The 144179-nt window shown below is 45.6% G+C and overlaps 1 protein-coding gene across 1 annotated transcript; it reads right to left on the bottom strand.

The window, feature by feature from the left end:
- Positions 1 to 54380: 54380 nt before the first annotated feature.
- Positions 54381 to 109098, bottom strand: RHOBTB1 (Rho related BTB domain containing 1). The gene is made up of 10 exons (XM_075348663.1): positions 108697 to 109098; positions 95164 to 95365; positions 92134 to 92237; positions 76023 to 76208; positions 73090 to 74051; positions 71094 to 71212; positions 68627 to 68777; positions 66338 to 66426; positions 62058 to 62163; positions 54381 to 57927 (listed from the first exon to the last, which is right to left on the bottom strand). Exons 2-10 carry the CDS (start codon positions 95353 to 95355, stop codon positions 57755 to 57757), a joined length of 2082 nt encoding a protein of 693 aa, XP_075204778.1. The 5' UTR covers positions 95356 to 95365; positions 108697 to 109098; the 3' UTR covers positions 54381 to 57754.
- Between the last annotated feature and the right edge of the window lie 35081 nt (positions 109099 to 144179).

The raw sequence follows: 144179 nt of genomic DNA, 5'->3' as shown, positions 1-144179 counted from the left end.
AATGAAGTGGATGATGCTGTTTCTCTTTTCTTGGGAAATCTTCTTCCTTGTTGCTCCTTGATTTGAACCAGTGACATTTCACTTGGGAATCAACCTCATAACCCACTGAGCTATTGGGAATGTGAGAACAGGTTGCAATTTGTAGTATACAGGAAGAAAAAGATTTTTTAAACACCAGGAGCAAAACAGTAACAATGCAGTGACATGACAAGAATCTGCATAATAAATCATATATTAAATAGTTGCAAGTCAAATTTGTGTATGAAATAGCCAAAATGATTGTCTATAAAATGAAGGTAGTCTCATACTCAAAGATCTTGTGGATTGTGAGATATGGAGCATGAAAGTCAAAAGTTCAAAACATTGTTACCCTTTTGCTTGTCACTGTTGAAGGACTGTTTTGTAATAAACACTGCCTGTATGCCTGCTCCAATCTAAACTCTCCCTCCTAGACCAGCTCTCATTGAACTGCAGTGTGAAGAGCATAATGTCCCGAGGTCTTATATAAGACCTGATGATGCTATGCGGTTGGCCAATTACAGTAATGCAAGTAGCCAACATGGCTTCAACATTACCATGTATGGCAGGCAATCCCTGTATGTTGATTGGCTGTGAAAAAGCCGAAAACCATGCGGGGAGGGGACTTGAGCATGGCGCTCAAGCACCCGCGATACTTGGTTGAGTAAGGAGCGTGTCCGAGCACCCCATTGCTTGATCCAGTATCGAGCAGTAGTGAGCACGCTCGTTCATCAATAACTAGTAGCTGATCTGCAGTACCCGGCAGCTGTTACTACACATTGAACAGAACTGTGCATTGCAGTTCCATTCAATTTCTACCTCTGATCCTTATTGGAGCTAATAAGAGCTGATCGGTAGGGAGTGCTGTGTATCAGACCCCATCAATCTGAAATTGATCACCAATAGGTAATACGTTATCAGTATGTTTTTGCAGTTTGGTTGGGGGGAGCTCCAGTATCTGAGAAAAGCATACAAACTCTGGAGGAACTGAAAAACTCAATGCAAATGTTGCTTTTGTTCAAATTTGAGCTCACGCATCGAGCCGACAGTGATCCAGCAAATCAGAAGAGCTGTCACGTGACCCAAAAAAGGACCAGAGCGATGCTGGAAACTGGGAAGGTGATGATCATTAAATATATAAATACATTGGCATATATACGGTAACATAGGTTTAACCAATAAAAGTTTTCATAGGAGTGTTTCCTTAATAAAACAATCCAAAAATATGTATATATCTAACATAATTTACGGCACATCCATTTATCAAGAATAAATTATAATGATGCAAATTATTTAAAACCTTAGAAAACTTTCCAGTTGTCCCGTTGCCACACCTCAGCTGACAGGGCTGTATCCTTCCGGTATTTGTTATTTATACACTCATCTTGCAATACAGTAATGTCATAATTCTCACATGCCCTAAGCTTTAATCCTCTCGTAATTCTCGGGATTAAAATAATAATTATACTACCTTGTGAACACATGAGGCAAATTATCGGGATCATTATGTCTAGATTATGCAATTTAACTGAACCCGCCTATATGTGAAATTTTTTAATACTTTCTATTGCTCTACAGCAGACCTGAGCAAAGTGCGGTCCATGGGCCACATCCGGCCCTCTGGCTATTCCAATCCGGCCTGCAGTTCGAGACAGCCAAAAGGCTAAAAATAGTGGCCCACGAGTCACATCATGCCCTTCCCTGATGTCACTGAAAGGGTGCAGATAGCACTGATCACATTAGTGGAGGATGGTGCCACTGGCTCCTTCTTCCACCAATCACCATGTGCGACTGAGACATCAGATGTGATGACGTCACTTGCTCTCATCTGCTGTCCAGTGATACAGTGTACTGGAGACTGGAGCAGAGCACTGGGGGAAGGGGAGCGAGGTGAGTATGTGTTTTTCTATGTGTGTGAGATTTGTGGCTGTATATAGGAGGGCTATGTGGGGGCTCCTTCTTTATATGGGAGAGCTATGTAGGAGCTCATACTTTATATAGGGGGCTAAGTGAGGACTCGTACTAGGTATAAGGAGACTATTTGGGGGCTCATAGTGTATATTGGGGGCTACATGGCGGCTCATACTGTATAATGGGAGACTGTGTGGACTCATACTGTATGTTTAGGTTCCCATATTGTGTATACGAAAGCTATATGGGGGTTCATACTGTGTATTAGGAGGTTATGTGAGGGCTCATACCGTGTATAGGGGACTGTGTGGGTACTCATACTTTATATAGGGGACTATGTGGGGGCTCATACTTTATACACTGGGACTGTGTAGGGGCTCTTACTTTATATAGGAGGAGGAGTGGGTGTGATAGTGTATATGGGGGCTGTGTTGGGGATCATGCCAAATATAGGGGGCTGTATGTGGACTCATAATGTATATAGGGTACTACAGTCATGGCCAAAAGTTTTGAGAATGCTACAAATATTAATTTTTACAAAGTCTACTGCTTAAGTTTTTCTAATGGCAATTTGCATATACTCCAGAATGTCATAAAGAGTGATCAGCTTAACAGCAATTACTTGCAAAGTCAATATTGGCTAAGAAAATGAACTTTAACCCCCAAAACACATTTCAACAGCATTGCATTCCTGCCTTAAAAAGAGCAGCTAAAATTGTTTTAGTGATTGTTCCATTAACACAGGTGTGGGTGTTGATGAGAACAGGGCTGGCGATCAATTAGTCATGATTAAGTAAGAATTACACCACTGGACACTTTAAAAGGAGGCTGGTGCTTGGTATCATTGTTTCTCTTCAGTTAACCATGGTTATCTCTAAAGAAACACGTGCAGCCATCATTGCTCTGCACAAAAATGGCCTAACAGGGAAGAGTATCGCAGCTACAAAGATTGCACCTCAGTCAACAATCTATCGCATCATCAAGAACTTCAAGGAGAGAGCTTCCATTGGAAAGGCTCCAGGGCGCCCAAGAAGGACCAGCAAACGCCAGGACCGTATCTTAAAACTGTTTCAGCTGCGGGATCGGACTACCAGCAGTGCCGAGCTAGCTCAGCAATGGCAGAAGGCTGGTGTGAGTGCTTCTGCACACACTGTGAGGCGGAGACTCTTTGAGCAAGGCCTGGTTTCAAGGAGGGCAGCAAAGAAGTCACTTCTCTCCAGAAAAAACATCAGGGACCGACTGATATTCTGCAAAAGGTACACGGAGTGGACTGCTGAGGACTGGGGTAAAGTCATTTTCTCAGATGAATCCCCTTTTCGATTGTTTGGGACATCTGGAAAACAGCTTATTAGGAGAAGAAAAGGTGAGCGCTACCACCAGTCTTGTCTCATGCCAACTGTTAAGCATCCTGAAACGATTCATGTGTGGGGTTGCTTCTCAGCCAAGGAAATCGGCTCTCTCACAGTCTTGCCTAAAAACACAGCCATGAATAAAGAATGGTACCAGAATGTCCTCCAAGAGCAACTTCTCCCAACTGTCCAAGAGCAGTTTGGCGCCCAACAATGCCTTTTCCAGCATGATGGAGCACCTTGCCATAAAGCAAAGGTGATCACTAAATGGCTCATGGAACAAAACATAGAGATTTTGGGTCCATGGCCTGGAAACTCCCCAGATCTTAATCCCATTGAGAACTTGTGGGCAATCATCAAGAGACGGGTGGACAAACAAAAACCAACAAAGTCTGGCAAAATGCAAGCATTGCTTATGCAAGAATGGACAGCTATCAGTCAGGATTTGGTCCAGAAGTTGATTGAGAGCATGCCAGGGAGAATTGCAGAGGTCCTGAAGAAGAAGGGTCAACACTGCAAATATTGACTTTCTGCATTAACTCATTCTAACTGTCAATATAACCTTTTTGAACTCATAATATGATTGCAATTATATTTCTGTATGTGATGTAAACATCAGACAAACACAACCAGAGGGCAACAGATCATGTGAAAAAATAATTTTGGTGTCATTCTCAAAACGTTTGGCCATGACTGTATGTGGGGCTCATACTGCATATAGGAGACCATGTGGGGGCTCATACTGTATATAGACTCATATGGTATATAGGTGGGTGTCAGCCTATATTCGGCTCAGCTTTAAGAGATAAATGTTAATATTAATGGACAATTCCACTGCTTTGGAGGTGGTAGCAGCCCCCTTACCTCTTGGACCCCTGTGCGGCTGCTCAAATTTCACCAATGATATGTCTGGTTTTATGTTATATCGATGCAGTGCTTATTCATCCATTCAATCAATCAAAGTAAAGGTTGTCCTACCAACATACTGGAAGCCATATGGGCACTGCTGAAAGTTAAATACTCCATTTTTCTCCAGTAATTGTACACACTTTTTTTTATTCTATTTGTGATTATCTTGAAGCTCTTACTTATTTTGGACACATTTATACACCCCTATAACCACCCCCTTGTACATTTTTATCTCTTTTGTGGTTTGACAATGGTTGGGGCCCTGGTTGAGAGGGAGCAGGCTGGAGAAGATGAGCCTACACAAACGCAGGAAACAGTAGAAGATACTGTGCAGGCCTACTGTCAGGAGCTTAAACGGCTGTGGGCAACAGTACCGTCTGAGGTGAAGGTCAGCTGCTGACTGGGACGTTATCCTGGGACCTGGAAAGTGAGAGAAATCTTCCCGCTGCTGAGGAGAGCGGTGTGCCTTTTCCTTAGAAAATGACTCCCGGACGGAGGTTCATCATCCCTGAGCTGACAGAACTATGAGTGGCATGGCCGAAGGCCTTTGAACGCTGTGTAATAGAGAGTTCTGATTTGTTTGTGCACTTTGGATTCTTTTCTTTGGTGCCAAAGACCTAGGACCCTTCACAGGCTTGTAACGGACACTGCCAGCGCAAACTGTATCTTCAGTTCATATACTGTGGCTCTGGTTATGTCTTGTGTTGTGTAGATAGTAGCGGATAAGTTGTAAGTTGGTGTGAAGCCTCAAAGATCCCCCTGGAGTTGCCCTCAAATGATTTACACCCCGTGTTGCTCTGCTAGTTTTTCAGCCATAGTACTGTTAGGTGAATTTGTTCCGGATTTGCTGTAAAACATAAATTGGGGAACTCTGAGGCTGACACACTGGCCCACGAGTATATCTCATTGTTCGGTATTACTCTGATAGTCTGGGGGAAGAGTCTGCTCGTATTGTTCTATATCTTACATCCCCTCCCCCAACCATAGTCAGTAAACTCATTTTGATTAATTTTCTGTCTGCAACTCTATCTCATGACTCGCTGGATCTCTTTTGGACCTCCGGTCATTACATGATCACCTGTTTAGCAGTTAAACAAAGTAAGCCCTCTAAAGTCCCCTGTTTTTGTCACTAACCACAGAGCAATTCACTTTTCCTCTGCCTTTGGCTCCTGGAACATGAATTGTTCTCAGGTGGAAAAGACTTAAGTCCTGGAAGAACTTTGAGAACCTTACATCATGTAGAGAAATCACAAAGATTGTTTCTGAACCTTTTGGGACTCATGGGAGTATGTTAAAGTTTCTATCAAGGCCAAAAATTGACAACATGCATGTGAGAGGAAGAGGAACTTCAGATGGTGTTTCATTCCAAAGTGGAGAACCTGGAGAAGGGTAAGAAATGTAACTTGGTTACCCAACAGCCCACTTCCACCACACATTGCTGTCTGTCATCTGGGTAAGTTACCATCACTGAGGAGACAACGCTCGCCATTCACCAGCCTCCAATGTCAAACATCAGCACAGGACGACAACTACATCTCTCTGTCTGGCTCCACGTGCTCAACAGTGTTGTGCCTGCAGCGCAACCTGTTCAGGTGAGTTTGATCAACCCTCCCTTCTTTTTCCTCATAGTCCAAAAGGTTTTTCACAGAAGCGCCCTCTTGTTGTGTTTTTTTCTTTGTTTGTTCTTTTTTAGGGCACTTCATGTTGGCCACACGCCACTGAATGAACTGTGAGACAAAAATAGAGACACATATGTGGGATGGAGGAAGAGATGTGGATTTTTTCAGACTTTTACAGCGATTTCTACTTCTACAAGACCATTGAACTCGATAAAAATCCTGTCCGTTATCACTTATCATCTTGATCTTGAAGGTGCAGTGGCCATATATGTCCCTCTAAAAAAAGGGAAGCTGCTCTCTGCTGCTAAATCCTTTAGGCCTTGAAGTACCTTGGGCAATGAGGGTCTTCCAGTAGCGCTCAATTTAGCACTAGGGGATCTGATTTGCTTGGACCTGTTGGTGCAGTATGAGGAAATGCTGTTCGATGGCAAAATGTCTTTTTCACTGACAGAATTGATGTTGTATAAGAGTAAGGGGGAAAGGTATGACTTTTAAAATTTATCTCTATCTTAAACATGGACTACAAGATCCTGGCAAAGGTACTTGCGAACTAGCAGAAGGCAATCATAGGGTGGATCATTCATCTTGACCAGACTGCAGCATTACTGACCTCAGCATTGCTGACAGTCTTGCGCTTGTGAGAGACTCTGTGCATTACATAAAAGACCACCATGCTCTGGACAAGAGGCCCTGGACATTCTTGATTTAGGAGAACATATTTGACTTAGTGTCTCATGAATATATGGGTAATGGGTAATGTGCTGCATAGGTTGGGGTTGGGCACAATGTTCTGTTCCTATGTTAACTTTATATACCTTGATATTTACAGTACTGTGCTGGTGAATGCCTGTAAGACTGATCCCTTTCCGGTTCTCTCTGGGTTCAGACAAGGCTGTTCTCCTTCACCTCTTTATTTTATTTGCTTTATAGAATACTTTGCAGAGGCTATCTGACAGAATGGAGAGAATAATGGATCACTGTACCATGAGCAGAAAGCCACATATGGTGAAGTACTCACAGTACATGGATGACGAGAAGGTGTTCTGCAATGATCAGTGTTCAATGACTGCATTCGTCTAGTCCTGCAAGATGTTTGAACAAGCTTCAGAGGCCATGGTCAACTGGCAGTAGTCAGAAGCTATGCTCTTTAGACAATCTTGACCAGGAGAAGGGGACTGGCATCTGTTTTCCTCCACTCTGTTTCCATTCAACATCATCAGACTCCTTGGAATTTTGTTCCGAAAGGAAGAAGTGGCCCAAAAGTCTTGGAAAGAATGCTTGGTTAAAGTCAAACAACAGATTGGACTATGAAAACTCAGACATCTCAATACTGAGGACAAAGAACTGATCCTTTGCATTTCGCTTTGTTTCAGTTACAAAATGGAGTAGAGCAGACCATCATATACAAGAAGCCAAGAAATTGTGGGAAGGGAGTCCTGAATATCCCCACCCTCCTGACTGAACAGAAAAAGTTAAAACCGAGCAGGACTAAAGCAAGAGATTAAAAAGCCAGTTCTTCCAAGTCAGCCGAGGAATTTTTTTCTCTCCTGATTTAGCCCTGTTTCACACCTACGGTAGGAGTACGAAGATCAGTTATGTTCATCATGGCTCAGTGGTTAGTGTCGCGGGCGGGGAGGATGCCGCTGCTGCTGCGCTCTCGCTAACGCTCGGGTCCGGCGCTGCTGCTGCCGCTCGGTGGCTCGAGCAGTGGGCCGGATCCAGGGACTCGAGCGGCGCTCCTCGCCCGTGAAAGGGGTGGTTGGTTTGGGGGACTTAGTCTGTGACACCACCCACGGGTCGTGGTGAAGATGGGCACCACCGCTGCTGGTGACGGGGATCCCGGGAGTGATGGTAGGGAGCAGCTGGGATGTTGTTTTACCCCTCCGTGGGTAGGGGTCGGTGGTCCCGGGGCCCGGTGATGTGACGGGGAGGCAGGGTTGGTGAGGTGCAGGGTTGCAGGGACAGCGCGGCACGGTGCCGGATGGCACGGGTGTACTCACTCAGTAAGAAATGTACAAAGTCCTCGGTAAACGAAACGGCTGGATGGACGGGTCCCGCAGCCGGCTGCTGTGTCTCTCCCCGGACAGGTGATGGCGGCTGTCTTTCCCTGCACCTTGATGTTCTCAGTTGACTACTATGGATCCCCAACGGTAGTCCGCTCCCCGGTGTATGGGTACCGGAGGAGCCCGTTTGCCCGCAGGCGCTGGCCCTTGGGTCTCTAGCCTTAGGCGGTAGCTTTATACCCTCACGGTGTGGGCGGTTGCCTTCAATCGGGACTTTAGCTGTTAGGAAACCCCTGGAATTCCGGTCACATTCGGATTTGACTATTGTCGGCGGCTCCAAGCCTGGTCGGGGTCCGATGGCCCTGCCTGTGTGTGCTGGCTTCACTTCGCTCCCCGGTAGGTACCGGCGGGCCAACGCCAGACCCCGGTCCTACGGTTCCGCGTTGCTTCACCACTCCTGCAGACGGCCACCACCGTCTGCCAACCTTGCTGTCAGTGCCTGGGCCACAAACTCAGACACCCAAGTGCTCACTCCTCTCACTTCAAACTCCAAACTCTATCTGTCACTTTTCCCGCCTCCAGGTCTGTGAACTCCTCGGTGGGTGGGGCCAACTGCTTGGCTCCGCCCCATCTGGTGTGGACATCAGACACTGGAGGGAGGCAACAAGGGTTTTGTGTTTGGCTGGTGTCCTTGTCTAATGGGGGTGGGGGTGTTTGTGTGTTATCTGTGACGACCTGGCTAGTCCAGGGCGCCACATTAGCACAGTTGTTTTGGGGTCCTGCATTCAAAGACCACCAAGAACACCATCTGCAAGGAGTGTGTATGTTCTCCCCGTGTTTATGTGGGTGTCCTGTGGCTTCTTCGTTTTCCTCACACACTCCGAAGACATACAGATAGGGCATTTAGATTGTGTCCCCAATGGTGACAATGATGATAATGTCTATAAAACGATGTGAAAATTAATGGCGCTATATAAGTAAATAAAATAAATAAATGTTTGTTCATGATGTTGCCTTTTAACCTTGCATGAATCTTCTCTAACACAGGAACATATGTCTCAAACAGTCTTTCTTCAGGTAACCATCCTAATACATGCCTAGGCTGGGTTGCAGCTTGAAATATGTGATGGAGTCCATTTGGTCATTTTATACAACTCCCTGAAGAACCCCTTTAAGGAGAGCTAGACCACCCTCAAAGCCCTAAAGGACAATATTCAAAAGTAATTCAAAGGTAGGCATATGCCTTAACACTAGAAGTCCCAGAGAGGGGTCATTTAACATTTCTACCATTGGAACCCTATGGAGCTCGAAATTCCTGGGTCTTCTAGTGTTAAAGACATGGTGAATGTGACAAATTGTTTTGCTGCTAGACTACTGGGGATGTCAACATGTTTTCACCAGGAAACTATTCTGGATTAGTGTACAGTAAATACACTTTTTGAGCATTGGTAAACACAATTCATAACTGCCTACTCTGTATTTACTATAATCAATGCTCTCTGAGGCTGGAATATATCGGATATACTGTATTTTCTTGGGTCAGAGATGAGTATTGCAATGAACTGTAACTACAGTTAGATTTTCAGCGCTGTTAAATTTCCATATAGAAATTTCAATGCTGAAAAGCGATTTTAAGACACCCTGATTATTAATGTGCTTTGTCAAGGTCAGGAGGAACATCACTAGACTAGTAGGTGCACCAAGTTGTAGTATCTCTTCAATGTCTTACAAGTAATATTGAGTTCTGTAGAAGTGATGCACAATGTAGCGTATGCAGTGTCTAAACTTAGTGTTCGCAGACAGTGATATTGACCATTAACATGCTGGCAGGGGTGTTAACGAAAAGCTCATGTGTCAATCATGAAGAAATGGAAAATGGAAAAAAAACTCTGAGATTTACAGTTGGGCTAAAATTACATCCTGGTAAGTGACAAATGACACATTGCTCAGTGAAGGTGATATCTCCATTGGTTTTCACTTTTCTTAGAGCTGGATTTTAAAAGGATGTACACATACTCATTTACCATGGGTCATCCTCACCTCTACTAGAACTTACAGCCAGGAATAGAGCAAGACACTGTACTAGAATACAAGTGTTTAGTATGGTTACATATAATGATACTTATATATCCTCTGTGTCAGTAAAAAACACACATTTTTCATGGCCGTGTTGAAGGTATGGCCCTCCGTGTGCCGTGATTGTGGCACACATGTAATCTCCGTGGGCTATCTGTGATAGCACACAGAAATCAGGAACTTTTTATTCACCTATCCCCGGCGCAGTTGTCCGTCATGCTGATTTCTCCGGTGCTGCAGTCATACTTGCTTCTGGGTTCGCGGTGCAGTGAATATGCAATGTGCGGGCCTTGAAGCAAGTGACAGCAGCATCGAAGACAGCATCACTGGGGACAGGTGAGTATAGAAATGTATTTTATTTCAAAGACACATGTTTTCTCTGGTATGTGTCACATGGATCAGATCCGTGTGTGGTCCGTGTGACATCAGTGCTTCCATTGAAAATTGGATTTGTCTCTGTGCGGAGCACACGGACATGCCACATGGACACAGGGTCCGTGAGAAATCACTGATGTGTGCGCACACCCATTTTTGGCGAGTATGATGCTGTTTTTATACATAACTGAATCACGGACATACACAGACCAATAAAATCAATGGGTCTGCGTATGTCCGTGATTCCGGTACATATAAAAAAAGGTGTTCTCTGTACCGTAATCACTGATGTGTGAAGGAGGGCTAAAGGGGGCTTTACACGCTGCGACATCGCTAATGCGGAGTCGTTGGGGTCACGGAATTTGTGACGCACATCCGGCCGCATTAGCGATGTTGCTGCGTGTGACACAGATGAGCGATTTTGCATCGTTGCAAAAACGTGCAAAATCGCTCATCGGTGACATGGGGGTCCATTCTCGATTATCGTTACTGCAGCAGTAACGATGTAGTTCGTCGCTCCTGCGGCAGCACACATCGCTATGTGTGACGCCGCAGGAACGAGGAAGCTCTCCTTACCTGCCTCCCGGCCGCTATGAGGAAGGAAGGAGGTGGGCGGGATGTTACGTCTTGCTCATCTCCGCCCCTCCGCTGCCATTGGGCGGCCGCTCAGTGACGTCGCTGTGATGCCACACGGACCGCCCCCTTAGAAAGGAGGCGGTTCGCCGGTCACAGCGACGTCGCCGGGCAGGTAAGTACGTGTGATGGGTCTGGGCGATGTTGTGCGGCACGGGCAGCGATTTGCCCGTGTCGCGCAACAGATGGGGGCGGGTACCCACACTAGCGATATCGGGACCGATATCGCAGTGTGTAAAGTAGCCTTAAGAGATTCAAAATGCAGTAACCATGGGTCACACCTGTCTTTTTCCAGCTAGCCCACACAGAGTGCACTTTACCAAGTGCCTTAAACTAACACTCCAGCATTTTTTTTAATTTCACAATTGGAGAGGTGTTTTAAACCCTGCCCCCTGTATTATTCTCACTCTCTGGCGTCTTAATCTGTTTTTAGCGTCACTGTCTTTGGTCTCCTGTGACCTGTCTGCAGCTCCAGTATTTAACAAAGCACCCTGGAGGTCACAACTCAATACAAGTCTATGAGAGCCTTGTTCTGGCTCTCTTAAGGCCCCGTTACATGCAACGACGTATCTAACGATATATCGCCAGGGTCACGGTTTCCGTGACGCATATCCGGCATCGTTAGCGATGTCATTGCATGTGACACCAATGAACAGCCATTAACGATCAAAAATACTCACCTTATCGTTGATCGTTGACACATCTTTCATTTTGAAAAAATCGTTGATTGTTGAGGACGCAGGTTGTTCGTCGTTCCCGAGGCAGCACACATCGCTACGTGTGACACCCCGGGAATGACGAACTACACCTTACCTGCGGCCGCCAGCAGTGAGGAAGGAAGGAGGTGGGCGGGATGTTACGGCCGCTCATCTCCACCCCTCCGCTTCTATTGGGCGGCCGCCTAGTGACGCCGCACGAACCGCCCCCTTAGAAAGGAGGAGGTTCGCCGGCAACAGCGACGTCGCTAGGCAGGTAAGTATGTGTGACGGTTCTGAACGATATTGTGCACCACGGGCGGGCAGCGATTTGCACAAACGACGGGGGCGGGTACACTTGCTAGCGATATCGCTAACGATATCGCTGCGTGTGACGGGGCCTTTAGACTTGTATTGAGAGTTTGTGATGTAATGTCTGACTTTCAACTAGGGAGAAGTCAGGCTGCTTTCACACTACGTTTTTTTAACATGCGTCATGAACGTTTTTTTGCTGTAAAAGCGGATCCTGCTTTTAAGGCAAAAAAACGCACGCAAACGCATGTGTTATTTTGCAGGATCCTGTCACTTTAAGTTTATGGGCGGGCATTGGAGTCATGTGATCGATAGTCAGTGGAACTGAACGTGATAGACTGGGAGCCGGCTCATAACCAAGGGAAACATCGGGTATACTTGCTTGGATACCCGATATTTATCTTTGTTACCAGCGTCTGCAAATGCTAGGAGCCGGGCTCCCTGCACACGTAACCAACGTAAACATCGGGTAACTAAGAGAAGCACTTTCCTTGGTTACCTGATATTTATCTTGGTTACGAGTGTCCGCAGCTCTCAGGCAGGGGAGAGAGGGAGGTGGGGAGAGACAGGAGAGGGAGGGGGGAGAGAGGGACTGATCACCTGAGGCTGGTTTCTGGGCATGCTCAGTAGAGCAAGCAGGATCCTGTCTATCAGCATGCCAGCGTTCACCTGCGTTTGCATGCAGTATAGTCAGGATCCAGCAATTTGCAGTATTTGGACACAGCTCAAAAACGCTACAAGTAGCGTTTTTGAAAAATGTTAAAAAACTGCAACTTGCTGGATCCTCACTATACCGCACGCAAATGCATGTGAACGCATGTTGCCGCGAGTCCATTGCAAATGCATTGAAATGAAAACGCATTTGCACTGGATCCGCTTTTGCGTTAAAAAAACGTTCATGACGGATGTTAAAAAACGTAGTCTGAAAGCAGCCTTATGGGCACAAGATGGTGCAGTGGGACCAGAGCGAAGCTGAAAATAGATTAAAAAAAGCAAGAGGGTCAGTATAAGACCTGTAGCAGAGGACTTGGGTTTAAAGCACCACTTCAGCGCTGAAACCCCCCCCCCCCAAAATGCTGGAGTGGTGCTATAAGATATCCATAAAAGTTATACACATATAAACAGGTACGCGGATGCAATGGCGCAGAGAAGGTAGACACCGTAGTAAATTGCACCAATAATAATTTATTCAATTAGCACCACCTGATTTGGAGCTGAAAGTGGTCTCCTTACTTCTTGCCACAGTGCAGCGGCACAGGTTGCACCGATGGTATTTCTGCCCCTAATCCACATAAATAGCACATACATCATCCAGATAGATTACATACAGTTTGCTCACATAAGGCTGAATTCACATGTCAGTAATTTTTCTCATGCTCAAACAAAGAATTAGCATGTTGGATCCAGGTTTCACCATTTTTGGTTGATTTTTAGCATCTGTCATCTGTTTTACTCATACACAAAAAAAGATGAACTCATTCATTTGATTGAGCAAGTTTTGTCCACAAATCTGACCAAAGTACAATGGTCCATTTTGTTTTGTTTTCCATTTTGTGGACCATTGGCCAGCAAAAACAAACTGGCATGTGAAAAGCGTCATGGAATATAATGTGAATGAGGCCCAGTGTATGTAGCATCTAGATAGATTAGTATTTTTTTCATCTATTTTTTCATAAAAAATTAGACCACTTTATGGTACAAAGCAAGAGATTAAAAGATAAAGGTAAGAGCAGTACTGTGGTCAGGATTCAAGCCCAACCACAGACATCATCTCTATGAAGTCTACACGTTTTTTGCATGGATTTCCGTTGCATACGTCCTTCTCCTCCTTGGCCTGTAAAAAAAATACTAATCAAAGACGGTGGTAATTGCTTTGCAAGACCTTGCTCATTGGCCACGTCAATAATCTGTGCCTGCTGACAGGAATGCAGTGAAAGCTGCCGGCATCCATGGCTCTTCTTTTGATGAGCCACCTTGGCATGATATTAGATGTGTGCTACACCGCAGCCATGACGTTGCAAAAGGCCAGCTAATCAAAAGAAGAGGTGGTGATGCCATCACGTATGGGGTGGTTTTCTTGGCTCCCATCCAACAGCCACAGATGTGGCCTCTGAACCAGGTCCTGCAAATTGATTTGCAACATTTGTAATACTAATAGGTTTAGACTGTGAGCCCTACTGGGGACAATGATGACAATGTCTGTATAAGGCTGCACAATATGTTGGAGTTATGGAAATAAACAAAAAATGATTAAAATTATGAGTCAAATGAATATTAGCTAATGTATGGTATCTGGGATCGATGAGTAAACAGTGTGCCGTCACAGTGGCTCCATACACTCAGGCTCGGACTTGCCCACCAGAGAACAGGAGGATCCTCTGGTGGGCCCCTTTGCAGTAGTACTTTTCCCCCAAATATGACCAATAGTACTCTTGTTTCACTATGTACAAACAAAAGAAGCATCTCATCATTCATTTTACAAACTACTCAGTATATTATATAGAAGTATAGGTACATTTGTGAATGTAATATTTTCATGTAGTTGATCTGTGGGCCTCCAGAGTCAATTTTACTGGTGGGCACCTGTTGCTCCAATATGACACTGTGTATAATGCTAACATATGGCCAATGCCGGAACTAGTAACAACTTGTCATGTGCTGTCCAGCTCCGTACACGCCGAGTACTACTACAACGTCGCACTCTATTCACATTGCAGATTCCGACCTGTAGCCTGGTCTCTCTTAAGTGCTCAGCTTAACTGGGCGTCGGCTGAGTTGTTACACTGCTCTCAGCGATGCAGGAGTTTATCTTTTTAGAGCAGTGTGCAACTTTTCTGAGAGCCAGGCTGCTAATTACCATCTCCAGCTTGTCTCTGCCTATTTAAGGTTGAGGAGTGTACTAGGAGACCGCTGAAGATAGTTTCTGCTTTTAGTAAGGAAATCCCGGCGTTCGAGGCAGTCTTCTTGTTGGTGACCAGCTATTCATTGTTTGCTCTGTTTGAGAGTTCCCTGGTGGGAATACTAATACCCCTTTTGGTTTATTCCCTCCGGTGTCGTTTTGTCTCTCCTCTATGGTTATTAGCAGAGTGATTGTATTTCAGTTTTATCCTCTTGTCTGTGTATGTGGTAGGTAGTTGTACCGCCCCGTGCTCGGCAGCCGAGCCGCTCGGATCCGGACCTTCAGTGGGTGGCTCGAGGGTCTCCGGACCTGGGGGTCCTGCGGTCACGTCGATCAAAAAGGGTTTTGCGGTTTGGGGACGTATGTGTACAACCGGAGCCGTGTTTAAGTTCGTGACGCCACCAACGGGATGTGGTGAAGGTAGACACCACTGCTGCAGTTACGGGGCACCCGGGGGAGATGTTGCGCAGCAAGTTGTTAACCCCTCCGTGGGCAGGGATGGTGGCCCCGGGAACTGTTGGGGGTGTTTGGCGGTGCAGGGAGATGGCCGGCCGGAGGGCACTGATGTACTCACGATTAGTAAACACACGAGTCTCTGGTAAACCAAGGTGATGGTGGTCAGTGCCTGCAGTCGGCTGCAGTCTGGTGCCCCACCCGGTTGGTGGTCTCTGCCTTTCTCCTGCACCTGTTTATGATGGTGGACTACCTGCACTTGCAACTTCAGGAGTCGGCTCCCGGCTTTTGGTTGCCTGAGGAGCCCTTTGCCCGCAGACGCTGGCCCGTGGGATTCCTGTGTCGTGGCGGTAGGCTTTCTATCCCCCTCGTTGGGCTGTTGCCTTCAGTCGGGACTTTGTGTGGGACAGGACCTCTAGTCCTGGCCGCAATCAGTTAATTAGCTAGCCCCCAGTAGCTTCTGGACCTAGCTTCAGGGTCTGAGTACCCCCCTTTGTGCTCCGGTTTCTGAATCGGTTCCCCGGGTCGGTACCGGCGGGCCACTTCCCTGTGCCGGTCCACCACGGTTCCACCGAGCCGTCTTCCCGGCTCCTGCAGAGGCCTCCGTCTGCCTCCTAGCCAGCAGTACCAGGGCTCCTACCCTGGCACCGGTTCAGTTTGGGTCTTTCCTTTGCTGGAGCTGCACACAGCTCCAGCCACACACCTTTCCTCTTGACCTCTATACTTGAACTTCTAGACTAGACTAAACTTTCCCGCCCCAGGCTGTCTGAGACTCCTTGGTGGGTGTCTTCCAACCGCCTGGTCCCACCCCCTGGTGTGTCCATCCAGCACTGAGGGGGGTGACTAGGGTTTTATATCTTTGGCTGCTGTCACCTTGTTAGGGAACGGTGTAATGCGGGGCCCTATCTCTGACTACCTGGCTGGCCAGGGAGTCACATAGTTACTTCGTGTCCTGCCCATCCCAGGGTTGGTAGTACGGGGGGGCATTAAGACAAGGCCGAACAGGAGACAGGGTCTAGGGTGGAGACCTGGACCTCCCTACCATCAAGCATACCTCCAGGGTCAGGGAGAGCCAGGGCCGGATTTAAGAGGTGGGTGGCCCGGGGCCCATTGTGGAGGGAGGCCCATTTTTCAAGGTGTTGCAATATGTAACACAAAATGAAACGAACACAAGTTTATTTACAAAAATCATTTACGCAGAGTAATTCAGGTAAAATCATTCATTTTTTACAATCCAGGCACTTTTCTTGATTTTTGTGCTTCAAAATCACTAATGATGTCACTAAAGTCCAATTCATACAGTATATCTGACTCGATGCTCATGATAGCCAATTATACCCCATCTTGGCATGTTCCCCCATCCTGGTAAATATACCCCTTTCTGGTAAATATATCCCTTTCTGGTAAATGTACCCCATTCTGGTAAATGTACCCCCATCCTGGTAAATGTACCCCCATCCTGGAAAATGTACCCCCATCCTGACATGTTTTCCCCCATTCTGCCATGTTTCCCCCATCCTGCCATGTTTTCCCCCGTCTTTGCATGTTTTCCCTATCCTTGCATGTTTTCCCCTATCCTTGCATGTTTTCCCCCATCCTTGCATGTTTTCCCCGTCCTTCCATATTTCCCCCATCCTTCCATGTTTTCCCACATGCTGCCATGTTTTCCCCCATACTGTCATGTCCCCCCCCCCCCACCTTGACATAGCCGCTGCCGCACACAGTTTAAAAAAAAAACAAAAAACCCTCACCTTCCAGCAACCGCTCCACCGATGTGCGCCGCTGGGTCGGGTCCTCAGTTCCCGCGCTATCACCAGCCGGCGCCGCTTACTGACACTCCTGCCGTCTCCTAGAAAACAGGCCTGCGTCCTAGGAGTGGAGGAGTGTCAGAGTGAGGAGAAATGTCTCCTCTGGCTCTGCTCCAACACAACTTTGAACTCCCAACAGTTCAAAGTGGCTCAATGAGACGACCGCGTGCGTGCCGACAGAAAGGGTCTGCGTGCCTTGTCTGGCATGCATGTCATAGGTTCGCCATCACTGGCCTAGAAGCTTCTGTTGGGATCGGAAAAAGGCTGCCGCATGTCATAAGCTAAGCATTAGGTACAGGTACTAAGGAAGTCTGGCTAGCCAGGTCAGTGGATGCTGACGCAGGTGCCATGACTCTGCGCCAGCCACTGAGGTGTAGGACCGTAGCCAGGTCCCTATACTTTCAATAGTTTCTCTTTTGTTAACTGTTCCTTATCATTAGAAACGGTTCACAGGAAAGAGACGTGTATTTTACATGTATTGAGATATTTATCCCTATATTGGTGGGAGGCCCTCATTTTGTGGGTGACCCAGGGCCTGGGCCCCTTGGCCCCCCCCCCTAATTCCGGACCTGGGGAGAGCGCATGGCCCCCAGCCTTAGGGCCAGCATAGCACCCCCTGAGGCAACTCCTCTCTGGGGTGTCGAATTGACCACCGTAATCTGATATAGCTGCCTTATCCTAAGGAAAGGTCACCAATATCATTTAAGAATAAATCAGTTTTATACCGAAAATCACAAGTAAGGGTAAATAGATGGCAGGAGCTTTACAATGTGTAGGGTGACATTGAACCTGTGCCTATTAATGTACTCAATTTTCCTAAGAATTTCCATCTGAGCTTATATAAAGTATTATAGTTACTGTTTGGAGACGGCAAGGTTATTTCTATGTTCTCAAGGTTGATGTATCACCTGTACAAAGTAAAATACTTTACCCTGTCTAGATAGAACATTAACTAGATCACAAACAATTTACTGGCAATCCTGTGTGATGCCAAAACGTGGCACATCTAGTGTTTGATAAACAGCAGCTCCAAAGTCAGCTGAGAGCATTTCACAAGGCTCCAAAATACCTGCTTTCAAAACAAACTGTAAAATGGTCTCGGACTTAGATAAATCTTATTTAAGTGTTGTGGGTTACTCAAGAGGAGGGTTTGAGAAGTTTGAGTAAAAAATATAGCAGATACAAATATCATGTTTATGCCATATCCAACCCTTTATTCCTTCGATGCTATATAAATGTGCCTGATATCGAATAAACTCGTGTACTTTCTGTAGTTTCTTGCTTTTCGAGCATACAGAGTACACAATATTCCCATTATACGGTGAGTTTTTCCAGGGTGAACACCAAAGTTGCCAACTCTTCGGGAACATCCAGGAGGCGCCTAGAAAAAAAGGAGAGAACTTTCAGAACTCTTAGAAAAAATGGCAAATTTGCCGAGGTCTGCAAAAACCTCATGTAACCTCCCGGAAAGAAACACTTGTAGGTTTGCCAAGTTATGAGACCGAGTTCTGATGTCTAATCTCCCTTTCTGGAGTAGGGCATAGGATTGTGCGGGAATGCGAAAAGGAAAAAAAGAGCAAGACAATGAGAAAAACCTTTTAGCCACATGCACCTCCTAGAATTTCATCACTCAAAGTTGGCAAATATCATGAACCCAAATTCTTATAATATTTAAAGAGGCTCTCTGACCCCAGCAATGTTGGCTTATCCTTAAAAAGGCCATCATCAATATTTGATTGTTACCTCTGTTATCCCCATAGATCGGGAGAATTTGGGGTGTCAGACTCTGTAGTATGAACAGTGTCAGATGCCACCATGAAACTCTGTGTGACAGCTTCTTTATTTTCCTGCTTCAAAGGGTTTATGGAGGTCTGACCCCCATCAATCAAGAATGATGACTTATCATAAATTTTGCAGTTATCTAAAATAACTAATGGAAAATATTTTTTTTTATATATATATGATTTACACAAGAATGTATTCAGTGTTCCATACATCATAGCATTGTCATTAAACAAGAAAGATTTCCAGAGTAAAGGGGTTTTCTACAGATGTCCCCGCTGAAAGATACATTGATCTACATGGTCGTGGGTTAAAGCAGATGTGTTTGGTTTTGCCACGTAATAATTTCGGGAATTGGTGGCTGTCTAAGGGGTACTTTACACGTTGCGACATCGCTAGCATCGGCTAGCGATGTCGAGCGTGATAGCACCCGCCCCTTTTGCACATGCAATATCTGATCGCTGCCGTAGCGAACATTATCGCTACGGCAGCTTCACACACACATACCTTGTCGGCGATGTCGCGGTGACCGCCGAACAATCCCTCCTTCAAGGGGGAGGTGCGTTCGACGTCACCGCAACGTCACTAAGCGGCTGGCCAATAGAAGCGGAGGGGCGGAGATGAGCGGGATGTAACATCCCGCCCACCTCCTTCCTCCTGCATTGACGGTGGACGCAGGTAAGGAGATGTTTGTCATTCCTGCGGCTTCACACACAGCGATGTGTGGTGCTGCAGGAACGACAAACAACATCGTACCTGCAGCTGGAGCGACATTATGAAAATGAACGACGTGACACAGATCAGCGATTTTTGACTGTTTTGCGTTCGTTCATCGTCGCTCCTAGGGTTTACAAATTGCGATGTCGCTACCGGCGCCGGATGTGCGTCACAACAACCGTGATCCCGACGATATATCAGTAGCGATGTCGCAACGTGTAAAGTACCCCTAAGTTGATAGATTCTGCAGACATGGTCTGCTTTATCTACAATATGTCAAGAAAATCACTTTGGGTTGATTTCTCCTTTAAGGTTCTATTGTCTTTATGTAGTTTGTTTCTTACGTGGAAACAGTAAAGAGAAAATCTCGGTTTCCTATTGTCGAAATCTTGCCCAGAACCACTGCTATATCCAGAAGGGGATGGTACACTTTCCTCAGCCAAAACACCAAATCTGTACCAAAAGCAATAAACACACAGGGTATCATATACCAAATCTGGCGATGTTGTCCAATCAGATTTCACTTAAGGCTTAATGCCACAATTGGAATTAATCTTGGAGGAAATCATTACAGCACACAAGTTCGGCTGCAACCTTTTTTAATCCTAATATACGCACATGGGCAGGGGCGTAACGACCGCGGTCGCAGCGGTCGCCACTGCGACCGGGCCCGCAGGGTTTTAGGGGCCCGGCAGCCGCTCTGCACAGCCGGCTCCTCTCTGTAACAGAGGAGATGCGCTGTGTAGTGGCCGACTACGCGACCGCCAGGGGGCCGGCCTGTGAGTCAGGGGGCCCGGTGTCAGCAGGGGGCAGAGGGGCCCCCTGACCTGGAGAGACCCACCAGGCGTTTCTGAGCTGCGGCAGAGCAGAATTGCTCCTGCACAGCAGACGAAATCCATCCTTCCAGGACCTGCGATGATGTCATGCCCATGTGAGTGTGTGGGAGGAGACACAGGAGGCCGGCAGAAAGCATCAGAAGATACGGATTCCTGAAGGAGACATGGACACATGATGACTGGTAATGAGAAAAGAGGGGGCACGAGGGGGAGGGGAGTGCAGGGTGAGTGGCATATGAGGGCTGCAGACTGTGACAGAAGGATGTGAAGGGGTGCAGAGTGTTTGAGAGGGGTAAGTTGGGGTACAGGCAGGGTGAGATATGTGGGGCAGGGTGTGTGACATATGGGGGTGTAGTGTGTGTGCTATGGGGGGTGCAGGCTGTATGGGGAGCAGTGTGTGTGACATATGGGGGCAGGGTCATAACTACCGTGGTTGCAGGGGTCAAAAGGAGAAGAGAGGTACTTGTTTTTTTATTTTGCTGGCTCCATGACACATGGAGGCCTGGAGGGGCCTTGCTGCATGACACATGGAGGCCTGGAGGGGCCTTGCTGCATGACACATGGAAGCCTGGAGGGGCCTTGCTTCATGACACATGGAGGCCTGGAGGGGCCTGGCTGCATGACACATGGAAGCCTGGAGGGGCCTTGCTTCATGACACATGGAGGCCTGGAGGGGCCTGGCTGCATGACATGGAGGCCTGGAGGGTCCTGGCTGCATGACATGGAGGCCTGGGGGCCTGGCTGCATGACACATGGAGGGCCTGGGGTGGCTGGCTGCATGACACATAGAGGGCCTGGGGTGGCTGGCTGCATGACACATGGAGGCCCTGGGGTGGCTGGCTGCATGACACATGGAGGCCTGGAGGGGCCTGGCTGCATGACACATGGAGGCCTGGAGGGGCCTGGCTGCATGACACATGGAGGCCTGGAGGGGCCTGGCTGCATGACACATGGAGGCCTGGAGGGGCCTGGCTGCATGACACATGGAGGCCTGGAGGGGCCTGGCTGCATGACACATGGAGGCCTGGAGGGGCCTGGCTGCATGACACATGGAGGCCTGGAGGGGCCTGGCTGCATGACACATGGAGGCCTGGAGGGGCCTGGCTGCATGACACATGGAGGCCTGGAGGGGCCTGGCTGCATTACACATGGATGCCTGGAGGGTCCTGGCTGCATGACATGGAGGCCTGAGGGCCTGGCTGCATGACACATGGAGGCCCTGGAGGGGCCTGGCTGCATGACACATGGAGGCCCTGGGGTGGCTGGCTGCATGACACATGGAGGTCTATGGGACTGCATAAAAAACATGAAGGACACCTTATACATGGACTAGGGGTACATTATACATGGAGGAGTATGGGGCTGCATAATACAATATGAAAATTGATGGGGCTGGATTATAATACATATAGGACTATGGGGGCTGCATTATAATATATGGAGGACTATGGAGGCTACCTTATACATGGACTATGGAAGTGCATTATAAAACATGGAGGACTATGTGGTGCAGTATAATATATGGAGAACTATGGGGTGAATTTTAATACATGGAGAACTATGGGAAATGCATTATAATTGAAGGGCTGCTTTATACATGGAGGATTATGGGGGTGCATTATAATATATGGAGGGTTATGTGAGACCCTTTATACAATTATTTGGAAGGCTATGTGGGGGCTGTTATAGTATTTTGAGAACTTTATACAGGGGGGACAAAGATACAAGTATGGGATGGAAATGTTTTGTGCTGAGGGAAAAAGGCTCTTTCCCTCAGCAGCCAACTTTCCCATGCTCTGCTATACATCTCTCAGCACCCAGCTTTCCCATGTTCTGATATACATCTCTCAGCACCCAGCTTTCCCATGCTCTGCTATACATCTCTCAGCACCCAGCTTTCCCATGTTCTGATATACATCTCTCAGCACCCAGCTTTCCCATGTTCTGATATACATCTCTCAGCACCCAGCTTTCTCATGCTCTGATATGGGAAAGCTGGGTGCTGAGGACAAGATAAATATCAGAACATAGGAAAGCTGGGTGCTGATAGAGGGATTTCAGGGTGCTGTGGGTGAGAGCCAAGTGTCAGAGTCATTATCCTGTACCCCGAGTGTCAGTGTCATTATCCCTTACCCCATACCTCCCAACCGTCCCGGATACAGCGGGACTTTCACGCTTTACGTTGTTTGTCCCGTTGCCACGATCGGGACGGCCGGCTCCCGGGCTCCGCCCACCCACTCTCTCTCCGCCTCCCTGCTTTTCCCTCCTACCATCCCAGTAGACGTGGCATAACAGAGAGGAGCGCTGCCTGTGCTGCTGCTGGTACAGTAAAATCTCCCCAGCGCTGATTTCCCTCCCTCCCCCCCCCTCACCCCCGGCCGGAGCCTCTCTGTGCGGTCGGCCGGCCGCCTGTCTGTGCGGTCGGCCGGCCGCCTTTCTGTGCGGGCGCCCCCCCGGCCGCCTGTCTGTGCGGGCGCCCCCCGGCCGCCTGTCTGTGTGGGCGCCCCCCGGCCGCCTGTCTGTGCGGGCGCCCCCCTGCCGCCTGTCTGTGCGGGCGCCCCCCTGCCGCCTGTCTGTGCGGGCGCCCCCCTGCCGCCTGTCTGTGAAGGCGACCGGCCACCTCACTGTGTGGGCGACCGGCCGCCTCACTGTGGCTCCCTGCATGTCCATGCTGGAGGCCCGCCGGCTGCCTGCGTGTCCATGCTGGAGGCCCGCCGGCTGCCTGCGTGTCCATGCTGGAGGCCCGCCGGCTGCCTGCGTGTCCATGCTGGAGGCCCGCCGGCTGCCTGCGTGTCCATGCTGGAGGCCCGCCGGCTGCCTGCGTGTCCATGCTGAATGGGTGTGGATGGGGAGTGGACATGGGCGTGACTGTGAAATGGGTGTGGTTAGGGGGCGTGGCCTAAAAATTTGCCGCAGCGCGCTACGCGCGCCGCAAACTTTGTCCTTCTTTTCCTTCTTTAAAAGTTGGGAGGTATGCCTTACCCCAAGTGTCTGTGTATGTGGAGGGGGGGCCCAGGTCTAAACTTTGCACCGGGGCCCATCCAACTCTAGTTACGCCACTGCACATGGGGTTGTGCAATATTTGCTGAACCTATCAAGGTGAGATACTCCTCTTTTTATTTCCACATTTATCAACTTATTATGGTCAGAAAGGGCCACCTACCCTCCCTTTCACGTAGGGATAATCCATATTATAAGTGGCACTTACGAGAGTTTCATGATGAAATCAATGGGGAATTACACATATTACTAACCTATTAATTTGTAATACCTCTAAAGCCTGCTTTACACGAGACGACCGATTGTGCAATAGCACGATCGATTGTATCCGCCCCCGTCGTTTTTGCGTCACGGGCAATTAGTTGCCTGTGGCGCACAAACTCGTTTAACCCCCGTCACACGTACTTACCTTCCAGACGACCTCGCTGTGGGCGACGAACGTCCACTTCCTGGAGTGAGAGGGACGTTCGGCGTCACAGCGACGTCACACACCAGCCGGCCAATAGAAGCGGAGGGGTGGAGATGAGCGGGATGTAAACATCCCGCCCACCTCTTCCTTCCACATAGCCGGCAACAGCCGCAGGAGGCAGGTAAGCTGATGTTCATCGTTCCCGGGGTGTCACACGGAGCAACGTGTGATGCCAAGGAAACGATGAACAATCGCCGCCATTTTAATTAAACAATTTTATGAAACCTAGCGACGAGTACATGACTCACGATTTGTGACCGTTACTGCATCACTAGGAGGTGTTACACGAGACGCCGTCGTGTCCGATGCCGGATGTGCGTCACGAAAACCGCGACCCCGACAATGCATCGCACGATCAGTCGTCTCGTGTAAAGCCCGCATTAGAGCTTGTTCAGACATAGATGACATTGTTGTAAAGTTAGGGGTCAAATTACACTTCTTTGAGACTTGATATGCCAGTTTCTGTGTTATCTGTGTTAAAGGGAACCTGTCACCAGATTTGGGGCCTATAAGCTGCGGTCACCACCAGTGGGCTCTTATATACAGCATTCTAACTTACATAAGAGCCCGGGCCGCTGTGTAGAACATAAAAATCACTTTATAATACTTACCTAAACGGTCGGTGCGGTGCAGACTGGTCGGATGGGTGTCTCCATTCTCCGGTACCGGCATCTTCTCTTTGAGCCATCTATGTCCTCCTTCTTCTGAAGCCTGGGTGCAAACGCATCCTACGTGAGGTCCTGCACAGGCGCACTACAATATTTTGATCTGCCCTGCGCAGGACCTCAATGCCAGCAGTCTGATCACTCATTCTTTCTTGTAGATCGGAGCAGCATTGCATAAAAGCAGATCTCCTCTCACACATGGCCCTCTGCCGGCTGTAAGAGGAACTGACTCATGATAGCTACAGAAGTCATCACATGACCCTGTGCTACCATGGCAACCATCGGATCCACGTGATCACGTTACTTGACTTCTGTTGGCGCCGGATAAGGGAATGCTTACCGCGGCCCACTGTTACATCATGCTGTGACATTTTCATAGCACGCTGTAAGGGGTTAACAGGCACAAGTGGGTAGCGAATCCACTCCTGCCTGATAGCCGCACATATCAGCTATTTAAATCAGCTGACATGTGCAGAGATCACTGCCGGCTGCCTGCGGCAGCAGGGAACCGTTACTCTGATATGATCCATAACGTACCCAGTACGTCATGTGTCGTGAAGAGGTTAAAGAGAATCTGTCAGTAGGATTTTGTTATGCAAGCTGAAGACAGCATGCTGAAAGGGTTAAAACAGAGAATTACGGGATGCCTGTCTTGTCAAAGTCAAAGTCTGATCTGTTGCTTATTTACTATGTTTCTTTAAGCAGCAGGACTCTTATCATTGCTCGAACTACAAAATCATGCGCACAAGTCTGGCACACCCCCTCCTGATTGTACATTGACAGTGAGTTGTCAATCTCTGGGGCAGTTTCTCAGCTCTGCTACATTGCTAAATAAAACTATTACGATTGTGTCAGAATGGCTGCAGCCAGTAATCTAAGTGATACATCAGTGGATTCAGGATCTGTTTCCCTACATTATGCTGCTCTCAGGTGAGGTAGTAAAAACCTGATGACAGATTCCCTTTAATGAATTGACTTTTCAATCCCATGGAGCATTTTTATTTTATTTCTGTTATGCACAGAAAGTGTGTATGGCGGCAACTTTGCATATGGATAAAAATTTACACTCCACTAAGGGACTGGTCATTATAGTCCACTGGTGCCTAGGACATTTATAGAATATATTCTCATCGTATAGACAATCCTCTGTAATTTCTTAATTCATTAGTTGTTAACCTTAAAGTGCTCTGTCACCAGATTTTTACAATACAAGCTACATATATTAATAAGTAGATCTCTTAGGCCGGATGGGACTGGCGCACTTATTTTAAAAATGTATTTCCAAATTACTATATAATTCTTATGATGAAGTGATAATGAAATTAATCCAGCTAAAAAAATGAGGGCTCCAACTATATTCTGTCTCCACAAACCCAATATCACAACTACAGATTGGACTCAGCAGTGTGAGATTTCAGCAGTGAGGAAGGACACTGAGGATTTGACAATAAGGGGTACTTTGCACGCTGCAACATCGCTAGCCGATGCTAGCGATGCCGAGCGCGATAGTACCCGACCCCGTCGCAGATGCAATATCTTGTGATAGCTGCTGTAGCTAACATTATCGCTACGGCAGCTTCACACGGACTTACCTGCCCTGCGACGTCGCTCTGGCCGGCGACCCGCCTCCTTCCTAAGGGGGCGGGTCGTGCGGCGTCACAGCGACGTCACACGGCAGGCGGCCAATAGAAGCGGAGGGGTGGAGATGAGCGGGACGTAAACATCCCGCCCACCTCCTTCCTTCCGCATAGCCGGTGGAGGCAGGTAAGGAGATGTTCCTCGCTCCTGCGGCTTCACACACAGCGACGTGTGATGCCACAGGAACAATGAACAACATCGTATCTCCTATTGGTGTGACATTATGAAAATGTCCGACGCTACACAGATCACCGATTTTCAACGCTTTTGCGATCGTTTATCGGCACTTCTAGGCTTTACACGTTGCGATGTCGTTACCGGCGCCGGATATGTGTCACTTTCGATTTGACCCCGACGATATCGCAGTAGCGATGCCGCAACGTGCATAGTACCCCTAAGGCGGGCTTTGCACGTTGCGACATCGCAAGCCGATGCTGCGATGTCGCACGCGATAGTTCCCGCCCCCGTCGCAGGTACAATATCTTGTGAAAGCTGGCGTAGCAAAAATTATCACTACACCGGCTTCACATGCACTCACCTGCCCTGCGACCGTCGCTCTGGCCGGCGACCCGCCTCCTTATTAAGGGGGCGGGTCGTGCGGCGTCACTGCAACGTCACACGGCAGGCGGCCAATAGGAGAGGAGGGGCGGAGATAAGCAGGATGTAAACATCCCGCCCACCTCCTTCCTTCCGCATATCCTACGGAAGCCGTGGTGACGCCGGTAGGAGATGTTCCTCGCTCCTGCGGCTTCACACACAGCGATGTGTGCTGCCGCAGGAATGAGGAACCACATCGGACCGTCGCGTCAGCGTAATTATGGATTACGCCGACGCTGCAGCGATGATACGATTACGACGATTTTGCGCTCGTTAATCGTATCATCTAGGCTTTACACACTACGATGTCGCATGCGATGCCGGATGTGCGTCACTTTCAATTTGACCCCACCGACATCGCACCTGCGATGTCGTAGTGTGCAAAGCCGCCCTAAGACTAGGTGAGCAGAGGTTGGATGTAAATGTCTAAATAAGCATTAGACAGCCATTTTGATGTGGATTAGGGTCATGGTTATAAGTACTCCAGCCTCACTAGTTCTAACAGATCTATTTGATATATGAAATGTGTACTGTGAGATCTGCTGACAGATCTAATTTAGTAACTGTTATTAAAATCACAAGAAACTAATAGAAATGCAGAAGCAGATGCACATGAAAACCACGAGTAGAAGTATTGGTAGATTGCCAGATAATTCTGTCTTGTTCAGCTTAACAGGATCATTAACGACCATAAATCCCCATTTTCCTGCAGAGCTTTCTCGGCAGTTTTCTGCTGCAGTGTTTTTCCCACTGTCCATATCTCTTTTGTTGTGTATACCCGGGCACATATTGTATTATTTATTACTGTTCTTTGAAGTAGCAAGTTGTAGAGAGAGCGATTTTGAGATGTGTCTTTCTATATTCGATACTGAATATGTGGCAATAGCTTTTCCCCAATATTGTGATAAAAGGCATATATGTGTACCAATATGAAATAATTATAAGCAGCAACGCTGTAAAATCCAAACCTGATGGAACTATATAAATGGACGTAACTGTACCCAAAAAATATACCATACATTTCTAGATTTCTGCTTGGGGGTATAGTTCCATTCAATATTACCTAATGATTAGTGATGAGCGAGTACTAAAAAGCTCGGGTGCTCGAGGCTCGGGCCGAGCATCCCAAGATACTCGTGTACTCGGCCCGAGCACCGAGCCCAATGTTATCCTATGGGAGACCCGAGTATTTTTATGAAATGACCCCCGGCAGCATGTAGAAACCCTAAAAATGTCACAAAAGTCTCAGAAGAGTGCTCAAATGACATGGCAACAGCATGGGGAAGACCCCTTGAAGCATTTATCACTCAAAAGTCACAGCTGTGAACAATTTTCTCTGCGTTTTACGCCATTTTTACGGACTCACCAGAAAACCTTCAAATATGACACCAAAATGAATTTTCATGGCGGAAATGTTAAGGACACTGTGAGACTGTGACCGGGGTTATCTATGACGGCCGGTATGTCTCGCCCCAGTTGTGCTCACTCCATGATAGAAAGTAGATCCACTCCAGGGTTAATGCTGTTTCCCTACAGGCTGAAGGAAGGGTTAAATGGAAACAGGAACGAGGGCAGGTGTGCCGGGTGTGAGGGAGTGAACAGAACTCCCTGAGTTTTCTGCTGGAGAGGCACATGTATTTTGTTGTGGACTTTTGTTTGGACATTAAACCGTGTGCTGTGAACCTTAATGCCTGGATCCTGTGTCTTCTGCTGCGCAGCCGACTGTGCTACCTCACATATGGTGGAGAATGCGGGCATGACAGCCGGTGAGGTGTAGCATCCATCCCTGGTGACCCAGTAGCACATGTCCTGGATTCGAGCGGCTATACTACAGCCCAAACCCGGTGACGCCATGGAGGACATACTAAAGCAGCTGGCTCAGGCTAATGCACAGCAACAACAGGCTAATGCACAGCAACAACAGGCTAATGCACAGCAACAACAGACTAATGCACAGCTACAAGAGGCTAATGCACAGCAGCAACAGACCAATGCACACCTGCTCCGGGCGTTGGAACGTCAGCAGCAATCCTTGCAAGGGCAGGAAAAAAGGCACCAAGAACAGATGGTTCTCCTGGCCAAGTCGATCCGTGCCGGACCGGCAGCAACAACCCCGGGACCGGGTGACGACGGCAGCGTCCGGAAAGCGGTGAGACAAGCGTTGCAAAAGATGACCCCGGGGGATGATGTGGAAGCGTTCCTGGCGGTGTTTGAGCGGGTGGCCGAGCGGGAAAAGCTGCCGACCCCCCAGTGGGCTGAGGTATTGTCGCCCTATCTGATGGGGGAACCCCAAAAAGCGTACCTGGACCTCTGTACCGAGGACGCCATTGACTATGTGACCCTGAAAGCCGAAATACTGGCTCGGTTGGGGGTGAATACCTATGTACGGGCTCAGCGGGTAAATCAGTGGTTCTATGAGGAAGCCAAACCCGTACGCTCCCAGGCCTATGACTTATTGCATCTTGTAAAAAAGTGGTTGCAGCCTGACACTCTGAGCCCGGCGCAAATGGTGGAAAGGGTAGTAGTGGATCGTTTTGTGCGCACTTTACCCGTCACCGTTCAACGGTGGGTAGGACAGGGTGACCCGAGCACCCTGGACCAATTAGTGTCCCTGGTAGAGCGGCATGTGGCTACGCAGGACTTGATACGGGACACTGAGACTTTGCGTACCGCCCGTCGGTCCGGCCCCTCCAAGCCTAGGGCCAAGGACCCACCGCTGACAACGGTGCAGGAGTCCCCTACCATCCCGTCTGAGGCCGCGGCCGCCATTCCTGAGGTCCGGAAGGTTCTGTACCCTAAACGACAACCCGTCAAGGGGGTTTCCGTCCCCATTAGATGTTGGCGGTGCCAGCGGGTGGGACATATGGAAGCCCAGTGTCCACTCACCACGGAGCCCATGGATTGTGGGGTTACCCGGCGGGGTTCAATGTATGCTCAGGTGGTGTGTACCGCTGACCTGGTCTCCCCAGAGACGGAGCCCCACTTGTGCCAAATACAGGTGAATGGATGTCCGGTTACAGGATTGTTGGATTCCGGAAGCTTAGTGACCCTTGTTCGATCCACCTTGAGGGCTAAAGTAAAGGCCACAGGACGTACCGTGGGGGTGGTTTGCATACATGGGGACCGCCGAGACTATCCCACGGGGATTGTCACCATCACAGCACCTTGCGGTCAGGTGCAACATGAGGTGGGACTTCTTAACACTCTTCCTTCTGACGTGATCCTAGGAAGGGATCTGCCCTATTTTTGGACTTTATGGAGGGGACCCCCTAAGTCCCCTCAGATATCGATCAGTCCGGGACCTGAGCCCTACAATCCTGAATCCGGGACGCCTGCCGTAGGAGTCACCATGATAGGGACAGAGTGTGAACCCGATAAGTCACCCCTAGAGGTATTGGCAGGAGAGGCTGAGATGGTCGAGCCCATCCCGGAGTTGGAGGCGTCCCCGGATACGTTTGGGACAGCCCAACTCCAGGACCCTACGTTAATACATGCCCGGAATCGGGTGACAGTAGTTGACGGGGTGGCACAGCTGCCCGGTGCCCAGGTAAGGTACCCCCATTTCGCTCTTAAGCAAGATTTACTCTACCGGGTAGATGAAATACGGGGCGTGGGGGTAGAACAGTTGGTGGTGCCTCAGCCGTATCGCCGGCGGGTCCTCGACTTGGCTCATAAAAACCTGATGAGTGGCCACCTAGGGGTCAAGAAAACGCAGGAGCGAATATTGCAAAGGTTCTATTGGCCCGGGGTCTTTGGGGAGGTAAAACGGTTCTGCGAAACCTGCCCGGAGTGTCAGCTTACCGCACCCCTGACCCATTTTCGCAGTCCGTTGGTACCATTACCCATTATAGAAGTCCCTTTTGAACGGATAGGGATGGATCTGGTGGGGCCCCTCGTAAAGTCCGCTCGAGGGCACCAACACATCCTAGTGATCGTTGACTATGCCACCCGGTATCCCGAGGCGATACCTCTCAGACATACTGCAGCAAAGCTTATAGCTCGGGAGTTGTTTGCTGTGTTCTGCCGGGTGGGGTTGCCCAAGGAGATCCTTACGGATCAGGGGACCCCGTTCATGTCTAAAGTGACCAAAGAGCTATGCCGGCTACTCCAGATCAAGCAGTTGCGTACGTCTGTGTATCATCCTCAAACGGACGGTTTAGTCGAGCGTTTCAATAAAACCCTGAAAACCATGCTCAAAAGGGTGATTTCAAAAGACGGGAAAGACTGGGATATGATGCTTCCCTATTTGATGTTTGCCATACGAGAGGTGCCACAGGCATCCACGGGGTTTTCGCCTTTTGAATTGTTATACGGGCGACATCCAACAATCCCCAACGGGACCTGGCAAAGGAAACATGGGAGCAAGAGCCCACCCCCCATAAAAGTGTGATTGAACACATTTTGGGTATGCAGAACCGCATAAGCGCGGTCATGCCAATTGTGAAGGAGCATTTACAGGAGGCTCAGGCCGCGCAAAGCGGCCGCTACAATAGACAAGCCACCGTGCGGACCTTTAAACCCGGGGATCGGGTGTTGGTATTAATCCCCACGGCGGAGAGTAAATTCCTGGCTCAGTGGCAAGGCCCCTACGAGATAAAGGAAAGAGTCGGGGTGGTTAACTATAAAGTATTGCAGCCCGGTAGGCGGAAACCTGAACAAATATACCATGTCAACCTATTAAAACCTTGGCAGGAACGGGAAAGCCTGATGGCTGTTTTTTCCCCACCTCCCTCCTCTCCGGGTCGTTCACATCCGGCTCCAGCGACCTCCGGAGAGGACGAACCGGAAGTAAGGATTGGAGAAGCCCTCACCAAGACTCAGAGGCGAGAGGCCAGACGGTTGGTTCAGCAGAACCCCGATGTCTTCTCCGAGCTGCCCGGTAGGACCAGTCTGATACGACATGATATTGTCACCGAGCCCCACCTGAAGGTACGCCTGAAGTCATACCGGGTACCGGAGGCTCGACGACAAGCCATATCGGAAGAAGTAAAGACAATGTTACGCCTGGGGGTCATCGAAAAATCCCAGAGTGAATGGGCTAGTCCGATTGTCCTAATACCAAAAACCGATGGCTCCTTAAGGTTCTGCAATGACTTTAGGAGATTGAACGAAATATCCAAGTTCGATCTCTACCCCATGCCCCGGGTGGATGAGCTGATTGATAGGCTGGGACAGGCGCGATATTTTACCACGCTCGACCTGACCAAGGGGTACTGGCAGGTGCCACTGATGGAGTCCGCCAAGGAGAAAACCGCTTTTGTTACGCCAGAGGGTCTCTTCCACTATGTTGTCTTGCCTTTTGGGTTACATGGCGCTCCGGCCACGTTCCAGAGGTTGATGGACTTAGTGCTGGAACCCCACCAGGCGTATGCATCAGCGTACCTTGATGACATCATTATTTACAGCTCCGATTGGCAGACCCACTTGGAACAGGTACAAGCGGTGGTGGACGCGCTTCGAACAGCCGGATTGACAGCCAATCCCAAGAAATGTGCGTTGGGACTCACGGAAGCCCGCTACTTGGGCTACGTGATAGGCCAAGGAGTGATTAAGCCCCAAATTAACAAGGTTGAGGCGATCCAGAAGTGGCCTAGACCCCTGACCACGAAGCAGGTTAGGGCCTTCCTGGGTATCGTGGGGTACTACAGGAGGTTTGTAAAGGATTTTGCGGGATTATCAGCCACCTTGACGGACCTTCTCAAAGGCAAGAAGTCCGTCATGGTGCGCTGGACTCCACAGGCCGAGGACTCCTTCCGGGCCCTGAAGGGGGTCCTGTGCGGACAGCCCGTTCTTGTACACCCTGATTTCCGGAAGGAGTTCATAGTACAGACTGACGCCTCGGAGGTCAGCCTGGGGGCAGTGCTGTCTCAGGTGGTTCAGGGGGAGGAACACCCCGTCACCTTCTTAAGTAGGAAGCTCACCCCTCCCGAGCGGAATTATAGCGTAGTGGAGAAGGAGTGCCTGGCGATTAAGTGGGCCTTGGAGTCCCTACGCTATTACCTGCTGGGACGTCAGTTTCGCTTGGTGACGGATTACTCTCCGCTGGTCTGGATGAGGTCCGCCAAGGAACGGAATGCCCGGGTTACCCGGTGGTTCCTTTCTCTGCAGAACTTCCGGTTTACGGTTGAACACCGGGCCGGTAGGTTGCAGGGCAACGCCGATGCCTTGTCCCGCGGCCCGTGTTTGATGGCAGAAGTTCAACCCCGCACGCTTGAACTGAGGGGGGGTATGTGAGACTGTGACCGGGGTTATCTATGACGGCCGGTATGTCTCGCCCCGGTTGTGCTCACTCCATGATAGAAAGTAGATCCACTCCAGGGTTAATGCTGTTTCCCTACAGGCTGAAGGAAGGGTTAAATGGAAACAGGAACGAGGGCAGGTGTGCCGGGTGTGAGGGAGTGAACAGAACTCCCTGAGTTTTCTGCTGGAGAGGCACATGTATTTTGTTGTGGACTTTTGTTTGGACATTAAACCGTGTGCTGTGAACCTTAATGCCTGGATCCCGTGTCTTCTGCTGCGCAGCCGACCGTGCTACCTCACAGCACATACCCAATAGTGAGATAGAGCTGGTGTATGTTACTTTTGGTGATTACATGAAAGATTTTACGTGAAAACATTGTGTGGCACTCCGATGTCCCTGAGAAGAGACGTACATGAAGGCCTCTTGAGTCTAATGTGCCCATTTTGAGGAAGTGAGTCTTTGTAGTATTTTCCTTTGCCAGGGAAGTCCAAAATTGTGAGGTTCACCAATGCCCCTGCATACAGACGTGCATGATGGCCTGTAAACCTGAAGTGCCCATTGTAAGGAAGTGGGTCTATTGTATTATAGCCCTTTGGCAGGACAGCCAAAAATTGGGAGGCTCCACATTGTCCCTGGATAGAGACGTGCATGAGGGCCTGTAAACCTGAAGTGCCCATTGTAAGGAAGTAGATCTATTGTATTATAGCCCTTTGGCAGGGCAGCCAAAAATTGGGAGGCTCCACATTGTCCCTGGATAGAGACGTGCATGATGGCCTGTAAACCTGAAGTGTCCATTGTAAGGAAGTGGGTCTATTGTAGCATAGCCCTTTGACAGGGCAGCCAAAAATTGGGAGGCTCCACATTGTCCCTGGATAAAGACGTGCATGATGGCCTGTAAACCTGAAGTGCCCATTGTAAGGAAGTGGGTCTATTGTAGTATAGCCCTTTGGCAGGGCAGTCCAAAATTGTGAGGTTCACCAATGCCCCTGCATACAGACGTGCATGAGGGCCTGTAAACCTGAAGTGCCCATTGTAAGGAAGTGGGTCTATTGTAGTATAGCCCTTTGGCAGGGCAGTCCAAAATTGTGAGGTTCACCAATGCCCCTGCATACAGACGTGCATGAGGGCCTGTAAACCTGAAGTGCCCATTGTAAGGAAGTGGGTCTATTGTAGTATAGCCCTTTGGCAGGGCAGCCAAAAATTGGGAGGCTCCACATTGTCCCTGGATAGAGACGTGCATGATGGCCTGTAAACCTGAAGTACCCATTGTAAGGAAGTGGGTCTATTGTAGTATAGCCCTTAGGCAGGGCAGCCAAAAATTGGGAGGCTCCACGTTGTCCCTGGATAGAGACGTGCATGATGGCCTGTAAACCTGAAGTGCCCATTGTAAGGAAGTGGGTCTATTGTAGTATAGCCCTTAGGCAGGGCAGCCAAAAATTGGGAGGCTCCACATTGTCCCTGGATAGAGACGTGCATGATGGCCTGTAAACCTGAAGTGTCCATTGTAAGGAAGTGGGTCTATTGTAGCATAGCCCTTTGCCAGGGCAGCCAAAAATTGGGAGGCTCCACATTGTCCCTGGATAGAGACGTGCATGATGGCCTGTAAACCTGAAGTGCCCATTGTAAGGAAGTGGGTCTATTGTAGTATAGCCCTTTGGCAGGGCAGTCCAAAATTGTGAGGTTCACCAATGCCCCTGCATACAGACGTGCATGAGGGCCTGTAAACCTGAAGTGCCCATTGTAAGGAAGTGGGTCTATTGTAGTATAGCCCTTTGGCAGGCCAGTCCAAAATTGTGAGGTTCACCAATGCCCCTGCATACAGACGTGCATGAGGGCCTGTAAACCTGAAGTGCCCATTGTAAGGAAGTGGGTCTATTGTAGTATAGCCCTTTGGCAGGGCAGCCAAAAATTGGGAGGCTCCACATTGTCCCTGGATAGAGACGTGCATGATGGCCTGTAAACCTGAAGTACCCATTGTAAGGAAGTGGGTCTATTGTAGTATAGCCCTTAGGCAGGGCAGCCAAAAATTGGGAGGCTCCACGTTGTCCCTGGATAGAGACGTGCATGATGGCCTGTAAACCTGAAGTGCCCATTGTAAGGAAGTGGGTCTATTGTAGTATAGCCCTTAGGCAGGGCAGCCAAAAATTGGGAGGCTCCACATTGTCCCTGGATAGAGACGTGCATGAGGGCCTGTAAACCTGAAGTGCCCATTGTAAGGAAGTGGGTCTATTGTAGTATAGCCCTTAGGCAGGGCAGCCAAAAATTGGGAGGCTCCACATTGTCCCTTGATAGAGACCTGTTAGGTTCTTAGTGCGTCCGTGCTTGCATTTAAAAACCGCACGTGTGTGCCTGTTGGTGGCAGCGTTCAGGTGCACTTGTGTGCGTTTTGCACAAACTTGGATATAACGCACAAGTCTAGTGAATACACATCAGCACAGCATTGCAAAATGCGCAAGGGCGTTGTCAACGAACAAAGAAGTGGACATGATGGTGGTGCAGGCAGAGACCGAGGTCGTGTGCAAGCTCTAATTTCGCCACAACAAAGGGCCACATCTACTCGCTCGCACATCCTGTTCCAAATTCTTGGGGACCGCAGCAGTACACCGCTCTTGAACCAAGACAGTCAACAGGTTGTTAGTTGGATAGCGGATAATGCTTCCAGTCAGATTGGCACCACCACAAACACTCTGTCTTCCACACGGTCAAGTGTCAGTAGCCGTGATACTGCACCGCACATTTCAGAACCTGATCCTCCTTCCTACCACCAGGCCGAGTACACGTCCACGGACATTACTGATCCCACACTTGGACACTCGGAAGAGCTGTTCACGTTTCCATTCACACATTCTGGCCTCTCGCCAGGTCCTGTTGAAGTGGGTCATGACGAGATTGTATGTACAGATGCTCAAATATTTGAGCAGCCACGTTCTCACGAAGTTGGCAACGTGTCTCAACAAGGGGTGGACGATGATGAGACACAATTGTCAGGAAGTCAGGAGGAGGAGCTGGGTGCGGAAGAGGAAGACGACGTGGTGGATGATCCAGTAACTGACCCAATCTGGCAGGAGGATATGCAGAGCGAGGACAGCAGTGCACAGGGGGAGGGAGGTGTAGCATCCCAATAGGCAGTAAGAAGCAGGGTGGTGGCCCCAGGCAGAAGTCAGGCAACCGTTCCCCGGAACAACAACACGACACAAGGTGCCTGTACAAATGTTAGGTCTTCCCGAGTCTGGCAGTTTTTTAAGTTGGCTCCAGATGATTCTAAAAAGGTCATTTGCAACACCTGCCATGCCAGCATCAGCAGGGGTACCAAAACTAGCAGCCTGACCACCATCAGCATGATCAGGCACATGTCAGCCAAGCACCCGACTTTGTGGGATGTACAACAGAGTCGAGGAGCAGTGCTTGCTGATGTCACTGCTACGTCTTCGCTGGTTGTGCATGCGAGACAATCCCCTGTCCATGCTGCCTGCGACCAAGCCTCCTCCGGTCCTGCACCTGCAGTTGCCTACGCAGAAATAACACCATCATCAAGCACGTCCTTGTCCCAGCGCAGCGTTCAGTTATCCATTCAGCAAACCTTTGAACGCAGGCGCAAATACACTGCCAACGCCCCACATGCCACACTTCTAAATGCTAACATTTCGTGACTGCTTGCGCTGGAAATGTTGCCTTTTAGGCTGGTGGAGACAGAAGCATTCCGCGACCTGATGGCGGCAGCTGTCCCACGTTACTCGGTCCCCAGCCGCCACTATTTCTCCCGGTGTGCCGTCCCCGCATTGCATAACCACATGTCACAAAACATCACACGTGCCCTAAACAATGCTGTTTCAGCCAAAGTCCACCTAACCACAGACACGTGGACAAGTGCTTGTGGGCAAGGCCACTACATCTCGTTGACGGCACACTGGGTTAATATTGTGGAAGCTGGGACCCAGTCTGAGCGAGGGACGGAACACGTCCTTCCCACACCAAGGTTTGCAGGCCCTACCTCAGTCAGGGTTTCATCCACACTCTACAGCTCCGGAATGTCATGCTCCTCAGCCTCCTCCTCCTCCTGCGCATCCTCATCAACTTTACCCTCCACACCAGTCCCAAGCTGGAAGCACTGCAGCACTGCCTCGGCGAAGCGGCAACAGGCTGTGCTGAAGCTAATCTGCATAGGTGACAAACCCCACAATGCAGAAGAGGTGTGGACAGCTCTGAAACAGCAGGCAGATCACTGGCTCACACCTCTGAACCTAAAGCCAGGAAAGGTCGTGTGTGACAATGGCCGGAACCTGGTGGCGGCTTTGAGGCGAGGCCAGCTGACACATGGTTCATGCGTGGCCCATGTGCTCAACCTCGTGGTTCAGCGGTTTCTAAAGTCATACACAGAGCTGTCTGATCTGCTGGTAAAAGTTCGCCACCTGTCTGCACATTTTCGAAAGTCACCTACTGCTTCAGCCGGCCTTGCCGGCTTTCAGCGCCATTTGCTCACAGACTGGTGTGTGATGTCTCCACGCGTTGGAATTCAACTCTGCACATGTTGGTCAGGATATGTGAGCAGAAGAGGGCAGTTGTTGAGTACCTGCATCACCTAAGCCATCGGGAAATGGGTCAAACTCCACACATAACACCTGAGGCGTGGAGATGGATGTCCGACCTATGTACCATCCTCCAAAACTTTGAGGACTCCACCAAGATGGTGAGCGGCGATGACGACATTATTAGCGTCACCATACCGCTTCTCTGCCTTCTAAAATGGTCTCTGCTCAAAAACAAACATGATGAATTGCAGGCGGAGCGCGATGAGTTGGAGCAAGAAACAGTAGTGGGTGTGGGTGATAACACACCGCCCAGCCTCGTCTCATCACAACGTGCAGTGGAGGACTATGACGAGGAGGAGGATGAAGACATGGAGCAACTCTCCGGCCAAATTGAGGATATGACATGCAGTCATATCCTCAGTTCAGCGTGGCTGGCCAGAGGACAGGGTAGATGATGAGGAGGAGGAGGAGGACAGCATGTTCAGTCATCGTGTTGGTCAGGATACTGAAGTGATGGCTGTTAAGAGTCTGGCGCACATGGCTGACTTTATGGTAAGCTGCCTGTCTCGTGACCCTCGCGTTAAGAACATCTTGGCCGACAATCATTACTGGTTGGTAACACTGTTAGACCCACGCTAAAAGGAGAACTTTATGTCTCTTATTCCCGAGGCGGAGAGGTCAGGCAAAATGCAGCAGTTCCAGAAGGCCATAATGATATAACAATGGTCTGCACTCAATTCAAAGAGGATGGCGGTGCACGTGAAAAAAGGGCGATGCCCTAAAGTCATATAATAATAGATTCACTGCACTCAATATGTAAATTTGCAAGAAGGTGAAAAATCATTTATTTTAAACAGGTGATCAAGCAACATCCGACGACGTTTCGACCCACCTGGGTCTTAGTCAAGTCGCTGTATAGTAGGTGACTGAAGGGTGAGGGATGATGTGCACTGAGGCATGGAAGTATATGGAAAAAGTGCCTTGGGGATATATATGTTATGCAGGCGCAGCAGCGCTATTGCTATTTGAATCTCGTGTCCACGAGATTCAAATAGCAATAGCGCTGCTGCGCCTGCATAACATATATATCCAGAAGGCCATAGTCACAGAAGTAGGCAAAGCATTCCCCTCACAAAACGCTAGCGGCATAGGTCAGGAATCAGTGGACAACCAAGGCGTACAGCTGAGAGGGGCACAAGTCCAATCCGCCAGAGGTAGGGGAACAGTCTTTAAGATGTGGGACAGTTTTCTCAGCCCCTCACATACCACAGCCCCTGAGGTTGCGGGGTAGTGCCACAAGAAATCCTAAGTTTGCCCAGATGCTCAAGGAGTACCTTGGAGATCGAACAACTGTACTCCGACATTCCTCTGTGCCTTACAATTAATGGGTATCCAAGCTGGACACGTGGCATGAATTGGCTCTCTACGCCTTAGAAGTCCTGGCCTGCCCTGCCGCTAGCGTTTTGTCAGAGCGTGTTTTTAGTGCCGCAGGTGGAATCATTACAGATAAACGCACCCGCCTGTCAACTGAAAATGCTGACTCTGATCAAGATGAACAAGGGTTGGATTGGGCCAGACTTCACCACACCACCAGCAAATGACAGCGGAATTTAAAGTTTGTAACGGGAATTTGCCATGTACCTCCACTCACCCATGGTAACACACTTCTGGACTTTGGCTAATCGCTGGACTGCTCCTCCTTCTCCTCATGCGCCACCATGATGACCGTTACAATAGTTAGGCCGTTGTTTCAGGTATACCCCAAGTGGTAAATTTTTTCGCCCATTCTTTCAGAATGGGCATTACAACGACAGGAGACCCGCTCCTTTGCAATGGGAACAATGTTTTGAGGCCCTCATGCACGTCTCTATCCAGGGACAATGTGGAGCCTCCCAATTTTTGGCTGCCCTGCCAAAGGGCTATACTACAATAGACCCACTTCCTTACAATGGGCACTTCAGGTTTAAGGCCCTCATGCACATCTCTATCCAGGGACAATGTGGAGCCTGACGCTGCCACCGACTGCCACACACGTGCGGTTTTTAAATGCAAGCACGGACGCAATAAGAACCTAACAGGTTTTTAGGAACGACAATTACTGAGAGGTTTTACACTATCAGACACTGCTGACTGACGTGTATTATTCACTAGACTTGTGCGTTATATACTAGTTTGTGAAAAATGCACACAAGTTCACCTGTACACTGCCACCGACAGCCACACACGTGCAGTTTTTAAATGCAAGCACGGACGCAATAAGAACCTAACAGGTTTTTAGGAGCGACAATTACTGAGAAGTTTGACACTATCAGACACTGCTGACTGACGTGTATTATTCACTAGAATTGTGCATTATATACTAGTTTGTGCAAAACGTGCACCTGTACGCTGCCACCGACAGGCACACACGTGCGGTTTTTAAATGCAAGCACGGAAGCACTAAGAACCTAACAGGTTTTTAGGAGCGACAATTACTGAGAAGTCTGACACTATCAGGACTGTTTTAGACTGTGTACACCAGCCCCAGATGTGATGAAGGCTGGTAGACTGTGAGCCCTCGCGGGCAGGGTCCTCTCTCCTCCTGTACCAGTCTGTTATGTACTGTTAATGATTGTTGTACGTATACCCTTTCACTTGTAAAGCGCCATGGAATAAATGGCGCTATAATAATAAATAATAATAATAATAATAGTATACGGTCACCACTAGGAATGGCTATATGCCCTGCCTGCCTGCCTGTATACAGCTACAATAGTCCTGAGAAGGACTCTTCTGGTCACTAGCCTGTATTCCGACCTGGCTATACCCTGCCTGCCCTGCCTGTATACAGCAACAATAGTCCTGAGAAGGACTCTGCTCCTGTACTCCGACCTGGCTATACCCTGCCTGCCTGTATACAACTACAATAATCCTGAGAAGGACTTCTGGTCACACTGTTTGCAGCCCTGCTACGGAAATAACTATAAAGGGCCGCAAACCTTTCCCTGAAGCAGCAACACTCTCCCTGCACTGACTGTCTGGATGGCTGTGTGCAGAGCACAGCGCGCCCGCCGGTATAAAGGCTCGGTCACGCTGTGCAGGCCGGCCAATCACTGCAATTCCACAACTAACAGGGCTGTGGCATTGCAGTGGTCTGCCAGCCAATCCCTGCATGAGAGCTGGCTCTCAAAAGAGCGCCAACATGCAGGGATGAAGACCACGAGTACAGCACGAGTATCGCGAGATTACTCGGTCCCCGCCGAGTAGCCCGAGTACAGTGATACTCGTGCGAGTACCGAGTAGTGACAAGCATACTCGCTCAACACTACTAATGATCTGTCCTGGTGCTGCTGAATGGTATAGTGTGAGATTCTGGGGTTTATATGGCAACTAGCGTTAGTACCCGGCATTGCTGGGGATAGTAACTAAGTGTCTCTCTGTCTTTTCCCCACTCTCCTTCTTCCCCACTCTCTCTGGCTGTCTCTCTGTGTTTCTGTGGTGCCCCTGAGGCTTCCGTCACCACAGGACATTGCACCCCATCCAGCGGTGTGATGCCCCATTCTGGGTGAGGAAAGGAGTGAACGCCGGTCCCCTGGTAAATCCACACTACACCCATTGTTAGGAACACACTGGGACCAGGGATAGTGGCAGCTACCCTCCCATGCTGCATGCTGGGAGGGGCCGTAAGACCCATCCCTGCTCCTATAGGGTAGATCAGAGCAACTGGGGAGGTGGGAGGAGCCACCAGAGAGCAGACAGAGAAAGAAAGGTCAAGTTTGAGTAGTCTGAGAGAGAGTTGGGAAGGAGGAGGAGGTCTGCAGGAGGCAGACAAGAAGGAGAGAAGGAAAGACAGCTCTAGTCAGGCAGGAGCTAAGAAGGAGAAAGAGACGCTTCCTGGTGAAGATCCTGGGACTCAGAGGGTTCAGGTGACACCACGCAGAGAAAAGAAGGGATCCCAGGGCCACGGATAGCTGTAGAGCTGTGGCGGCCTGTTCCACAGGAACATCGGTGGAGGGATCAAGCTGCAACAGGGGACGGTCCCTAGAAACCGGAGGAGTGCAAAATTATCTCCAAACAGTAAAAACCGAGGCCCAGGGAAAGTTGTAAACTCCCCGGGCCACATCCCACAGCAGAACCTTTGGAAAGGGGACAATCAACCGACAGGTGACCCCCCAGCCTGGAGGCTGTAGTGGAGGCCGAGCAGGTTCATCCTAAAAGAGCTAGGCTTAGGAGGACAGCTGAAGACAGAGACACCTTAGAGAGAAGGGTACCGGCTTTCACTCCAGGAATCACCCAGAAACGGCGGAGGTCCCTGACAGTGGGTTCCAGTCGTCTGAGGGCACCAGTGTGCGCATACCAGGACGTGTGAGTAAACAACTTGAAACTGCACCCTTGGTGTTGCCTCTGTTATTCCGTCTGCTTAGCCTTCCATTACACCATAGACTCTCACGAGCACCAACTGTGCCCCGGGGCACCGCTCCACCTGTGGGGAGCAGTACCACCATTGCTGCCACTTCATCACCCCGGAGGCCTTACACAGCAGCGGCGGCTTAATAGCCGCATACCACAGGTGGCGTCACGAACACAAACTTTATTCAAACCCCAAGTATCAAGCCATATCTAACTGACACCCACCAGGGCCACGGAGTCGGGCCCCGCCACCACTGACTACCCCCGGACTAGTCCGGCCCGGCACCGGGTGTCCCATAGCCCTGGGGTGGGCGAGTCATTTCCCTCTTTCTCTGTCTGACTCTCTCTGTGTATCTCTGTCTCTGTGTGCCTCTATCTCTTTGTCTCTCACTGTGTGTCTCTTTCTGTGTGTCCCTGTGTCTGTCTCTGTGTGAGTCTCTGTGTGTGTCTCTGTCTCTCTGTGTGTCTGTCTCTATGTTTCTGTATCAGTCTCTGTGTGTCTCTTTGTGTCGGTCTCTGTGTGTGTGTGTCTGTCTCTACCGATATATTACCTCATACATATGCTTCTTATACTAAGAATGTCCATTGCCTATAGCAATCAATCAGTGCTGCTATTAATAATCTGTAGATCCCAGCTTCATTGACTTTAATGTAAGCAAGTTTTTTGGTGAATAACTGTAAAGTGCAGGGTTAAATTCACCCCTCAAAACATAGTGTATGACGTTCTCTGAGTCACATGGGTTGTCTGTGCAAAATTTTGTGATTGTAAATGCGACACACACACACACATATATTACACATACACACATACAATCAGCTTTATATATTAGAGGATAGTGTAGTCTGCTGCACTGGCAGACACAGAGTGAATAGACCCCTGTGCAAAAGTAATATATGAGCCCTTTCCAGTCCAGTAGCTTTGGAGGTTGAAATGGGCCCCATTACCTCTTGGGCTCAGGTTGCACTAATGATATATCTACTCCTGACCTGCGGTTCTTTCTTAATGTCAAAAGGATTGGAACCCCAATGTTGCCCTAACAAGCCCTAAATATAAGTGTAGCAGCCAGAGATATGGGGTACTCGGTTCCGGGCAGTGTCTATACGGGGAATGTGACATTTGGGGATCGTGGCCTTTACCCGGTTCCGTGCCCTGGGCCCTTTTTGTAAGGGGGGATATTTACAGGGGATTTGTAAATAAAGTTATTTGTGATGCCACTTGCGGTGTTGCTGTGGCGCCCTGGACAAGCCAGGTCGTCACTAAATGAGAGGAAGTAAAGTGGTAGAGGAGCAGTCTGAAGGTGGTCCGGGTGTGTGGCCCGGACGGTACAGCAAGGTTGGCGGACGGTGGTGACCGTCTGCAGGAGAGGCTAATTGGAGCGAACCGTAAGGACCGTGGACGGGCGGTGGCCCGGCTGTACCGGATCGGCGAGCAAAGAGAAGCCAGCACCATCCGGCAGGGCTTACGGACCCCGACAAGGCTAAGAGTCGCCGTTGAATTTGTCAAATCCGTTAGTGAAGGGAACCTCCGGGGTTTCCCAGCAGTCAAGACCCGATTGAAGGCAACCGCTCAAACCGTAGAGGGAAACACAGTCACCGCCAAGGCTACAGTTCCCAGGGCCAGAGCCTGCGGGCAAAAGGGGCTCCCTCAGCCTCCATCCAAGCTGGGGAGCGGGTTACCGGTGGGAAGCCATTGGAACCGTAACACAACACAAGTGCAGGGAAAGGCAGTCACCACCAACCTGCCGGGAGGAGAAACACCGCAGCCGTCTATGGGACCCGTCCATCCAGCCGTTTGTTTTACCGGAGACCTTGTATTCGTCATTGGCTGAGTGAGTACCACCGTGCCGTGCGGCACAGCGCTGCCCCCGCGATCCTGCACCTCACCAGGCCCCGTAACCCGCCTGCCACTCATCCCTACCTCCCTTACCGGGCCCCGGGACAACCAACCCCCTACCCACGGAGGTGAAAACCAACATCCAAGCTGCTCCCCGTCATCACTTCCGGGATCCCTGTCCAGAGCAGCGGTGGTGTCACCAATCTCACCACAACCGTGGGTGGCGTCACGGACAATATCCCTAAACCCAAACCACCCCCTTTTCACTCACGGGCGAGGAACGCTGCTCGAGTCCCCGGGATCCGGCCCACCGCTCGAGCCACCACCGAGCAGCAGTAGCAGCAGCAGCCGGACCTGAGCAGTGGGTGAGCGCAGCGTCCCCTCCTCCGCCCGCGACAACTTGGCGTCACGAACAGGATCTTACCACTCTGCCGTCTGGTAGAGGTGCGCCTTGTGACCGCCGGAGGTGTCCGGCCGAAAATTTTGAGAAGCCGCCATTTTGGGCGCGAAAAGTCCCCGCTCGAGCGTCTCCTCGAGCAGTGGATGCGCGAAAGCCAAAACCCCGCCCCGATAGAGGAGGAGCCGGAAAAAGACTAAGGGGGACGGATGGCGTCTGGCCGCATGTAGTCCGCGGCTATAAAAGCAGGGACGCCAGGACTCTGCAGCCATACTGGGTTCCTGGAAAACATCATTGTCGAGATGCACAGACCCACTAGCAACAGCGAAGCCCCCGCGCCCGCGCCCGGCACAGCGGCGTGGGTGGAGGACCGGACCGCCCCGCTGAGTAACCGTCTGCAGGCCCACATGCAGCTCCTCCTGGAGGAGTGGGAGGCCGACATGGTAGACGTGGTGGCTGCTATGCGGAGACGCGAGGTGGAGGAAGATCTGGAGGAGCGGGTAAGAGACACACGCCCCTGTATTCCCGAAGGATCGGCCACTGCGGCTGAGGGGCCCGGCCTGCACCCGCTAACCCTGCCGTCTCCCCCACTACCCGCATTAGCTGTTGCCGCCCCGCCACTAGGCCCGCTACCTGCCCAACCGGTAGCGGTACCCCGTTCGTCCGCCCAAGCGGACCGACCGGCTGCAGACGCTCAGGGCCCCCCTGAACCGCCCCTGTGGGAGCTGCCGAGACCGCGGCCCCTTAACGAAAATGTGTCAGAGGCCCCGGCAGTGATTGCGCCAGACTCCGTGCCCGAGCCCAGAACCGTGGCATGGATGAAGGCCAGAGTAGTTGAATTCAACCAACGCCAACAAAATCAGATATACCTCATGATGGAGCAGTGGACCAATGAGGTGGAAATGCTGGTTGCGACTGCCCCGATGTATGGGATGGAAGCCGATGTGATGGAGCCGACAGGTAACCCACGTCCCCATATTCTATCAGGACCGGCCACTGCAGCTGGGGGGCCCGGCCCGGTCTCGACCCTCGTATCGTCCCTGCCATTATTCCTGGGGCGCCTCAGCGTTAACCAACCTGACCTGCTACCCCGTGCTACTACAGAAGGATCTGATGTGCTGGATGCTGGAAGCCTGGAGACTGCGGCAGCTGGCGGCAACCCGCCTGGCGCAGGGACAAAAGATAATGACTCCGGCCCCGGCGCCGAGCCCACCTCTGAAATTGAGAAGGCAAGTGAAGGTCTCCGCTACGAGGGAGAGCCGGTGGTTCACTACACCCCGCGCACCGGTGGAAATGGATACCGGGCACCCCTCTCCCAACAGGCCTGTCATTGCATGTTTGAAGTGTTGGCAGCAGAGGATGAGGCCACCTCGGCAGAAGAGTCAGAGAGATGGTAGCGGAGCTCCGCTGCAAGTTGTCCCCGTTGGGACCACCAGTACCGTTTAGAGGTTTGAGAATGATAAGTGAAAATGATTACCCAAAAGTTTACCTGATTGACAACCGTGATTGAACCGGTCGTTGCCGGCACTGTTGTCCCCGTGGGGACTGTTTGCAAACATACGTAGAAACTGCTACGGACAAACCCAAGAACTGGCAGGGCAACCACGAACTTGTGGTATGTAAATAGAAAATGTTGGCTTATACCGTGACCGCCTCCGGAGAGGCAGATTTGGGAGGATGGGCCTGGAGGAAAGGGATGGCCCGGGCCCGCCACTACCGTAACCGGTGGCGATCCTCCGGGGCTTCAGGGGTTCCCCATAGACGTGGGTCCCCTGAAAGGGACAGAACCTGCTCGGGCAACTTTGTGCTGGACTGGGGCAAGGGGTGCTGCCCATTTGCTTAGGGGCAGCATCAGGGCCAGGTTGCTTGGGTGGGAGAGAGCGGAAGCCGTAACCGTTATTAAAAATGTTGGTAACATTTAAGTAATGTGCCTCCCGATGTGGGAAGATTGAAAATGCTTGTTTTTACATGTTTACCGTTTTATCTTTTTACAGTTAAAATAAAACCGGTGATGGACGGGCAGCCCGCGGATGGTCTGCATTTTACTAAGGGGGAATGTGGCGCCATGGACAAGCCAGGTCGTCACAAAACTACACCAACACACCCCACACCCCGGTTAGGCACACCGAAGCCAAACACAAAATCCTTGTTGCCTTCCTCCAGGGGCTGATGTCCACACCAGGGGGTAGGCCAGGCGGTTGGTCCCGCCCACCGAGGAGTTCACAGTCCTGGAGGCGGGAAAAGGAAGCAGATTAGAGTTCGAAGTGGAAGTGAGAAGAAGTAAAGTGGTAGAGGAGCAGTCTGAAGGCGGTCCGGGTGTGTGGCCCGGACGGTACAGCAAGGTTGGCGGACGGTGGTGACCGTCTACAGGAGAAGCTAATTGGAGCGAACCGTAAGGACCGTGGACGGGCGGTGGCCCGGCGGTACCGGATCGGCGAGCAAAGAGAAGCCAGCACCATCCAGCAGGGCTTACGGACCCCGACAAGGCTAGGAGTCGCCGTTGAATTTGTCAAATCCGTTAGCGAAGGGAACCTCCGGGGTTTCCCAGCAGTCAAGACCCGATTGAAGGCAACCACTCAAACCGTAGAGGGAAACACAGTCACTGCCAAGGCTACAGTTCCCAGGGCCAGAGCCTGCGGGCAAAAGGGGCTCCCTCAGCCTCCATCCAAGCTGGGGAGCGGGTTACCGGTGGGAAGCCATTGGAACCGTAACACAACACAGGTGCAGGGAAAGGCAGTCACCACCAACCTGCCGGGAGGAGAAACACCGCAGCCGTCTGTGGGACCCGTCCATCCAGCCGTTTGTTTTACCGGAGACCTTGCATTCGTCATTGGCTGAGTGAGTACCACCGTGCCGTGCGGCACAGCGCTGCCCCCGCGACCCTGCACCTCACCAGGCCCCGTAACCCGCCTGCCACTCATCCCTACCTCCCTTACCGGGCCCCGGGACAACCAACCCCCTACCCACGGAGGGGAAAACCAACATCCAAGCTGCTCCCAGTCATCGCTCCCGGGATTCCCGTCCAGAGCAGCGGTGGTGTCACCAATCTCACCACAACCGTGGGTGGCGTCGCGGACAATATCCCTAAACCCAAACCACCCCCTTTTTACTCACGGGCGAGGAACGGCGCTCGAGTCCCCGGGATCCGGCCCACCGCTCAAGCCACCACCGAGCAGCAGTAGCAGCAGCAGCCGGACCCGAGCAGTGGGTGAGCGCAGCGTCCCCTCCTCCGCCCGCGACATTGCGGCTAAAGGTCACTTTACACACACTGACATCACTAGCGATGTCGATGCCGATTGCACACGCCCCTGTCCTTTGTGCGTCATGGGCAAATCGCTGCCCGTGGCGCACAACATCGTTAGTCCCCGTCACACATACTTACCTGCCCAGCGAGGTTGCTGTGGCCGGCGAACTGCGTGTTTTCTAAGGGGCCGGTTCGTGCTGCATCACAGCGATGTCACACGGCAGGCGGCCAATAGAAGCGGAGGGGCGGAGAGCAGCCGCATGAAAGACATGCCCACCTCGTTGCCGGAGGACGCAGGTACGGTGTTGTTCGTCGTTCCTGGGCTGTCACACGTAGCGATGTGTGCTGCCTCAGGAACGATGAACAACCTGCGTCCAAAAGCAGCAACGATATTTGAGATTAGAACGACGTGTCAACGATCAGCTATTTGGTGAGCATTTTACATCATTAGTGGTCGCTCGTAAGTGTCACACGCAACGACATCGCTGAGGCCGGATGTGCATCATGAATTCCGTGACCTCAACGACATCTCGTTAGCGATGTCGTTGCATGTAAAGTGGCCTTTAGTGTAGGGAGCTGCCGCTGCAGGTTTTGCTGGGGCTGATGGAATGTGCAACTCTGATGACTTGGGCCCTCCGCAAGTAGGGTATTACCCCAGCGGGTATATGGTGCAGTGAGCGTTGGAAGAAGGAGTCCAGACAGGTATTCAGTGCAACTGGTTTTACTCACTTTTCTCAAGATGTTAACTGGTTGCCCGAGGCCGGCTGGTTTCACCTCCAGGTCCCCTTCGTCCCAGTGCCAGTCTGGTTCGCTGGTACCTTCTTCCCCTGCACCTGTCTCTGGTAAGTGGGTCCTAGTGGTATGGAACACTGGGGGTCCCCGGTTTGTGGTTTGGCCACTTCTGTCCGCCTGACGGTAGCGTGAACCCTGTGGGGATGGAGTCTCTGGTCCTGGCTCCGGATTTCTCTTTGCTACGGAGTCTTCGGATTCTTTAGGGTCAGCAAGTCCTTGATGGTCCTCTTTGCTTTGCAGGTGTTAACAGGTCGGCTTTAAGCTCTTTCCTGTCCTATGGTCCTGTACCCCATTGGTGCGTAGTTCCGGGAGTACTCCACTGGCAACCACCTGTCCTGGGTACCAGGTCACCATCAACCCGAGTCAGGACGTTGCTCAGTCACCTCCTTCCCTGTCTCACACTTTCACTGACTACTCTCCATAGTCTTCCCCTCCCACCTGGTCAACTAGTGGAATGGAGTGGCTCCACCTCTAGGTGGCCATCCGTGGTCCCACCCTAGCTGGGTACCATTGTATGGGGGATTGGTGGGGAAAACTGGGATTACCTGGGTTTTTGTTGGTACTGGCACTGGGGTTCTGGGTACCTGAGGGGGTAGGCCCTGCTTCCTGGTGGGGATGCAGAACCTTGTAGCACCCTGAGGGTCTCAGCGGTGCTACATAAGTCTATGGGATCCATTAGAATTCATTGGCCTCTACCTGCCATTACTACATTAAAGGGTACCTGTCACCACTTTTTTGGCACATAAGCTGCGGCCACCACCACCGGGCTCTTACATACAGCATTCTAACATCCTGTATACAAGAGCCTAGGCTGCTGTGGGAACATAAAAAACACTTTTCTAAAAATACTTACCTAACGGTCGCTCGGCTGGCCATATGGGCGTCTCCGTTCTCCGGTGCCGGCGCCGCCTCTTTCGGCCATCTTTATCCTCCTTCTTCTCTAGCCGCGGTGCATGACGGGTCCGACATCATCCACACTCATCGGCATTCAGGTCCTGAGTAGGGCAGATCAAAGTATTGTAGTGCACCTGCGCAGGACTGGCGAGTGTGTATGACGCGTCATGCACACAGAAGTCAGAAGGAGGACGAAGATGGCCGAAAGGGGAGGTGACGGCACCGGACAACGGAGACGCCCATATGGCCAACCGAGCGACCGTTAGGTAAGTATTATAAAGTGCTTTTTATATTCTCACAGCGTCCTGGGCTCTCATATACAGCATGTTAGAATGCTGTATATAAGAGCCCGGTGGTGGTGGCCGCAGCTTATACGCCAAAAAAGTGGTGACAGGTTCCCTTTAAAGGAGTTCTCCAGGGCATTTTTGGTAAACGTTACTTAGCTAAAAGGAAGACTTTTGTAATTACATACCTACTGTCCCAGTAAGGGACTAATTATTAGATCTTGAGAAACTTAGGCTGGGTTCACACATTTTCTGTGACGTAACAGCAACCTTGTAAGTCGCTGTTATGATCGCTGCTTAGCTGTCAAACACAGCAGAAGCAGTGATCATAACGACACGCGTCGCTGTGCTGCAACATGTGCAGAGAGCAGGGAGCCGCGGACACTGAGCGCTGGCTCCCTGCTCTCCTAGCTACAGTACACATTAGGTTAATTACCCGATGTGTACTGCAGCCACATGTGCAGAGAGCTGGGAGCCGGCGCTGTCAGCGTGAGAGCGGCGGAGGCTGGTAACGAAGGTAAATATCGGGTAACCACCTTGGTTACCCGATGTTTACCTTGGTTACAGCTTACCGCAGGCTGTCAGACGCCGGCTCCTGCTCCCTGCACATTCAGGATTGTTGCTCTCTCGCTGTCACACACAGCGATGTGTGCTTATCAGCGGGAGAGCAACAATAAAAAAACAAACCAGAGCTGTGTGTAACGAGCAGCGATCTCACAGCAGGGGCCAGATCGCTGCTCAGTGTCACACACAGCGAGATCGCTAATGAGGTCACTGCTGCGTCACAAAAAACCGTGACTCAGCAGCGATCTCAGCAGCGATATCGCTGTGTGTGAAGCACCCCTTAGCCAAGAAACAAGCGCCATAGGGTCTTAACTGGTTACAACAGGGATAGGGATGATATTAGCTCACCTGCGAAAGCTGTGTGTGACACAACTACTGATGTTGTGTGTAAAAGGTTGCTAGAGATCCACGGGTAATGCACACTGAGATAGATGATCAGGACAAAATTTGGTTCTTCTGCGCTGCTTCAATGGCCGAGAAAGACTCCAAATGGATTAAGTTGAAAATAGTTTATTAGTCTATGTGTTTCAAGGCAATCTAGACCCTTCCTCAGGAATAAAAACCCCCATAGTAGATTAATTAGCAGATCTTCATGCCGCGGTCACGTGTATGGGATATCACGTATACTGTAAGGTTACTGCGGTTTAGGAAAAGCAAGGTCAACTCAGAGCATGTGTATTAAGTTATGGGTGAAAGACAGTCATGTGGTTTCTGGCTATAGAAGGTCTCAGTGTTTGGCTGCTCAAAATGCTCCCTGACTTTCTAATTTCCTGCTGTCAGTATTCATTGTACTAGGTAGCTTTCCTGCTGGATTTTCATCTCTCCCTCTTTTGGACCCAGCAGGTGCTCAACTTCCACCCATTTGCTGATCATCAGCATTACCTTGGTGCTTAAATACTCCCTTCTTCCCTGGACTGGTGCTGGTGATATTATTCAGTTCATTCTTGCTCTGTTTGCAAGCAGATCGCTTGAATTCATCTGTAGTATTGTTGCTGAAACTTTGCTGAACTCCTGCCTGTGTCATCTGTGGAAACGTAGATGATGCTTGTTCCCCATGTGTCCCCCTTTAGCCTTTAGGGCGTTGATGAAGAACTCATCCCACCCATTCCATATTTAGGGTCCAGCACTAGGGATACCTAGGGTTAGGTATCTGGCTCGGCACTCCGGTGCGGAACTAATCTAGGGTGGTGAGGGACCCTTGGTAGGTTTGGTCAGGGGTCATCATCCCCCCCTTCCCTAGATGCAGGGGTCCCTTTCCCTTTCACCACTCACTTGGCACTTCCCCATACCTAGCGTGACACATTCGCAATTTAACATAATGCCTAGAATGAGGGGAAACGGCATAGGGAGTGCCAAAATGGAGCGAGGAGGCGGAATAGGTGGGATAATAAAATAAGTGGAGCTTGCATGGACACGGCTAGTGCTGTAAGCAAATGGGTGCATGCTGGTGACATCAAGATTACCAATATGAACCTAAAAAAAAGTATTAAGAACTAGAAAAAGCATTTGTGGCAAATGAAAGAGAAAAGTGGAGAGGCTTCGTTGAAAAAAATAAATTGGCTCATGGATAACCCTTTAATAATTCTGACAATATAATGATGTAAAATTCATCACACAGGTCCGGGGTACGCACTAGAAGTTTGCATAAATTTTAGTTTTTCGTTCAGGAGATGCAGACACCTTTCTCATCAAGAATCTTAAAATCAATGTACAAATCTTAATAAAAAACACAGAAAAAAATAATTTTATATTTAAACAAGTTTATTGACATTTTCTTAAATTGTTTTATTTTTTTTTTTGCAAAATTAAAAACATAAAATAACCACAAAGATAAAGGCCATAGGCTGTCTTAACCAAATGAACCAGCCACTTGGTTAAATAAACTGACATTTAAGATTACAACTGGATATTATTGCATATACCCCAGGTGTGTTCATAGAGTTGTAACATTTGGCAAGTTTACAAACTGCGCTTTGGTTGTGTAAAATCGACGACTGTTACTTTAGTCCTAAGGGTGACGGCAGACATGAAGGTGTGGATTTAGGTTACCAGTCCTGCATTTCAATACTTCCCGGACCTCACATAGCCGATATGGACATATATCTTTCCCCCCGGTTCACCTACAGCCACGTTTTCTGACATTCCGTGGAGCGCATTTTATTGGTTATGTTTGCTGGTATATTACAACAGGGTTTCCCCGTTTTCATAGCACCCGTATCTACAATGCTGAATGGTGATGGCATTGCCAACGTTGAATCCCTGTCAAGAACCTGAATTTAATTAATGTTATGGCTTTCTGCAACTCTGGGGTAAGTAATAGATTTAGATTTCATTAGGCCTAACTTAAGTTCTTCACCTGCTACAAATTGGTGCCAAAATTAAGTATTCACAAGCAATCTGTCATGGCGAGACACATACACGACCTATTGTCATTCATGACTTCCACGACATGCCCTGGAAAGTAGACCCCTGGTCGTCTCGTGAGCCATAGCAGACAATATGTTGGCCATCTGTAGATGGTCATGGTCTGTGGCTATGAACCATGGTGGTATCAGGAGCTATCCAGCCATGGTTCATTATGTCCTTCCATGTCAGATTGTCGTTACACATTGATACAGATATTAACCATATTTTTCACATGAGCACTTAACTTTTCACAAATGATTTATGCCATCTATAAAATTATTTACCACTGCTGATACAGCAACCAATCAGCAAAGAGTGTTCAATGGTATAGCATATTACTAATTAAAGGGTTTGACTACTACTTTTTATTGGCGGCCTTCGTTTAGAATAGGAGCTGAATATCTGATTGGTGGGGGTGCTATAGCCGGTGTCGATCAGCTGGAAGTTCCGGAACACAGAAGCCCCATCTTTTCTTCAGTGGCCGAGGCCGCGTACCGCAGAACCAACCACTAAGGAAATGAATAAGTGGTGGATCTACAATACCCAGCAGCTACAATGTACACGGAGCTACTGTGAATCCTAGAACTCCGGCGAATCTGCGAGGGGGCCGGACGTCTCACCCCCACCGATCACATGTTGATGGCTTATTCCTAAGATACGTTATTAATAAAAAAAAAAGTAGTGTCCAACCTCTTCAAGACTTTTATTTCCGAGTAGCTGCTGTGGTTTAGCATACCTTAGGTCGTGTATCATATATCTACAATAGGCGCACCGTCTAAAGAAAGAAACATTCTCCAGTCTAAAGTGTATCGTGAAATTAATTTACAATATAATGCAAAAACTAGTCAAAATCTTCCTGACAGTGCGGCCTATGGAAATAATTTTATAGAGGCTTTTCAGATTAGTGTTTGTATTCTTTTAGGTTTTCAAGTACACTTGTGATTAAGTCATAGTCTGCAATGGCGTTAGAAAGAGCAAACACAACAGAGTGTGGGACTTTTATGATTTTTTTTTTTAACAGAAAAGGCCACTAAGCCTAAAATACGTTACATTATATACGGAAGACTTGAGCGTAACATTCACAACCACATAGGGAACTGTCAGGAACCTGACAGATGCTTGATAAATGTAGATATAGGTCATATCTGGAATCTGAAGTTCTTGGAAAAATAGGCACAATGTTAGGAACCTCAAGGTCCACAATTATATGGGACCAGGTACATAATTGGATTTTGAGAATGTTAGCGGCGGTCTTTACGTATAAGTCTTGTATTTTAGGTTTACAATCTCATTTTAGTACCTCTTCACAATGGTAGTCCACCTTTCCATCAGGTTCTGTGGGGCTTCCATGACTATTCTATAGCACTTCTGACAATGTATGGTGATATACTGGACCAGGAGAAGCACAGATCCTCCTTTATGAATAGTAATATATATAAGTAACACTGAAAGTTCACACAACAACCAATTTAAATAAGTGAAGAGCGAAGATAAGGAAATACTGATACACGGGAAGCATATTCACTACGTAATAAAGGGAAGGTTCATTTGCCCATCCTGGGCACAGTGTTTCAACGAAATGCTATGAAATCCACTCGGCTACAATGTGACACCCATAATTTAATGTGAACCTGACATCAGTAATGGCCTAATGTAGCCACTTATAATTAAAGGGAACCAACCAGGAGGATTTTCATATATAAAGTAAAGCCAGTGCTATACTGTCTCTCGGATGCTGATTGTAAGCATAGCTTTTGTTCAGAGATTGGATGCTTTATTTCAGAAATATATGTAAGTAAAGTTCCAGCAATGCACTGCTATTTGATTGACAGGTGCAACAGGAAGGGAATATTTGGGTCGGGTCTTGCTATCTATTCCCGTTCCGGTCTGCCTGACTGGTCTTCCCCACCTTGTCGTCATCATAGACGTTAATCCCGGCGCAGGCAGACAGGGGCAGGAATAGATAGACCCGACCCACATATTCCCTTCTTGTTGCACCTGTCAATCAAATAGCAGTGCATTGCTGTAACTTTACTTGCACATATTTCTGAAATAAAACATCCAATCTCTGAACAAAAGGTATGGTTACATTCAGCATCCTAGCACCATCTCTTTAAAGGATCTTCTTCAATGCGATACAAGGAGCATGTATACGTTTTCATCAAATATTTAGTCTCTGTTTTGTAGTAATAGGAGGAAATGGCATCAATGAGACGGTAAGCAATGTCATAAGTGTCTAGCCTTCACCTGTGGATTGAATAATGCTTAAATTGGGGAATGATCCAAGTCACAAGAGAATGTAAGATGAGGTGATCCGACATTCTCGGTGATTTCATCTTCACAGTATACATATATTATACAGTACGTTTTGTAAAATTCTGTACAGGTTCACAATAAACCACCACTAGACCGCACTGAAGGTGGAAGACCACTGTGTAATCAATGAATGGAGAGAAGTACATATTGTAGGTCACAATGACAGAAACACATTTTCTTGCAAGTAGGGTGTATAATGTACCCTGCGTATCCCTGTGAATAAAGCCCTTCTATGTTGAGTAGTCTAACCTAGCATAGGCATTTCACATACAGAATAAGACAGTATAAAAACGGTTCCCCACGAAGATGGAAACCAGGTCACTGCTGTGTTGTAGTGTTTACGGTAATTATTGACATTTTATTATTTTTCTTAGGTGTCTTTAAATTAGGAATATATGATTTTTTTTCATTTTTTGGTAAATGAACTACTTGTATTTGCACATAAGAGCATCAGTGGCTCGGAAATGGATATAGTTTTAGCCAAAAACACAATGGCTTGTTCATGACGGTTTTTGTGTGTATTCATTGACCATTACTAACTGCTCTAATTTTTACGATATAGCATAAAAACCCCTCAAACTTGAGGTTTGACTTAAAGGGAATCTGTCACCAGTTTTTTAGTGTATGAGCTAATTCCACCACCTTCCTTAACACCTTTGCTGCATTCTAAAAAGTGGTATATTATGCCCTGATCCCCCTGCATATCCCCAAAAAATACCTTTTGAATAGCTCCCATGCTGTATGCAAATGCAACCGGTCCAGTCCAGTGGGTGTCTTTGCCATGGCTCCTGTCTCTCCTCCCTGTTGGTAATCACCGTCCTCCTGATGTGATTGATGTGGATGAGGCAACCTACGTCATCCACATAGCCGGGCAAAATCTTGCGCCTGCACAGGGAGATTGTGGTTCGCGCAGGCGCACTTTGCTTTGCACTGCTGTGGGCAGCGCCTGAAACCTAAATACACATGCGTCAGCAGCAACCTGCAGCAGTACAGACCAAAGTACACCTGCGCAAACTGCAATCTCCCTGCACAGGCGTGAGAGCTATTCAAAAGTTTTTTGGGGGGATATGCAGGGGATTCAGGGTATAATATACCACTTTTTGGAATGCAGGTGTTGGGATTAGTTCATACACTAAAAAACTGATGACAGGTTCCCTTTAAATTAATGTAAAAACCCACTCCTTTCCATGTCACACTTTCAGGGTGGATTTTAGGGTGTGTTCACAGATTCTGCTCCAAAATCCACATGAAAAAACCCCACTTCAAATACTCTATTAATAAGCTTCCTATTAATTTGAATAGGAAAACATACCTATAGTGCACATGGAAAAACAAGCAACACGTCAATTCTTAAAGACTTTCTGTTTAGAAAAAAAACTGCTCAAAATTTGACATCTGAAGCAACTGGAGCAGAAAATACCACACACAAAAAAAAAACACTTAAAAAGAATACTCAAAACGTAGTTTTTTGGGAGCAATGTTTGTTTCATCAAGGATTTTTGAGCCCCAAAAATCCATGTAAAAAACCCTACATGTGAACATGCCCTAAAGCTCAGATACTGGTAATATAGCGGGAAGCAAGCTCCTCTTATTGTAAATCTCTTTACAGCACTTAAAGGGAATCTGTCAGCACGTTTTTGCTACATCTTAAAGCAGCATGATTTAGGCAAGGAGATTCTGAATCCAACAATGTATCACTTAGATTACTGGCTGCAGCCATTCTGACACAATCAGAATTTGTAGTTTTAGCCCTGTAGCAGAGGGAGAGGGAGAGACCTTCCCTGCCCACACCAGGCTCTCTGTAGAGTGAGGTGTCAATCACAGCAGGGCCGTTCTGGACTGCCATGGCCATGACATTGTAGTCCAAGCAATGAAAAGTCATGCTGCTTAAACAAGCAGAGCAAATAAACAACAGACTGGACCTTGACAAGACAGGCATCCCTGAATTCTGTGTGTTAATCCTTGCAGCATGCTGTCTTTAACTTGCATAGCAAAAACCTGTTGACAGATTCTCTTTAATAAAACCACTCTGCACACCAAATTATGTCCATGAGCATTGAATCAGGAAGTATGTGCCAATCAATTATGGCCACCTTCAAACTCCAAGATGCCTTTAAATGTTACATTGTAGAATACTGAGGTTTAACTGCAATCAGCTACATTTTTTAAGGTTTTTAAGGTTCAACATTAAGGAGTTGCCCAAAATTGGAAGAACATAGCTAAATTCAGAAACAGCGCCACACCTGTACATGGGTTGTGTCCGGTATTGCAGCTCAGCTACACTGAAGTAAGTCAGACATAGCTGCAATACCGCACACCACCTGTAGACGGGGGTAGCGCTGTTTACGGCAGCTATTTTTTTAATCTACAATCTCTTTACTGACACCATGTTTAGCTATTGGCTCTAAAAGACTAAAGACTGGGCAAGTGTTACTAGAAGCGGTAAAAATGACTTCTGCCTGCCTCATTGCTCTTGACAGATTTTTATAAAGATCCTGCAAATCATTAATTAAAAAAAATACCTGAATCTGAAGATTTTCTGGTTTCCACAAGCTTAAAGCAGAAACGTATGCACAGACGGTTAGATTTAGACATGATTGTCGAGCTTTCCACGACGGAGGTTAGCTTGACACACTAGCCTGGATGCTACACAATGTTGATCCCGAGTTTTTTCTTTTTAAAAAAACACAGTACTAGCAAAGGAGCTGGCGCTTGTGCTCTACAACATAGCGTTACTGTGTACGAGCACTCGTCCATGTATTGGCTTAGTCTAACCAGAGAGGATCCCTGTATTGAATATCATGTATGTCTCTTTAGATATGCCCACGGTGATCACAATGACCGTCTATCCTACCAGCCAATGCCAACGCATTATCCCCTCTGCCCCGATACATGGGGGTCTGCACCGAGCCTTGCGCCAGATATAGGTAACAAGCTTTTTTTTTTTTTTACCTGCTTGAAGTGAAATTGTGCTTTGATCTTATAAAAAAAACATTAAATGCACACATGTGGATTCATATCAGTGCTTCAAAGGTAACTACTGTACAGCTTATTTTAACATTAAGACAATATTCATTTACATGTGTTTTCAAGTCACTGCTTAGGCAAAGGCCGCTGACGAGGAGCTCCAGAAGCACCACTTGCGCTTCGAGCGATGTTTGTTAATGATGTTGTCTTCCTTCTCCCGCTCCTTCTTCACTCTCTGGTAGTGGTCTTCTTCTTTCAAGTACCAAACTGGGGGCCAACGATGTCTTTCAAAATACTCCTGGTTTTCTGTAGGAAGAAAGTATGAAAACAAAGCTTGTTAGAATCCGAAAACTCAAACCCATGAGTTTTTATAATGTGGCTTTTCCATGTCGACACTCCTAACAGAGGCTCCACAGACCTTTTTGATTTGGATACTTCCCAGGGGTCAATGCACCTAGGATTTCACTGTGTTGAGCGCCTTTGTAGGCTGCCGGCAGTGTTTTCTCTGGCTGGTCTCCCTGTGATTGTTTTGTCTTGCTGGTCTACTAGGCATTGCTCCCACCTAGCCAGAATCCTACTCCACACTGATGAGGGGCAATACCCTGAAACAGCTGTCTGTGGATGTATTCCTGGACTTTGGTATTTCCCTTGTCATAGCTTTAAACTCGTCAAGAGTTGGATATTGACTAAAAGGGCCACTTAATATGGTGGTTATGGTGGTCTCCTAAAAAGAGCCACTCCTTGGCTAGGTCCTTCCCGGAGGGATATCTGGTTACTTTTCCGTGTCGAGACTCCTAACAGAGGCTCCACGGACCTTTTTGATTTGCATACTTCCCAGGGAGCAATGCACCTAGGATTACGGTGTTGAGCGCCTTTGCTGGCTGCCGGCAGTATTTTCTCTGGCTGGTCTCCCCGAGATCAGTGATTGTTTTGTTTTACAATGTGGCTAACAGCTTCTATTTTCAATCTTCCATGCACATATTTAAAGGTAACCAACCAGCAGGATTTTCATATATAAAGTAAAGCCAGTGCTATACTGGCGCTAGGATGCTGAATGTAAGCATAGCTTTTGTTCAGAGATTGGATGCTTTATTTCAGAAATATGTGCAAGTAAAGTTTCAGCAATGCACTGCTATTTGATTGACAGGTGCAACAGGATGGGGAGATGTGGGTCGGATCTTGCTATCTATTCCCGCCCCTGTCTGCCTGCTTCGCCTGCCTCCCACTGTCACAGTCATAGACATTAATTCCAATGCAGGCAGACAGATGGGGCGGGAATAGATAGCAAGACTCAAACCACATATTCCCTTCCTGTTGCACCTGTCAATCAAATAGCAGTGCATTGCTGGAACTTTACTTGCACATATTTCTGAAATAAAACATCCAATCTCTGAGGAAAAGGTATGATTAGATTCAGCATTCAGTACATAGTACATTCAGCATCCGAGCAAAAATAGATCACTGGCATTACATTATATATGAAAATCCTGCTGGTTTGTTCCCTTTAATCAAACCTGGGGGTACCGTATATTCTTATCTCAGTAAATGGCGGCATATTGGAAGAGCCACTACCAATCCTGAGAATCCTGTGGATTCCCTCCACAATGGCAATTGTCACCGGACCCTCAGCCAGCGCCATTCGCTGAAATACATCTGTACTGCATCAGATGACCGGGAATGCCCATGGACAAACCTTGACAAGGCCGTGGCGCCATTATTAGCAGATATAGGAGTGCCCTTTTAAACTCTATTTTTAATAAAATACTTCTTTTCCATATACTTTCTGTATCCATTTCAAAGTTTAGGATCTCTGCTTGCAGACAGCCAAAAGAAACCTTCATAGTTTCACTGTCCAGGTCATGACTATGGTCTGATGATAATGTGACGAGTCCTGCTTCTCTGGGTGGAACTGATACAGAAAATAAATTGGAAAACTATATACCGTACACAATGAAATATCAGCCCAGCACCTGCGACTGGTAAGAGTACAATCATGCAGGGAATTTGGATGTAGATCCACTTAAAAATCCACATTAATACACTCAATGGACCTACACCCCAAGGCCCCCTTCAGACCACCGTATAAAAAAAAGATGATGATTTTCATTTGTTATATGAAGTGTAAAGGGTTAAACAATTGCCAGTAAATTTTCCATAATGTCTTCTTATTTATTGAGCGCATTTGGTCATCTGATATTCCCAGACATAGACGTGATAGCTGCATGGAGCAGAAATATCAGAAGGCGTGGAGCTTGCTTTATGGCACCAGATGTTGTGAGAGTGAAGAAAAACGAGTACACTGAAAATGAAAACCATCGGAAACACTGGAGAAATCACCTTGACAGATGGATGTTTGCAGGAGATGTTAAAAATAGAAATGATGGCTCGTCTACTGTGGGAAGTAGAGCAAAAATGATCCAAAACAACCGATCACAAGAAGTAAACATAGGAGCAAAAAAGCTATAATGTTACCAATATTATATATACACCGAGAAGATCTACTGTATATACTGAGAACATCTACTGTATACACCGAGAATTACTTACTGTATACACCGAGAATTACTTACTGTATACACAGAACATTTACTGTATACAATGAGAACATCTGTATATACCGAGAATTTCCTACTGTATATACCAAGAACATCTACTATATACACCGAGAACATCTACTGTATATACCGAGAATTATCTACTGTATATACTGAGAATTACCTACTGTATATACCAAGAACATCTACTGTATACACCGAGAATTACCTACTGTATATACTGTGAACATCTATATACACCAAGAACATCTACTGTATCTATCGAGAAGCACCTACTGTCCACACCAAGAACCACCTATTGTATACACCGAGAAGCACCTACTTAAACACTGAGATCATCTACTGTATACACCAAGAAGCACCAACTGTATACACTGAGACTCACCTACTGTAAACGAGAAGCAGCTACAATACACACCGAGAAGCACCTACTGTACACACCAAGAAGCAGGTACAGTACACACCAAGAAGCACCTACTGTACACACCAAGAAGCAGCTACAGTACACACCAAGAAGCAGGTACAGTACACACCAAGAAGCAGCTACAGTACACACCAAGAAGCAGGTACAGTACACACCAAGAAGCAGCTACAGTACACACCAAGAAGCAGGTACAGTACACACCAAGAAGCAGCTACAGTACACACCAAGAAGCACCTACTTAAACACTGAGATTATCTACTGTATACACCAAGAAGCACCAACTGTATACGAGAAGCAGCTACAGTACACACCAAGAAGCACCTACTGTACACACCAAGAAGCAGCTACAGTACACACCAAGAAGCAGGTTCAGTACACACCAAGAAGCAGCTACAGTACACACCAAGAAGCAGCTACAGTACACACCAAGAAGCAGGTACAGTACACACCAAGAAGCAGGTACAGTACACACCAAGAAGCAGCTACAGTACACACCAAGAAGCACCTACTTAAACACTGAGATTATCTACTGTATACACCAAGAAGCACCAACTGTATACGAGAAGCAGCTACAGTACACACCAAGAAGCACCTACAGTACACACCAAGAAGAACCTACTATAAACATCGAGACGCATCTACTGTAAACAGAGACTCACCTACTGTACACAACGAGAAGTAGCTACATTAGACACCACGAAGATCCTACTGTACACACCGAGAACACCTACTGTATACACCAAGACTCACCTGCTGTAAACAACGAGAGGCACCTACTGCATACACCCGGAGAAGCACCTACTCTACACACCGAGAAGCACCTACTCTACACACCGAGAAGCACCTACTCTACACACCGAGAAGCACCTACTCTACACACCGAGAAGCACCTACTCTACACACCGAGAAGCACCTACTCTACACACCGAGAAGCACCTACTCTACACACCGAGAAGCACCTACTGCTTACACCGAGAAGCACCTACTGTACACAACAAAAAGCAGCTACTATAAAAAGCGAGACTCACCTACTGTACACACCGAGAAGCAGCTACAATAGACACCAAGAAAATCCTACTGTACACACCGAGAATACCTACTGAATGCACTGAGCAGTACATGCTGTATACACCGATAACTACTTACTGTATACACTGAGAAGCACCTACTGTATACACCAAGAAGTAACAGAAAAAAAAAAACTAAAAAAAAAACACAGCACGGACGTCTGAGCCGGCCAGGCTGCAACTTCAAGCAAGGGAAAAAACTCCAGCATCCAAGTTCACGATAAAAAAATTCTTCTTTATTGTGTGTTCATTAAAAAAGGGAAAAAAACAGTGGCTAAAACCATAAGTGGTTCAGACTATGACCTGCAGTGAAAAGTACCTATTGTTTACACGGAGAAGCATCTACTGTATACAAGGAGAGCTACCTACTGTATACACAGAAGCACCTACCTGCTGATTTTGATTTGATGTCTTTTCTGAATTTGGAGCAGACGCTGTTGTAATTGGTACATATGTGGTGCAGACACCAGGCCGCCAGCTGATGTGCATTGTGGAACTGTAAGAAAAAATGCCTCAAAGTCATATGTGCGTCATAAAATAATATTTGTCATCAAATGTACTGTAAATCACCCAATTACATAGGATCGGCCATTAAAATATTCCAACTAAATGTATCAGAAAATTAAATCAGCTTTTTATGTTAAACATATATATCTTTCATTGATGTTTTTTCTTACTACTATCTACATAAAAAAGATCCTGCAATTTTCACGCTTGGCACTAAGCCCAATACTACACTCATGCTTCCTGCTCCTTTCAGCAGTAAAGTTGAGAAAGGCAGCAAGAGACTAAAGGGCACTTTCCACACAGCGACATCGCTAGCGATGTCGCTGGTGAAAGCACCCGTCAACATGGGTTGTGTGTCTCGGGCAAAATCGCTGCCCGTGGCGCACAACATCGCTAGGAACGGTCACACATACCTGCCTAGTGACGTCGCTGTGACCGGCGAACCGAAGCAGAGGGGGGGGAGATGAGCGGGCAGAACATCCCGCCCACCTCCTTCCTTCCTCATTGCAGGCGGTCGCAGGTACGGTGATGTTCCTCATTCCTGCGGTGTCACATATAGCGATGTGTGCTGCTGCAGGAACAACGAACAACCTGCGTCCTGCAACAGCAACGATATTTGGGAATAGAACGACGCGTTAACGATATCATGAGTATTTTTGATCATTAACGGTTGTTCGTACGTTTCACACGCAACGACGTCGCTAACGAGGCCGGATGTGCGTCAAAAATTCCGTGACCCCAACGACATCTCGTTAGCGAAGTCGTTGCGTGTAAAGCGGCCTTAAGTCTGACTTTTAGACCTTCTCAGGGTGCGCTCACATTGGCTTATAGCCAGCATATAACTTGGACGAGTGTTATCTGATGTTTTATCGGATGGTATAAGCTCCAATGTTATATTGCCGATTTGGCATGAAAAAACCCCCAATGCATGCTGCAAATGGTATTTTGGCTTACTCACAACTATAGAAGTCTATGGGTGTGTGTGAAACATCAGACTGCATTGGGATGTCATCAGAGTACAGTCTGATATACGCTGAGACAGGTGATGGAGAAAATGGAGAAATTAATCTCCCCTTCTCCTCATGTATCATGTGGTTTCTGGCAATAGAAGGTCGCAGCGTTTGGCTGCGCAAAATGCTCCCTGATTTTCTATTGCTCCTGATGTTAGTATTCATTGGAATATGTAGCTTTCCTGCTGGATTTTTATCCATTTCCCTTTTGGATCCAGGGGAGCGCACCTTCCGTCCAGCTGATAATTATCAGTATTCCCATTGTGCTTAAATACTCCCATCTTCCCTGGACTTTTGCTTGTGATCGTATTCCGTTCATTCAGCTCTGGCTGCAAGCAAGTGGCTTGCTCTTATCTGTGGTATTGTTGCTGAAATCCCTGATGAACTTCTACCCGAGTCATCTGTGGATAAGTAGTTCATGCACTTTCCCCTGTGTGTTCTCCTTGTTACATCTATAGTGTTTAGTGGGGTTGATGAAGAGCTCAGACTATCTGTTCCTTATTTAGGGTCCAGCAATAGGGATGCCTAGGGTCAGGTATCCAGCTCAATGCATAAGTGCAGAACCTATCTAGGGTGGTGAGGGAGCTGCGGTAGGTTTGGTCAGGGGTCACCATCTTCCTCTTTCCTAGACACAGGGTTTTCCTTCTCTTTGGCTGTTTGCTTGGTACTTCCCTGTACCTAGTGTGACAGCATAACACTCAGTTCACGCTCGCAGCAGAGTTTGAAAAAGTTTCATTAGCATATAGCATCATAAGCTCTCGCCTATGATACTATACGCTATTATGAGCACACCCTAAAGGTGAACTTTCCGCTCATGCTCCAAACTGGTCATTATGGAGTGGGAGGAGGTAAGCTATGACATCAGCTATTGTGTTGTTATCTACTGTATATAGAGGTGTTATTGGTCAGAAGGAGGTGATCTGTGACATCAGCTATTGTGTTATCTACTGTATATAGAGGTGTTATTGGTCAGGAGAAGGTGACCTGTGACATCAGCTATTGTGTTATCTACTGTATATAGAGGAGTTATTGGTCAGGAGGAGGTGACCTGTGACATCAGCTATTGTGTTATCTACTGTATATCGAGGTGTTATTGGTCAGGAGGAGGTGACCTGTGACATCAGCTATTGTGTTATCTACTGTATATAGAGGAGTTATTGGTCAGGAGGAGGTGACCTGTGACATCACCTATTGTGTCATCTACTGTATATAGAGGTGTTATTGGTCAGGAGGAGGTGACCTGTGACATCACCTATTGTGTCATCTACTGTATATAGAGGTGTTATTGGTCAGGAGGAGGTGACCTGTGACATCACCTATTGTGTCATCTACTGTATATCGAGGTGTTATTGGTCAGGAGGAGGTGACCTGTGGCATCAGCTATTGTGTCATCTATTGTATATAGAGGTGTTATTGGTCAGGAGGAGGTGACCTGTGGCATCAGCTATTGTGTCATCTATTGTATATAGAGGTGTTATTGGTCAGAAGGAGGTGACCTGTGACATCACCTATTGTGTTATCTACTGTATATCGAGGTGTTATTGGTCAGGAGGAGGTGACCTGTGACATCAGCTATTGTGTTATCTACTGTATATAGAGATGTTATTGGTCAGGAGGAGGTGACCTGTGGCATCAGCTATTGTGTCATCTATTGTATATAGAGGTGTTATTGGTCAGGAGGAGGTGACCTGTGGCATCAGCTATTGTGTCATCTATTGTATATAGAGGTGTTATTGGTCAGAAGGAGGTGACCTGTGACATCACCTATTGTGTTATCTACTGTATATAGAGGTGTTATTGGTCAGGAGGAGGTGACCTGTGGCATCAGCTATTGTGTTATCTACTGTATATAGAGGTGTTATTGGTCAGGAGGAGGTGACCTGTGGCATCAGCTATTGTGTTATCTACTGTATATAGAGGTGTTATTGGTCAGGAGGAGGTGATCTGTGACATCAGCTATTGTGTCATCTACTGTATATAGAGGTGTTATTGGTCAGGAGGAGGTGACCTGTGACATCAGCTATTGTGTCATCTATTGTATATAGAGGTGTTATTGGTCAGGAGAAGGTGACCTGTGGCATCAGCTATTGTGTTCTCTACTGTATATAGAGGTGTTATTGGTCAGGAGGAGGTGACCTGTGACATCAGCTATTGTGTCATCTATTGTATATAGAGGTGTTATTGGTCAGGAGGAGGTGACCTGTGACATCAGCTATTGTGTTATCTACTGTATATAGAGGTGTTATTGGTCAGGAGGAGGTGACCTGTGACATCAGCTATTGTGTTATCTACTGTATATAGAGGTGTTATTGGTCAGGAGGAGGGGTGACCTGTGACATCAGCTATTGTGTTATCTACTGTATATAGAGGTGTTATTGGTCAGGAGGAGGTGACCTGTGACATCAGCTATTGTGTTATCTACTGTATATAGAGGTGTTATTGGTCAGGAGGAGGTGACCTGTGACATCAGCTATTGTGTCATCTACTGTATATAGAGGTGTTATTGGTCAGGAGGAGGTGACCTGTGACATCAGCTATTGTGTTCTTTACTGTATATAGAGGTGTTATTGGTCAGGAGGAGGTGACCTGTGACATCAGCTATTGTGTTATCTACTGTATATAGTGGTGTTATCAGGTCAGGAGGAGGTGTGCTGTGACATCAACTATTGTGAATTGTGGAACTGTATTATTTCCATATATACAGGTTTTTATCTGTCACTGTAATGATAATGAGACTGCTGATAAGTCATCTGTACAGAACCAGAAGTATCATTCTAGTATTACTCTTGAAGGTTACAATATTTTGGATTTTTTTTATATAGTGATATGTAAAATTAGGAGAAAAAAAAAAAACACATTATCAAATAATTTTAAAATTACATTTAACATAAAACCTTAAGTGATTTTCATGGATTGGATTGTTAAAGGTTACAGCGCACTCAGATAAAAGCAAGATTTCTGCTCATGTCTGTGCCTGCTAGGAATATCTATGTCTCTCATCCGATCAACACAATTCCAGGACTGCCTGATCTTTAGCCAAGATAATCTCTGCTGAAAGATAACGCCATTGCATCTGCTCTCCCCGTCCGGCCGCCGCTGCTTATACTGTAATATCCTCTGTGCTGGATACAACAGAGCCATAATAATACAAACCTGAGCAATTTCCAGATAGGTCAGCACATCCTGATCAATATCCGCGCCGCTCACCGCAGCCTTGGTCAGCTCCTGCACAGCGTGCTGTTCTGCAGGACAAAGCACATTGTACACTCCGTCACAAATTATACAAATAATACACATTTTTCTGGGAATCAAGAAATACACGCAAAGCAGATTCTATTTATATTCTCCATACAATACGAAATGCAAGCAAGTATTACAAGGTTATTAAATAATATAGAGCTATGGAACTGGGTGGGTGGACTATGGCACATCTGGCTGGGAGTTGTGGTTCATTTTTATGTACATATGACCAGTGTCATAAACTTAAAAAACAACTATAAAAAAAAGTTTGGCTAATCTATTCTAAAGACAGGTAATCCATCAATACAAAGGCTTTTTCTTAAATTGCTCAGTCATAATCTTGTGTAGCTGACCATTATCACTGCCAGGTCTACCAATAAAGTGATCACCAGAACTGAGATATTGATGATCTATCCTTAAAATAAGTAATCAATATCAGATATAGTGGGCATCAGACCCCCAGCACCCCCCGTGGTCATCTGTCATTATATAATAATAATATTTATTCATTCATTTATATAGCGCTATTAATTCCACAGCACTTTACATACATTGGCAACACTGTCCCCATTGGGGCTCACAATCTAAATTCCCTATCAGTATGTTTTTGGAGTGTGGGAAGAAACCCACGCAAACATGGGGAGAACATACAAACTCCTTGCAGATGGTGTCCTTGGTGGGATTTGAGCCCAAGACCTCAGCACTGCGAGACTGCAGTGCTAACCACTGAGCCATGAAGTCCTGCAGTGGCTGGATATACTGTACACAATGGATGGAGTAATTTAGTGGCCAATCTCAGGTACTGTAGCTTGGATCCTATTCACTCCAATGGGAGCTGAGTGTCAGCCTCTGAGCATGGGCACTACACAGTGCTGTGGTATCCCAGCTCCATACACTGTGTACATCCAGCTCCTGTAAGACATGATAACAGCTGATCGGCGGGGGTCTGGGGTAATTAAAACTTATAATATATCCCAAGGATACGTTATCCACAACCCCTATAATATTTTACTTTCCTGCATTGCATTCCTACAGCCTATTATTGAAACATAGTACTACTGTACATAAGGGAAAAGCAGCTAAGGTGGCGTCCACATGTCCAGTAATCATCCGTTCGAACAGATCTTGTAGAGATCCATTGGCAAAAAAGTTCTCCCAACACAACTTTAGCCATTGTTAAATAACTGATGTCTGCCAGATCCATATTTTTAAAAAACTTTGGAGAACGGATCAGTTAACGGATTGCTATTTATCATTCATTTGAAATGGATCCTGTAAGATAAAATGGATCCATTACAAATACAAGTAAAACAGATGGCTAAATAGCAATCTGTTAATACCGTAGATCTGTTTTCCATAAACTCCAATGTTAAAAAAAAAAAAAAAAAAAAAAAATGGATCTGGTAGACATCAGTTATTTAACAACGGATGAAAGTTTGTTAACAGAACTTTTTTGCTAACAGATCTCTGCAGAATCCGTTCTAATGGATAATTATTGGACATGTGAACTGAGCCTAAAGGCCTCGTTACACGCAGCGATATCGCTAGCGTGCATACCCGCCCCCGTCGGTTGTGCGTCACGGGCAAAATCGCTGCCCGTGGCGCACAACATCGCTCAGACCCGTCACACGGTCTTAACTGCTGAACGACGTCGCTGGTGCCGGCAAACCGCCTCCTTTCTAAGGGGGAGGTTCGTGCGGCGTCACAGCGGCGTCACTAAGTGGCTGCCCAATAAAAGCGGAGGGGCGGAGATGAGCTGCCATAACATCCCGCCCACCTCCTTCCTTCAGCATTGCCGGCGGCCGCAGGTAAGCTGTAGTTCGTCGTTCCCAAGGTGTCACACGTAGCGATGTGTGCTGCCTCGGAAACGACGGACAACCTGCGTCCTGAACCAGCCACGATTTTTTGAAAAGGAACGACGTGTCTACGATGGACGATTAGGTATTTTCCATCGTTAACGGTCGCTCGTTGGTGTCACACGCAACGACGTCGCTAACGAGGCCAGATGTGCGTCACAGAATCCTTGACCCCAACGACATCTCTTTAGCGATGTCGTTGCGTGTAACGGGGCCTTTCGAATGCAGCCAAGGTAAACCCACACCCTGATTATATGCAGTGTGACTGTACATATGGGAAATGCAGTTAAGAAGGGCGGCACAGGCAATCCCGATCCCCGATTACACGCAGCGTGCCACCTCTTACCAGTGAGAGACACCAAACGTGGAAGGCAGATTCTGTTTGCCAGTGCAATGAGCTCCAGCGGGTCCATGTCCGATGAGCACGACAGCAGCTTGGTGTAGAGATAGTCTAACACAGATTGCATTGAAGATTTGCTTACATTAGGTAGGATGATCTGCAAACAAACACAGAATTATCAATAAGTAACCATCTGACCAGTATAAATGATGCCAATAATAATATGCCTCTCTCAGAGATCTAGTGTCTCTTGTTACTTTAATGCGAGCCTGTCAGCACACCCTGACTGTCCAAACCAAGCACAGGCGCTCGGTGCACCCTTGGCATAGCCCAACAATTCACTGTACCTTCACACCCACATATTGTGCATCTATCTCGGTCTCATTCTCCCTTAACGAACAACTTTGGACTTAAAGGGAATCTGTCACCATTTGGACCCTTTTAAACTGTTAATATGGGCATACAGGTTATAGAATGCTAAAAAAGCCATCCCTTTAGGTCTCATATTAGATGGCTTGTTATTGAAATATTATTTTTTATCCCTTTATGTAAATTAGCTCTTCCAGGCTATGGGGCGGATGCTGCCTGGAAGATAACTCTGCCTCCAGAGATTATTTTAAATAAAAGGGGCATTTCCAGTGATATGTGCGTATAACTGACCCTTTTGCAGGTTCCTCTCAGCTTCAGTCTGGATCTCACAGGCAGACTGTGCTGCAATATTGTTGCAATGAAGCAGAGCTCAGAAAGCTACAAAATGTGTGTTTAAAAGAAGTCATATTCCATTTCTCCTGCTCTGTGTCAGTTACTTGGGTCACACTGGTAACGCCCCTTCTATTCAAAATCATCTCTAGAGGTGGAGTTATCTTCCAGGCAGCATCTGCCCCATAGCCTGGAAGAGCTCATTTACATAAAGTGATAAAAGATGATTTTTCCACAACAAGGCATCTGATACGAGGCAGGCAGGTGTGACATTTTCCGCATTCTATAACCTGTATACCCATATTAACAGTTTAAAAAGGTCAAAGTGGTGACAGATTCCCTTTAAAACGATGATGAAAACATAGGTGACAGATGGAAAACAAAGTAGGTGTTAATTGCGCGGCCACATCAAATGTGCACCACTGTGCTTGGTTTGAACAGTCATTTTGAGAACAGGTCTCATAGGGCTCCAATGTTTGATTCCTCCTCTGCCCCTTCTGTAAAATCCTTGGGTCAATTCCTTTAACTATTAGTTGCTAAAAATTCAGAGGCGTCATGAACAGACTCCCACTATGCAATAGCCAAAGGGCTGACCCTATATATCCATGGGCCCCGTGGCAGATGCCATAATTTTCCTGCATGTATAGTATTACATGTTGGTGCAGAATATATATACATTTATTAAATTAGATACTCCAAAATGGAGACCGGTGAAAAGTGTTTGATTGGTAGAGGTCCCACCGCTGGACCCCTCACTAATCATGTGTCCCCCATATTAAAGAGGTGGTTCACTATTTAGCTTTCAAAGCCACATCGATATAATGTTGAGAAACAAGACTTCTCTCAAATACCTTGTGTTGGCAATATTGTTTGTGACAGGCGCTATTACGGTCCACTCATTCCCATGCAGTGACCTCCTGGGCTCCGTGACCCCTGATGTCCAGTGATGTCATGTCAACTTCCAGTTGACCTGACATTACCACGGCTGACCTCATTCTCCATGAGTGACTGGGGTGTGGGTAGCGTTTCACTGCTCGTCACAGCCCAGCATCGCTCCTGCTTACGGCGCACTACAGTGAAAGAGCAGGGTGATGCTGAGCTGTGACGAGCGCTGAAACGCCAGCCACAGCCCAGTCACTCACGGAGACCTGGGTCCCACCTCGGTGATGTCAGGTCAACTGGAAAGTTGACAAGACATCACCGGACATCAAAGGTCACAGAGCCTGGGGGGTCACGTGATGCGGGTGAGCGGACAACACAAGGTATTTCAGAGAGGTCTAGTTTCTCAATGTTATATCGATGTGGCCAGTAATGCTAACTAGTTAGCAATCCCTTTAATGGAGTTGCTTGCACAACGTCTACAGTACTGACAGAGAAGGCAACTACGGCACTGGTCTATCTTTGTTAGTCTATAGATATTGAGTGGAACAGCCGCACACACCATTCAGGTGGTGGACCCCCTTATTCATGATCGTGAGGGTCCCTGCTATAAGATAACATATTACTTATAATATGTAGATCTGATGCCAACTCCTATGTATTTTCTCACTACAGGCTGAAAAGTGGTTTCCATGTTAGTTTATGGCCTTTTTATGACCTTCTGAGCACTTTTATAATTGGGGCCCATATTTGTTTTTCCTTTTGTTAGGATTACAAACTTTGCGGCTGCAAGTTACAGTTTAATAATGCAATGAAGACACAGTCCAGGGGGGCAACAAGCAAAAGGCTCTTATATGGAAAATGAGCTAGAAAACCCCCTAATAAATGTATATACCTCATTATTCGCACTTTCCACAAATGAACCTCCAAACATTGCAGCCATCCATTCACAGCTACAGATTAGAAGCGGCTTATGGGCATTGATGCTTCCATCATCCAATTTAAATGTCACATCTGGAACCAAATATAGAAACATGATCACTAAGCCGGTAGCGGCACGGCTTCCAGGAACACAGGGAACGGCGTCAGAATAGGAGCAAAGGCGGAGGGACCGCGTTATCATTTCACAACGCTCCTGGGCATTAATGAAAGTGAGCAGAAGCCCCGAGAGGTGTCAGAAAATCAGCGGCTCTTGTTTATGCCTTTCATAATTAGCACGCAAATGGAAACTGCTATTCTTAGCACTATATCCTAGAGAAGGAAGGACTGTTCTATATATAATGGACGGAACTGTACAGCAGCTTTTACTGGACACGTCACATATTTACCAAACTGCTAGATAGTACCATAGACCTATAATAGCATGGCGCAGTAATGCCTTGTAGATAATGAGGGTGTACAGTAGGGCAAATTACACAGAACAGCGCCCCCACTCCAGCCTGTTCATAGGCATGTACTACATGCTAATCAACTTATTCTACTCGTCTGATTGGCCTGGAGAGATTGAGAATTCAGACATAGATCATTTAAAGGTGATCATACACAAACTAGTAAAAAGACAATTGATATTGATGTGACCAGGAACTATCTACTGTATGCTGAGGTGTTCCAAGCCTACTAAGATACGTGACGTCAGGGGGGAGAAGGTTTGTGTTCCACTCTCTCTACTGCATTTTGGGTTAAGCTGATATTTGATATGTATTGGAGATTCAGCAGATTTTGGGTTTGCTCACACAGGCGTATGTTCTCTCATGTGAGAGAATTGGATGGATTATGCTAATGACACTCGGTGCAAACTCTGCTGGGAGCGTGAGCCGAGTATCGTCACTGTGATCCGATTTCTCCATCTTCTCCATTGTCTGTGTATATTCAATTAGTTCCCATGTCATGCACAATGCAAACCAACCTATAAGTTGGCTAAGTAAGACCAGATACAGGATCAGATGGAGTGAAAATATTCTGAATTTCCATTGGCTTTCTGGCTAGCCTCTTAAAGAGGTTGTCCACTAGTTTTACATTGATAGCCTATCCTTAGGATAGGTCATCAATGTCTGATCAACCGGGGTTCGACACGCCGCACCCTCGAATATCAGCTGTTCTCGGTGCTGGTGGTCACAGCAAGCAGCTGGAAATGTTCAGTTTCAGAGATACTGGCTGCAGTCGGGTACTACACATCTGCCTCCTATTGATTAGAGTGGGAGGCGGATGTGCAGAAGATGGAGCAATTCCGGAACTGAACATTTCCAACTGCCTGTTGCCACCATGGGGACCGAGAACAACTGATCGGCAAGGGTGCGGGGTGTCGGACCCCAGCCGATCAGACATTGATGACCTATCCCAAGGATAGGCCATCTATGTAAAAGTAGTGGACAACCCCTTTAATTCACTCTCACAAAGAGAGTAAGTCTGACAATTGGTATACAATAGGAAATAGTTATATATGAAGTTTAAGATAAGATATATAGGTTATATTTTACCAATAGTCTTCTAACATTGGTCATCATATAATTTACTATTTGTAGGGGAGATTTAAGACTAGAAACTGCAAACAGAAATTGCAACTAGACACTTCAATGTGTAGTGGTTTCCCTAAGACTTTTGTTCTTTCTTTAGTTAATGACTTTAATGTTAAAGACCTATGAGAATATGCCTCAAAAGTTAATTAAAATACTCTGGAGAAAAGGGATTTGCAGTTTCAAGATAAATTCTAAGCAGATTTGAGAAAAGAATGGGGTGGAAGAAGTGACCGAGCCGGAATGGTGTCATCAGTGCAGCAAGGGCCTGTAAAAGTGACCTGCACATGTACCAGATCTACAATTACAGTGCTTGAAGAGATGTTTTAGCAGAAGGCACGGATGAATGGAAATCTAATCAAAAGAGAATCTGCTCACCAGAAAAGGTAGACTTGGAAAGACATTCTTTGATTCGATTTGCTTTCCTGACGTGAAACGCTTTTGTAATCTCCTGGTTCATAAAGGCTTCTTTGTTTGTGATGTTCTCTACCATCATTCGCAAATCAAACACTTCTAGAATTTCAGCAATTTGTGCTACTCGCATCAAACCTTTTTCATTTTCATCTAGCTGTCCTGTGTACAGAAAGCGTAATACAGTTTTAAAAGGCCCATATTGAACAGAGGAGTCCATCCGGATCACAGTCATCGAACAAGTCCTATTAGAGACTGGGTTGACCATCAGTTCTTGGTGCATACTATGAAAGCCTTTGCTCCAAGACGATAAAGCAACATAACCTTCCTCGTCACAATCTGAAGTTAGTAAGGTATCATCGCTTTTTGAAATCCGGAGACAGGCATTTGATGGTTTCAAGGAAGCTCCATCGGTATCCTCGTCTGTATCGAGGCTTAATGTCCGCAATAACAAATCTTTTGTAGGTTTTTCCTTCTTGCAGAACCTTTCCACTGGGTTCTGAGACTCTTCATGTTCCATTAAAAAAAGGTCATAAAATTTTGAAGAGGAGGTAGCTAGGTAAATTTTATGAGCAAAGATCTGTTTTTGGTCCTGTAGGACAAACATGACATCTGCACACAAAGGATTGTCCAGTAGGTCCCCAGCATCATTAATGTTAGATTCACTGGAATCAGGTATCTTTATAACTGGCGGTGGGGATTTAGGGGGAAGGAATGGAGCTTGTAGCAATGGTCTCTGGACTCTCTTTAGATGGGACTTCCAAAACTGAAGATGTCTCCTGGAGATCAAGGCAGCCCTGATTGCATTGTCAAACACATCCTTTATCCCAAATTGGTCAAACACACTGGTTTCATAATATGGGATCCCAAGTTCCTTTGCAACTTCTCTTCCTCTTTCTGGTGGTAAAATGTCTCCTCTTTTTATTGGTCTGTAATGGAAATGAAACATAATAATGAATGTAGTAATAGAAAACTCCTCTCCTGAACTTTCCAACGTTAATCACAATTGACATTTTTCTGAAGCATTACTTTTCTTGGGATCTGTTTATATGGCCCGACATGCAGCACTAACTGACCACAAATCGATTAACATATACTGATCGGCAGTCATTTAATAACCTGCTTACAGAGGCAGACTGCAGTAAACGATGTGCACTGAGTGACCTGTAACAGATGGCTCAGTGTGCACAAGCTGACATGCTCCCGGCAGTTCGAGTCCTACACCGCGATGAATGATGATCTCTACAACTGCACAATTTTGCTAGTTTATTGGGTAATCAGCATTTTCTCCGGTTTAGATAAAGAAAGAAAGAATGAAATGATTAAGCATCTCCTATACTTTGCAAAGATAAACACCTACAGCATGTGAATGCCTTCCATGTGTTGTAGTTGTTTTTTATACGGACCCATAGATTTGTATTGTCCCTTGTCGGACATGTCTCCTTGTAGTTTGCACAGACAGACGGTCCATGCAAAAACCTGGACATGTGAGCAGCACCATAGGGTATAATGACTATGCGTAGGATCAGTGAAAAAAAAATTGGATGCTATACATACCGGAAACAAGGACTCGTAAAGCCCCAATACTGATCATTACTCCCTGGCAGCCAGATCAAGGCAGTGTGAATTTCCTCGGCAAGCACTTAATTGCCACCATTATGGGTGTCTCTTGCAATTATTTGGCCTCAGCAATGTCACAATATCATGGTGCGACGCACGTCATGACATCGAAGAAGCCAAGTAATCCCAAGAGGCGCCCAGGATGTCAACATTTGAGTGTTGGCCGAGGATGTTCATACTTATTTGGTCTGCTTGTAACAGAGTACCGACGTGAAAGCCAAACCAGTGTAATCTGAATCTTTTTACTCTTCTCTAGAAAACAGCATTTACACATTCTTTATAGCATCTACATGGACCATAGACAGCAGTAAACAAGCTCTGGCTCATTGACTTCTAGGCAAATATTATTCAGGGAGGAGGGGAGCTGTGACTATCCGGTATTGTGAATGTATTGATATATATTTATGTTATCTGATGTAATCCTGTCTGTAATGATAACAAGCCTTATATTAGGCTTAGTGGCCAGCGTGAAATGGAAAGATTTCAGGGTTTGTTAAATATAGATAGCAATATCAGAAATTAAATTATTTTAAAAACTTTAAAAAAAACAAAACAAAAACATTTGGTTTAAAGGGGTGGGTTCACTACTCTGCAATTGTGACCACATCTCTGTAAAACTGATAGGGAAGGCTTCTTATAAATACCTTGTTCAGCCAATTCTGCCTTTGAGCGATGCTATTGTGCTCCACTTATCACCATGAAGTGACCCCCGGGGCTCTATGACCTTTGACATCCGGTGAGGTCACGTCAAATTCCAATTGACTGGACATCACCAAGCCCGACCCCAGTCTTCTTGAGTGACTGGGCTGTGGGCTGCGTTTCACCGCTCATCACAGCCCAGAATGTTGCGCACTCTCTCCTTTGCTGTTGAGCGCCGCAAGCAGGAGGGATGCTGGGCTGTGATGAGCGGCAAAACACCGCCCATAGCCCAGTCACTCAGGCAGACTGGGGCCAGGCTCGGTGGAGTCAGGTCAACTGGAAGTTGACATGACATCAACGGATGCCAGAGGTTTCCCGGGGTCACTTCATGGGGATGAGAGGACTGCAATAGCGCCGATCAAAAGGCAGAATTGGCTGAACAAGGCATTTAGAAACAGCCTTCCCTATCAGTTTTACAGATATGTGGCTACTACTGCAGAGTAGTGAACCACCTCTTTAATCAATAGTTATTTTTATTGATGCGTTACGTTTAAGAGAAATTAGAAATCCTTACCAGCTGATTATTACTTATGGTCTAGATCATCGCTTTAACAATGAGCTAAGATAAGTGTATAGCTTACCTGGCTAATGGCCGCCTTGCCCTGTTAACAGCTTCAAGATCGGCATAACGCAGGTCCAGCTGGCAGCCAACAAGAATGACAGGTGTACGGGGGCAAAAATGCTTGATCTCCTGAGCCCACATTGTTTTCACATGGTTTAAGGAATTTGGATTTGCAATTGAGAAACATAGGACAACAACATCGGATCTGAAAAAGAAAGCACCATAGATTTAGAAATGTAAAGACTGCATATTCTTACAATCAATGACAAATGTTACTATCAACAAAAAACATTTTTTATCTAGTCAGCAGGTGAACAAAGCCCAAGAGTCCCTTCTCAGTAACCGATGGAACCTTTCTGGAAAACAGACCAATCTTTTACCAGCAAGGTTCCAGCAGTTACTTAGAAGACAGAGGCAGAAAGAACTGTCACTTCTCCTTTGGAAAGGATGTATCTATTTCTGCCTTGTAGATGCTTGACAAAGAAGTACGGTAATATAGAATTAATTTGTAAGATGACCTGACATCACTGCGGCTTGAGTGATTGGGCTGTGGGCGAAGTTTCACCACTCGTCACAGCCTAGCATCTCCCTTCACTGTAGAGTGCCGCAAGAAGGAGCGATGCTGGGCTGTGCTGAGTGGTGATACTCCATCCACAGCCCAGTCACTCACGGAGACTGGGGCCGGCCTTGGTGATGTCAGGTCAACTGGAAGTTGACGTGACATCATCGGACATCAGAGGTCACGGAGCCCAGGAGTCATGAGAAGGGGATGAGCGAACCGCAATAGCACCACTCACAGGCACAATTGGCAACACAAGGTATTTGAGAGAAGCCTTGTTTCTCAACATTATATTAATATGGCTTGGAAAAATTAGTGAACCACCCCTTTAAATAGCTATCAACCAATGCTATATTAGGTCTACCTGGGGATAGTTTCCAGACTTCCGCCAGGGGTAAAGAAGCTGGACCTGTTGTCTTACATTAAAATGAGGTTTTTTCAAAGACCACGTCTATATAATAATGATTTCTCCTAGCATTACTAAAATGGTTTACGTGGTCATTCCTGACACTATACATACTTTTCCGTTTAGTACCCAGCCTTAAGGGTACTTTACACGCTGCGATATCGGTACCGATATCGCTAGCGAGCGTACCCGCCCCCGTCAGTTGTGTGACACTGGCAAATTGCTGCCTGTAGCGCACATCGCTAACACCCATCACACGGACTTACCTTCCCTGCGATGTCGCTCTGGCCGGCGATCCGCCTCCTTTTGATGGGGGCGGTTCGTGAGGCGTCACAGCGATGTCACACAGCAGCCGTCCAATAGCAGAGGAGGGGTGGAGATGAGTGGCCGGAACATGCCGCCCACCTCCTTCCTTCCGCATTGCCGGTGGACGCAGGTAAGGAGATGTTCGTCGTTCCTGCGGTGTCACACATAGTGATGTGTGCTGCCGCAGGAACGCCAAGCAACATCATACCTGCAGCAGCAATGATATTAAGGAAATTAACGACGTGTCAACGAGCAACGATTTTTCACGTTTTTGCGCTCGTTGATCGTTGCTCATTAGTGTCACACGCTGCGATGTCGCTAATGGCGCCGGATGTGCGTCACTAAAGACGTGACCCCGACGATATTTCGATAGCGATGTCGCAACGTGTAAAGTACCCCTAACTTTTGCACATAACATCTTGTATAAAAATAAAAAAATATGTGCCATATTCCTACACGGAATTACATATATAAAATAAAGTCATTTGGAGCTATTCTCGGCTTCCACTACAGGCAAGCTGTAGTCAGTAACAGTAACACAGTTTTTATTTTAATCAGGTTCTCACTCCAATACTGTATGAGTTAACACATAAACAACACATCGAAGAACTAATCGCCTCGTGATCGTACACCTTCATGTTCTTTTTCTAGATCTCAACAGAATGGCATGAAGATCACGCCAGACACAGTTTCTAAAAATACTATGCTAATATACTAACACTGCAGGTTTATTCTTGTTAGAATAAAAAAAAAAATAAAAAAAATAAAAAAAAAGTGTATATTTAGGCAAAATATAAAATATCTAAAGTCTCACTGCTTGGGTCGCCTGCTAAAAGGGCACCACCTAACTAATTACAGGTCTTTACAGCAATAATTAGCCTTTTAAATTAAATAATGAAATGACTGATGATTACAAATGATTTGTTACCTAAATGGATGTTCAGAAAATTAATATGGCTACAAAGCGGATCCCCACCCTCCACCCGCTATAGAGTAGCCTCCCCATTGAATATGATTTAGGCGATTAACACAAGCTCTGTTCTCGGCTGGGCGGTGTGGTAAGCTTGCTCATTACCAGCGCATATCACATGACCTCCGCCAGAACATAAGTGCTGATCTCCACAGCCCATTGCTAAGAATCTACGTCATTTCATCCTCTACAATAGTAATTATAGGGAGTTGGGATCAGTAACACAAACCATTCATTCATGGCTGAAAGCATTTAACTGCTTTATCGTCATAGAATCTAGTTTAAGTTGCAAAATATAAGAAAAAAAAATCTGGGACAATGATTTTCACTATAAAGTGATTAAAGTGAAGGTTGTACATGTAATCAGATCTGAGGCAGTAGGTTAAAAGGGAGGAGAAGATGAGACTAATATTTGGTTTGCGGAAAAAGACTCAGAGCTTGTATTTTATTCATTGAAATCACTATAATTTCTATGCTTGGGCTCTAGGGAGGGGCCCTACTTACTGATTAAGAACTGTATAGTCACAAAAAGGAGACAATTGCACTCTATAGTGCTAAGATATGTGGAACAATGAATATGGGGTGCATAGACATGCATTACTGCTATGAAAAACATGTAAAAATTGAGATAAGGACTCAGGCAATTTTAATTCTCCATTTGCAAGTTCCTATCCACCCAAAAATTGTATTTTTTTTAACCCAAAGAGAGGCATTGGAGTAGGCAGGGACCCAACAAAAAGAGGTAACCTCGCCGTTGGCTGTTGGGCTCACATAAATCTGGCCATTTTTGTGTGCCAAGTATTTCACTTTTTACATGTTTTTCATAACATAGACATGCATTATGTTCCCATATTCATTGATACACATTTTAGCACTACAGAGTGCAACTGTCTCCTTTTTGTTACTATGTTTCATGTTCAGTTTGCACCTGTTCACATTAGAAAGATAGGATGTGCCATTAGTATTTTTCTTAAGATTACAGGCTTATGCCTTCTGATTGAGCACTCCTGCTCTTCAGCCTCAGGCGATTTAAATTCTCCATTTGCAGGTTCCTGTCCACCCATAAATATAAGGCTTTTTTTAACCCAAAGAGAGGCATTAGTTTGATAGGGACCCAACAAAATGAGGTCATCTTGCCGTAGGCTGTTGGGCTCACATAAAACTGGCCATCTTTGTGTGCTAAGTATTTCAATTTTCACGTTTTTCATAGTATTAATGCATGTCTATATTCCCACATTCATAGATACACACATCTTAGCACTATAGAGTGCAACTGTCTCCTTTTCGTTACTAGGTTTCATGTTCTGTGTGCATCTGTTCACATTAAAAAGGTAGGATGTGCAATCAGTGGGGTTTTTTTTGTTAAGATTACAAGTATATGTATACATATGTCATACAAGGAAGGATGGCAATTTGATTAGGACTCCTAAACAAAAAAAGCAATCTGTTTAGGCTCCTACTTTATAATTCTCATTCTGCAGTTTTAGCGAAGGTGAACTACAAAACTATTGTACTTTAGGTCACCTTTCTTTTTTTTTTTTTAAAGATCCTTTATGTCTCAACTAATTTCTGAAATATAAGCTATAAAATATTATGGTTGAATATCTGGTTTTAGGATTCTACCTCTTCTTTGAGAGCTGTAGAATACAGAATTCTAGGACTATATTGGGCAAGAACACCCCTGCTGCTCCAGCGCAGTTGTTGCAGTGGTCCGGCTGATCTTGTTGACTTGTCCTACAGTGATGATATACCGACCATGCGCATGTGACCAGAGCAGTAGGTCACAGGCATCGGCAGTCTTGTGTGTCATCTGCAAAGGGTCAGCATATGATCACTGTGCAAGAACATTGTATAAGCCCTTGGCTGTCCAAAATCTCATCATAATGCACAATTCCACTAGCTTTGGAGGTGGTAATGGGCCCCCTTACCTCTCGGACCCCTGTACGGCTGCACAGGTTACACCAATGATATGTCCAACCCTGTCACTGTATGAAAAGCCAACAAGATTGACAGGACCAGTGGAAATATACATTCCCATTCTGCACCGGTCTCCTGAATTAATATAGCATACTTCCCTGCAGTTCAGTCTCTTTTCTTTTATCCTTCATTTTCATTCTCAGATTTCACTCTGCATTTTATTCCTATAGGCTCTGTTATAAATCACATGATGCATTAGCACATCATTATGTGGGCAGCTAGAGCCAGTACCATCTCTGCTTGCTGTGGGGCACTATAAATAATACTCTCCTCTATATTCTTCTAAAATAGATTTATATAAGTCAGAAGGCTGAATTGTCATCTCTTGCATTGTAACCATGTAATAGGAGCTGTGTAATCATCATCAGTAAGTGTGATTGGAGTTTGTCCTTCCTAATGAAGAATGTTTATATTACAGTTCGAGCAATATCATTTCAGGAATCTTCTGCTGACAGCCGGCATAAAAGGTCACCATGAGATGACATGATCCAATTGAAAAGTAGAAATACTTGAATTTTCAGATAGAAAGGAACAAATATGATAATAATAACTGGAATATATATTATATTTATTTGTTGCCAATGTATGTAAAGCGCTGTGGAATTAATAGCGCTATATAAAAAGGAACAAAATTATTATTATAATATTATATATATATATATATATATATATATATATATATATATATATATATATATATATATATATATATATATATATACACACACATACACACACATACACACATATATATATATATATATATATATATATATATATATATATATGTATGTACATATACATATCTATATATATATATATAAAATCATATATACTGTATATACATAGAATATATATATATATATATATATATATATATATATATATATATATATATATATATATATATATATATATATATACACACACACTATCTATATATATATATATATATGTGTATGTGTATTTATATATATATATATATATATATATATATTACACATATACACATATACACACACACTGGGATACTAGTTATAGAATAAAAAAAAAGTTAAAAATTAAAAAAAAAAAAAAAAAAAAAAAAAAAAACACTGGATAGCAGCTTTAAGGTGGCATGCCATCACTGCTCCACGCATATGTTATATCCGTCCTCTGTTTTGTGACAAGCACTATGTAAGCCACAATAAATCACAAAATAAAGTGCTTTATATAACTGCTCTACATATTTCTATCCTCAACATAAAAAAGACTTCCAAAGCTATAAATATCAAACCCAGGCACTGCTCCAAGTGTCTAGGAGATATCCAATAACTTTTTTTTAATAAAAAAAAACAACAAAACTTCAATCCAAGACTTTGCCCAGGGCTAAGTACTGATTAAGCCAGAAAGTGCAGAGAAAAGTACTTAAAAGACAAGTGCAATAAAGGAAGCCAACCTTTTTTGTACCCTTTGCTTGTAAATATTATCATGAGCCATCATAATAAAAAACGCACAAGTTATATTGCTCTGCCATCTCCCTACGAAAATGCTATGCATGTGCATTTAGTTGCTTTTTGATCCAGGCTATTTAATTCCCATGCTTTCTCTACTGATGGCAGGACGCTGTAGTCACTCACGTACAACCACCGTCATCAAAAGATGCTAAACACCCATTAATCTACTGTAATCCTCAACATTGTCATAAACACCCCAAATTATGAGTCAATGCTCCACTGAGCTAATGGTGTAACATAGAACAAAGCATGGAAGATTAGGAAGGGAATGGACTCGACACTAATTGAATAGGTGGAGCAGAAAGTCATTGTGACAAAGAACAATTATGGGAGAAGAAAAATGAAAGAAAGAAAGCACAACCACCACCCCCATATGTATGACCATCGGTCTGGCTTCACGAACCCTTGGTGAATTACTTCTTTGAAAAGACTTCTTAGGGGAAATATAGTTTTTAGATGCAGGTTATTCTAAAAAATGGGCAACCATGAATTGCATCGGCATGCCAGGTCAACCAGAGTGAGACTTCGTTTTATGAAGGGTCATGATTGAGAGTAAAAATCACTCTATGATATCCAAATGCCTTAAAAGGGGCTGTTTGAGTTTAAACAATTAATGACCTATCAAAGATAGGCCATCAACATGACATTATTGGGGTCTGACAAATGGCGTGACAGTTTCTGGATATAAACAATGTGAGGGGTGGAAAACTGCATCCCCATACATTTCTTAGGAATCACTGCCTAGTACTGCTCTTCTTTTCTATTCACCTGTACCTAATCAGTGAGATTGCAAGATGTCAGACCTCCACTTATCTAACTTTTTAGTCTTGCACAACGTCTTTATCTGGATATATGGATTAGAGCAATGTTGTTGTGAAACCTTTAAGGCCTTGTTCCCACTTGCGAATAATAACCACTCCTATTCTCATCCAGAAAAGTGGAACGTTTCGCCTCAGCTCTTCCAGATTGCCCTGATGCGCTGGCAAGTGGGGTAATGTATAATCACCAGCAGCGTATAGCCTGGTGATTACATGGTGGCATGGGCCCCCTGACAGTATGTTTATAGGTGTTTCAAGTTTAAGTTGTGGCATTGAGCGGTGCCAAATTCAGTATGGGGAATGAAGGGTTAATTCCCTTCATGTGGTAACACGAGCAGGCTGCTGTGATTGGTCAGCCTGCTGCGTGGTGGTAATGGAAGTTGTTATGATGGGAATTTATGGGGTTAATCTGCCCCCTGTGAGTAACGCGAGCAGGCTGTGTGATTGGTCAGCCTGCTGCGCGCCAATTTTAAAGTCTGTCATTGGTGGACAGAGGTAAATATGCAGGAGACTTGCCTTTATAAGGAGCCAGCTGTGAGCCAGCTGTGTCAGTTTCCAGCTGTGAAGAAAGAAGAATCCAGATGGAGTCCCTCCTGGAGAAGATGATGGCTCGGGTCGGCGCAGCGGACGGCGAGGAGTGGCTGAAGAGGTGTCTGGCGCCGGTGAACGAAGCCGCCGAAGTGGTCCTGGATCCAGCTTCGGATCTCGCCGGCGTTCCTGCGCGGAGGGAAGAACTTCTGCGGCCCGGAGAAGGAGAAGACGTCCGGAGATCCCTGCGGAAGAAGAGGAAGAAGAGCGACGTCTACTCACCGCCTGCATCATGTTCTCAGCGGTCCGGCGGAGGGAGGAAGAGGTCGGCATCTGCTCGTGGTCGGCGCGGCGATGGGAGGAAGACGCCGGAGACATCGCGAGAGGCGGGAGTTCCGGCGAGAGGAGGGTCCGGAGCATCGCGAGACCGCCCAAGAAGCCGACGAGATTTGGCCGCGTCATCAGGGCGCGACTCCCAGAAGGCTCGGCGGGCGATTATCCCGGAAGTCGCCGTCGGGAGTTCCGCTCCGGCTGTTGTGGCCGGGTATAGCGGAGATCCTGGGTCGCTCACGGGCCTGTACGCGCCGCCAGCCCCATTGCAAAAGAGCTCAGCTGGGGCTTTGGCGGCGGCGACGCAGGTCTGGAGCTCGACAGAAGAATCCGAAGAGGACGTCGCAGCGAGCGGAGGTAGTCAACCCCAGTACAGCGCGTTGGATGGACCCGGGAGCGGAGGACATGGTGAGAGCCCCCTTGCTGGAGCACCCAATGTTAATTGTGTAAAGGACATGGTCATTAGGACTTTGTCTGAACTGCTTGGGGGCCATGTAGTGCTACCCCAGGCACCTGTTGCTGAAGTTTCTATTCAGGACAGGTTCCCTGGGGTGGCAGAGTCTCATTTAAAGGAAGCACTGACATGTGATGTTTCCCCTTTGGGTTTTCATCTCAGTGCTTCCCTTAAGGAAAAGATTTGGAGACAAGAATATGTAGAGATCTTTTCTCTGTTACCGGTTGCTAGGGAACTGCAGCATAAAGTGGAGAAACTGGATGGAAAACAAGAGGTTGAGTCAGAACGAAAGAAAAATTTTAAATCATTTTATTCATGGTTACAGGCTTTCTCCATTTATGCTGCAGTTCTTGGGGAGAAGTTTCCTAAATTGTGTAGTGGTTTGTTTCAGCACCAAGATTGTATTCTGGAGGCTTATCGTAATTTCGGTGGCTTAGCGTGGCTGAATTACGATGAGTCTTTCAGGCAGAAGTTGGCGGTTCACCCTGCTGTCAAGTGGGGTGTTAAAGATGTCGGTTTATGGCTGAATTTAATGCTGCCTCAGCGACAGAACCCTCACAGACAGCAGGTGAATGTCAATTCAAAAAGGGGGGTGTGCTTTGCATTCAATGAGTCCTCGTGCAAGTGGCAGGGTACCTGTCGCTTTCGCCATGAGTGCTCGTTTTGTGGCGGGGCTCACCCCTTGTTTAAATGTTTTAAAAAGCATGGTCAGTCCACGGTACAGCCATCTGGTGTTAGGGAGCAGTTTTTCAAAGGCTCAGACTCCAGTGAGCCTGGAAAGAATGCTCCCGTGGCTAGACCGTTTTCCAGACAGGCCGAAGGCAGCTCTGGTTCGTAGTGGGTTTCAGGCAGGTTTTCCTGTACCTTCTTTTGAAGGTATAGGTTGTAAGGTAACTAGGAATTTACAATCAGTTGATAGCCATAAGGAGGTTGTCAGGGCACATATTGAAAAAGAGCTGTTGTTAGGCAGGGTGTCTGGTCCTTTTGAATTTCCTCCGTTTACAAATTTTAGGATATCACCTTTGGGGGTTGTCCCCAAGAAGGAGGTTGATTCTTTTAGGATCATACATCACCTGTCTTATCCAGCAGGTAGCTCACTGAATGATGCTATTGATCCTAATGCATCTTCGGTGAGTTACACATCCTTTGATGAGGCTGTGGATTTGCTACGGAAGTTTGGCCCGGATTGTTTCCTGGCCAAATCTGATATCAAGTCTGCCTTCCGGCTTCTGCCAATTAACCCCTTGGGTTTTAATTCTTTGGGTTTTTGTTTTGAGGGCTCTTTTTATTTTGACAGGTGCCTCCCTATGGGTTTTTCTTTATCATGTTATTATTTTGAGTCCTTTTCCACGTTTTTGCATTGGTCAGTTCAAGAGGGGTTTTCAGAGGGGGGTATGTTACATTATTTGGACGATTTCCTTTTTGTTGGTAGGTCAGGACGTTGTTTGCAATTGCTAAATAAATTTTTGGGTTTGATGAAGTTTTTTGGGGTGCCGTTAGCTCAGGATAAAACAGTTTTCCCTTGTACGGAGCTTGAGTTTTTAGGGATTGTTCTGGATTCACAAAAAATGGAATTGAGGCTCCCTGGCCAGAAGATTACGAAGTTAAAAGGCTGTATTGCGAGTTTTTTAGTGAAGAAAAAGTGTACCCTGCGAGAGCTCCAATCTCTGCTGGGTGGTTTGAACTTTGCATTAAGAATTCTGCCAATGGGGAGAGTGTTTTCCAGACGTTTGTATGATGCAACTAAGGGTGTTAAGTGTTCAGGTTCACACATTAGAATTTCGTGTGAGATGAGGAAGGATTTAAGAATTTGGTATGAATTTTTAGAAAGTTTCAACGGGATTAGCTGCGTTCAACAGGATTTTATGTTGTCTCAGGATCTCCTTTGGTTTACAGGGGTGTCTAAGGAAGTGGGGTTCGGTACGATTTTTTGTACACACTGGTGCTTTTCTTCATGGCCTTCATCTTGGTTGTCGGAAGGTTTGCTGGAGAAGCAGGTGTTATTGGAGCTTTTTCCGGTTTTTGTTTCAGTGCATATTTGGGGTAAGGAACTAGCGAATAGGAGGATTATACTCATATCGCATTGTCAAGGTTTGGTTTTTGCTTTGAACACCTTGGTGGTGAAGTGTAGGTTTCTGGGTGGTGTATTGCGCAGATTGGTTCTATTGTGTCTGAAGTGGAATATTTGGTTGAAGGCTCGTTTTGCTCCTGAGTGCAATAATGCTTCCGTTTTTTACCTCTCTTCTCAGCGGTTAGAGGAATTCAGGAAGAGTTCAGGAAAGATGGATCCCCTTTTGACTGCATGCCCGTCCCAGTTGTGGGAGGCAATTTTGGATTAGTAGCAGATTCCATTAAAAATTCTATTGCACCAGGGACTTGGAAGGCTTACTCGGCTGCTTGGTTGGCATGGAATCAATTTTGTGATTCCAGGAATCTGGTTCCCCGCAAGTGTGATGTGTCTACAGCACTTGGTTTTTTGAATTTTTATGTTGGTTTAGGTTATCGTTATAGTTTTTTGTATAAAACATTTTGTGGAATTTCTTTTTTCTTAAAATTATATGGTGAGGAGTCTCTATTAAGCTTATTTGTGGTTCGGCAGGCGCTAAAGGGTTGTAAAAAAGGTTGTGTTGTGCCTGATCGCCGCAGGCCTATATCCGTGAATCTCTTAGAAAGATTATGGTTTATGTTGAGTGAAGTTTGTTTTAACAATTTTGAGTTATGTTTATTTCGTGCAGCTTTTGTGCTTTGTTTCTTCGCAGCACTCAGAATTAGTGAGTTGTTGTCCCATAGTCGGTACAACACCTCGGGTTTATATAGAAAGGATGTTTATGTATCTGACTCTTGTGCGGTGTTATTTATTAGTAGGTCCAAAATGGATCAACTTGGTAAAGGGTGTTCTGTGAAGTTGCGTCCTTTATGGGATTCATGTATATGCCCCGTCACCAATTTATGTAAATGGCTTACTGTACGGGGGGATACCCCGGGTTTGTTGTTTTTACATGTTGACGGTTCGCCTGCCACTAAGTTTCAATTTAATGCAATATTAAAAAAATGTATGGTTAAGTTGCAGCTAGATAGCTCCAACTTCTCATCACATTCTTTTCGGATCGGGGCGGCAACCGAGGCAGCAAGAGCTGGCCTCACGGGAAAAAGAATTGGTAAAATTGGCAGATGGGCGTCAAAACGCTATCAGTTGTATATACGCCCGAATTTATTATAATTAATTTATTCTGTCTCTCTCCAATTCTAGGCCCAATGGTGATTTGGCTTGTAGGCCATTCGTTTATACACTGGGCGCAGAGGAGAGCGGCTTGTAGAAGTTACACAGAAAACTTATCTTTTCAGTATGAACTGATAAATGTTTTTTGGTACGGTATAAGGGGTCTGAAATTTTCTAATTTACTTGGCACCTTAAAAGGTATGCTGTTGACTCATCCGTATCCTGACCTTATAATTTTACACATTGGAGGGAATGACTTGGGTAAAATAAAGACTTTGGACTTGTTATCTAATTTCCACAGAGATTTTGCGTTATTAAAGAATCTTTTTCCTTATTCAGCATTGATTTTTTCTGAAATTGTTCCGAGACTGGTTTGGAATGGCCAGCTTGCCTTTTTGGAAAAAATAAGGAAACGTGTCAATCGCGACATGGCAAAATTTTTTGTTAGTTTGGGCGACTTCTCATATCGCCATAGTGATCTGGAAGGTTTTACGGTTGGCCTGTACAGGTCTGATGGGGTACATCTCTCTGACGTTGGTCTGGACATTTTTAATGTGGGTATCCAGAATATGATAGAAAAATGGCTGCGGTGTTTGGGGGGGGCCTCGTATTGTTAATACTCGGCCGTTTGGGAAAAAATCGCCCAACTATGTTGGGTGGATTGTGGTTTTATAAGTGGTTAATGGTACTTTATGGTGGTATTTATGGAATTTTATGGTTATTGAATTTCAATAATATGGTGAATTTAATTTATCAAGTTACCAATAATAAAACACCACGGCCATTTTTATCCAAATGTCATGTGTCTGAGTATTTATTCTTTATTAATGGTAAGTTAATTGGTTATAGTGGGCTTTATGCTACCATGTATAATCACCAGCAGCGTATAGCCTGGTGATTACATGGTGGCATGGGCCCCCTGACAGTATGTTTATAGGTGTTTCAAGTTTAAGTTGTGGCATTGAGCGGTGCCAAATTCAGTATGGGGAATGAAGGGTTAATTCCCTTCATGTGGTAACACGAGCAGGCTGCTGTGATTGGTCAGCCTGCTGCGTGGTGGTAATGGAAGTTGTTATGATGGGAATTTATGGGGTTAATCTGCCCCCTGTGAGTAACGCGAGCAGGCTGTGTGATTGGTCAGCCTGCTGCGCGCCAATTTTAAAGTCTGTCATTGGTGGACAGAGGTAAATATGCAGGAGACTTGCCTTTATAAGGAGCCAGCTGTGAGCCAGCTGTGTCAGTTTCCAGCTGTGAAGAAAGAAGAATCCCCCGCCCGCCCTCCCAGTGTAAAGTCATGGTTTTTAACTGTTTATTATTTTTGTCGTGATGTTTTATTAGTTGGGAAAAAAATCGCCCAACTATGTTGGGTGGATTGTGGTTTTATAAGTGGTTAATGGTACTTTATGGTGGTATTTATGGAATTTTATGGTTATTGAATTTCAATAATATGGTGAATTTAATTTATCAAGTTACCAATAATAAAACACCACGGCCATTTTTATCCAAATGTCATGTGTCTGAGTATTTATTCTTTATTAATGGTAAGTTAATTGGTTATAGTGGGCTTTATGCTACCATGGTAGTTGGGGTTGATGTCAGCTGTGTAGTGTCAGCTGGCATCAAGCCCTGGTGTTAGTAATGGAGAGGTCACTGCTCATCAAAGTCGGCAGGTCTCCCAGAACGCAGCATGACCTGAATGTGGCTTCTGCTCAAAGCATATGGAGCCTTGTTGTCAGGCTACATAGCCTTAGATCTACAGAATCGAGGAACGTTGTGGGAAATGCTGGACTACATCGGATCTGGGAACTTTGCATACTCACAAATTGGTAAATGCATGACAGTATCTTGTTTTTATTTCTCTCTTTTTAGGTCTTTCAGGTTTCCATTTGTGGACTACGTCAGAATCCTTGAACTTTTTACTTAATGGGTTAGTAATGGGGGTGACTGGTAGTAATGGAGAAACGTCTAACACCAGGGCTTGATTTCAGCTTACACTACACAGCTGACATCAAACTCCGGTACCATTACTCTGATTGCTAATGCATCAGGGAAATTGGGAAGAGCCGAGGCGAAGCATTGGTGCATCCAATGTGATGTTTCACTTCTGGGGCGGCTGCGTGCTGAAATATTTGGGCTGGGAAGTGCCTAATAACCATGGACCTTCTCAGCCTAATAATATCAGCCCAAAGCTGTCTGCTTTACCTTTGCTAGTTATCAAAAATAGGGGGGGACCCCATGTCATTGTTTATAATTTTTTATTAGTTAAAACCAGGCTAAACACCCTTTAATGACACATGAAAGGGACTACAGGGTGCAAGCGTATGATATGTAGGAGGTTTTTGACATTATATATCTACAGGATATCTATTCTCTCTCAGATTTTTTTGTCATCTATCTATAGCTTTATAGTCTTTTATATTTTCTTTGAGATGGGTGCATAAAAATCGGCTGGTCCGTGTGTCGTCCGATTTTTTTTCTCGCACCCAGTAACTTGCATTGGAGAGTCTCAGCCGTTTTACTTGGTCATAAGCAGAATGTTGTGAATTTTTCTCAAATGAGGAAAAACGCACAGGTGAACACACACACACACACACACACACACACACACACACACACACACACACACACACACACACACACACACACGTATATATATCTACTGACATATGTAGGAAATGGGCATTATCCTTGCAATACCCAGACACGCCTTGCCGTTTTTTCTGGAAGGTTCATGTTGCTAGTGAAACCTGATGTTCAACATCAAAACTGAAGAGCGAGTTAATCAAAATGCTTTATTAACGAAATACATTCCTGGTCCCTGTAAATTTATGGTACTCCTCAGTTATAGGATACTGTATATTCATTACTTGTTTACTTGTTATCAACTGTCGGCGTCTATCTTAGAGTCAGAGGTTACTACACACATAAATGAAATGTGAAATACCCTGTTTTACATGTTGTAAATCTGCTTCAAAGGTTACAGGGATGACGCTACCCTTAGAGGGTGACAAAGTACTTGCTTACATTGCCTACAAAAGAACATGATCACCAATGTCCTTCTCCAGTGTAAGTTTTGGGCTGTTTGAAGAGATCACAAAGGGAGGTTTTTAAATACTTGTGCCAGAATTATAGATCTGTGTAATCCATATTAACTGTCTCATGACTTGAGATATGAGAAGCTCTAATATGACCCGGTTGGCGCCTGCTGTTGGGAACAGCTCTGCCTTCCTGCACGTAGATTGCAGACTATATTTAATCCTAAGTGTACACTGTTAAGTAATTAAATCTTTACTCGTATTCGAGGAAGCTGAACCCTTATGGGGTCAACCTTCTGCCAACAGATTGCAAGCAGCACTTATTCCTACTGTTGACCCTCCATGTAAGCAGACTAGGGTCTGATGGCAGGTGGTGAGGATTTGGAATAAGAAGAATTAACGGGTTTTTAAAGGTTCTGCGTATTGCCTCATCTTGTTGTGGTGAGTGATAACTTTAGGCAACAGAAAATAAAAGCGGAAACTCAGACATTAGTTTTGAGAAAGTTTTTGTTATAGGGGAATTTATCATTTTACGCATTTACAGTGAATGCACAGTAAATGCCATAAAGATGATAAGTGGTCATTGATTGGCTGAGGGGTTCACATTTTGTCCATGCAGAGTGAACGCTGCAGCCAATCAGCCCTATCGGATGTTGATTTCAGCCACCTGGCGGAAATGCTTCTCTGAGTACTGTTAATTTTTTCTCAATTCCATGGACCCATTAAAAAGAGGTGTCCAGTAGTGGACAATCCCTTTAATATTGTTACCAGAGATGACCTCAGACTTTTTCTAAATTCCTGAATAGCAAATCTGCTTTGTTCCCACCACGGTACATTCCCTATACTACTGCATAGTTGTCATTCCGACCTCTAGACGAGCAGGTGCAGCCAGGCACATGATGCTGTTCAATGCAAAAAACAAGAAAAAAAAGTCTTGAAATATTTAGTAAAATTCTTCATGTTTCTACAAATCACTCACTATATGTTCTCTGCCTCGGGCTGTGACTCAGGAATTTACAATGTGTTTTTGTAAGGTTCCATAATACCTTACATCACAGAACCTGCTTCTTCTCATTCACTGTTCTCATAACATTTTCCATTGTTGTTACTCTCGTATTAACTCCTTCATAACAAGTTTACATTTTCGATGAAGTGATCAAATTTATATACTAATAAAAGTCACACGAGCCATTTCTTTTTTAATCCAACCACCCTCTCACAAATGCCCATGCATTGTGGTCTGGCGAGCACCTACAACTAGAGATGAGCGAATACGAAACCAATCAAATTCCACCTTTCATTTTCCAAAGAGTCTGTGAAGAATGAAAAGTGGAATCTGATTGGTTGCTAAGGACAACCGAGTCAGTTTCACTTTACACCATGTTTGATATCCCTATTGCACATACTGTCCACCTACTTTTGGACGTGTGCATATATTATATATTAATATATATATATATATATATATATATATATATATATATATATATATACATACACATACATATATATATATATATATATATATATATATATATATATATATATATATATATATATATATATATATATATATATATATATATATATATATATATATATATATATATATATATATATATATATATATATATATACACACACACACACACTATTCAGCGCCTGGAGAATGAAGGACTCGGTTATAACTTGCGCACAGTACCATTGGTACACATCATTCCGTATTTGTTACTTGTGGAAGGGACCGGAATCAGTCGAGAATAGCTGATTATTTATAGTATATGTATTATAAAGCTATATATTCACATGCCCCTGGGACTGTGCACCTACATTATTACAGCTATGGATAAAAAAGAACAGCATATAACTGTATCATGGGATTTCTATGGATATGCCTACTCTGTGAAATGGGATCCTGGTCTCTAGTTTCAGCACAATTAAAGCTTGTAAAAGCCATTATCCAGTGGATAAAGTCAAATCTAATGTTGATTTATATTGCTTGCTATGTAGGCAGTAAGCACTATGGTTTACCTTCCATAGGCAAAACGCCTGTCCTTGTGATGATCCCCAAAGGTGTCCCACAGCCTGAGAGAAACACTCACTTCATCGACAACGTCCCGGGAGCGTTCAAGAACCTGAAGAAGAGATAAATATAATGGTACAGGTTTAATGCTGGGGCATCTTCTGCCTGTTTAAGAATTCTGCAGATTGTGCACTATGTAACGTGGATCTTTGCTGACATGTAATACGCAGGACAAGTAATGAAAGGTTTATTTCATGACTATGATCTATACATTAGCCAGCAGAGATTAACGGGTGCTGCAATGTACAGGACAAGCTGGCTGCAGATACAAAACAATCCTGTAAGGCTACTTTCACACATCAGTTTTTTGCCATCAGGTTCAATCCGGAAAAAAACGGGTAAAACGGATCCAGTACCGCATCCGTTTTTTCCCCATAGACTTGCATTGTTACCGGATTGTACCGGATGGCTTTGCGGTGCATCCGTTTTTTTCCGGATGCGGCAAAATAAATAAATGCGGCGGCCGGAGGCAACGTAGCTTGCAACGTTTTTTTGTCCGGCAAAAAAAACGCATCGCGCCGGATCCGGCGCGATACGGCGTGTTTTACAATAGAAGCCTATGGACGCCGGATCCGGCGTAATGCGGTAAAAAACGGATGCGGCCGCCGGATCCGTTTTTGTTAACTGCGCATGCACCAATGTAATTAACAAAACGGATCCAGCCAAAAACCGGACGAAAAGGATGCAAAAACGGATGCAAACCGTATCCACCGGATCCGTTTTTTAACGGATCCGGCATAACGGATCCGTTAAAAAAACGGATCCGGTGGATACGGTTTTCACTTTTTTTTCAGGATCCGTTGGATCAGGAAAAAAAAGGACTGTGCCTGAATACAGAAAACTGATGTGTGAAAGTAGCCTAATACAAACACAAGCTTAAGCATTATTCTTCTTTTCATACTTTACCTTAATGTTGTGTAAACCTGGTTTTATAATACTATCATCCTGCTACATAAACAGCTCGGCCTAAATGAGCCTCAGTGCACACTATAGGGGCAACGCTAGGAAAAGCAAAAAACCAACCGTACTGTAATATTAAAATTAAGAACAAACTCAACTATTTATTGTGCAATCCACACAGTTTCAGACTGGACAGGCAGGGGCCCACCAGTAACATTGACTCTGGAGGCCCACTGATTAACTATATGCAAATATTACATTCAGAAATGTGCCTATGCTTCTATATAATAATATACTGGGTAGTTTGGAAAAAGAATATTGAGAGGTTTCCTTTGTCTCTACATAGTGAAACAAGCATATTATGCAAACTACTGATTATGTTGGGGGGGGGGGGGTAACTCGTGGAGGGAAGTGATGTAATACTACAAAGGGGCCCACCGGAGAATTCTCCGGTTTTCCTGTGGGCCAGTCCAAGCCTTAATAGCAATACAAACAAGTGGATGTCGGCCTTTTCCTTTGTCTTATTTTCAGAATACAGGTGCTGTAATCTGTAAACAGGTATTGAAAAGCAACCATGAAGAAATTGATTTCTCTGTGCTCACTGCCCCCTATTACAGTAATTGTTACACTATATTTATCCATTGATAAACTCTTAGGCTATGTGCCCACACTGCGGAAAATGCGCGGAATTTGCCGCGGATTTTTCAAAAATCTGCAGCACAGCTACTCCCCAGCCATTTCTATGGTATTTGGGAACTGCTGTGCCCACGCTGCGGATTTTTCCGCAGCGGATATAATGCGGATTTCCCTGCAGAAAAATCAGCAGCATGTCAATTATTCCTGCGGATTTCTCCGCAGGGTCCCATATACTTACCTGCCTCACCGGAGTCACTTTCTCCGTCCGGTGTACAGCAGCGCGGTGGATCCAGGTATAGGAAGGAAGAGGTGGGCGGGGCCTGCACGAGCTCCGGTCATGTGAGAGCCGGAGCTAGTTTAGGTCCGCCCACCTTCTCCTGTAGACGCTGACAGTGACCCGGCCGCCGGAAAGCGAGGTGCTGCATGATGGAGGAGAGTATGAACTCCCGATCACTGCAGCACTTGTTCTGCATTGAGGATGCAGTGCCGAAGCCATGGTACTGTATCCTCAATGCAGAATGCCCGCACTATATCCGGAGGATATTCCGCAATAAAACCGCAGCATGGAAACAGACAAAAGTTGTGGTGCGGTTTCCTGGGAGCTCCTGCGGAATGTCCTGCGGATATATCCGCAGGACACTGTCCCCGTGGGCACATAGCCTTAGTATAAAATGCTTGATTGTGTATGTAAAATATTCCTAAATATAATATATATGTACACACATATACGTACTGTAATATATATATTATATTTTAATTATATAAAATAGATTGGAAGCAGCACTCCAATGGAGAGAAGTAAACAATGGACTTTATACACACAGATATATGGAATGTTTCAAGTACTCTATGAAGCTTTTTTCAAGCATGTAGTTATGTGAATAAAGTCCACTTTTTTCACTGATTTCCAGTGGGGTGTTGCTTTCAATCTATTTTTTCTATATTTGGAGGCTTTTTTGCTTTTTTGCTTGTGGAAGTATTTTACCTACAACATTAGGACTGTGCTGCTATTTTTCTTTTGTTGAGACCGGTTGTGTGTTGAGCTGCTGGTCGGTATGAAATTAAAAGATACCCGAAGATTCCAGGGTGTCTCCTCTTAATCAGGAGAAACCACAGAAAGTGTTGGCCTTGGAGCTATTTTTCCGAATATAGAAACATTTCAGTTTTATGACTTATGACTAAAGAAAAAAAAATAAAATAAAATAAAATGTGTGTATAACCATATACCAGCACATGTTTTATTTATTTTACTCCCTAGAATTAAATGTCCAAAGACTAAATGACTACAGTAAATTAAACAATAAAATATGAGAAAATGAGTAATACAATTAATATATCTCCTACTTCAGATATGCTAAATATAAAAAGAACTATGATAACGTGTTCTGAGGTGTAAGCGACTAATGTAAAACACATAATCGCAGAATGAGACAGAGACTTACCTCTTGACATACTCGATACTGATCTATTGCCCATACTGTAGGTACATGGGTGGCCAGCAGCTGGTATTGGGTTAATGTAGTGTTACATGCTCTTGCACAGATGAGCCGTGTCTTGCCCACCGCGTTATCTCCCACGACCACACACTTGATGGTTTCAACATTGGGTCTTTCGTAGTCCATATCAGTGTCCATTTATACAGCCCTGAGGAAAAGACAATGGTTTGATGAGTAAGGAAATGGAAAGCACCGCTAACTCTGTAAAGAGTTACTCTACAATTGAAGATGAAAGTTACGGTATGTTCCTCCAAGCTGAGAAGTCTCGCCGGGGCTGAGCACACCTAGATGAAATAAACATCATACCATTTGTTTGCTTACATACACCAGTCAGGACTATCTGGAATGTGGCTGGTCTTCTGGATTTTGACTGCATTTATACAAAATATAAAGCGTGATATGTATCAGATACACAAAATATTACTTCCTTCCAGCATCTCTGCCCGTGCCACCAGACATTCTGGACCACCCCCCTACTCAACTTTCTACTGGGGTCATACATGGAGAAGGATCGGTGAGCACAAGATAACTCGTTGTAGTAATAATGGAGTATAGGTGGGATCCCAGAGATCAGACGTAAGGACCCTGGGTAGAAGTGATTGCTGGGAGACTTTTGTAAGGTCTTTGTTTGGCTGAGATGTTTTTTTTTTTTTTTTTTACAAAAACAAATAAGTATATGGTTTTACTAATAATGAGAGTAATACAAATAACTAAAGGGATGTGATTATTTTGGGGCTAAAATTGAAGATATTGGAGCAAAAATATAAATATCCTCAATAATAACCCAACAGCACAATACAATTCTACAAATAAACTGTCCCATGAGAGCTATATAAATATTCTAATAATAAGCACAAGATTCATAATGCGGTAACTTTCCGAAAATTCTTAGATAAAAGCCATGATATACTGAACGTCAAGCTCCATGCGTAGGATATATATTTAGCTTGCCTTTTTTTCTCTCTCTCTACACAATATTCCTGGACTTTTACTGCAGTGCAGTAATTATATCTGTTAATTTTCTACACATACTCCCATAGGAAATAAGTTATTACACCACTTCAGCTTCTCTGCTTTCTAGTCCACGCATCTATTCTCAGAGCTTGTTAACCAGCACCAAGAGAAATTATGCTAAAAATTACAATGCCTTATGAGAGGCGATCTTTGTTTGCTTTCTAGAAAACATGATCTGTACTTAATTTTCAAGAGATGGCGTACTCACCCTTGTGCACAGTTAAATTGAATTTGTCAGGTGATTTTGTAGAACAATACTAATGTTATCTTTAAATAGGGCTTAAGGAGACCTTTGAGGATCAATACATTTTATTGTTCTACCTTTTCCTGTTATCTTGCTGTAAGCTCCATAAAATTCAGTGTCTCATTCACACTAGTCACTAGTGTATGTAAATACAATTTGTATATTCACTGCTCCTCACACCCACCTCCCAGTGGATTCACTATCACTGCAGAGAGGTGGGAGGGAGTATTTGTGAGAGCAGCAGTGCAAATTCAGTTCAGATTTATTTTCACTGATGCCAGCACAGAGAGGTGGGTGGAGGGAGCAGGGCATATGCAGTTTGTATTTGCATATGCTTGACTATTTACTAGGTCACACTTAATTCTATGGAGTTTACAACAAAATAACAGGATAAGGTAGAGCAATAAAACTTAATGATCCTGAAAGGTTTCCTTAAGCCCGATTTAAAAATAAGATGAGTATTGTACTAGCAAGTCACCTGACAGATTCCCTTTACAATAACTATTATGGAAGAACTATATTATCAAAGAGACAAAGACCCAGACTTCCTTGGCAAGTTCTTTACTTGTTTTTACGGTACTTTTCATAAAATTATTGCTTATCTGCTGCTTAGGAGCCCAGGGCAGAGTCTTCCTATTTACAAGTGGCGGGCTAGCCCTGCCCTCTTGACTCCGATTGACAGCTTTCTACCCATGTTGCTAGTCAGTGGCGGTGGACATCGTTCATGAATTGCTAGCAGCTCATAAATATCAAGGATTCCAGAACAAATATAAAATATACATAATGGGGAAGATTCGAGCAGATAAACAGTGATTCTGTGGCAAAAAAAGGGAAGTGACCGAGCAATATCATACGTCCTGTATTTTTATTAACAACATGATATTATTAGCAATAATATGAAGACTTTAGGAAATTGCCGGAGATTATATATACACTATATATTATATATATATATATATATATATATACACACATATATATATATATATATATATACAAATATATATATATACATATACATACATACATACATACATACATACACTATAGTTTCATCTTTAAAACTTCTGCTCCTAAATCTAATGAGCAGCAAGATTTTACACAGGTCAATACCTTTGGGGCAATTATGCCCCCCAAGGCCTGTAATCTCAAGAAACTTTCCCAAAGCTGCTGACCTACATTGAATATCCAGCGATTTTATAGTTTGACAAGCTGGTGGCCTAGAAAAGAATTGTTACCAGTTCTAGAGTCATGAAATGACTGGGGTAATTGTTAACTGCTCAATATGGTATGCCAACGGCTATCTATCTATTATATATATATATATATATATATATATATATATATATATATATATATATATATATATATATATATATATATATATATATATATATATATATATATATATATATATATATAAATGAAGTAGCATACAACAGTGGTCATTTTGGGAGTGTTCATGAGTCTCAAGACTTTCAAATGGAAAAGCCACAGGGCTGAAAATAATGAAGTTAAACAGATAATAGCATTGGATAATGATGACGGCCAAAGCTAAACTTTACTCGGCAAAGTTCAAACGACAAGACCCCAAAGGTCACCGTGAACCATCCATCACAAATTGGAATTGGTAAAAATAGTGGTCCAGCCTATCTCAGGAGAACCATGTGCTACTTTCTTGCCTAAGGTATGATAAAGAAGAGGTTCCTCAAATATATTCTGATAGTGGAAGTAGGAGGGCAAGTATTGAACAACCAGTTTGTTTGCACACTTCAAGCTCTTATATCAGGAGCAATAAACTCCAAGGCATCGGTTTTCATGACATTGGGTTTTGCCAAATCAGCGGAAAGAATGGCACTGGACACAATCTCCAACTTTAATCATTACAAGATTATGATCACAGTATCCCATCTAATAACTGAAAGACACACTCCACTAGTGCATATGGTCTATAGTAAGCATCCTCAGCCCTTGTGATACCTTAGCAGTATACAGCTATTCTTCTTGAGGTCAGGACATCTTGGGCGGCATCAATAAACATTTCAGGCGTACCACAATAATAAATTTACATTGCTAGACCTTAATAATATGTATACATAGGTATTGAGAGGTTTGTCATTTTATATCATTGAAAAATTAGGTGCAATGACAGCAACATATAACTGGCTTCGCAATCAAATGTACTTACTAGATCAAACAGAAGGTAAAATGAGGTCTAAAGGCCGCTTTACACGCTGCGATATCGGTACCGATATCGCTATCGTGGGTACCCGCCCCCATCTGTTGTGCAACACGGGCAAATCGCTGCCCGTGCCGCACAACATCGCCCAGACCCGTCACACTACTTACCTGCCCGGCAACGTCGCTGTGACTGGCGAACCACCTCCTTTCTAAGGGGGCGGTTCGCTCAGCGTCACAGCGACGTCACAACTGCGTCACTGAACCACCACCCAATAGAAGCGGAGGGGCGGAGATGAGCGGGACGTAACATCCCGCCCACCTTCTTCCTTCCGCATAGCGGCCGGGAGGCAGGTAAGGAGAGCTTCCTCGTTCCTGCGGTGTCACACGAAGCGATGTGTGCTGCTGCAGTAACGATTTTTCAGAATGGACCCCCATGTCACCGATGCGCGATTTTGCACGTTTTTGCAACGATGCAAAAATCGCTCATAGGTGTCACACGCAACGGCATCGCTAATGTGGCCGGATGTGCGTCACCAATTCTGTGACCCCCAACGAGTTCGCATTAGCGATGTCGTAGCGTGTAAAGCCCCCTTAAGTGTCTAATGTCACTGGACATAATATTCACTGTTGTTCGTAAGCAGCACATTACAAAGAATAGAAGGCTCGTGCAGTAAAGTGGGGTGGAAATGATGTGTTTCCAGAAGGTTTCCTAGACATCAAATATGAATGGGAAGTTTAAAGAATGAGCCAGCGCATGGAACAGGGTGTAGACCTATTATTACACTCTGTCGTCTTACAATTGTCTCAGCCAACAAGATCCAAATTTAATTTCTGCACACTATATAGGGACTTACTTCTTAAAACAACCTATTTTCTGTACAAACACAAGGCTCCAGCGGGCAAGCCCCATTTTTTCCAGAATTTTGTCACACCACGGACCTCAAAGTGGGTTAGTCTTTTACAAAGGTTATGTTCTCCCTATCCTGAGAAGCTCTGGGTGGATCATATAAGGTCTAAAATACTCCCTAAATGTGCATCTAAATGCTTTGCGGTATGTTCTGTAAATTTTTATTAGAGACTGTGCCAATTATAATCTTAAATAACTAAATTCAGAGATCATCCATAAGTAAATCTAACTCGGACCTCCAGCAGGGAGAATCTTTCTTACTGACCCAATCTGTAAAGTCTTCCTTACCACATTCAATTCTTTCACTTTTGGGAGCATCAATGTAGACTCAGTTGTCAAGAGCCAAAATTGCCGGTATCATGGCAATATGCGATTCAACGCATTTGCAACATAGAAGTTAAACCCACCAGTCTTTACGAGAGACTGGAGACTGCAGTCACTATCAGCAGTGAAGATTTTTGCACTAATGGTGTCACAATGTGTCTGCAGGATGGAGAGGGACACTGTCCCTCATGCTATCGGACCCTAGGCCATCACTGACCTCTCACTTAGCCCTGAAGGTGGAGATACTGGAGTCCCGTTCCTTACGATTCTCGTGCCCAGATCTAATCTGTTACCTTCTAAGGGAAGGAACGAGCAGGAGTGTGATGGAAACACAGATTTAAAAACAAAACTCACACACACTGCAAACTCACATGAATAAACATTAAGACTAAGGAGAAAGGCAAGAGCAGGAAGGCAGCAACAAAAAGACAAGGGTTAACACCACAACTGTTCACAGCAATCAAGTATTACAACCACCACCAAGTCTAGATCATAGCACCTCACCAGACCAGTATAGCTAAGCTATAGCTGGCATTAATGGAATAGTTCAGCCCTATATATAGGAGGGGAGCAAATGTGACTGGCTTTACCACAGCATGTGATCAAAGAGACTAAAAAGCAGCCCAGCAGAGATTACCTCTTGCTAGCCTACCTAAGCCTGAGTCGACGCCCCCGTCTCCCTGGGTTGATCACAAAAATCAGAGAAATTAGCAGAAAGAGTGCCAGAATCTGTAGTCTCCACAGATCCTGAGGCCACCATGACAGTTGTCAATGTATGCAAAAATCTCCTTGTGCTAAAATTGTTTTCTATAACTCGTTCGGATGTTATATATCATTCAATTTCTCCTCTGCTCTATACTATACTTTATATTGATATGTGAGATTGTCAAGGAACTTCTTCAACCACACAATTTGTTCTTGTACATAATATCACAAATTATATTGTCCATAAAACTGTAGAGCTACAAAGTATCTACCCGCAATCCAGTATTATAACTTATGACTTGATTATTTCCTTGTTTCCATTTCAAACTGTTCCTGTCCAAGAAGATCCTGGAAAGCAGGATGCCTCCCTCGTCATTGAAGAAAATAAATAGTCTGATAGGAAAATGTTCGTAATAACGTTTATATTACTTCTTAACTTACCTGACATGTCACTTATCTGTCATATTAACCATCTGTTAGACTACACATTCATACATTCACAATAAGTGATTGGCTACTGGAGCACTGTGCTCCAGTATCGTTACATACAAAGGTAGCCTAAAATGTGCCGAAGCGCTCACATCCTCATCAATGTCTGATCAGCCGGGGTCTGACATCCAGGACCCTGCTGATCAGGAGTTGAAGGTGTCGGCTGCAGCAGATGGCTAAAAATGCTCAGTTCTGGAGCTGTGCCATCTTCTGATAGCGACCGGGTACTGCACATTCGCCTCCTATTAATTTGAAAGGGAAGTGGATGTGCAGAACCCAACTGCAATCAGCTGTTGAGGCTGCTCTGGAACTGAGCATTTCGAGCCACCTGCTACCGCCACCGGCACCGAGAACAGCTGATTGGCGGGAGATCAGCCAATCAGACATTGATGACCTATCCTAAGGATACATCATCAATGTAATAGTAGTGGACAAATCTTAAAGGATATTGACAAATGCATTCCTAACAAGAATGTTATGAACAGTTTGTCATCTCACAGTCCGTTCATTCTCAATGAGCCAAGATGCCATTTCCTGTCAATAAGCAAGGTCCAAGATAATTTCCATTTAGGAAACTTTGGGATGTTGGGATGTTCATATTCACCAGCTATGATTCACTATTTGCACAAAAGAAATGAAGGTATGAGGATGACTGGCATGCTGCATTGTAATCATACCAATGACATATATAATTATATATGTGAGCCGGTGCACTAAGTTTACATTGGGCCATAGGCAAATATTACCATTGGGTTGTTCAACAAATGTTTCTAATAAGATCAAGATGTCATCATTGCTATACCTTGTTATGACGAAAGACATTTATACATATACGGTACATTGTGAAACGTGCTATTAACACATTACTGCAGTGTTTTTGTGGTTACTCTATAGCCATAAACTAACTCAAACAATCTGATACCCTATACACGCACACATATTTTTTTATTTTATATATATATATATATACACACACACACACACACACACACACACATACATACATACACATTAATATATATATATATATATATATCTATATAATACATACATACATATACACATACATACATACACACACAACACACACAGCCAACAACACGTCAGATGTATCAATACTGTTCTTAGTACAAATTGGGCCTAATTTATCAAAAGTTCTACCAGTAAGGCTCTCTGTTGCCCTTAGCAACCAATCAGGGTTGAGCTTTCATTTGTGACACTGCTCTGGAAAAATGAAAGCTGAGTTTTGATTGATTTCTATGGGTAACAGAGAGAATCTTGCTGTTAGACAGTGTTGATAAATCAGGCCTTCTGTTCACTACAGAAGTCATAAAATGTGGCACATATTTCAATAATGGCAAATGACTATACAAGGAATACCAGGATATCCACCATACCAGATCCTATATTTACACCGACATCGGAAACTGTCAAAATGTCTACTCCTTGTACAGTGTGAAATGGCACAGCGTTCCTATAAATACACTGAACTGCTTTTTAAAGCGTGACACATTGGTAGATGTGCTCCAGTTTCTGCTAAAGGGTTTGTGCAAAGTTTGGAAGTTATCCTTTATCCATAGAGTAAGGGATAACGACTTGATGGCTGACGGTCTGATGTCCGGGATTCCAAAAAATGAGGCTCTGAATCAATGGATTGAAGGTTGAGCATCGCACGCACACGCATACACGCACGCACACACACAAGTCACACACACAAGTCACACACACACACGAATGAAAGGAGCAGAGGTGCACATGCTCAATCTTCACTCCCTGCAGCTGGGGGTCTGGAATGGTGGGAGTCCCAGTGGTTGGATCCCCAGCATTTTGGATGTTATTCCCTACCTTATAGCTAAGAGGTTTAAATTTGGCACTAACCCTTTAATAATAAAACTTCAAATGATCTTTTGGAGATCACAGATTCACAAAAGTTTCAAATCGTAAAGCACTGAATTTCACAATGAATGGACTGAAAGCGTTCAGGACTTCTGAAATTGGAAATCAAATTGTTCTCAATGTAGGTTTCTTGTATATACCCGTGACATATCACAATTACATATTCATGCTTTTTTAAAAAAAAAAAATTTGACTCTAAAAAGTGTTTTAAAAATGAATTTTAGTTTCATATCTTTGATAAGCAGTTACCTTTTTGGCTATATTTATGCACTTTTTGGAGCAGATCAGCTCCCAAATCCTTAAAAAAAACTTAAAAACTCTTCTTATTTTGATGTTCATATTATAGCGTTTTTAGGCCATGTGCGCACTAGAAAGTGACTTTCTCAAGGAAATTCCGGTCCCTCTTAAAGAATCGCGCATGCGGTTTTGCCGCGGTTTGGTGCGGTTTTTCTGCAGGTTGGTCCCTGTGGATTTTTACCATTATCTATGGCAAAAACTGCAGGTACCTGCGGAAAACAAAGTGACCTGCACATTAATTCCGTAGCAGAAAATCCGCAGGTACAAAAAAAACGCAGTGTGTGCACAGCATTTTTTTTTATACCCATGGGTTTTGCTGGGGATTGACTTCAGAAATGTTAGACACATTTTCTGCAGCGAACCCGAGGTAAAATCCACGGCAAATCCGCAGCGTGCGCACATAGCCTTAGAGGTTTTTTTTTATCCTGAAGATATTTTGAAAAATGTCTGATGGATAAAAAAAAAAAAAAAAAAAGCTCAAGACAATGTGAGGATCTTGATGGAATCTGCTTCAGTATATATAAAAAAAAAATGTTCCAAAACTCTTCAAAACTTCATCAGGAAAAAGAAAAACTCTTACAAAAACTACTCTGTCCCCAAAGTGTTTTCTGCTTGTAAAACCCAATTCTAAAAGTCTTGAAAACTCCATGTGAACATAGCCTTAAACAACAAGACAGCCCTCTTCTTGCCTTGCTAACTTATAGATATCTAAGATACTAGAACAGGGAGCTCTACAACAGAAAATGAGTTAACTATGCTTGTTTTACCTCGTGGGTACAGTAACAATGGCAATGAAAAAGCAAAATTATTCACCTGTATACCAAGAACGAGGGAAAAAGATCAGATAGCGTCTGTGAACGCAAACCTTCCAGTCTTGATTGAATTGTCAGTCGCACCAAACTTCTGATCCTGGCATTTCTTATCACAGGTCTCATCAGACAGAGGCTGCTCCCTGAACAGGAGGCAGTCGATAACCGCTCTGAGGTTGAACTTTACTAGACAAGGAAAATATGTGGCTTGGATCCAGTCATAGGAACTGACATCCCGTCCCTCGCTGTGACTCAGGTCTTCAGATGACAAAGCCAAGCGGGTTACAGGTGTGTCACCACCTCGTCAGCACCTGACGATACCTGAGTACGAAGGTGTAGCTCCCAGTCATTACCTATTAAATAATGAACGCATTCTACGTTAACTATCAGGCACTCTGTACATACCTCCATTGTGAATGCGTTATTGAGCATTGATGAATATCTCAGGAGCTATTTTTGGGGGGGGATAGTAAAATATGCTGGTTGGGGCACATGTAATAATGGAGGTCTCATTCACACATCAATTTTTGTCATACGTGTCCTATCTGATGGGTAACTTAGGGAAATATTACAATGTGCCCCCCCCAATAAGTCCTTTATTTTTAACATAAGGAGTAATTTCAACTTAGGCCGGGTACACATATCCAGCTTTTTGCCGGTTTGACGGATGCGGCGCACGCCTATACAGTATGATACAGTACAGTGGCAGCACCGCAACTTCCGGGTCACATGCTCCGGTCACATGACAGCATGTGACCGGTGCTTGTTGCGCTGCCACTGTACTGTATACACTGTACTGACGTGCGCCGCATCCGTCAAACCAGCGAAAAGCCGGATATGTGTACCCGGCCTTACGTAGTCACACAGGACCAAAATCTAATCAATCCAAAAGACCACCAAGAGAAACTCGAGCAGATCCATGTGTAAGGTTAAACATATATTCTTTATTGATCCAAAAGGTAAAAACAGCAAAAGAAAATGGAAATATATCACCTCTCGATTCATATTTACATGTCCCAGATACAGACATGTCCTTAGGTTTGCACCTGGGACATTTTAATATGAATTGAGAGGTGGTTTATTTCCATTTGCTATGGCTGTTTTTTTACCTTCGGATATATAAAGAAATATTTTTCACTTTACAAGTGGATGTCCTGGACTTTCTCTTGGTGGTCTTTTATTTCTCTGCTGCATATCCACAAAAAGACAAAGCGAGACATGTCCTACTTTGATGATTAAAGTTGCCTATTTAAACGGGGTTGTACACTACTTTTACATTGATGGCCTATCCTTAGGATAGGTCATCAATGTCTGATCGGTTGGGGTCCAACACTCCGCAACCCCTGCCGATCAGCCTTTCTCGGACCCAGTGGAGGCAGCAGGCAGCCGGAAATGCTCATTTTCGGTACTGCTCCATCTTCTGATAGTGGCCGCGGCTGGGTACTACACATCTGCCTCCTATTGATTAAAATGGGAGGAGGATGTGCAGTACCTGGCCACCGCCACTATCAGAAGACATTTCCGGCTGCCTGCTACTGCCACCGAGCACAGCTGATCGGGGTGAGTGGTGTCGGACCCCTTCCGATCATACATTGATCACTTATCCTAAGGATAGGCCATCAATGTAAAAGCAGTGGACAACCCCTTTAATTGAATGGGCCTGGATAGCACTCAGATGTCATCCATGTGTCATCTAAGTGCTCTCGGTTTTTCAATAAGTCGTCATAGCAGAAGCTTTGAATGTTGCTTAGATTGTAAACCTGGAACACTGACGACGAAAAATGGATCCAATACACTTGAAAAAAAAAATTATAGGTTTTTCACAATAAATAAGGTCTCATTAAAATATTGATTTGGTAAACTGTCCTAAAACGTAATGATGTCTAAATGCATTAACATACTCACCGGACGCCATCCTCCCTGATTGGCAATGCCGGACTGGTCTTCTGGCCTGGAAACAGAAGTTACTTTCTCAATGTAAGCCTATGGAGCATCGTTCTGAGGCATGCTAGGCTTACATTGATGGAAGCAGTGCAGCCCCTCTGAGCAGGTAAAGAAGAGCAGCAGTCACGTGGGACAAGAATGACGCTGGCACTCCAAGGACACAGTGATCGGTAAGTATTTTAGGTAATTAAGAGGGATTTTGAAATACCAATTTTATTGAGACCTCTAAAAAAAACAAAAAAAAAAACACCCTGATGAGTGATACTATGGGCTCATTCAGATGTCACTTTTCCATTTACGGGTGCTATTTGTGTTGTGCACGGATAGGCCTCATATATAGGATAGTCTTTGGGGCTGTTCACATGTCCCTGATATTTTATGGATTGAGTGGTCATCCAAAATGATGCATACATGTCCGATATTGATCGGAGCACCAAATCAATGCAAAGATTATGGATATGTGAAAAAAAAAAAATGATATTCTATGTGACTGCTGTCCATTTTTCATGGGTTATTAGAGAGGAGAAGGTGGGGAAACTTTTTTCTTACATATAATGATGAGTGAGCACTACAATGCTCGGGTGCTTGTAATGAGCAGGTCGGACGCTCGCGACTCGTGTGCAGAGTATAATGCAAGTCAATTGGGGACTAGTGCATTGTTCAGTCAAATCTTCTGGAAAACTGCTCGAGTCCCCCATTGACTTCCATTAAGTTCGGGTACTTGAGTCACCCCCATCCGAGAGGCCGACCTCCTTGTTCCGAGCACTCGAGCATGATCGTGCATGCTCATCACTACTTACATACGAGAAAACTGATAAAAGTTGGACCAAACTGACGAAAATCACTGATGAATTTTCATTAATTTTTTTTTTTACGAGATAAAAAACTGAAGTCTGAATGAGGCCGTAGCCTGAGAGCAGAAAGTGTGCTAGTGGTGGTCTGGGCTGGTTTATTTTGCTGCACTGCACATACCTGCGACCTCTGCAGCCAATCACTGACTTCGGCACCTATACACTTAGTGATTGGCTGCAGCAGTCACATGGATTTACCACAGCAATGTAAACAAAGATCAGCCGGGACCAGCAGATCTTTGGGGTTGAGTGACAGGGAATATAACAGGGGAGATATCAGTTGTTTTTTTTTCTTTTTTTTAGTTTTAGCACATTTTCCTTTATAAAAAAGAATGATCCAGTGGATCTCACGACCTTGGCATTCATTGGTTGTTTGACTGGATTAACTAATCTGACCCAAACTCAATAGCCTTATAGGCATGTATGATCCTGCAGAGTTTGGATCAGACCAGTGGCCGGAGTGGTCATGGTGGTCCATGCTCGGAACGGGATTGTTGTAAATGTGAAACCGGCGTTATGATAATAGAGATCGGCCATAGTCACTCCCTATATTCGTGTCATAGTATACACCATATTCATATGTTACAGCATTGATACATTTCTATTGGTTCTATTCATTACCAAACAGGATGAAGATGTATAGAAATACATATTATGAATAAATACACACACACGTGTGTAAAGGTGGATGGAATGATATTCCTTGACGAATATGGACTCTATTTTTAAACAATCATATGGCAGCTTTCTGCGCCTCGAGCCCCCTCACGCCTTCCTACAGAACGGTTGTCACAGCAACACACAACACACTCCATAGACACAACACAGCCCGAGCCTCCGAGTAAACCCAGTGCTGCCATTCAGTGTACACAAAGACCATTTGTGGCATCATAACCCAAACATACACATGCATCTTATGTCCCATCCGCAAAGCAGGCAGCAGCCACGTCAGGGTTAAATGTCAGCATCCAGTAAGAAAAAAAAAAAAAAAAGACACAAAGCCTCATTACATCCGCCTTGATCTGCTTTATTTCCTGGCTCAACTGATAACGCCTCTCTCCCTCTTGTGTTACCGTTATTTCAACGTGCCGCAGATCAAAAGACCACGGCTGATCACAGAGCGTAGGAATGAGAGCGGCACATACCTGTATATGTGCTGTGTGCATGTATGTGCATGTATATGCTGTGTGCATGTATGGGCAGTGTGCATGTATGGGCAGTGTGCATGTATATGCTGTGTGCATGTATGTGCTGTATGCACGTGTATACTGTATGCACGTGTGTACATGTATATGCTGTGTGCATGTATGTGCATGTATATGCTGTGTGCATGTATGGGCAGTGTGCATGTATGGGCAGTGTGCATGCATGGGCAGTGTGCATGTATATGCATGTATATGCTGTGTGCATGTATGTGCTGTGTGCATGTATGTGCATATATGTGCAGTGTGCACGTGTGTGCATGTATGTGCACGTGTGTGCATGTATGGGTAGTGTGCATGTATGTGCTGTGTGCACGTATGTTCTACAACATACAGATGAGCCGAGGCCAGGGTTAAGCCCGCTGGCATGGTGGGATCTGACTCAAGCAACATCTGCATGGAGTTTGCCCGTTCTCCCCGTGTTTCTTACGGTTCCCTCGCATACTTATTAGGCTAATTGGTGTCTTGGGAAATTGGTGCTCTCCCTGATTAAACATTGGGGACACTGTCCGATATAAGTGCATTTTTGTACAACGCTACGGAATATGTCAGTGCTATACAGATCATATTACAAATATATATCACATATCAGCCACTATAGACATCCTATACTGACCTGGTGTGTTCTCCTCCCCGGATCACTTGTTATCCCCAGCCTCCAGCTCGCTATTGTTCTCCAGTGGTCGCTTGCACGGATGGAGGTGCCAGGCTGAGTCTAGGCACAAGTTTGCAGAGCACCATCGCTCGATCTCATTGTCTTCTTTCCTTGCGATGACAGTCCCTACCCCTATCCATCCTAAAGGGCGATCTTTACCCTTTTTAGCATCTCCAACCCCCTTTTTTTTTTTTTTCTTTAATCTCCGCCCTCCAGCAGACACTTTAGAGAAGAAAAAAAAATGTGAATCGAGCAGCGAGCGCCGGGCAGCCTAATGTAAGCCGACCTCCAGCTGCAGCAGCAGCAGCTTCGCCTCGTGACGTCAGCGCCCTCCCGATCTATTTATATCCGCCCGATTGGATTTCATTCATGAAAAACAACGAGCGTTCTGAGCAGCGGAACGCAGGCGCGCGCCCTCCCGCCTCAGAGCGCGCCCCCGAGAAGCGGGTCTGCGCCGTACGTGCGGCAGCGGCTCTGTGCAGCCTGGAAGCCTGGCGGGCACGGTGACTGCACGGGGCACGGTACTGGCCGCGGGCTTACAGTCCGGCCCGCAGACTCCTGTGTCCCTTCAATGGCGTGACGTCACTCACTGACAGCTCCCCCCGAGCAGCGCACGTATCGCAGTCATTCTTTACCTCCCACTTGCCCTGAGGAGGGAGACAAGACACAAACAATGGTCAAGTTCCACATCACTTGTCCCATGAGGCTTCCGTCAAACACTTTTTTTTGGGTCAGAGTTCGCTTGTCTTGGACTGTAGAAAAACACCATGAACTCCTTATTTTTTTTTACACTTTGTGCTTTTTGTGGAGTTTTTTTTTTAAATAATGAATTTGTATTGTACCTCGCTCCAACAATGCTACATCTCTTGGGTCACAGAATGCAGCCAGAAGTTGGTATAATTTTTTATTTAAGAGGTTGTTCACACCTCGGACACCCCCTGCTCAAAACTAAAAATACTTGTGTTTTTTATGCGTTTTTAGATGCAGATTTGGTGCAGATTTTGACGCATCTGCATATCTATCCTAACGCCAGCAAAGTCAGTGAGAATTCTGAAGTGCTGTGCACACCTTGCTTATTTTCTCCTTGCAGATTTGATGCAGAATATAATCTGCAACATGACAGTTGTTGGTGCTTTTTTGCCTGCACTTTTTAGCCCTTCTACCCATTAACTTCATTAAGAAAAACGGATGGCACAATAACGGATACTTTTTATGATGCGATTTTCTGCCAGAAGGTGCAGATTTAATGCAGAAAATTTCTTCACCAAATCTGCAAAGTTTGCACGTAGCCTTAAACTCACTTCTGGTGCCTGTGCCATTGCAGCGGCAGAACAGAAAAAACATGAGCAAAATCAACCTGTGTGAGCATAACCTTAGTGTTTACCTTCGTTAAAATAAAAACACATACTCACCTCTGATGCCGCCTCTGCTCCAACGGTGTCAGCACTCACTGTCCGGGTGTTCACATGAGGCTGTTACATCACGTGAGCCCTACGCCCAATTAGCACCCGCTACACTCTCCTGGACGAATAGAATATCAAGAGGAAGTCAGAGTTGCGGCTGCTTTCTCACCTCCTATTCTTGTTTGGCATGTCCAAAGTAGGGGAGAGAAGCGGTGTGACGTAACAGCCACACGCTCCGGGAAAGCAAGTGCTGACAGCGCTGGAACCACGCCGGCATCATATGTGAGTCTCTCTGTCTGTCTCTTTCTGTCGTTGTTTCTGTCTCTTTCCCGTCTGTCTGTGTGTCTGGCTCTATCCATGTCTGTCTGTCTCTGTTTGTGTCTATCTCCCTGTCTGTCTCTGTCTGTCTCTGTATCAGTCTCTCTATCTCTGTGTCTGTCTGTCTCTTTTCCCCCTCGGTCTCTTTTCCCCCTTGGTCTAACTCTTTCCCTGTCTGCCTGCCTCTGTCTGTCTCTTTGACGGTCTCTCTGTCTCTTTCCCTGTCTGTCAGTCTCTGTCTGTGCTTATGTGTGTCTGTCTCATCTCCCCACCGACATCTTACCTCACACATAAGCTTCTTATACTAACAATTTATTTTATTGCTATAGCAACCACTCACAGCTTCTATTAATAAGCTGTAGCTCCCATCTCCATTGACTTTAATGGAGACAGGTGCTTTGAAGAGTAACTGTAGAGCGCGGGGTTAAATTTTCCTGTGAAAACATAGTCTACGACATTCCCTGAGTCACATGGGGCGTCTGTGCAAAATTTTGTGATTGTAAATGGGCCATTGCCAATTCTTTTAGCGCGCGCGCACACACACACACACACACACACACACACACACAACTTTATATATTAGACAAGGTGAAACACTGGTGTAGAAGCGAGTAGTGGACAAGCCCATTCATATTGCAAATTGCTTACGGTTATTGCCCTCCCATTGTGCAGGAACCTTATAACCAGTGACATAACTAGACCTGGCACTAAGTTTGGGCCTGTCCTCCTCCCCCCGCCTATTGGTCAAATGTATGGGCTCCTGAAGCATTCTAAATCCTATAAAGAGATACAAGTTGTCCCCCTCCCACTTGATTGTGTAGTAGTGTCACCTGTCCCCTGACCCTTTCTGGTAAATTTGTCCCCATCCTAGGCCCCATCCTGGAACATACATGGGCGGCATGGTGGCTCAGTGGTTAGCACTGCAGTCTTGCAGCGCTGGGGTCCTGGGTTCGAATCCCACCAAGGACACCATCTGCAAGGAGTTTGTATGTTCTCCCCGTGTTTGCGTGGGATTCCTCCGGGTACGCCGGTTGCCTCCCACACTCCAAAGACATACTGATAGGGAATTTAGATTGTGAGCCCCTATGGGGACAGTGTTCCTTATGTATGTAAAGCGCTGCGGAATATAGTAGCGCTATATAAAAATAAAGATTTATTTATTTTATTTATTTATTTCTATGTCCTCCATTCTGGTATTATCCAGGTATATATGGTTCCCATCCTGGTATATAGGTCCCTATCCTGGTATATATGTCCCCCATCCTGGGAAAAATGTCTCCCTTCCCGATTTATAAGACACCTATCCTGGTATATATGTTCCCTATCCTAGTATATGTCTCCCATCCTAGGCCCATTATGGTAAATATGTACCCTTTCTGGTAAATATTTTTCCCATCCTAGTATATGTCTCCCATGCCAGGCCCCATCCTAGTATATATGTTCCCCATCCAGTTCTATATGTTCCCTATCTTGGTATACAGTATATGTCCCCATCTTAGTATATATATATGACCCCATCCTGGTATATATGGCCCCCATCATGGTATATATGGCCCCGTCCTGGTATATATGGCCCCAACCCTGGTGTATATGGCCACATCTTGGGCCAATCTTCGTATATACGTGGCCTACTCAGAAAAGTCACTATCGGGAACGCTGCTCTTCATAGCTGTTTGCTAGACTTGGTGCTAATTCACTAAGGTAGCAGATATTGTGGGTCTGTGAGCCACAGATTGGGGATCCCTGCTTCACATCATGCTGCTCTCAGATTATTAACAAAAACCTGCTGACAGATTTCCTTGCAGGAATCCTGTCACCCTGAAAACACTATTTTTTTACTGAAAGTCAAAATATGGTGTTTTGTATACTTTTTCATATTAGATAACTGGTGAAATCAACATCCAGAAGCTTTTTGTGGGATATTGTTTGTTGGCTTGTAAATAAAAAAAAAAAAAAAAAACATGAAATTTTTGATGCCTTTTAAATTTTATTAGTTTTATTTTAACATGTTTTTTTTTCAGGTATTTTTCAAGTTCTGTATCAATGGCTATAAGAAAATACCCACCAAGAGTTTGGTACGTAAAAAAACAACAACCAAAAACGTGGCACTGTTCTGTGTGGATATTTTTGTATGCATAAAATTTGTGCCAATAAAATATATTTTTGATGATTTGAACAAAATCTTATTGTTTGATCCCTATATATAGAGATTCTTTTCCTTCTTTCTTAATATAGTCTATTGTTGCTGGTGGAGATCCCAATAGGGGAAAGGTGCCCCCTTATTTCTCATGACACTAAAAACAAAAACATTTTTTATGAAAAATGGTTTTTCCCCAAGTGTAAAACTAGCCTAAACATCGTTTAAAAAAACTGCATTTGCACACATTGCATTTGCCTTATGGGAAAACAAGCAAAAATGGGACATAAATGCTGCAGATTTTAAGCATGACGATTCTTACTGCAGATTTTCACCATGGATTTCACTATTTGCTATGCATGGAATGAAATCCGTAGCAATATATATTATCATACATGTGATTTTTGTTGGAGATTCAACACAATGACATTCCCAACTTTTTTTTACTGTTATATGTGAACATACTTTTAGTGTAGAAAACCACCAAAATCCAAATAATGCATTTTTTGTCATTATTGGCTTTCAGCAAATATCTAGCTACAGTGTTTGAAGGAATAATGCTGGACACAGCAGGAAAAACCCTGCAATATATGCACGAGAGACATTTTTCCTCCCTTCTTTGGTTCTTTATTAATCCAGATTTGGAAGAAAGTATAAAACTTTAAATCGTTGACCATCTGTGCGAGAAAAACACAATTCGAGCTGTTTGCATAACATCACATTAATATGGCGCTTATAGGAGGTCGATATATTTATGACCAATGTAACACTAACTCAAAAAAGGTAAACTTGTCGTTTCAGCCACTGTAGATAAATGATACATTCATAAACAGATCTCCTACATAGACAGATTATAAACACTTTTCTTGAAGAAACATCACGCATCACCCCCATAAAGTAAAATGGCATTTGCTTTGTGCCTGGACACTATTCTAAGGGTACGTGCCCACGATCAGGTCCCGGACGCGGCGGGTTCTGACCTGCAGGGCCGCAAGTCTCCTCCGCAGGAGACCGCAGCAGCCAGTGCCAATGATCAGGGTTCGGGCAGTTGCGGTCTCTTTCTCCTGTTCTCCCTGCCGAGAACGCTTGCGAATTTGCAGCAAACAATTGACATGCTTGCGGCTCATGAAGCTGCAGTGCAGGTCAGTTCAGGCTGTGGGCAGTATATGCATAGTGGGCATGAGATTTCTAGAAATTCCATCCACTGTGCTTATACTGTACAATGCAGCGATTTGGATGCAGCTGAAACATGCTGGGTCCAAAATGCTGTGAACACTGATCGTGGGCACGTACTCCAAGACTGAGTGCGAACGATCAGGGTTCACAGCGTGTTGGATGCAGCGTGTTTTAGCCGAGTCCAAAACGCTGCGTTGTACAGTACAAGCACAGTGGATGGAATTTCTAGAAATCCCATGCCCACTTTGCATGTACTGCCCATAGTGTAAACTGACCTGAGGTGCAGCTCTCTGTTCCGCAAACATTCCAATTCTTTGCTACAGAAAAGCAAGCGAGAGACTGCAACTGTCCGAGCCCAGATTGTGGGCACGAGCAGCTGTTGTCTCCTGCAGAGGAAACTCGCGGCCCCGCAGGTCAATACCCGCCCCGTCCAGGACGCAGCGGGTCCGGATCCTGTGTACATACCCTAACTATGCACAGGGAACAAAGTAGTTTTGTGCAACTTATTAGAAACATCTAAATTTCACTTTTCTAATTTAAATATGTATACGGTACAGACCAAAAGTTTGGACACACCTTCTCATCTCTAGAACAACTGTTAAGAGGAGACTTTGTGCAGCAGGCCTTCATGAAAAAATAGCTGCTAGGAAACCACTGCTAAGGACAGGCAACAATCAGAAGAGACTTGTTTGGGCTAAAGAACACGAGGAATGGACATTAGACCACTGGAAATCTGTGCTTCGGTCTGATGAGTCCAAATTTGAGATCTTTGGATCCAACTACCATTTGCTGGTGACGCTGTTGGGTATTTATTCAACATTGAAGGCATACTGAACCAGCATGGCTACCACAGCATCTTGCAGCGGCATGCTATTCCATCCGGTTTGCGTTTAGTTGGACCATCATTTATTTTTCAACAGGACAATGACCCCAAACACACCTCCAGGCTGTGAAAGGGCTATTTGACTAAGAAGGAGAGTGATGGGGTGCTACGCCAGATGACGTGGCCTCCAGAGTCACCAGACCTGGTTTGGGGTGAGCTGGACCGCAGAGTGAAGGCAAAAGGGACATCAAGTGCTAAGTTTCTCTGGGAACTCCTTCAAGACTGTTGGAAAACCATTTCCGGTGACTACCTCTTGAAGCTCATCAAGAGAATGCCAACAGTGTGCAAAGCAGTAATGAAAGAAAAAGGTGGCTACTTTGAAGAACCTAGAATAAAAGACATATTTTCAGTTGTTTCACACTTTAAGTATTTCATTCCACATGTTTTCGTTCATAGTTTTGATGTCTTCAATGTGAATCTACAATTTTTAGTCATGAAAATAAAGAAAAAACTCTTTGAATGAGAAGGTGTGTCCAAACTTTTGGTATGTACTGTATATATTTTAATTAGACACTAGAGAGGAGTGAACCTGAGGTTCAAGGTTTGGGTACGGAAACAGACTTAAAAAAAAAAAATAGTTTGAGTTCGAAGTTCGAGTGAGTTATGAGTGCAAACCACTGAAACGAGCAGTGCTGTGCTTAGGTATGAGTGATGCTCAGCCCAGTGCGAGCGGCGTGCAGTGTATGAACGTCTCACACTGGGGGTAAAATCAGCGTGATCACATGTAATGTGCACACACACACAAACAATTTTTTAAAAAACCTCTCCCAGGCAGTGATCTGTTTATGGCTGGCTGCATGAGACACAAACTGCCCAATTACTGACTTCCATGGAGGTTCAGATCAAGTCAGAGTCAAACCGAACCTTATCTAAGGTTAGAATATGCCGTGCGAACCGAACCTCCAAAGGTTTGCTCATCTCTATTAGACAATGCCTTATAAAGTTACCATAAAGGGATTGTCTTATGATGAAAGCATTTTTTTGTAGGCCTGGATGTTTGCAAAATAACAAAAGGAAACATACTCTTCTGTAAACGACATCTGCGCTGCCTTCATTTCAACAGGACCGCTAAAGGTTGTGATTGACTGAAGAGCATGTCATCACACAGATATTCTGTCCGTGCTCTTCCAATAGACATTTTTTATTTACTATTAGATAACCCCTCGAAGGCAGCATGCCCATGATCTGGGTTCACAGCGTTTTAGACGCAGTGTGTTTTCACTGCTTCCAAAAGGCGTTGTACAGCAGAAGCACAGAAGATGGGATTTCTTGAAATCCCATGCCCACTGTGCTTCTTTTCTCTGCAATGCAAACTGACCAGCAGCGCAGCCTCTCGAGCCATAGCATGTCAGTTTATTGCTGCGGAGCCATGAGTGTTCTCTGTAAAGGGGGATAGAGACTGCAGAGGCCCGAACCCTGATCATGGGCATCTGTGGTCTCCTGCGGAGAGCACTCGCAGACCCGCAGGACAGGACATGCGGAGTCCAAAACACACACATACCGGAACACACTTTTTCCTTGTTTTTTTATGCATGCTGTGTTTAGAAAAAAAAATTAAACATTCGAAATGCATTTAAAAAAACACCACAAAAAAAGCAATGTTTGTATTGCATTTCATAATACCCTTTTTCCTTCCTCACTATATATGTGGCGCCCCTGCGGCTTCAGTCGCCACAGACTATTGCACCTCAATTTAAGTGCGGTATTCGCCTCAGGTAAGGAGGGGGTTAATCACCGGTGTCCCACAGTCACACTTTACATACAGCTTAGGATCCGCTCTCTGGGGAGCTGGACTAGGGTAGGCAGGGGGTTGTCCATCACGAAGCATTGGAATTTCTCGGTCACTAGGAGAACCACCTGGGCGCAAGTTCCACTTGGGGTAGACGTAGGAGGAACACACACAATCACCAGTCAGTCTTCCCGGGACATCAGTTATGGCGACACGACACTATCACCTTCTCTTCATCTTTTTCTTTCACGGGGACTAGGCTTGGAGCAGAACAATCAGCCCGGGTTCCTCATTGCTGGAGGGGCAACTCTTACAAAGAACATTTTCCAAACACCAGTGGCTTCTTCCAACTTATCCAAGGTTGATGGGGCCTATCACAGCGGTGACCAGTTCAGGAACCGGGCTTCTTAAAGAACTGTGAGTAAAGACACCTGGAACCGCAGCAGTCGACTCGGACTCTTATTGGCACCAACAGCCACTGCCACCACTACTCCCCTCATCATCCTCCACGGGGCTCGCTCCACCTGTGGGTAGCAACTCCATCTTGGCTGCTATTCCATCCACCCCGGAGGACAGTGACAGCAGCGGCGGCTAATCCCTGGCCGCGTAACACAGGTGGCGTCACAGCAATCATCATCACCTCCTAACCCCCTTCCATTGGTGTACACCTCAGGACACGAAGGCCAGCGTGACATCCCCGACCTCCACACCGGTCCGGTGATGAATAAAACAGGTGCGAGACACGACCTGGACCCCCTGCCCCATGGGTACTACATATAGATTTGATTTTATAAAATATCATCTACTTCATTTCATGGCATATTTTCCTCACCTATTCCTGGATAAAATCCACAGTAAATAAAAAAAATGTGCTTTATATAAATAGCAGAAAAAATAGGGGAAAAGAATGTTGTTATAAATTATATTTATTTGATATGTTGTTATTTGTTGAACAATGAACATTCTAAATTAAAGAAATTACAAAACAAAAACAAATCTCAATACACACTAAAAAGTGTGCTTTTACCCTATAGGTTCTTTGCTGGAATAATTATATATATATATATATATATATATATATATATATATATATATATATATATATATATATATATTATATACACATACATATATATATACACATATACATATATATATACACATATACATATATATATACACAGATACACACACACACACACACACACACACACACACACAATTCTCCTATATGATAATCTGGCATTGAATGTGTTTTGCAGGTATTAGAAATGACAAATGATTCATACACTGCAATGGCTGATCCTCTCCACATTAAAAAAAGAAACAAAAATGACTTCCGGACTTTCTAGAAATACCCAAAGTGTTAGTTTCTTTCTAAGAATGAAATATACAGCGATAATACAAGTGATGCGGAGGCTTCCTGTCTAGAACAGAACAGGAAATCAATTGGAACATCGCTAAATGCTCAGGTTCAGTTGCTCAAAAGAAGCTGAGATAATACAGGAAGGTCTGAATGTCAAGTCTGTAGCAATTCTCAGAATCTTTCGAATGTAGCAGAACATTTGTAGGCGTGCTCCACTAAACACATGAGAACACTTAGTGTGAATTTATTTTTTTGTTCCATTAGTTTTATTTAAAGAAAAAAAAAAATAATAATAATAATGGAGTTCACCACATTGGAGATTTCCAATTTCATTCCATGGTCAATGCAGGGAGTGGGTGCTAGATCCCCTGGCATGGAAAACCAGAGACCAAGGAATCAAGGGAAAAAGATTGGCACATCCAGGCCGAGTGGTATGAATAAAACACAAATTTCATTGAAAAAAAACCCCATAAAACCACATGTGAGCAACAGCATGAACGTAGAATCAAAAGAATGGTAGAGTTGGAAGGGACCTCAAGGGCCATCGGGTCCAACCCCCTGCGAGTGCAGGTTTTTAAATCATCCAAGCTATATGTTTATCCAGTTTCCGCTTGAAGATTTCCATTGATCAAGAGTTCCCCACCTCCCATGGTAGCCTGTTCCACTCTCTGACTAACCTACAAACGCCTTTGTGGCGTGCCTCAGTCATAGGAAAACTAAGGAAGGACTTCTGAGGCACGCCAGAAAGGCATCAGGTTTTTATTCATGCTATAGCTCTCTCATGGTTTTATGTTTTTTGTTTTGTTTTTTTTTTCCAATAAAATTTGTGTTTTATTCATACCATTCCGGATGGATGTGCCAATCTTCTCCCTTACTTTTATTTAAAGGGAATCTGTCACCAGGTTTTTGCCACCTAATCTGAGAGGAGCATAAGAGAGACAGAGACAGACAGAGACAGAAAGAGACAGAGAGAATCCGTCGCCTAATATAGGGGCTGAGAGCCTGATGCCAGCAGTGTCACTTTTTAGGCTGTGTGCCATTTTTTTTTTTCCAATAAAATTAGGGTTTTTTCAGCAGAACATTATCACTACTGGACTAGGTGTCTTGTGCCTACTGGTTCTCCTGCTCTGTGTAACCCCCACCCCTAATACTGTTTGGCAGCTTTCTGTCAATATACAGTGTACACAGAAAGAGGCTAATCAGTGGTGTGGGCGGAGTTATACAGAGCTCAGCATTCAGAGCACTGCTGGATCTGTATCAGAGAAAAATGATTTTTTTTCCCAACTGCTGCACTCAGTAAACTAAGTGATACAATGCTGGAATGAGAGCCGCTGTCTCTACAGCATGCTGTTCAATGATGAGGTAGTAAAAACCTGGTGACAGATTTCCTCCCAAAAACAGTAATCCCAAGGCTTTGTAGAAAAATGTCCCACTAAGCTGGTGTGATGGTTGGGAGCAGTCTTGTCTCTGGCTATTGTTCGTTAACCGATCCTTGGAAAGTATTATTTCTCCGACGTGCCAGAGTTGATTCCAGCACATTGAACATGGGTGAAATAGGACTTTGGCTTATCACAGGAAATCCCTGAATATTCCCAAAACAAGGAAAGTGATGATATGACAAGTCAATGCATATTTCATCTGAATAATGAAGTGCAACAAACACGGAATAAAGCTTTGACTATGCGGTTCAGTGGCTGAAAATCAATTCCTTTTCAGAGTAATATCTTGGGTGACTTATGACTTTTTATTTCTTTATTGCTCATTTGGGGAATGGAACCTGTATTTAAAGGGATTTTCCTATTTTAGCTTTAAAATACATAATCACTATATAAAACGAAGTGTAATTGTCGCGGGCGGCGGGGCGCTGCGCTCACCACTCTCAAGTCCAGCGCGGCTGCTGCTGCTCGGTGGCTCGAGCGGTGGGCCGGATCCGGACACTCGAGCGGCGCTCCTCGCCCGTGAGTGAAAGGGGTAGTTTGGTTTGGGGATTTGGTCCGTGACGCCACCCACGGGTTGTGGTGAGGTTGGGCACCACCGCTGCTATTGACGGGGATCCCGGGAGCGATGGCAGGGAGCAGCTGGGATGTTTCTCTCCCCTCCGTGGGTAGGGGGGTTGGTGGTCCAGGGGCCCGGTGAGGTGACGGGGAGGCAGGGTTGGCAAGGTGCAGGGTCGCTTGGACTGCGCAGCGCGGTGCCGGATGGCACGGTAGTACTCACTCAGCCACAAATGGATGCAAAGTCTCTGGTAAAACAAACGGCTGGATGGACGGGTCCTGCAGCCGGCTGCTGTGGTTTCTCCCAGACGGGTGGATGTGGCTGCCTTTCCCTGCACCTTTTGTGTATGTTCGGTCCCGATGGCTTCCCACCGGTAACCCGCTCCCCAGCGTGTATATGTGCCGGAGGAGACCTTTTGCCCGCAGGTTCTGGCCCTGGGAACTCTAGCTGTGGCGGTAGCTGTATTTCCCTTTTGCTGGTTGGACGGTTGCCTTCAATCGGGTCTTGGCTGTTAGGAAACCCCTGGGGTTCTGGTCACTGACGGATTTGACCTATTTAACGGCGACTCCAAGCCTGGTCGGGGTCCGCAGGCCCTGCCGGTTTGTGCTGGCTTCACTTCGCTCCCCGGTTCAGTACCGGCGGGCCACTGCCCGTCCCCGGTCCTACGGTTCCACGTCGATCTGCCTCTCCTGCAGACGGCCACCACCGTCTGCCAACCTTGCTCTCGGTGCCCGGGCCACGTACCCGGACACAGTCAGTTTGCTCCTCTACTACCACTTCCCTAACTGCACTCGAGCTCTGCCCGAGCTGAACTTCACTCACTTCCTTTCCCGCCTCCAGGACTGTGAACTCCTCAGTGGGTGGGGCCAACCGCCTGGCTCCACCCCACCTGGTGTGGACATCAGCCCCTGGAGGGAGGCAACAAGGATTTGTGTCTGACTGATGTACCTATCTCGGGGTGGGGGTGTCGTGTTGTAGTCCCTGTGACGACCTGGCTAGTCCAGGGCACCACATAATGCAACTGTTACAGCCTACTATAAGGACCAGCACTGTACAGGGATCCGCCTTGTGTCACAGATGAATGTTGTCGACAGGAGGAGGAAAGTCACACACCAGCAGAGCTCCAAGTATGACAAGAGTTCCCACTTATTGGAGGAACGCAATACATATTTCTACAGTATATTATGTGGGGCCTAGCAAAGAGATAAGGTACAAAACGTAAGCATCTGATGAATTTCAACCTTCTACATAATTGGATATTAATTTCTAACTAACATATTTAGGCCCTGTGCGCACACTGCGTTTTTAACCGCGTTTTTGCTGCGATTTTGCTGCAGAAATTTCTTGAGAAAATGGTTGTAACCTTTCTGCAGACATTCCCCAGCAAAACCTAAGGGAAAAAAAAAAAAAAAAATAGTTGTGCGCACACTGCGTTTTTTTTCTCAAGAAAATTCTTTCTGCAGACTTTCTTGAGAAAAAGAATGACCATGTCACTTCTTTTCCGCAGGTACCTGCATTTTTTTGTCATAGATAATGGTAATATAACGCAGGGACCAACCTGCGGAAAAAAACGCATGAAAAACGCATGCATTATTGGTGCGTTTTTTGAACGCAAGTGCGCTAATCTTTCACTCAAGAGATTTGAGAAATTCCTTGAGAAAAATCCTTTCTAGTGCGCACAGGGCCTTATAGGTTACATCTAAAATCTTTGATTAACATAGAGTGGGCATACTGCCATGGGGAAGGGAGGGTGGGTGTGCCTCAAACTTTGTCTATGAGAACCGTACATTACATGTTTTCTCTGCAGGAAGCTTCAAGGCCATAGAGTGCTCCTTCAGAGATAGCTTGAAGGTCAGTGCATGTAGGAAATGTATCTTTTTTTTAGAAATTCAAGCATTTGGTCTGGAAACACTTGGTACATTAGCACGGTTTCTACACAGATCACAGTGACAATCACACTGTCCATCAAGACCAAGTGGGGTGGTGTTGGGAAGGGTTTAGCGTAAGCAGCTGGAGCTCTTGCTGTGACTGCTCTCGGAGCATTTGCCGGCTAATTTACCTAATGGAACAAAAATCATGTTTAAGTTCTCTTCCCGGAGCTGTACATGGTCAAGTCGACATAAACCATCTGATAGACTCCTTTTAAAAGAGAAGTAGAATAGGGAAACCTATTGACAACAGGAAATCCTTTGTTATTACAGAAAGGATTTCCTGCAGTAAAAAGAAGCCCTCCTTCAGATCTTGTGTCTTCCTTCCATGACATCTTCAGTGTAACCAGTGAAAGGAGGCCCACATCCACTTATATTGGTGTCATTGAAGTGTGTTTTGGCAATGGAATCCACCATAACAAATAAAAATGGCCAAATGCAGTGAAGCCAATGAATTCACTCCATGAGAAATTAACATGCTGCAGCTTAGAGAAAAGCACTGTAGGTCACTTTATGCAGCGTACAAACAACAGTGGGCAGGAGATTTCTATAAATCCCATCCACTTTGCTTGTACTGGAAAACACTGTTTTGTGCGCACCAAAAATTCGTAGCATCAAAAGCACAAGTAAAACTCATCGTGGCCACGGACCATTATGTTTCTGGCATTGTTGTGAGCTGAACAGCTGAAATATCAATAATATCATACAATACACTGTAAGGCTGGGTTCACATATTCTGTAGTCATCTGTTATCATGGATCAGTTTGCAAAAAAGCTATGCAAACACAACGTTTTTGTCCGTTGTTAAATAACGGATGTCGGCCTGATCCGTTTTTAACATGTGGAGTCTATGGACAAGAGATCTGCTAACAGATTGCTATTTATCATCCATTTGTAACGGATTCGTTAAGAAAACAATGGATCTATTACAAATGCAAGTACAACAGATGGCTAAAAAGAAGTTCGTTAACAGATCTGTTGTCCATAGGCTCCAATGTTAAAAAATGGATCCGTCAGCAATCAGGTTCCCAACGGATCCGTTATTTTGCTTTTTTTTTTTAAATCAGGTTCATTTTTCCCCAACGGATCCATTTGAACGGATGACTACAGGACATGTGAACTTAGCCTAATACATACAGAAATATCTGTATACACAGGACGCCATATTTACTTATAGATGTGCCTCCCGGTCTGCGTATTTACTCACTTTTCAATCATTTCCCAATATTTCTCCTCTAGCCCTTTAACTACAATGCTCTTCCCTGTTACTGATTAATCAATGGATAAAGAAGGCGGTGAGGTTACATTTTGGCACATTCCTAAATAGAATTATCTCTGTCCAAACGTATCGTAAGTTTTTTATTAACAAAATGGCTTAAAAATTGATAGACAGTCCTATTTTTGCAGAATTTCTTACAAACGCATATTCACTAAATATTTTCCATTTAATATTGTGTCAACAAACTTATCATCTTATGTAGATAATGAAGAACGATGGTCCATATATAGCAATATATATAAGAAATGAGACATAGGTATGGGAAAAGTAGAGTTAGCACCTCAGCCCCACCACCTCTCTGGGACATAACATGATAGAAGACCCTTCTCTTAACCTTCTTTCAACACCACTAACTTGACAACATACACCTCTAGAAAAACAATTGCATTACAAAAGCTGATAAATCTTCAGCCGTGATGTATATTTATACTCTGTCTGTTGTAATATGACATTTTTGAGGTCTTCTGCTGAATCCCAGCTACCGGGGAGGACAATGAGTCACTGATGTCTCACAGGTTTGTTCCGGTGGGTAACGTTGGTTCAGGCACGTTTTAATTCTCAGCTTACCTTCACTTGTGAGGTTGTCAGACACTCACAGGTCAGAACAAGGTGAAAATAACAAAAGAGATTTAGGGAATAAAGCAGCAAACAGCTGGTCAATAGGTTATTCCTCATAGTGATGCTTGTGCTTTTTATGGGCTGCTAACTATCCATAGGTTCTATACTCATCCTACTATGAAAACAAATATTTAGCCAGGTCAACATGTAAGATTCCAGTAATACCATTTCCTACGTGACGCACCTTAGTGACCAGGTGTGAGAAGGTAAGCTGAGCTTGTGGGAAAGAAAAACAAAAAAACAGGTTCCTCACAGACACTTGTCAGGCAGTTGGTGGACATAGACAATGCCATCATGATGGCATAGTCTACGTTGACGTCTCCTAGTAGAAGGGATTTATTTTATGGCACTCCATCGACAGTGCAAGTGAAAAATCATGTTTGCACTGTATGATACTCAGCCGATACAAACACGAAAAATGTACGACAGTTTAGTTCTCACCACCACCAGTTCATCCATCGTCCTACAATATGGAGAAATCAGTTAGTTTCCATGTGTGCTCCACAGGGTCGGACTAGGGCCCACCAGTGGAATTGACTCAAGGGGCCCAAACTATAGCTACCATAAACTGTCTTATTACTTGTTTCCTTTCAGCCTTTCCCATTCCATCTAAATCACAACACCTTATCTGCACAGCGAAGAGTCATGATCCATCCAGGTAGGCCGCTTCCACACTGCGTTATTACCTACATTCACTGGTCCCATCAGAGCTTCCATCCGAACCCACCCCCCCACACCCCGCAACAAGGGTTTTGGACGAAGTCCCTGTGTTATCTTGAACCATTTTAGGACGTATACATTTTCTGAAGGCGGACACCCAGTCTACTACGTCTGCATGTCCGCCTCCAATAGGCATATACGCCCAAAAAAAGTGCAAGACAGAACACGGTGACTCAGTCTGCTCCATTATACTCAATGGCCCCATTGGCGCATGCGTCCGAAACCTGTTTTGTGTGTGGGTGTGTGTGGGGGGGGGGGTGTTTCGGAGGGAATCTCTGATTGGACCAGTGAACGTAGGTAATAAAAAGTCAGCCTAACATTATGATATTGGCAGGATAGCCTGACCATCCAACTGACCCACCATCTATGGGAGTCTCCCAACCTTCCCCTGCCAGATATGTCGCAAATTTGGCACAAGGATCAGGCTCAAACAGCCTCATCTTTTTGTTGTCCAGGGGTCTGATGAAGGGACAGATGTGTCTAGCAACAGGATAGTCTTCTCTTCTTATTTAAAACACAAAAACACTGAGAGTTCATGTGTGTGGGGGCGTTGGGAGAGATAGCTATTATGCCGACAGCTATTGAATGTGTATGACCAGCTTTACAGGATAAGGTGGTTCATAAGTCAACTTCATTCCGGCACCTACAGTAGATTGTCTTGGTTCATTTGAACGTGACAATAGGAAAGATAAAAAGATTTCAAATCCAGCACAGTGAATTAAAAACAAAAAATATTAATTGTGGCTTTGTTAAAATAGTACCATAGGCATAAAAAAAATATATGTGATGTGTTTCAAGTTTAAAATGACTCTTAATTGTGGAGGCTTGAAATGTGTCAGTGTTTTCCTTTCTATATTCTATTTTAATAAAATCACAATAAAGAATTTTTCCTTTTAATTCACTCTGCTGGACTGAAAAACCTTTGATCATTACTATATTCGGAGCCGATTGATACGTCACAAAGCTTATCCATGCAGAGTGGATTGCTCAGGAACTAGATTGAATAACACACACACACACACACACACACACACACACACACACACACACATAAAAATCTTATGGGGGTACTCACTTTTGTAAGTATTATATCTTTTTATGGGACAACACTAAAGATATGGCACTTTGATACAATGTACAGTAGTCAGTGTACAGCTTGCATAAGGCTCCTTTCACATTGCGTTTCAGTGGCTCCAAAATCCCACCCTTCCACCCCACAAAAACGAGTTTCTGATGTATGCGCTGACAGGGCCATTGCGTATAATGGAGCAGACAGAGCAAACATATGCTCTGTCCTGCACCATTTTTGGATGTATACACTTTTTGCAGACGGACACCCGAACGTAGTCTGCTACGTCTGGGCATTCGCCTGCAGAAAGTCGTTTTGTGGGGGGAGGGGCGGGATTTTGGACGTATGCCCCGACGGAGCCACTGAAACGCAATGTGAAAGGGGCCTAACTGTGTAAATTTGGTGTGCCCTCCAAATAACGCAACACACAGCCATTAACATTTAAACTGCTGGCAACAAAAATGAGTACACCTCTATGTGAAAATTGCCTAATCAGCCATTTTCCCTCCCTAGTGTCATGTGACTCAGTGTTATAAAGTCTCAGGTGGGAATGGGGAGCAGGTGTATTACATTTGGTGTTATCGCTCACACACTCTCTCATACTGGTGACTGGAAGTTCAATATGGCTCCTCATGGCAAAGGATACTCTGAGGAGCTGAAAAAAAAAAGTGTTTCTCTACATAATGTTGACCTAGGCTGTAAGAAGATTGCCAGCACCCTGAAACTGAGCTACAGCACAGTGGCCAAGACCATACAGTGGTTTAACAAGACAGGTTCCACTCAGAACAGGCTTTTCACTTAGGGGTGTACTCACTTTTGTTGCCAGTGGATTAAACATTAATGGCGGTGTGTTGAATTATTTAGCGTGCACACCAAATTTACACTGTTCTAAAAGCTGTACACTGACTACTTTACATTGTATCCAAGTGTCATATTTTCAGTGTTGTCCTATAAAAAGATATATAGAAATATTTATAAAAATGTGAAGGGTGTACTCACTTTTATGATAACCTGTATATTGGATAGAGTAAGCTGTATCCTACAATACAATAAGAACCCTGAACCGTTAGGACAATAAAGCATTTGGTAGGTGAGAAATCAAGACAAAAGACAAACTGAGTGGAATCTTTACTTTTTCCCCCGTAGTAGCTGGATGTGCTTGTTGGGGAAAAGGGTCTAAAAACTAAGGGAAGCAATATTTATTAAATATTTTATATTTATGGTGTTTCATGATTGAATTGTGATGTACATTACTTTATTGATGACTCTGATAATGATAATTTATCCTCACCTTGTCATAGGAAAATCCACCTAACAGGAAACAATACAAATCCATTCAATAATAAAAGATATGCCAGTATTACAATTACTTAGAAACAACACAACCGTCTAAGTCACTGGATATGTTACAAAATTAATCAATTATGATATGCAAGCAGCTATACTATCAATATGGATCATGCAGCAAAATGGAGAGATTAAAACGGGAATTAAAGGGATTGTCCACTACTTTTACATTGATGGTTATCCTTAGGATAGGTCGTCAATGTCTGATCTTCCGGGATCCGACACCCCGCACCCCCGCTGATCAGCTTTTCTCGGTCCCGGAGTTGGCAGCAGGTGGCTGTAAATGCTCAGTTCTGAGAGTGGCCAAGGTCAGATAATGGATTTCCACCTCCTATTGATTAGAATTGGAGGCGTATGTGCAGTACCCGGCCACGGCCACTATCAGTAGACGGAGCAGGGCCTAACATTAGCATTTATGGCTCCCTGCTGCCGCCGGGACCGAGAAAAGCTGATCAGCAGGGGTGCGGGGTGTCGGACCCCGGAAGATCAGACATTGATGACCTATCCTAAGGATAGGCCATCAATGTAAAAGTAGTGGACAATCCCTTTAATGAATCAAGGAAGGTCTGTAGTTATAAAAGGGGTTGCCATATTTTGGGCAATACTTCTCTGTTGGAATTAGCAATCTTTAGCTAATCACAGTGTAGTTTACTGCTTAAGAGTCTCACCTGGGCAATTTGTATGGAAATCTGGTCCTTTCCAAATGGCATCAACCCAAGATAAATTAAAGTAATTGTTCAGTTATTAATATCAGATTGGTGGAGCTCAGATACTCGGCACCACACCAATAAGCTGATATCTCCGGTGATGACTAAATGTAAAAATATTGAACAGAGTCATGCAACGGTGGTCAGATCATGCGATCAGAACACAGCTGTGGAGGGGAGGGCCGATGCTGCAGAGGGGAGGGATTTATCTCCCCATCTCCACCATTGCCGGCTGATGCAAGAATCACACTCCTCTCGCGTTACACCGGTGCGATGTTTCTCCCACCCCATAGACTTGAGTGGGTGAGAGTGGAACAGGATCACATTCCACCCACAGCATGCTGTGACTGTTTTCTCGGTCCGATTAGGGCTGAGAAAATAATTCGCTCATGGGCCCCAATAGAGTAATATTGGTCCGAGTGCAATGCGATTTTTTTATCGCATTCCACTCGCACCGTTTTTCTTGCAGTGTGTCCTAGGCCATAAGCTTGACGTGTCCAGCAAACATTGAAGGAGCTGTGGGATTACTGTGGAACAGCTCCTATTAATTTATAACAGATAATGCTGCAGTTCTGCATTACCTGGCAGTGGCCGCTATATGTAGAAGGGAGCGGCATTTTGCAGCTGTTTACATTCGATGGTCTTCAGAGCCAATCACAGCTGATCGGTGGGAGTACCAGGGGCTGGACTCTCACAAATTTGATATTCATTACTTATGCCTCAAATAGGTGGCCAGACAACTCCTTAAAAGTATTATAGCCTACATTGGAAACCATGGGTTTATGGCCCTGATGAAGCTCAAGGGGTCATCTGGACAAAATAAAACTTTGCCCAAGGGACTGGTTATGTTAAAAGAGCAAAATTATCCTACTACTAGCCCTCACCTGGATTCAGTGCAGGCTGCTCCATGGTCTGCACAGAGACCGTAAGTGGTTATGTCACTGTTCCACCAGCCATCAGACCGCTGCAGCCTGTGATTGGCTGCAGAGATCTGGTGTCTTTGATCAGCGAGTCATCATAAAACATCCAATGATGTCACCTGATGTTTGGAGCCAATCAGACGTCAGAGTGATCCAGTGGCTGGTGGAACTGACATTGCTGCTTCCTGACTTTGAGCAGCCCGTACTGGGTCCACATGGGGGATAGTAGGTGAGTATGGCTGAGTTTGATCTTTTTTTCATATACAGTCACCTGGGCAAAGATTTATTTTGTATGGACAACTCCATTAATGTTCCCCATACATAGGGGATGGCTGTAATTCAGTCAAATAGCTACCTCTACCAATTTTCTCATGCACATTAATACTCTGCTGAGCATTCATGTGTTTTTAATGGGGAGAGCGGAGAAAGCCATAGTAGGTCATCTCTGATCCCCACGGAGAACAAAAGGATTGGGCAATTAAATTAATACCACACTGCTATCAGGAGAGCGTCGGGAGGCCCATATACACATGCAAGCCAAGAAACCACCATACAGCAAAATGACCCAATAATACAATGAATTTTTTATGCAGGACACAAAAAAAACAGGTTAGCTAATCTAAAAGGGACATTATCTTTAATAGCAAATGAGCAAATTCTATTAATGTTTGTGCACGGACCATTTATATGCCAGTCAGAGCACCAAGACGGCTGTGCCAGCGCTAATCAGCCAGATTCAAGAGAAAAACCCAGCTCTATCATTGCATAAAAGAAGAGATTAAGTCTGTCTAAGACAACAGAGCTCTGTGGAAAGATCAAAGTTATCAGTTTATATTGTCAGACAAACGGAGTATAAAAATAGCAGAATTACTGTAATTCCTCCCAACTGAATATTAAGTTATGTCATAAAATGAGAGTTCTGCTGGAAAAAAAAGGGATATATGTGGCGCCCCTGAGGCTTCAGTCGCCACAGAGTACTGCACCCAAATTTGGGTGTAATGCTAAACTCTGTTCCTGAGGAGGTCAGTCCCGGTTTCACCACATTACACACTCAAATACACACCAGGTTGTCCTGTTCCCACTGGGGACTGGGCTAGGGTCAGGTAATAAAAGGGTCGCCGACAGAGTGGCATTTATAGGATGCCTTCTTCAGGGGCCCCAGTCCCACTAGCTTAGGACCTGGGAGGGGGGGGAGGTGCAGCCAGCAGGGGGAATCAGGAGCCAACACAACAGTTAGAGAGTTCTCCAGCAGGAGAGGAAGGGAGCAGTTGCATCTCACGGGTGCTCCGGTAGGAAGGAGGAGAAAGTTCACACGATTGGCATGAGGAGAAAATCTGCACCCCACGGAATCGACGCCACACAGGGTGGCAGTACTTTAGGCAAGATCATATTTCACATTGTTTCTCCAGAAACTGTCTGGACGGGGAAAGTTTCAAGATTCCCTGCCCACACAGCGCCCAACAGCACATTGCCATATAGGATCCAGGGCCTTTCTTCAAGCCGAACCCTACAGCGGAACTGTGGCACCTGCATATAGAGACAAGAGTACATCTTGTGAAAACCCGGGTCCCCATGTAGCTTCAAGCCAGGGGATCCACAGACAGGCGTTACAAGGAGAGAGCCCACCGAACACTAAACTGGACTGATCGCTAATGGGTTCGGGTTCGACGGAGCCCATCATAGCAAGTGACCGGTATTACCTGGGTGAGCGGCACCGCACTAAAAGTGAGTAAACAACCTGGAACCGCAGCTATAGACTGACTCTTTATTACCCGTACTGCCGCTCCGAGCCACCATTACTACTCCTTTCATCATCCTCCCCAGGGCCCGCTCCACCTGTGGGGAGTGATACCACCCATAGCTGCTACCACCATCTGCCCCGGAGGACAGCGACAGCCCATTCCCTGGCCCATACCACAGGTGGCGTCATGACAAACACCTCACTACTACCCCCAACATCCTTCCCCAGCCATCTTCTGTACGCCTCGGGGCAACGGACCCAGGCTAGGCCGCCCGTGACAATGACAGTTGACGGCCCGGCGACGAGTAGGCTAAATGCACCTGTCCCGTGGAGGACTACATTTACAGTATTTATAGACATAATGTCACAGGTTTTAAAGGTTGAAGGTAGACAAGTCCATCAAGTTCAACCTACTCGTATATACATCATGTCAGTCATGTAAGGGACAACCCATTAAAGAAGACATGTCTAAACTGAAATTCCTAGTTGGACCAGTGAAGTAACTGGCCACCACGTCCCTCGCTGGTATGGTCACGCTGTTTAAGCTGTTCTAATATGTTGTGACTGGTGACCGTACAAAAAAAGTAATTGCTGAACTTTAAGTATTGGGCAACTTGCGCAAAATGCTGAAGTCAGGGGTTAGAGGTGGTCATATCCCTACACTGTTCATTGCTATACTTATACTGCGAAAGATGTATTGATACTAAGTACATTGTATATGGTGTCAATTGTTATAAATGTGTGTTAACATGTAATTGCTGCTAGCGGAGTGAAGGTTCCCGAAGTGGCAGAGTCGATGCTGTTCACCAGCATATGACACCTAACAAGTGAGCTGGAGCAGCAGTAGATTAGATATCAGATAGGATTGGGTTAAATTGAGGTAGAGGAGGAGTGACAGGTGGCAAGAGGGTTGGTTAGTAACACGTGTCTCGTGGGGTGCCAGTTCTGAATAGGGTAAGTCATGGCTACGGAGCCAGGGCCAGTCAGGGAACCCTGAAGTAACCTTGAGCGGTCGGGAGCTTACGGCTCTACTGCTCACCCATGCGGGACTAGAGAGTCGTGCGAGTATAGAGCCGTCGGGGTCCAGAAGTGGACAAAGGTGTGAGGAAGAGGGGGGGGAACGGAGCCCCAGACCCGGCAGCTTGAGCACAAGGTCCAAGATAGCAGGGAACAGGTCGAGAAAGAGTAGCCTGGAAACAGTAGAACAATGAGGACTGAGGCCATGTCTGTCATAACGGTGTGAAGAACATACTGAACAAGTTTGGTTGCCAAGTGAACTCTGGTGTTGCATATGTTACTATTTCAACTATGACAAGGACCAGCAGTGGGTTGATAGACACCAGCCTAAAGAAACCAGTAAGTGCCATGCACCCCACCCGAAGTCACACATGTACACGGAGTCTCCTTGGTGACGGAGTGCGGCGCCCGTATAGCCAGGCATCTGTGTCTTCCTTCACAGGCATAATAATTGATATTTATGTGATGCATCTATAGGACTGAAGCCAGTCAAAGAGAGCTCTTGTGTTTTTTTAGTGAAATGTAAGACCGAAAGACCTCATGGGGACAGCTGTGCTAGCTTTAAGATGCTACAACCTTTAGGCCTACCTGCCTTATTGTGAGAAAAGTTGTTCACATTAACCGTGCCGCTTCTAAGTCTGTCACTGTGCAATGGAGATTTGTAGAAGCAGAAAAATCTGACAAATTTTTCAAGAGTAAATCACCTCAAGAAAAGTTAAAACATCATCACTGTATGGATTTTCCATTGAAAGACCGTGATGAAGCACAGAGTGCGAAACACCTGTAGGCTATCTGTTCTACATTTGCTCAGTTGCTGCAGTCATGCCTTCTGGATATTTTTGACAGTCCCTGCGCTGTTGGCATCTTCACAGCTTGCGATCCTCTAGGTGCCTTTGTTCTGCTGCCACATCTCCGACCTGCCGTGGACTATTATCAGAGCTGTGACAGAGAAACAAAAAGGTGCCTGGAGGAGCTGTGACTTTACCGGAAGCGCAGGGAATGTCAAAGTCCAGGAGATGTGACTGCAGCAACTGAATCCGAACTAGTCTCAGTGAGAAGATCCCTCATTGGACTAGTGACTAGTCCTGGTTCACTAGCCCAAAGTGAGCTGATGTGCACAAACTCATTTTAATCAAATATATATGTGCCGCCCCAGCGGTTGTCGAACCGCTCGGATCCGGGGGTTGCTGCTGTGGCTCGAGGGTCTCCAGACCCGGGGGCTTGCAGCCACTTCAAATGAAAAGGGGGTATTTACAGGGGATAAGAGTTTGTGACGCCAACCGTGGTTCGCGGTAAGGGGAGTACCACTGCTGCCGATGGGAGTACCCAGGGGAGATGGAGTGGGGCAGCCAGATGACGTTCCCGCCACGGGTAGGGAAGGCCCCGGGACTCTGGATGATGGAGGTGGTGTAGGGAGCGTGGTGCAGATTGGAAGCAGGGGAGGACAGCGTACTCACTCAGGCAGTGTTGGTAGTGATGCAACCGCAAAGCAGACTCTGACACAAAGGTAAACCAAGTCTCTGGGTACCGCTGCCACTTCAGGGTAGGCCGTCCAGGAGTCCGCTCCCTTTGGGATTGCTGGTGATCTGTACCTTGCCTCCATGCACTGTATTTTGGTGTTCGTTGTGATCCCTATGCTTGAAGCTGTCGGGGTCCCGCTCCTCACTGTTAAGTAGTGAAGCTGTGCTCTCAATGGCTGACACTTGGGATTTCAGTGGGCCACATAAGCTGGAAAGCTCTATCCCCCTTGTGTTGATGCTTTCGATCTCTGAGTTCTTGGGGAAAGTCCATAAAGAAACTATCCTCCACAGGTTAATTATCAGGTTGCGTGAAGCTACTCCCTGATCTAGGGTCCAGTACCTCGCCGTACTCGGTCCGGTTCGGTTACTAGGTACTCCAGTGCCCGCCGTTCCCCAAAACTAAGCCTGGCACCTTTCTCCAATACCCTGCGACCGGGTCTCCGACTCCTTCTGTCCCAGACCACCATCCATGACCTAGCCAAAAGTCCCCAGGGAGCTCCAACTCCCATGTCCTCACTCTGTGGGAGCTACCATTGTTCTGACTAAGCTTTGCTCTCCACTTCCTCTCTCTGACTTCCACCCTCCCACCAGTCTGCCTGACCCCTAGTCGAGTGGCCCTTTTCCAGCTAGACCACCCACTGGTGTGCCTGACAGGGTGTGGTGTGAGGTGTGACTAGAATTTGCATGCTGATGGAGCAATACCAAAAGTTAGGATCCCAGAACCATGGGGGGGTTGAGTCCTGCACCAGAAGCAAAAAGGGGGTGCAGCTCCCTGTGACACCCTGACTAGTTCAGGGGCGTCACATATACAATTATATAAAACCTCAATAAAAGGCCTAAAAAGGTCATGGACACACTTTAAAACCATTATGGGGTCTAGTAAGGTTCCCCTAAAAGCCGCTTTATACGCAGCGACATCGCTAACTAGATATCTCTGGGGTCATGGAATTCATGACGCATATCCAGCCTTTTTTGCGACGTTGTTGCGTGTGACACTTACAAGCGTCCGCTAACGATCAGAAATACTCACCTAATCGTTAATACGTCGTTCATTTTCAAAATATCGTTGCTCTTTCAGGACGCATGTTGTTCTTCGTTCCTGAGACAGCACACATCGCTACGTGTGACACCCCGGGAACGACGAACAACAGCGTTTCTGCGTCCTCCGGCAACGAGGTGGGAGTGACGTGAATGCGGCTGCTCTCCGCCCCTCCGCTTTTATTGGTGGCCCGCTGAGTGACGTCGCTGTGACGCTAAATGAACCGCCCCCTTTAAAAAAAAAAAAAAAAAAAAAAAAAGAAGGTTGTTCGGTGGCCACAGTGACGTCGTTAGGAAGGTAAGTATGTGTGACGCGTACCGGCGATATTGCTCGCCACGGGCAGCAATTTGCCAGTGACGCACAAACGACGGGGGCGGGTGTTATCGCTAGCGATGTCGCAGCGTGTAAAGCAACCTTTAGGGATATACTTTGCTTTGAAGTCAAATAAGAGGCAAATTTTATAAATAAAAGTAAAATAAAAACGTAATATAAAAAAGTATAAAAGGCAATATTTTATATTTTGACATTGGCTTCTATCATGAGTGGTGATGAGGCACAGGCATTGCTGAGTTTTGACCAATGAAGCCAAAGTGGAATTATTTTGGGAAGCCCTGCTTTTTAGTATTTGGGAAAGTCACAGTAAAATGCAAACAGACAAAAAAAATACTGCCCTGTGAACAATATAGGAAAGTACCTGCTGTGATAAACAATTATTGAGAATGCAATTTGCATTTTTGTGTTATGGAAAAAACAATTGAATAAAGAAATGTAGATTTCTGCATACAAGATTACAGATTACCAAGAAGCAGAGCTGATAAATGGCATTTCCAATGCTACGCAGAATGACTTGCAGGCTTTCTGGAAATTTTCAGACCACAATTCTTATTAGAAATATCAGTACAAGGAAAGAATATGTCAGCAAAACGTGCAGCAACGTCTTATACAATAAAAGAACAAAATCTTCAAACTATTTCATGGCCTTTTCAAAAGCACAAAAATGTGGTATGACGGCCATAAGTGACTGAAGACCCGAGTGAAAACCTAAACTAGATAAAATAACGCCGGTTTTTGTTATGGGGAGGATATTTTATTATAGAATTATGATCTGTATACCTTCCAATATACTGTAGACATACAGTCACATACAGTATGTCACCCTTAGGGTCCCATAGGAAAAAGATTAAGTGAATACCACATGGTATCCATTTTTTGCCGTGGCTGACTGCTGTGCTTCACTATAGAGTTGAAATAATGTACAGCACCTCAATAGGGCAAAAGGCACTATAAGGACCCCTGGTGAGTGAAGGAGCCCTATGGAAAGCAAGAACCTTTTCTAGAGGTATTAATTAAAGATTCTATCCCAGTATGTAGTAGCATTATTAATAATAATAATAATAATAATAATAATAATAGCAAATACCTCCAATTAGAAATATAGTGAATCAGAAGAACTATATTACGTCGCTTGCATCATTTACAGGTCATTGCAGGACCTTTCGTATCCATAGTTATCTCGCATATAGTCACAGCTACTTAGTTGCTAGTGGTCATAACTAGTGATGAGCGAGCATGCTTGTAACTACTCGGTACTCGCACGAGTATCGCTGTACTCGGGCTGCTCGGCGGGGACCGAGTAATCTCGCGATACTCGTGCTGTACTCGTGGTCTTCATCCCTGCATGTTGGCGCTCTTTTGAGAGCCAGCCCTCATGCAGGGATTGGCTGGCAGACCACTGCAATGCCACAGCCCTGTTAGTTGTGGAATTGCAGTGATTGGCCGGCCTGCACAGCGTGACCGAGCCTTTATACCGGCCGGCGCGCTGTGCTCTGCTCACAGCTATCCAGACAGTCAGTGCAGGGAGAGTGTCGCTGATTCAGGGAAAGCTTTGCGGCCCTTTATAGCTTTTTCAGTTACAGGGCTGCAAACAGTGTGACCAAAAGTCCTTCTCAGGACTATTCTAGTTGTATACAGGCAGGCAGGGTATAGCCAGGTCGGAGTACAGTAGCAGAGTCCTTCTCAGGACTATTGTTGCTATATACAGGCAGGGTATAGCCAGGTCTGAATACAGGCTAGTGACCAGAAGAGTCCTTGTCAGGACTATTGTACCAGTATACAGGCAGGCAGGCAGGCAGGGTATATATAGCCATTCCTAGTGGTGACCGTATACCAGCCTTCATCATATCTGGGGCTGGTGTACACAGTCTAAAACAGTCCAGATAGTGTCTGACTTGTCTGTAATTGTCGCTCCCCAAAAAAACCTGTTAGGTTCTTATTGCGTCCGTGCTTGGTTTTTAAAACCGCACGTGTGTGCCTGTCGGTGGCAGCGTACAGGTGCACTTGTGTGCAATTTCCACAAACTTTGATATAACGCACAAGTAGTGAATACACGTCAGCACAGCATTGCAAAATGCGCAAGGGCATTGGCAAGGAACAAGGAAGTGGACGTGATGGTGGTGCAGGCAGAGGCCGAGGTCGTGGGCAAGCTCTAATTTCGCCACAACAAAGGGCCACATCTAGTCGCTCGCACGTCCTGTCCCAAATTCTTGGGGACCGCAGCAGTACACCGCTCTTGAACCAAGACCAGTGTCAACAGGTTGTTAGTTGGATAGCAGATAATGCTTCCAGTCAGATTGGCACCACCACAAACACTCTGTCTTCCACACGGTCAAGTGTCAGTAGCCGTGATACTGCACCGCACATTTCTGAACCTGATCCTCCTTCCTACCACCAGGCTGAGTACACGTCCTCCTCGGACTTTAATGATCCCACACTTGGACACTCGGAAGAGCTGTTCACGTTTCCATTCACACATTCTGGCCTCTCGCCAGCTCATATTGGAGTGGGTCATGAGGAGATCGTCTGTACAGATGGCCAAATATTTGAGCAGCCACGTTCTCACGAAGTTGGCAACGTGTCTCAACAAGTGGTGGACGATGATGAGACACAATTGTCAGGAAGTCAGGAGGAGGAGCAGGGTGCGGAAGAGGAAGACGACGTGGTGGATGATCCAGTAACTGACCCAACCTGGCAGGAGGATATGCAGAGCGAGGACAGCAGTGCACAGGGGGAGGGAGGCGTAGCATCACAACAGGCAGTAAGAAGCAGGGTGGTGGCCCCAGGCAGAAGTCAGGCAACCGTTCCCCGGAACAACACGACGACACAAGGTGCCTGTACAAATGTTAGGTCTTCCCGAGTCTGGCAGTTTTTTAAGTTGGATCCAGATGATTCTAAAAAGGCCATTTGCAACACCTGCCGTGCCAGCATCAGCAGGGGTACCAAAACTAGCAGCCTGACCACCACCAGCATGATCAGGCACATGTCAGCCAAGCACCCGACTTTGTGGGAAGTCCAACAGAGTCGAGGAGCAGTGCTTGCTGATGTCACTGCTACGTCTTCGCTGGTTGTGCATGCGAGCCAATCCCCTGTCCATGCTGCCTGCGAACAAGCCTCCTCCACTCCTGCACCTGCAGTTGCCTACGCAGAAAGAACACCATCATCAAGCACGTCCTTGTCCCAGCGCAGCGTTCAGTTATCCATTCAGCAAACCTTTGAACGCAGGCGCAAATACACTGCCAACACCCCACATGCCACAGTTCTAAATGCTAACATTTCGCGACTGCTTGCGCTGGAAATGTTGCCTTTTAGGCTGGTGGAGACAGAAGCATTCCGTGACCTGATGTCGGCAGCTGTCCCACGTTACTCGGTCCCCAGCCGCCACTATTTCTCCCGGTGTGCCGTCCCCGCGTTGCATAACCACGTGTCACAAAACATCACACGTGCCCTGAACAACGCTGTTTCACCCAAGGTCCACCTAACCACAGACACGTGGACAAGTGCTTGTGGGCAAGGCCGCTACATCTCGTTGACGGCACACTGGGTTAATATTGTGGAAGCTGGGACCCAGTCTGAGCGAGGGACGGAACACGTCCTTCCCACACCAAGGTTTGCAGGCCCTACCTCAGTCAGTGTTTCACCCACACTCTACAGCTCCGGAATGTCATGCTCTTCAGCCTCCTCCTCCTCCTGCGCATCCTCATCCACTGTACCCTCCACACCAATCCCAAGCTGGAAGCACTGCAGCACTGCCTCGGCGAAGCGGCAACAGGCTGTGCTGAAGCTAATCTGCATAGGTGACAAACCCCACAATGCAGAAGAGCTGTGGACAGCTCTGAAACAGCAGGCAGATCACTGGCTCACACCTCTGAACCTAAAGCCAGGAAAGGTCGTGTGTGACAATGGCCGGAACCTGGTGGCGGCTTTGAGGCGAGGCCAGCTGACACATGTTCCATGCGTGGCCCATGTGCTCAACCTCGTGGTTCAGCGGTTTCTAAAGTCATACCCAGAGCTGTCTGATCTGCTGGTTAAAGTTCGCCGCCTGTCTGCACATTTTCGAAAGTCACCTACTGCTTCAGCCGGCCTTGCCGGCTTTCAGCGCAGTTTGCATCTTCCGGCTCACAGACTGGTGTGTGATGTCCCCACGCGTTGGAATTCAACTCTGCACATGTTGGTCAGGATATGTGAGCAGAAGAGGGCAGTTGTTGAGTACCTGCATCACCTAAGCCGTCGGGAAATGGTTGAAATTCCACACATAACACCTGAGGAGTGGAGATGGATGTCAGACCTATGTACCATCCTCCAAAACTTTGAGGACTCCACCAAGATGGTGAGTGGTGATGACGCCATTATTAGCGTCACCATACCGCTACTCTGCCTTCTAAAACGGTCTCTGCTGAAAAACAAACATGATGCATTGCAGGCGGAGCGCGATGAGTTGCAGCAAGAAACAGTAGTGGGTGTGGGTGATAACACACAGCCCAGCCTCGTCTCATCACAACGTGCAGTGGAGGACTATGACGAGGAGGAGGATGAAGACATGGAGCAACTCTCCGGCCAAATTGAGGATATGACATGCACACCAGTCATATCCTCGGTTCAGCGTGGCTGGCTAGAGGACAGGATAGATGAGGAGGAGGAGGAGGAGGACAGCATGTTCAGTCATCTTGTTGGTCAGGCTACTGAAGTCCTGGCTGTTAAGAGTCTGGCGCACATGGCTGACTTTATGGTAAGCTGCCTGTCTCGTGACCCTCGCGTTAAGAACATCTTGGCCGACAATCATTACTAGTTGGTAACACTGTTAGACCCACGCTACAAGGAGAACTTTTTGTCTCTTATTCCCGTGGAGGAGAGGTCAACCAAAATGCAGCAGTTCCGGAAGGCCATAGTCACGGAAGTAGGCAAAGCATTCCCCTCACAAAACGCTAGCGGCATAGGTCAGGAATCATTGGACAACCGAGGCGTACAGCCGAGAGAGGCACAAGTCCAATCCGCCAGAGGTAGGGGAACAGCCTTTAAGATGTGGGACAGTTTTCTCAGCCCCTCACGTACCACAGCCCCTGAGGTGCGGGGTAGTGCCACAAGAAATCCTAAGTTTGCCCAGATGCTGAAGGAGTACCTTGCAGATCGAACAACTGTACTCCGACATTCCTCTGTGCCTTACAATTATTGGGTATCCAAGCTGGACACGTGGCATGAATTGGCTCTCTACGCCTTGGAAGTCCTGGCCTGCCCTGCCGCTAGCGTTTTGTCAGAGCGTGTTTTTAGTGCCGCAGGTGGAATCATTACAGATAAACGCACCCGCCTGTCAACTGAAAATGCTGACAGGCTGACTCTGATCAAGATGAACAAGGGTTGGATTGGGCCAGACTTCACCACACCACCAGCAAATGAGAGCGGAATTTAAAGTTTGCCATGTACCTCCACTCACCCATGGGTACACACTTCTGGACTTTGGATAATCGCTGGACTGCTCCTCCTTCTCCTCATGCGCCACCATGATGACCGTTACAAATTGCAATACTTAGGCCTTTGTTTCAGGTATACCCTCAGTGGTAAATTTTTTCGCCCATTCTTTGCAGAATGGACATTACAACGACAGGAGACCCGCTCCTTTGCAATGGGAACAATGTTTTGAGGCCCTCATGCACGTCTCTACCCAGGGACAACGTGGAGCCTCCCAATTTTTGGCTGCTCTGCCTAAGGGCTATACTATAATACACCCACTTCCTGACAATGGACACTTAATGTTTTGAGGCCCTCATGCACGTCTCTATCCAGGGACAACGTGGAGCCTCCCAATTTTTGGCTGCCCTGCCAAAGGGCTATACTACAATAGACCCACTTCCTTCCAATGGGCACTTCAGGTTTACAGGCCCTCATGCACGTCTCTACCCAGGGACAACGTGGAGCCTCCCAATTTTTGACTGCCCTGCCTAAGGGCTATACTATAATACACCCACTTCCTGACAATGGGCACTTCAGGTTTACAGGCCCTCATGCACGTCTGTATGCAGGGGCATTGGTGAACCTCACAATTTTGGACTGCCCTGGCAAAGGAAAATACTACAAAGACTCACTTCCTCAAAATGGGCACATTAGACTCAAGAGGCCTTCATGTACGTCTCTTCTCAGGGACATCGGAGTGCCACACAATGTTTTCACGTAAAATCTTTCATGTATTAATCTCAAAAAGTAACATACACCAGCTCTATCTCACTATTGGGTATGTGCCCTTAACATTTCCGCCATGAAAAATCATTTTGGGGTCATTTTGGAAGGTTTTCTGGTGAGTCCGTAAAAATGGCGTAAAACGCGGACAAAATTGTTCACAGCTGTGACTTTTCAGTGATAAATGCTTCAAGGGGTCTTCCCCATGCTGTTGCCATGTCATTTGAGCACTCTTCTGAGACTTTTGTGACATTTTTAGGGTTTCTCCATGCTGCCGGGGGGTCATTTCACAAAAATACTCGGGTCTCCCATAGGATAACATTGGGCTCGTTGCTCGGGCCGAGTACACGAGTATCTTGGGAGGCTCGGCCCGAGCTTCGAGCACCCGAGCTTTTTAGTACTCGCTCATCACTAGTCATAACCATGGATACCTAAAGGTCCTGTGATGCCCTGAACAGGACTGCCACTAGGAATTTCAGGGCCCCATACTGGCAATATTTTCAGGCCCCCTTGAAACTCCACGCTGTCTCCAACCCAGCTCTGTCTCCACCCCTCAAACCTTCCACAGTCTCACTGCCACTCTTGGAAAAATGTATATACAAATGTGCACACACAGCCCTCCGATGCACAGTCAGCTGAGGCAAGGCAGGGACTGGAGTCGGCAGACCCCCTACGACCCCCGGTGATCGTGACGCTCTTGTCTTCAGCTCGCAGAGCTCTTACCTTTCCCCGCTGGCTGCTGCATCCTTGCCACGTGCGCAGCTCAGCATTGCCGGCCACAGTATGATGAGGTTGCAGAGTGATGACCTCATCACACTGCTGCACGTTGGGCCACAGGATGACGCACTAGCACCCTGCTCTGCTCCACTGACTTTGCCTCCAGCACATGGCTAATTTGCATGTGATGCCCTTTCACATGCAAATTACCCAGTGTAGCGTCATAAGCAACATGGCTGAGCCCATCAACTGAGGCTGTGACTGGGGCCCAGGACTTAATAAAGCTGAATAATTAACTCGGGCCCCCCTATTCACCGGGTCCCATACACCAGTCATGATTGTCATGCCCTGATGACGGCCCTGGCCACGAGGTAAGTGACAGTGAATCAGGAGAAATATACTACATTTCTAATTGGAGAGGTCAGGTTTTTGTTCCCCCCATCTGAGCGCAGCATAATGTAGAGACAGAGTACCTGATTCCAGCGATGTGTCACTTACTGAGCTGTTTGCCGTCATTTTGATAAAATCAATGTTTTCTCTGCTGCAAATCTAGCAGTTATACAGAGCTCATGAATATGCTGGACTACCTGGCAGCATGAAAAGTAGTCCTCTAATGATAATCTACTGCTGATTAAACAGTGATTTTATCAAAACTACACTAAGAAGCCCAGTAAGTGACACAACGCTGGAATCAGGATCTCTGCTCCTACATTATGCTGCTCTCAGATTTGGTGGCAAAAACCTCGTTCCAGATTCCCTTTAAATTTTGTCTGACACATTATGCACTGGGCCTCAGAATTGAGAAAAGGCTTGTGTGCTTATTGCAATTACTTTTTGTTTTGATCCAGTTACATAGGGAATTTAAAAAAAGAGAGAGAGGGCGCTCCTGTGTGGGATCTTAATGTACCGAGGTATGTACAATGTGAGGTGCACACTCACCTGATAGTGTTGAACGTCAGGTACAACACTGATAGTGGTATTGAAGGGGGATCGCAAGTTCACCGCTCCTTGTCAGCAGGGATCCAGTCCTCCTGACTCCGCAGGACTCTGCTCACACGATCGGGGTTTCCACGTGCAGTGTGCAGCCGCCGGACCGGCGTCTGATAGCAGCTCCTCCTCCGGGTCGGATGGTCCCGTGATCACAGATGCGGTGATTCCCCAGCCCCTGGTGTTAGATTCAAACGGATAGTACGATCCTGGTTCTGGCTGCAGCAGCCCCGTGAGCTCCCAAAGGGAGATAAAGATGCAAGGAAAAAAAAAAAAATGCACGGTTTCGCTGCGCTGCTCAGAAAGGTAGTGATAAGGTTATTTGGGATGTAGATTTATTAATTATTTACATGCCACTACGCGTTTCGGGGGTACAACCTCCCCCTTCCTCAGGTAGCAGTAAAATGCAGGAAAATCAAATCTTAAATACACAAACTGGATGAAGAGAAAAAAAAAAAAAAACAAAAAAAAAACCCTTTTTTTTTTTTCTCTTCATCCAGTTTGTGTATTTAAGATTTGATTTTCCTGCATTTTACTGCTACCTGAGGAAGGGGGAGGTTGTACCCCCGAAACGCGTAGTGGCATGTAAATAATTAATAAATCTACATCCCAAATAACCTTATCGCTACCTTTCTGAGCAGCGCAGCGAAACCGTGCATTTTTTTTTTTTTCCTTACATAGGGAATTTATAAGATTGGTCATTCCCGAACACTAGAAAAAGTAGCAGAATGCTTGTTTGTCTGGTGCTATGAATTTATGCTGCTTTTAGAAAATTATTATTTGCAGCACATTGTCCTGAATAAACAGGAGATGTGCTGTCCATACCATGAGGCTGTATGGTCACAAAATGATCCTATTGGTATTAGTGATGAGTGAGCATTACCATGCTCTCAGTGCTCATAATGAGCAGTTGGATGCTCGGATGGGCGCAACTTGAGTACCCAAGTATAATTAAAGCTAATAGGGAACTTGAGCATTTTTCCAGTCGTTACTTCCATTATACTCGGTACCAGGGGCGTAACTAGAGTTTGATGGGCCCCGGTGCAAAGTTCAGACCTGGGCCCCCCCCCTCCACGTACATCGACATTTAGTGTACAGGATAATGACACTGACATTCGGGGTACAGGATAATGATGCTAACACTTGGCTCTTACCCACAGCACCCAGATTTCCCATGATCTGAAATCCCTCTATCAGCACCCAGCTTTCCTATTTTCTGATATCCATCTTGTCCTCGGCACACTGCTTCCCCATGCTCTGCTATACATCTTTCCCTCAGCACCTAGCTTTCCCATATCAGAGCATGGGAAAGCTGGGTGCTGAGACATGATGTATAGCAGAGCATGGGAAAGCTGGGTGCTGAGAGAAGATGTATAGCAGAGCATGGGAAAGCTGGGTGCTGAGGGAAAAAAGCCTTTTTCCCTCAGCACAAAAAGTTCCCATCCCCTGCTTGTATCTTTGTCCCCCCTTGTATATAGTTCTCCAAATACAATAATGGCACCCACATAGCCTTCCAAATAGTATAAAGGGTCCCACAAAACCCTTCATATATTAGAATGCACTTCCACAGTCCTCCATGTATTATAATGCATTTCCCATAGTTCTCCATGCATTATAATTCACCCCATAGTACTCAATATATAATACTGCACCACATAGTCCTCCATATATTATAATGCACCCCCATAATCCTCCATGTATAAAGTAGCCCTTCAATTATTATCTTGAATTTCTCATAGTTCTCTATGTATTATATTTCACCCCATAGTTCTCCATGTATTATACTGCACCACATAGGCCTCCATATATTATAATGCAGCCCTATAGTCCTCCTTGTATAAAGTAGCCCTCCAATTATAATGAATTTCTCATAGTTCTCCATATATTATATTTCACCCCATAGTTCTCCATATATTACACTGCACCACATAGTCCCCAATGTTTTATAATGCACCCCCATAGTCCATGTATAAGGTAGCCTCCATAGTCCTCCATATATTATATAATGTAGCCCCCATACTCCTATATGTATTATAACGCAACCCCATAAAACTTCATATTGCATTATGCAGCCCCATACTCCTCCATGCATAAGGCACCCCTATATTCCATGTATAAGGTGTCCTTCATTTTGTATTATGCAGCCCTCCCAGACCTCCATATATAATAATGCAGCCAGCCTCTCCAGGCCTCCATGTATAATAATGCAGCCAGCCTCCTCAGGCCTCCATGTATAATGTAGCAGCCAGCTTCTCCAGGCCTCCATGTATAACAATGCACCCAGCCTCCTCAGGCCTCCATGTATAATATAGCACTCAGTCTCT

This window comes from Anomaloglossus baeobatrachus, chromosome 5, assembly GCF_048569485.1.
Source record: "Anomaloglossus baeobatrachus isolate aAnoBae1 chromosome 5, aAnoBae1.hap1, whole genome shotgun sequence".
NCBI classification, from domain to species: Eukaryota; Metazoa; Chordata; class Amphibia; order Anura; family Aromobatidae; genus Anomaloglossus; species Anomaloglossus baeobatrachus.
This window is presented reverse-complemented; position numbering and strand designations above follow the sequence as displayed.

What these genes read in the sequence shown, in the direction of transcription:
- RHOBTB1 (XM_075348663.1), bottom strand. Translation starts at nt 95,355, where the DNA reads ATGGACACTGATATGGACTACGAAAGACCCAATGTTGAAACCATCAAG. An exon ending in AGTATCGAGTATGTCAAGAG is followed by an intron (nt 92,238 to 95,163) that starts GTAAGTCTCTGT and finishes TCTCTTCTTCAG; the next exon opens with GTTCTTGAACGCTCCCGGGA. An exon ending in TGGAAAGTGCGAATAATGAG is followed by an intron (nt 68,778 to 71,093) that starts GTATATACATTT and finishes GTTTGTTTGCAG; the next exon opens with ATCATCCTACCTAATGTAAG.